The following is a 144179-nucleotide window of genomic DNA, read 5'->3' as shown; positions in this document are numbered from 1 at the left end:
GAACTAAGCCAAAAATATTACTTCAGGCATCAGGATGTTGATGTTTAGGGATGTAAAAAGAGATCGAATGACCCTTTCTTTGATAAATCTGCAGGTTTTTAACGATCTGGGCATAGTCCATGCAAAAGAAATCCAGGTGGTTCACTATAGGTTGAATGAATTTTAACCAATCTAGAATGTTAAAATAACAGTATGTCAGCAGTGATGAGAAAAGAGAATTATCCTATCTACAATTCTTGGAATATTGCCTAACAATCAGTTGAGAAAAGCCAAACCTCATCTGTGTAGTCAGTGCTTGTTGCCTTCTGATATGGAAGAGAATGAAGTGAGTTCTATTAGAACCTCAGTGTTTGTACCAATTCCTCTTCAAGATGAGAATGTTAAACTATTACTTATTTATTGCTCTACTTCAGGGTCTCGGTAATCTGAAAATATTTCCACTTCCACTGGGATAGGTTTATAGGCTTTTCCTAAATGCCATTTCTCTGTTTGAAGCAGCATTAGGAGAAAATGCTATGTTCTGATGAAAATGACATATCCCTACAGGAGACAGAGAAAGATCTCTTACAAGGGAACTGACGTGAATCTCCTAAAGTTGGAACATTAGGGAACTGGGTGCTGGCTAAGTCCTCATAGGTGAGTCACATCTATGGTGGCAGCCCAGGCCAAAATCCTAAATGATGATAACTACACCATCCGCTCTCCCCCTTTTCCTGGTAAAGATGAGTTTAGGGGCTTACAGGGGTGTGTGAAGATTAATTTTACATGTCAACAGGCTGGCCATGGGGTGTCCAGACATTTGGTGAAACATTATTCTAGGTATTTCTGTGAGGGTGTTTTGGGTAATATTAACATTTAAATTGGTGAACTTTGAGTAAAGCAGTTTGTCCTTCACAACGTGGGTGGGCCTCATCCAATCAGTTGAAGGTAGGAATTGAACAAAAAGACCAGCCTCCCTCAAGCAAGAGAGAATTTCCCAGAAGATGGCCTTTAGATGTTACGTGCAGCATCAGCTCTCCTGGGTCTCCAGCATGCTGGTCCACCAAGCAGATTTTGGACTCTGGTTTCTTTAATGGTGCAAAGCAATTCCTTATAATAAATCTCTTTCTCTCTGTACATGTAAATATCCTATTGGTTTTGTTTCTCTGGAGAATCCTGACTAATATAAAGGGTAAAACTTATATGTGATTTCTGAGGACTTAGAAACTAACACTGTTTGGCTCAAAACCAGAAGATTATGGTCACCAAACTCCCTGGTAATGATTTGATGACTCTTTGATTAGATGTGACAAAAGTGGAGATGATGCGTTGTCAGGAGACATTGAAATGCTAGTCTGCAAGACAGCCAGTGTGCAAGAGTTAGCGATCCTTTACCCCTCTCATTCACTCATCCCTCCATTCATTTGTTGAACATTCAGTGAATATTTACTGAGAGCTTCCAAGGTGTCAGGCACTGCACTGGGCAAAGAATATTCTTGGATTGTAGTGATCAGGAGATAGAAACCACACTCTGTAGGTTTTACAGAGGAAGTTTAATATAAGAGTTAAGCTATTAAACTAAAACTCTGTAGGTTTTACAGAGGAAGTTTAATATAAGAATTATTAACTATAAAAGATAAGGAAACTTCACTTCACATAGTACCCTAGGGCTGAGGGAGAGTAGCCAAGAAAAAATAAACTTGGTGATCACATTGGAGAAGTTATACTCAGCCACAAAATAGGAGAGATATTCACCAGTTTAGCCAGTACAGTGTTAGTCTGGAATTCTGGGCAAACAAGAGTCAGCCCTTAGCACTGTAGGTGGGGAGCAGACCATCAGCAACTGTGACACGGCCATTCAGGCGGCCCTGTGCGTGGTGGGATGTGGGGCAAGGGGTCTTTGAGTTCTGCATTGAGAGTGTTGTGAACGGGTTATTACCAGACCCAGGCTACGCCGTTGGGTAGTTCCTGACTGTCCGTGACTCTGGCAGGCGGCAATGGATAACTCTGGATGTCCTTCTGCCTTCCTCCCACCAGAAATTACAGAATGCCCCTTCCTCCTGCGATGCCCTGCCAGTGCCCTCTACTAAGAAGGCTTCACATCATGTTCCCTTTTAAGGAGAAATGCTTATAGGAACTCTGTGGTTTGTCATAGCATATATTGAAGGATGTATTTGGAGCTGAGAGGCAATAAACTGGTAACTGACACACAGGTGAATAACATGTAGTCCCTTGCCTCAAGTTGCTCACTGCATAACATGGGGCACAAACCACGTATTAGGCTGCTTCAGAGGGACGGAACCAGTATGATCCATATGAAAGTGGATGTATTAGGGGGAAATGGCTTAGACAATTACAGTGGCAAAGACTTGATAGGTCGTCTGCAAGTTGGAGAACCAGAGTCTGGTAGTGTGGCTCCCAGAGAAGCCAGTAGCCTGGCTCAGTGGAAGGAAGTGCAGAGAAACCAACAGTGCAGCCTCCAGTCTGAGGCTGAAAGCCCAAGAGCCCATAGGGGTCCAGTGGTGCAAATCTCAGTGTCTAAACCTGAAGAACCTAGATTCTGATGTCCAAGGATAGTAGGAGAAAAAGGCCTCCCACTCCAGAAGAAAGAGAAAGAGTGCTTTGTGTTCCCTTCTTGTGCCTGCTTTGTACTAGCCAGGCCCCCAGCAGATTGGATGGTACCCTTAAGAGTGGCTCTTCCTCTCCCAGTCCACTCACTCAAATGTCAGTCTCCCCTGGCAACACCCTGAAAAACACAACCTGACACAATGCTTCACCAGCCATTTGGCATCCTTCAACACCATCAGGTTGATACCTAATATTAACCATCAAAGACAACTAAACAGACAGTTATTTAATAGCGTGACAAATGTTGTGTCTGAGGTGTCGTGTGCTAAAGGGAGATGCAACAGGGCACCTAATCCAATCTTGCCATGGTGGAAGATGGTGCTCAAGCTCCACCACAAATGTTCCCTTGAGTGTTATCCCCATTTGGTGGCAGACTCATGAATCTATACACTCCATGCATGTCTCCTCAACTTAGGCAAAATGGAGTTACAGTTACCCTCCAATAATGGTCTACAAATTGTCCCGAAATCTCTCAAGATAATTTCACATCTTTTTTCACGGAATGCAGTCTACATCTTACAATCATTATTCCCATCACCCAATCTGAATCAGATTTCTTATGGGGCATTTAGATCTCTTGATTTCCTTAGAGAAAAAAAAAAAAAACCCAAAGAATAGAAAGACATTTTAAATCGTGAGTTCTCTCCTCCTCTCAATGAGGAGAGGACTGAGAGCCTCTCACCCCTCCCACCTTGTACAAACACAGTAAAAGAAGAAGATGAACAGTTCCATGCGGCAGTGCCCCACATTGGACACATGCACTCTGCCAATGGAAAAGTGATTTCTTTCTTTTGTCTGTGTCAAAAGAACCAGGTGTCTGCAAAAGCTTATGCCATCAGCGAACACTCAGCATCCTCTTAATGTAGAACTTATCCTAGACATTATTGTATCAAATGACATAACATCCTGGAAGTCATAAAGAACCATATAAATGTTATTGTTATTACTTAGGATCATTGACCTGTAGGTTGGAAGAGCTGAAACAAGTTTTTTTTATGTGTTTAAGTATGACAAAAAGACCAATAAAGACTACAGTCATGTTAGACTTTGGCTTTCATTTCCAGCCATGCCTCCTTCCCAGACTTGTTGCTGGCTTTTCCTCTTTTACTTCATGGCTCTCAAAGTTTGCCATCTTAACTAGCCCCAGAATAGCTAGTGTCTGTTCAGCTGGGAGCATTGCTCTGGGGAAGCATTTTTTTTTTTTTTGTTTCATCCCTGATTAACTGGGGGAAATTCTAGGACTTGTAGGTTGGTTGAATCATTTCTTGTTAAGATTCACAGGACTGGGCATGGTGGCTCACATCTGTAATCACAGTGCTTTGGAAAGCCAAGGCGGGTGAATCACTTGAGGCCAGGAGTTTGAGGCCAGCTTAGGCAACATGGTGAGACCCTGTCTCTACTAAAAATTAAAGAAAAAAAAAAAAAAAACCTAGGTATGGTGGTGTGCCCCTGCAGTCCCAGCTACTTGGGAGGCTGAGGCAGGAGGATTGCTTGAGCCCAGGAGTCTGAGATTACAGTGAGCTGTGATCACACCACTGTACTCTAGCCTGGGTGACAGAGAGAGACTCAGTTTCTAAAAACCATCATATACCAATATAAAATAGATTCATAGAGCTAAAGAGAAAGAAATCACGGGGTTGGGGGATGGGGGCAGGGAACTGATCTAGAATAGAAACTCAAAATCATAATGGCAAAAAAATAAAATAATAGGATAAAATTTGAGTTGCTTAGAACTACTTTTTTGTCCTTAAAATCAGCATATTTCTCCATTCTTTTCTCATATTGAAGTGATAAAAAAGACCACGCTTTCCCTAGAGTGATTGCTTTAGGTCATAAAGAACTGAGTGGTCACAAGTTGTCTGAGGTGCTCCTTATAAAGGACTTGACAGCTGATTGTGAAAATGCCTCCTTATCGCAGGGCTGAAATCAGAGCCCACCCTTGCTTAGCCTCAGTGAGGATAAGCTGAGGAAGTTTTGAAAGATTATATCTGCCCATACCATAGGGGAAATGTTTCAGATCCGAAGGAATACTTCTATCTGTAAACCCCATGGATGCGTGCGTACATTTCTAGCCAGACTGCTAAGATAGAGGTTGCTCTTACTCACTCTCCTCAACCACATTAACTGTTAACTTTTATGTTAGTATTAAAAGTTTTAAAAAGAAAGAAAAAACTTCAATTTGTTATCACGCATATTCCTCGTAGAATAATGAACTAGAAAGTATGTATACAATGTTTAACTATAAATTCCTCTCTGAAATCTCCTTTAGAAAAAGCTACATTCACTGATCTTATAAAATAACTTTATATCATATTCTTTTCTTTTCTTTTTTTTTTATTATACTTTAAGTTCTAGGGTACATGTGCTTAACGTGCAGGTTTGTTACATATGTATACTTGGTGCCATGTTGGCGTGCTGCACCCATCAACTCGTCAGCACCCATCAACCCGTCATTTACATCAGGTATACCACCCTGAACGCTCCCGATCTCGTCTTTTCTTTTCTTTCTTTCTTTTTTTTTTTTTTTTTTTTTTTTTTTGCCTTTGAAGGGAGAAAAAAGCTACTTTCTTCTGAATGGGACAAAGAAGTTTGTCTTGCACCTCCTGCTTGATGCTTTCCTGGGTTTTAACGAAACCCTCATAAGTGAACAGCTAATCTACCAATTATTTGAGTCCAGCCTTTACATTTAAATATGGATAAAATATAAAGTATTAGTTATACAAAAGGGAATGTGCCAGATTTCTCAATAAAAAGCCCCCTATGTCATAAAAATGTCCTTTCACTAATCAAAATATCACCTGAATGAAGTCATCATGTTAGCCTGATTGCATTTCCCTCATATATGTGCAGCTGCATTTGCGGCTCCATAAATGTCATTTGATTATGAGAAAATAAACAGGAAGAGACTCAAAGGGAGTCAGTACAGGGCCTGCTTGTTTACCTGCGGCAGCTTTCTTAGCTGAAGAACAAATGTCATGCAAATGGTGCACCAGCAATGAGCTGCCAATCACCCTGGCTTGGCATTCATGATGATTTGCTAAATCATTTAAAGAGACATGCTTTACTAAATGAAAAAATATCAGCGGCAAGGGCCTGTGTTTAAACACGAGGCTGAGTTATTATCCCAGTAGGCTGGAATGAAATGAAGACATCTTCCAATTAAAGCTTGCAGATGAACCCAGACAAACCCCCCTTTTTTCATAAAGGCAGGCAGATTATGATTGGGAAGGAACAGCGACAGAGGCTTTCATTACACGCTGATTATGGTGATAAAATTCCCAGCGCTGTGTGTCTGCGGGCCCAACTTCACATTTGAAGGTTTTTAATATAATTTCCTTAGGGTGAAATGCTGAAGATTTATTAAACTTTATGAAGGGCTTACAGATCCAATTTAAGAGGACATATCATAGGGGCAAAACTGACAGACGATAAAATACATTCCAACTATAAGAAAAAAAAGCAAGGAGAAAGTTGAGCCGTGAAACTGTTTTTAAACATGTTTTGTTGGTGGTGGTGTTTAAGTGAAATCAATCATTTCCCCCAGTGTTACAGCCTTATTGGTCCATTGACGTTTTCTTCATGCTTTTTACAGAAGGTGGGTATTGAGCCCAGTGAAGGGATGGAGAGCTTATCTAATTTTATCTGGAAGAAAAAATTTACCAAAATAATTTTGAGATCATCAGTTTATAAGAACTTCTCAGCATTTATAGTTTTTCTGCAGTGAAGTATGCATCACTTTATTCCAGCATCCCACCATTCAGACATCATGCTGATGTGGGTGCTAATCTGTTTCTTCAACCATTTTCATACAAACAGACACCTGTCAGGAAGACAAGTTTAGCAACTTTCATTGGCTCTTTTCTTCTTTGGAGGTTTCAAAATAGTTGTAGGGACAACTTTTCTTTCATTTTTATCATGATTTCATGAGCCTGTGCTCCTGGTATGAATTTAGGGTAGGAGTTTTATATAGGAAAACAAATAGTACAACATCACTCTTCTATTTGGCAGTGAAGAAAGGTTTCCTAGGTACCAATATAGTTTAGATAACTCCTAAGCTTTGCCCTTTCCCTCATATATGAGCAGCTCAGAATAGATCACAGGTAAGAAAGCAGTCACAGGAAACTCATGTCTTGTGTGGCCTTTACTTGAATTTGCCTAAATTGCTTTATGGATAAGACTTCTCTGGCCAGATATATTTTCTGGGCTTTCCTTCCTCTCTTCCTTCCTGCCTCCCTCCCTCCCTCTTTCTTCCTTCTTTCCATGGCCTTTTTTTTTTTTTTAAAGTATAATTTATATAGCAAAAAATTACCGGTTTTAAACATACGATCCAATGATTTTTAGTAAATTCACAGGATTACATAACTTACTACAGTCCAGTTTTTAAACATTTTTATGACTTCAAAAAGATCCCCCGTGCCTGATTGCAATCAATATATTTCCACTCCCCAGCACCAAACTCGAATCTGCTTTTTGTCTCCATAGATTTTCAGTTTCTAGACACTTTATACAAATGAAATCATACAATATGTTGTTCTACCTAGATTTTTCTTTTTTAAACCGTTTCAGGGCCAAATCCAGATCTCACACTGGCACTTAGCAGAGACTCAATTTATATTCAAACCATCCTGGAAAACAGGTCAAGTCAATATAGGATTAACCTTATGGCTTTTTCATGATAAAAGGCTTTTTTTGTTGTTTTTTTAAGAGAGGGTCTCACTCTGTCACCCAGGTTGGAGTACAGTGACATGATTTTGGCTCACTGCAGCCTCTACTTCCCAGGCTGAAGCGATCCTCCCATCTCAGCCCCCCACGTACACACCACTATGTCTGGCTAATTTTTGTAGAGACGGGGTCTTGCCATGTTGCTCAGACTGGTTTTGAACTCCTGGACTCAAGCGATCCACCCACCTCAGCCTCTCAAAGTGCTGGGATTACAGGTGTGAACCACTGCGCCTAGCTGAGAGACTTTCTTAAGTAACCTTTGTGAAAGTCATTAGAAAGGTGGGAATAAAGGCCCTCTGTTTTTTTAATTTATTTATTTTTGGCATACTAAAATAAAATTAATATTACTTGTAAAGAATCTATTATATCTCAAAAATATTTTGCTTTTTACTGGGAAAAAAGTTTTCATTAGAGAATTTTGCACTATGCAATCACAAAGCTCTCAGAAGAAGGATATAAACCCCAGACGGGGGCAAATGGGGGAGAAAACTAAATGCAACACACAGCCTAGCTTGGATCCTGGATCAGGGAAAATAAACACTATAAAGACATATTTATAAATAATTGGTGAACTTTAAGGACAGTATAGAGAAAATAGTATTATATTGATCCAGGATTTGATGATTGTGCTGAGAATGTATTTGTTCTTAAGAAAAACATCATGGCAAAGCATTTTGGGTAAAGGAGTGTGGCGTAAAAAATTATCTATGTAAAGAAAGAGAAGAGGAGAGGGAGAGAGCAAGACATAGGAAGAGAAGCAGAGAGAGAATGTGAGGGATAGACAGAGGTGAAATGTTGCCAACTGGTCAAGGCTGTACTGGAATATTTTTTGTACTCTTCTTGCAACTCTTCTGAAAATTTAAATTTTTCAAGAAAAAAAGGCTAAAAACATGACAATGGTGTAATAGTTGTGTAAATAATAGTTACAAAAAATTTTAAAAAATAAAGCCTGCCCATTTCTCCATCTGCCTTTTTCTCAGGGTGAGCCTTACAGTTTAAAACTCAGGCCATTAAGAGTGATGATGCTGATGTTTCATGAGAGCTCATTACATGCCAGGCATTGCTAAGTATTTTGTTTTTCTTTCACTTCTAAACAAAACGCAAAGAAAATGGCCTGACAGCCAAATGCTTTGTTTAAATATAATAATAAGAACAAGGACGTTCATAGCTTTCTTGACAACATCTTGACTATAGTACAAGCACATGCAGAGTTCATGAAAGGCAGAAGATAGATCATGGTCCAGTATCCATGGCAGGCCAGCAGGTGTTGGATCCCAGTACCTGACTGCAGGCATCTAGGAGGAGGTACTGAACATGGCAGTTGCACCATTGTAAACACTAAAAAAAAGTAAGTGCATTTGTTATAACAAAACTACCAGCCACATTTAATGAATACTTACAATGTGCCAGCTATTCCACAAAGTGTGCATGTGCAATGGATGCTTATGGGTGTGTGTGTGTTTATATGTGTTTGTGTATGTGTGTTAGATCTATATCCTCATTGATTCCTCACAATAACCTCTGAGAGGTACTAAATGTCCAGAATGAAGAAATTTGAGCTTGCCCAATGTTACATGGCTAATCAGTGACAATGGAAGCCTCAAAGCCAGGTCTGTTTGACCTTGGGTATGGCTCTCCACCTGTAGTAGGTTAGTCTATATATTCAAATACAAGAAATAAACATATGTGTTTCCTATTTGCTTTGTAACAATGGTAAGAGGATTTATGAAACAAAGATATATTATGATATGCTTTGTGGAAGAAATAAAGTTTCCTTAGCAGAACAACTGAAGCACTGGGAACATGATTACATATCAAAGAAAATCCAGTTTCCTGTCCCCTGGCTGTGTCATTGTCATGTATACTAATTGTATATCCCCATGGTTTAATAATAGGACAGAGGTATGAAGAAAGGAGATATGTCTTGTTACCTACATTATTATTAAGAGATTTACTTACCAATACAACTATGCATGACTCAGAATGGATTCCTGAGAGCAGATTAATTCAACTAATAATAGTTATATAAAATAAATATGTATTTTATTATGTAATGTAATATTTATGACTCTATGATACATAATAATGATTGACATCAATGAAGATATGTTCTATTTTTACCTTACTTATTTTCATCACATGGTAGCTATTTTACATGAATGGGATTTGGGTTTTTGTTTTGTTCTTATTTTTATTTTTTACCCTAGCTGCTGCCACATATCTTTTGTGGAGAAATATGGCTCCAATCACCATTGCTTCTCTGATTTCCATATTCATTTCTAATTATATCTGGAAAGTACCTCAAAAAATTTACTTGGGGATTGGAAATGTCCAAATCTGTTCAGGTTGCTGTAACAAAATAGTATAACTGAGTAGCTTATAAATAATGGAAATTTATTTCTCTCCGTTCTAGAGGTCGGGAAGTCAGCAGATTCAGTGTCTGCTGAGGGCCAACTTTCTGGTTCATAGATGGCACCTTCTCACTGTGTCCTCACGTGATAGAAGGGATAAGCTAGCTCTCTGAGGTATTTTTAAATAAGGACATTTAATCCAATTCATGAGGGCTCAGCCCTCATGATCTAATCACCCCCTAAAATGCCCACTTCCTAATACCGTCACCTTGGTTGGAATTTCAACATATGAATTTTGAGTGGACAAAAACATTCAGACCCTAGCAAGCATTAACTTTTCATTCCATCTGTCCCCTGCATAAACTTTCCTTATTCCTCTGTCATCTTTTAGAACTGAAGAGTAAGCCAAAGTTAAATTTTGCAATACACAGTTCTTTCAAAATTAGGTCTCACTTAATTCATATTCCTGGGACATTGCACTGATATATAATCCCTTATGGTAACTTGGGAACTGGCAACATTGTTATTATACAATATGATAAAAATATAACATATTCCCCAAAGGCATGGTGGAAACAAGAAGGAGACATGGCAGCATTCCTCCCTTGGAGCATCCAGACAATGGATTTTCCCAGTCTGCAATTTTGCTATGTTGCTATAAATGCATCTTAATCTCTTGACCACACTAAACTGCTCACGCCAGGATGGAAGCTTCATTGGCTAATGAACTACTGCACTCTTTTTTCCTAGTGCCCCAAAGACCTCTGTACAGCTTTAAAATAACACCAGAGTTAAAAATAAGAAAGCTTAACCAGAAGACAAGTGTTAAGTTTCTCATAACAGATTCTCAAGTTGTGAAACTTGTTAAACTGTTGACTTGTTAAACTGTTGACTTTTAATGGAACTAAAAGAAATGTTTGTGATCATCCGAGCTGATATCAAATGTTGTAGATGGATGTATTAGTTTACTCGGAGTTGTGGGCAAGGCTGAAGGAAAGGAATAGTGGAAGAGAAGTGAAAGAAAGAATTAAAATGACAGAGAAAGGAGGTGGAGATATAGAACAAAGGTACAAAAAGTGAAAGAAGCTAGTTTCCTTTGGGAATTGTAAAGTGACATTTACATTCTGAGAGTGAGAAATAAAATGGAATTGCAAGATGATATTGAGAATTAGAGAAATACCAAAGAGTCTTTTCTCTTCTATGGATAAATATGAATAAATTTTAGGAGACTTAATTCAATCAAATATTTATTGAAACCTATCATGTGCAAGGCATTCTGATAGGTGCTACAGGTTATACCGAGATGAATCTGACATGATTCCTGATTTAGAAAGAATTCAGATGACGGAGAGACAGAGGAATTCTCAACAAAGGAGAGATCATGCCATTTAGGGAATGGGACAAAAATAAAGACTTAGTGAAAGATTGTGTCCTTGGACTAGGCTAGAAAGACAAGTGAGATTACAATAGTTGCAGATGGCAGTCTACAGGTGTGGCCATTCGAGAATTGCATGAGAAAAGAGACATAGCAGAAGGATTTAGGTATCTTCCAGAACCAACAAAAAGTCCAGTTAGACAAGCATGTGTGTTTTTATGTCAGCCAGGACAGGGAAATAAGCTTTCCTGTGTTGGAAGAGTTTATAATTTAGTAGGCAACGAAGAACACTGGACATTGGCTTTGGGTGTATTTGCTTGTTTTTTATTTACTTTAAACAGAAAACTGCAGGTGAAGAAGAGTTGAAGCAGTGAGTCAAAAGGAAGGAGTAAAGGCAGACTGAAGTCTGAAGAGACTCAAGGTAGAAAGCTACCCCTGGAGAACCAAACTGAGAACTTAAGCTGGGGCAATGGCAGAGAAGAAGAAATGATAGATTCAAGAAACATTAGGAAGGAAGACTGAACATTTAGAATTGATTGGGTAAGGGAAGGGAAGATTCAGAAAAGATTTTATTTGCAGATTTTCCTTCAGGGAAACAAATTTGGAATTCAAACTTTCCTTTGATTCATTTAACAGATAGATATTTAGCTTCGACTCTGGACCAGATCCTACATTAAGTGCTATATGGATGAAACAGATCAATTAGATGTGATCTTCCCCCAAGGAACTTACAAGCTGTAGTCAGGGTTAAACAAGACACAAATAAGCATTGTACAAAATGGAACACAGATCTTGTTACAGAGGTAAAAGTCAAGTTCCGTGGGTTTATGGAGAGAAGCACCAAGAAAAGGTTTAGGAAGGAAGAGGTCTTTGGACACGGCCAGGAAAGAAAAAGACAATTTCGACAGACTAAATTATTTTAGTGAGCAGCTGGAGGAGGTGGTAGAGAAAGCGATACAAACTTAGATAGCTTAATTCCAGAAAGAATTTATATATGAAAAATGTCAATCTTTTTTTTTTCTCTCTCTCTCAAACCTTCCTTTAGATTTAGACTACAGTTACAATCAGAGAAGCCTCTTCCTCAACATCTTAATCTTTATCCATATATCTCATATGGATAGTGTCAGGATTACCTAAAATATGTAAAGATCTTCCATAAAGTCAGAGCAAAACACCAGAGAAATATGTGTAAAATATGAATATAAATGAATAAGTCTGGCTTTCATTATCAGCTTACAAATACTTCGAATATAGCTACACAGCTGATCCCTCAAGATAGTCACTCTTGGAAGACTTCTCTTATGCTCCCAACAGAAGAGATATTTATTCAAATTTCTTTTTAAACAAAAACTCCTCCAAACTTATTCAGTTACAGATATTGTTTTATTATTTAGGATCTCTAATTTGAAAATCTGATGGGTAATGCCTGATGCTAGCCTCTGAAACAAAACAAAACAAAATCTTACAGTGGGCTTTTCTTAGTAATATCTGTTTCTAAGGTCATGAATTGAAAAGCCAGAGTTCTAAGTTCAAATCCACACCAGCTCAAGTTTTAGGCCAGTGCTGTAATGAACCTGAGGCATGGGGAAGATGAAATTATCAAAAAGCTACTTTCTGCCCTAAGCAAAGATTTTAGAACTAAATCAACATCACATACATCATATCATAAAGAGAATTATGAGTTTGGTGTACTGTTTTTAACCTGGTTCCTCAGTGAGCCAATTTAAAGGCAGGAAAAATGACCACTAAGGAAAAAGGGCTGGAATTAAGCAATGTTTGCTTATTCATCTCCAAAGGAATTTGAATGGCTCTTGACGAAGCATGAGGAAGCTCCAGCAGTGTTGAGCCTTGAAGTTATCTGCATTGATAATTGTTATCTGCATTGATCTTAGGGGATGATCTGCAGAACACCAAGTACTCAGGGTTAAATTCTGCATTTTCCAGTCGTGGTTTCTGCGATCTGGGAAATGTTCTCTCTCTGGTTTTCCTTTCAGTCATAAAAAAATACCAGCTACTTTTTCTCCCCTCTTTCAAGAATTACTAAATTCCTTAATGAGTAGTGTTCTTCATTTGCAATGTCAGTGAAGAAACAGAATATGCAGCAATCTTCTGTCTGGTGCAGAGGTTTATTAAACGAACAGTGGCTAGAAGAAGGTAGTCATAGCTATTTTCCAACTCAGCTGTTAACCTACAGCCCCCAGGCCCTCACTGCCTCCTACACAACAGTGAGGAACTCAGCCACCTACCTGGATTCCAGAATATCCACCGTAGTTGTGCCACTTGATACGGAGAAAATCCTTTTAGCTGTATGCTCAAGGACAGACTGCCATCAGATGGGATCAACAATTGATGTACGTTCTTGTTTTTATCATATTTTAAACTCTTGGACAGGCTCTTTATCATTGCATTAAACATTTTTCAAAGTACCTGGTCACAAAAGGAGACAGAATAAATTATTTGACCAAGCAGAGTAATAATTCCTTCCTAATATACTACGCAATACCATCTTGACATACACATTTTTGATCATCACACATAGGTGGTTTCCTAATACTAAATTCACTAGGCATTCCCTAGTACAGAATTTCTATGAATAATCCCCATAGCTGCTGCAGGGAGACACAGGGGAAACTAGATCCAAACAAACCACACAACTAAGTTTACACTATGTGCTTTGGAATTCTTGGCCATGGTGGGCCATGTGATGGTCCAACCCTGTTTTACTTCCATATTGTCTATTGCAACTACATTTCCAAGGACTAGGGAACAATATGCTAACTTCTAGTTAATAGCTAACAGTAACAGACAAACCCGTAACATTTCAAGCAAGAAAAACTAAGACCTATAAAACCATGATTTACAAGTTATTTCTTCCTACCATGAGCAGCTATTCTTAAAAGGAGCCTTATCCTGATATCACCGCCATCCCTCCCACCCACATTCCTCATTTTTCTTTCCATCTCTGGCCTTGGCCACATTGTCTGCCTTGCATTAGCCCTTGATTGACTGCCCTCTGCAATTTCCCTCTCCTGTTCTATGCTAGTGGGTATTGATTCTCAGTATTGGACCTCTCCTTCTATGTCCCTTACCAGGCACTATTAAGTCTGTAATATATTCTTTCTGCAATGCAACACTGTCAGCTGACTGAGTATAAGTAGAAACACAGAGTCACAGAATGTCAGAGCTAAAAGGAAAGCCAGAATTTATGCCATTCAACTCCATCATTTTACAAATGATGACACTGAAGCCAGAGAGGTAAGAGCCTTGCATAAGATCATCCAGGTAATAAAAGTGAAGGTTCTAGGACCCAGACCTGTGGGTTCTGTTTGCAGGTCCAGCTCTGGACTTTACTTTGCACAGTGTTTCATCTCCTAGAATTGTGAGGCTTACTCAGGAAATAAACTCATCATCCTATGGGTTTGGTTATTAAAAAGTAACATATTAAAGAAAGAATTTAGAATAGACAGAAGCCCTTTACAGTAGAGGATAATCAATTATTTAACATTTCTCAATGCCAGCCAAATTATAGACAATTTAAAATATTATTACTCTGTTACCCAAGATACTTCCTTGGGCCCCCTAGGTGAAGGTAGAAAATGAAAAAGAGATATTTTGAAAATTTCAAGCAAGCAGGATTTTTAGGGTTGGATAATCACTTTCCTGCACTAATGCATTAGTGCAGGAGAATGGCTCGGCAAATCCAACTGCTTACGACTTTGTTCTTTTTTACTTGGAGTGTATAAAAGCATGCAGAAGAGGGCTAGGGTATAGAGTTGGTTGGGTATAAGGGACAGCAGAATCTAAGCAACTGTTTCCTATTTTGGCTGCTGTGGTGGTTATTTTCCATCAGGTTGTCCTCCATCCATTCTCTGTCTTCTCTGCATTATACTTGCCTGGGACAGGGAGAGGGAGAAGACTTCTGTGCTCTCTATGACCTCTACTGGCTATATCAGCCAGGTTCCCTTGACCTCTGGCTTCTGGTTAGAATTAGTTAATGGGAAGCTCTGCCTGGCGGGAGAAGAGAGAGGACTGGTTGTTTGTTTACTTGTTTTGTTGGTTTTTTCCACCACTGTCATCCTGCTTTATGCTGTGGTTCTAGTGTAATACCTCGATCCCCCAACTACAGCTTCTGTGAAGTGGTTCTTCTCCATGGCTCTAGATCTCATCAGAATCCTCTAAGACTATTCCCTCCCCTTCCTTCTTCATGTCTAGAGGTGTTAATAACTTCTCCTTGTTGCTAGTCTCTGACTGCCTCAATGTCCCCTGGAGCTTCCCTTAATGTTGCTACGTAAATAGTTCCTTCCCACTCTGTAAATTGTCTCCTCACACTTTCCTCTGAACGGGTTTTCTTTGCTTGCCTGGGCACCGACTAAAACAGTTCATTTTGGGTTAATCATAGTCTGAAGTCACCATTTATCTTCTTTGCTGCAGCAGCAAAGCCATCATCATAAAGGATAGGATCAATTCTTGTTCATTTTGCATCTCATAGATCTGCTAATCCATGAGAAATGCGGCTAATCTGAGCGGAGGACTGACTCTCATCTCCAATTGCATTTTTGCCTTTTGGATTTGTTTAATACTAAATATGAAGAAAGACCATTAGCAGATAGGAGGATACAGAGCAAAGGTTATACGTGGTTTATGTTTTTACATTCTAACACTTTCTCCTGAATTATGGAGACCAATGTAAGAACTTTGTTGTTTATATAGAACCTGATAACATCCAATAATCAGAAACATGGCTCGTTTGGTTGATTATTGCTGGATAAGCCACTATATCTGCAAAATAAATAAATAAATAAATAAATAAATAAATATTAGTGGGTAGGTTTGAAATTGGCCCCAGTTTCCCTCCAGAGCAGAATTATTGTTGACTTGTTTTAATTTTTTTTCTCAATCATTGTGGAGTTTCCAGTGCTGATTAATGAGGGTTCATTTACTAATGATTATAAATATTAATTTTAGGTTGGATATTATCATTTCTACCAGTGGAAAAATTATTTACCTGTATTTTTTTTTTTTTAAGAAATGGATGTTGTATGTTTACTCTTTTCAATGAATCTCTTATGAGTTCAGGGAGCTCTGCAGAAGGAAAAAGGTGCTTTTTCAATAATAGATAGGAAATGGGACAAGAAGTAGAAAATATGGAGGGTTCATGTTTTATCCCAGATGTTGACTGGACTTAGGTGGTAGGTCATTCATTCTTTTAGGCCATTTACATTTATTAAGTTAATATTTATAAAGTCCTATCAAGTATCAGAAGCTGGGGGTTGAAAGATTCATAAGACATGCTTATGTCACAATGGACTCAATCCAACGGAGAAGGAGATACCTGGGGGAGTAACTGTCCTTCACTAAGTAGAAAGATGGTGCCAGCCGCTACCCATTCTTACTCACCTATTTAGTTTGGGCTAAGAGTAAGGGAGACTCAAATCCCGACCCGTTGGCTTCATCATTGTAAAGGTGGACTCTAGAAAAAGCTTCTAGCTTCACTTCGGGGAGCAGTGTGTGACAGGAGGGTCTTAAAGGGGAGCACCAGGTCTGTATTAAAGATTATTTTGATTGAAAGGTCAACCGCTAAAAGAAAGAAGAGAGGGAGGAAAGAGAGAGAAAGGAAGAAAGGAAAGAAAGGGAAAAAGAAGGGAGGTAGGTAGGAACGGAGGGGAGAGAAAAAAAGAGGGGAAGAAGAAGAAAAGCAGGATGAGGAGGTGGAGGAGGAAGGAATTAGAAAGAAGGAAGGAAGGCTGGAAACCCATTGACCTAGAGCAAAGTTCTGTGAATATTTTTTATAAAGCACCAAATAAGTCCCTTAGGCTTTATGGGCCATACAATCTCTGTCACAACTAATCTGATCTGCTTGGTAATACTAAAGCAGCTGGAGACAATCAGTTAATTTATGGAACACTGAAATTTGCATTTCATATAGTTTTCGCATGTCACAAAATATTACTCTTCCTTGGATTATTTTGACTACTTAAAAGCATAAAAATCAGTTCTAAATTGCAGGACATATAAAAACAAACTATATCCATGGGCCACAGTTTGTCAAATCCCAGGCTAGAGTGACAAGCCTAAAGGAAGAGAAGCATCGTATACCATTGCTCTGCCAGAATACCCAATAATATAGTCTCTAACACCTTCCATGGTTATTTGGTATATTCACTGATGAGGATCATTAACTAGGTGCAGTATATTCCCTGAGAACCCTGGGTCGGGTGCATCAGTTGACCTTCACACCACGCTCTTCTTTGCCTGTAAAATAGGTAAGTTTAGGCCAGGAGCGGTAGCTCACGCCTGTAATCCCAGCACTCTGGGAAGCCGAGGTGAGCGGATCACAAGGTCAGGAGATAGAGACCATCCTTGGTAACACGGTGAAACCCCGTCTCTACTAAAAATATACAAAATTAGCCGGGCATGGTGGCGGGATCCTGTAGTCCCAGCTACTCGGGAGGCTGAGGCAGGAAAATGGCGTGAACCTGGGAGGCGGAGCTTGCAGTGAGCCGAGATTGTGCCACTGCACTCCAACCTGGGTGACAGAGCTAGACTTCATCAAAAAAAAAAAAAAAAAAAAAAAAAAAAGATAAGTTTACCTGGACTACTGAAAACTCACAGGTATTGATGAGGATAAACGAAATAAAGCCCATCAAAAGTACTTTGTGCTTTTGGGAAGAAAAGCATTCCACAAACCCAATATATTATTAAAGAAAAAGCAAAATTATCAGAAGGAATTGGAAAGCCCCAAAGCACAGTACCACATGACTGAAAAATGTAGCCACGATGGAGCTCTTCCTACTAAGATAAATGATATGGCCGTCTCTTCTTAACATGCTCTCCCCATATTTCATCATCTGCAAATGGGATGACTTTACTGCCAGTTCTTTTTCCTTCTTTTTTTTCCCTACCTCATTAATCCATGAGAGAATCAAATTGTTCCTCAAATGGATTGCTTGGTGGCACTTGGCTGGCTCCTTGTGTCTGATGCAGCCCACAGGGCTGTACTTAATGGGCCAAGGTCTGTGTTCGCTTTCCAAGTTTAATAATCACTTGTTAGGTTACCCCTTGTATAGTACATACCGAAAAACCTTCTTACACAATTCAGAGAAAATATGCCTATGGTCTTTCTAGAGTCAACTTGTTTAGATAACCAAATAGTCCTTTCAAGGGTGGCAGAATGGGATAATTTTTGTGAATTAGATCTTTCTTATTCTTGGTATGATGTGACATATCTTAGTATTTTATATGGTTTTTCAGGTTGAATTATTCTGGCATCTTCCCCTATAAAAGCAATTCTAAAATTGCCTGGTTTTTTTTCTGATAATTCTCATCCCCTCTGGGCCCAGGCACAGTTGACCAGTTACATTTAAAGGCTACACTTTGTCCACCTTAGATTGGGTCAAATTGTATCTGAAAGTTTTGAGCTTTCTGTCTTCCAATGTTATGGTTTCCAGATTTTTCTCTATCAAATGCAGCTGTGATTTCTAAGAATGACTAAAACAAGATTGCATAATATCTTCCTTGTCACGAGGGAATTTCTTCTCTCCACTGGAGGCTGCCTTGGCCTCAAGTTCTTGGTATATTTGTCTTAGAAATTATTTATTTTCATTTCCTGCACATCATCTTGTTTTTTTTTTTTTTTTTAACTTTACCTGTCAAAGCTGGCTCTTCAGAGTAGAATTAGGCATAGAAACACTTAAGTAGGAGACACTGAAGAGAATTTTGCACAGTAAAAAGGGATTACGCTTGTTTTTGGTTAAGGTTAAAATTTAGTTACTTAGCTTTTAGAGATAGTATGATTAAACACATCTTTTCTGTAATATCATCATTCATGCAACATACCTTTTTCCCTTAAACTTTAAACTTCCCTTCTTTATCCTGGCTTTATTTCTCAATGTTCTGGTTATTATTACATGAATATTATTTCTACATGTGTAAGAGACATGAATTAGCCCTTTCCTATTTTATAGTTCTCTTCCATTTATTTCTTCCAAACCTTCTCTTGTGCGATATAACTCCAATATTATATAATAACCATCCTCATCGTAGTTCAACACAAACTTGTAATGTCAGTGCTGACAGAGTAAAAGATATTTTTCTAAAGCCTTGTCTCATGAAACTTGAACCATAATTTTTATCAGATGGAAAAAAATTCCTCCCAGTAGAGTGGAAGAGGAGAAAAGCACTTCTTCCCTTTAAAAGGAATTTTGAGTAGTTTTAATAACAAACCATTCTGGGCCATTGCTATTGTGTCTAAGAGGTACCAATGTCCCTCACTTGTGCAGTTTGTGCTTAAAACAGTGTCACTTGAATTCAATCAAGTACAGTCCTCTGATTACTTTTATTTCTGGGACAGATTTCAAGAGCAACTTCTAATTTTAGGTATTGTAGCTGAAATTCTTCCCATCCTCTGTACTCCACTGATGTTCTATGTGCATTAGCTTCCCTTTAAAGGCGACAATCATAGGCACTTCATAGAGGAAGCAGAAAGCTCATGTGGGTGGAGGTGAGGGAGACCAGAGAGGGAGACAGATAAATTTTTTTGTGTTTTTGTCTGTGTGTTTAATTTCACATGACCGTTTTTACGGATAAGCAACTTTTAGAATCTATTTTGATAATTACAATCATAGAGACTAGAATACAATGTGGGCTATTCTAATTATTTAGAATAAGGCATAACGTCTCTTCTGTGAATACAACTCAGTTTGCATTCTTACTGTGCATGAGATACATATAACACATAGGGCATCCTCCTGGATATTTTAAATCTGCACGTAATGATCAGCAGTCTTTTCTGTCTGGTATTATTGCAAAGACCAGGGCAGATGAGCCAAAGAAGAGTGAATATGGGTGCACAAATTAGGAAGTTCTGAAGTTTCATTCTGAAATATGTGTACCTGGGTGAGACTGGGATGCTCACCCAGATGAATGCAACTGTGCTGAAATGAAATTCTCTGAAATAAATTTGTTCGTGATCCTGAATGCCTAGAGCTCCGAATTCTTACCTGTCTGCATGCAAATACCTAAAGGTGAGCAGGCGCTAGTTCCTAGTCAGGAATCCCAGAGATTATGAGTGTCATAAGGACTGAAGATTAGTGCCAGCATGGGAAAATGAAGGAATCCATCATCTTTCTGTTTGGAATATGGAGAATCATCTATGTTTCTCACTTCAGAAACGGACTATCCACTGTGTACCTCAGCATGGTTTCCATTATGTGCTTAATCACTCTCCTTGAAATTGCATATGGGTACTTGCAACCTCCCTGAGTCAGGATCCCAGCCAGAATCGAATGGCATTTCCCTGAGCATTGAGTAAAGTGATTGCTTGCAAAGAAGTGAGCTGAATTAAGGGGAACAAATAAGGGCTGATGCCACACCCTTGGGCTAACCATAGGGGAAGCCATTACCAGCTACAGGGTCAGGGTCAAGAGCAGGAGGCACATCCCAGTGGGAGCCGCTGATGGCTATAACCACAGTGACAGTTAAGAGTGCAACCACTACCACAGCACAACCCAGCACTAGGGAAGAAACTAACCTCTCTTTAGGCTTGTTCCCTGGTGGCTGAAACCAAGTGACTGTAGAGGGCACAGGAGCTCCTGATGATTCCGCCTTCTGGCCAGAGACCAGGGCAGAGGAGGCTGGGCTGAGCTGGAGTGGGGATAGAGGATGCCCGCACATTCTCCTCATATAACCCTGCTTCTTCATGTTCCTGAAGTTCTTGGCTTTCCTTCTTGGTTTTCTCCTCCCGGCCTTATGCTCTCAGTTTCCCTGCGTAGCAGTATTTCCTCACTCTGTGCTCGCTGTCTGTGCCATCCCATCGTGCGATTGGCACCGCAGGCCTCCTCCATATGCCCGCTCCGGCGCCTCCCGCCGGCTCCGCGTGGCGACATCCAGGGTGTCCGCCGCTCTTCCCGCCGCCGCCCTCACCTGCGGGGGCTGTGCACGGGATGTCGCAACCGCCTTCCGGAACTGGAAACCTTTCCGGCACCAATATTTTGAAGTCACGCTTTGAGGTTGCAAATCTGTCACTGATACATCCTTTCACATAGCACCGTTTGTATTTTGAGTGTTGCGTAGTAAATCGTAATTGCCACCAACTAAAATAGATTTAGGAAATAGGAAGTGTGGGCATTTCTTATAATTTACCATTCACGTTGAATCTTTTCCTCAGTGTGACTGTAATCACAGCTCTTGCATAAAACACCAAGTAACATGTTGGCCCGAACTGAACAAAACTGCTTATTCTCTTCAAATTGCATTAAGCTTATCGTTTCGAGCCTAGCAGATTTTCTCTCCACAGGAATTTTGAAGATGCCAGTTGATAATATGTCTACTTGCCAAAGCCCAGATGAGTAATTTAAATTGTTGGTAGTGTGGTCACTGGAAGTGCATGAATGTATCGGGATGAAATTTACATTGTCATGATTCTCTTTATGAGAATCCAGAGAAAAACTTAGCAGGCCTCTGCTAAGAATTCCTGTGCTCCATCTGACACAGCTGTGGGTATTTCTGTAGCCTGTGGACACTGGAAAACTTGTGTGTGTGAATCATGCATTTATCTTGGCTCTGGCAGTTAAGTATTTCAGTGAAATTTGAGATTCACCTCTAGCATGCTGCTATGGTCTGAAGGTTTATATCTCCCTGGAATTCCTATGTTGCAATCCTCATCCCAAGGTAATGGCATTAGGAAGTGGGGCCTTTTGGGCAGAGCCCTCATGAATGGCATTGGTGCCTTTATGAAAGAGACCTGAGATAGATGCTTCACCCCTTCTGCCATGTGAAGACACCACGAGAAGGCACCATGTATGAACCAGAAATTGGGCCCTAACCAGCCACTTAATATGCCTTGATCTTGGACTCTCCAGCCTCCAGAATTGTAAGAAAGAAATGTATTTTGCTCATAAGCTACCCAGTCTATGGTATTTTGTTATGGCAGCCCGGACGGAATAAGACTGATGCATTTTGTGCAGTACAACACCCAGTCATTATTATTTTTTTCACTTTCATTTGTTCATATTCAATCTATGGAAAAGCTGTTACTTCTGCTTCCAAAGTACATTTGAGTCTACCTTCAACTTTGTTTTTTTCTTTTTTTTTTTTTCTCTGTCTCTCAGGTTCAAGTGATTCTCCTGCCTCAGCCTCCTACATAGCTGAGATTACAGGCATGTGCCACCATGCCAGGCTAATTTTTAAAAAATATTTTTAGTAGAGACTGGATTTCACCATGTTGGCCAGGCTGGTCTCAAACTGCTGACCTCAGGTGATCCACCCACCTCGACCTCCCAAAGTGCTGGCATTACAGGCATGAGCCGCCACGCCTGGCCTGAGTCTACCTTCAACTTTACTCTTAATGTCCACTTTAGTGATGGAGGGAAAGCCACCAGCATTTCTTCTGGACCCCTGTCACAGTCATATGACTACTCTGTTGCTTTCCTAGTCATCTCTCTCCAATTTCTTCCCCATGCAGCATCTTAACTTTTAAAAACATGAATCTAATTATTTTCCCCTAATTAGCAAGAATAACACAATGAACATTCATATACTTGTTACCTGTGTTTACTCACGTTTTACCCATGAACACTGTAGCATCTATGTGCTAAAAAGAAGTTCAGCCTTCTACATAGCCACAGTAATGTTATCACACTCAGGAAATTTTACTATTATCTATTATACACTAATATTCAAACTTCCACAACTGTCCCAATAATGTTCCTCACAGCTGTTTTTTTGCTGCTGTTGTCACCTGTGTGTATGTTTTGTTCATTGTTAATTTAGTACCATATATTGAATTTAGCCATGAGGACTTTTTAATTTCATTTTGAAGAGTCCATGTCCATGGTATTACAGAATATCTCTCAGTCTGGATTTGTCTGATGGTTTTTGCAGATTTGCTTCAGGTTAAAAGTGTTTAATTTTAATTTTTCCAAGAACACTCTAGAGCTGATGTGGCCTCAGTGTATCACGGCAAGGGGAACAGACTGTTAATTTATTCCATTAAAGGTAATGTGAAGTCTGATCATTTGGTCAAGGTATTACTCACCAGATTTTTTCATTGTAAATGTTTCCTTTTCCTTTTGTAATTTATCTGTAATCTGCAAAGCAATGAATCTAATTACCTGAAAGATAAAAATTTCCACTTAAAAAACTATATACAGAACACTTCCGACTGTTTTCCATCTAACTGCCTTTGTATATGTTTTTCTCACCATTCTGTTTATTGCATAATTAGTTTCTTCTTATATTTCATGCCTAGGATTAAATTTCTGTCTTCAGAGGAGCTTTCTATGATTATCCAATCAAAGGAAGCCTCTCACCAGCCATCAGCTACTCAGCACCTTAGCACCCTGTTTGTTTCCTTTCTAGTACTTTCCAAAGTTGTGATTATGTGTCTGGCTATGCACTTAGTATCTATAGCTATAACTATACTATAAGGGCAGAAATATCAGGACTTTCTTTTTCACTTTTGTAGCCCCAGTGTTAAAATAGAGAGAGAGAGCTATACACGTGGTAGACTATCAAATAAACGTTTATTGAATGAGAAAATCAATGCATGTAAGAATAAATGTTATAAATTGATAGATTTTTTTTTTACATTCTTAGATGTTTTAAAATAATTTTTGCAGCAAGAAAGGCCAAGGAAGTGGGGCAGAGTTGTGAGGAGTTTTTGTTTGTTTTTGATACAGCCTCACTCTCTCATGTCACCCAGGCTGGAGCGCAGTGGCATGATCTCAGCTCACTGCAACCTCCACCTCCAGGGTTCAAGCAATTCTCATGTCTCAACCTCCCCAGTAGCTGGGACTACAGGCATGTGTCACCACTCCCGGCTATTTTTTTTTTTTTTTTTTGGCATTTTTAGAGAGACGGGGTTTCGCCATTTTGGCCAGCCTGCTCTTGAACTCCTGACCTCAGGTGATCAGCCCACCTCGGCCCCTCCTAAGAACTGGGATTACAGGCGTGAGCCACTGTGCCTGGCCAAGAGTTGTGGGATTCTATACCAAACTTTATACTCCTCTTTTCACTGTGTGACTTTGTCAGTGGGAAGCAGCTGCCCTGACAGGGACTATGTTTCCAGTGTCCCTAGCATCCAGGTGTGTCCAAGAGATCAGTTCTTGCCAATATAATGTGGGTAGTGTTGTGTGTTTCACTTCCTGGTCCTGCTTTTAAGAAGTGAGTGGGACTTCTCCATTGTCTCTTTCTCTCTGTCAGCTAGAAGCTGTTAGGACTTGGCACAGCCACAGTCTAGAAGGATCCTAGGTCCTTGAGCTGTGACAGAGAAAAAGCTACCTATCAGACTGTGATGGGAATAAGAAATAAATTTTTAGTGCATTTATCCATGCAAAATTTGCCATTTACTTGTAATATCATCTCGAGTTACTCTGAATAATATAGAAACAAAAATTTGGAAGACTGGTAACCGCAAAGTAAGAGAATAAAAGTGAAAAGAAAGTTGTGATTACTTAAGATTCCCTGTTAGAATACTATTTTGAGAAGTATATATTTTCCAGATTCTTCAAGCCATACAGAGTAGGATTAGACCTGAAAACACTCAGGAGGGAGACTCTGAAGATGATTTTACTATAGAGTAAAAGCAGGGGCTATCTTTGCCTTTGGAAAAGGTGAAAATGCAGTTGCTTAGCTTTTAGAGATGGTATGGTTAAACCTCCTCGTTTCTCAGATGCTATACCCTACTGCCAAACTAATCTGGGGAAATTCCAGTATGATTTAAGAGACAATCCATCAAATCTTTCCTTCGTTGCCGCCAGTAAATTTTATCTGTTGTGGGTAGCATTACTAATGGAACAACAATCTAACTTGTAATTATTTATTATCAAGCCAGTGAATAAAAGGATTTGCTGAACTTTAGAGATGGAGGGGATCTTTAGTTTATTTTACAGTGGGGCAGATAATGTAAGTGCTTGCCTCCCAGAGTTCAATACAGAGATAGCTACTGGCCAACATGAGCCCAGAAGCTAGGGCTCCTGGCCAAAGCAGTCAGTCACCTCTTGGATCCAAAGCTATATGACACTCTGACTATGACTTAGTAAAAGCGATTTTGAAGGATTCAGTTGATATTACCCACGCCTCCAGTTTGTTTCAGTTGTAACAGAGAAAAGTTGGTAGGGCATTTACAAATGCATTTCCTATATTTCTACCTTGAATTAACGTGACTGTTTCTAAACAAATATAACCAAGACACATTCAAATACTTGTGAGATTTTCAGGAGTATGCATTTATTCTAGTGATAGTGTCATTACCCATGAAATGTTAAAATATGTATTTAATATTATTTAAGAGCTCATGACACATTATTCTTTCAATTGCTTTTTTCTTTTGATTACAAAAGTGGTAGTATATACCCTGAGAACTGAAGAAAAAAGAAGAAACTTTAAAAGAACCCAAATTTGTTCACTCAAAAGTAACCATTCTAAACATGGTAAAGTAATTCCTTAAATGTAAATATGTCTAGGGGTATGTTTATGTGTGTGTGGTTACGTAATACTGTAGAAATGGTTTTGCTTTGAAAGTTTTATCATGTATATTTGCTTATAAAATAAATCTCTTAATTTTAGCTATCATATTGAGTTGGACAGCATTCATAGATCTTTGTTTAACATTCCAGCTATGGCAAGTTACTGAGTAAAATTTAAAGGCTTTTGATCCTTAAGTGGGACCATTCTCTTGAATCAATTGATTAAATCAGCAGAACTGCTTTGTGTTAGTAAACATTCATCCTCAGATTTGTCATTTGAAAACAAGCAAAAGATACTGGACCAAAATCTGGTGATTAAGATAAGTGATTAATTTAAGGAATGCTATTTTGAAGCAAATAGAAGGTGGCTAAATATATGGTGAGACACTCTGAAGGTGTCACAGAAGGCAGGTTCAAAAGAAGGGTTCCAAAAATATTTCAGTAATGGAGGCACTTACCAAATAAACATGTATTACCATATGATGGCTACTTTAAAGAAAACATCACTTCAACGCTTATGTTCTCATGTGAATATCATAAAATCAGCTTCTTGAAGCTATTGTTATTTCTAGGCGTTTGCACACATTAGCACATAAAGGTGGAGGGCAAGCAATCAGAATTTGCCATCTTATGTGTGTGCAGGAGAAAGCTGGGTTTTGTCATTTCTTCTATCCTGTCCTATTACAAATAAAGAAAGAGAAAAAAAAAAGAAGGAAGGAAGTTAGGAGGAAGGAAAAGAAAAAAGGGACATACAAAGCACAAAAAGGAAAGGAAAGAGAGAAGGAGAAAGAGAGAAAAAAGGGAAGGAAAATAAGAGGAAAGGGAAGAAAGGAAGGAAGGAACACGGCCGACCCAATGTTCCTGTAAAGTATTAATAAAGCCAGTACTTACAGATGAATTTAGGAAGCTACTCTTAAACTTAGTGCAGACCAATAGTTTTCAAAATTTTAGAGATAAATGTACTCTTCTGTAATATTTCTAATACTCTGTAACTCCAATTACAGTGAAATTTGAGGATGAATTGAAGATGATGAAGCAGATCCACACAGATACACATTAGATACTGTCTTCATAATCACAGAGTTTCCAGAGAACAACTTTTGAAAACCAGTTTTAGGCTGATGAAGCCCATTAGTGTGGTTAGCCTATCTCCCCAGGGTTTCCAAAGAAGGGGCACTCATGATAACCAGATAAAGACAGCTGAACAAGGTTTTCGGAATCTGAGATCCTTAAAGATGAAGCACTTTGACCAGAAATGGAATCTTGGTGCCTTTATCAACTCATTATCCTGCATGTGCTCTAAAAGGATAGCATTGTGCTGAATATGCCCATTAAAATCCACCACCTTCAACAATAAAATGTCACCCAGAATGACAGCCTATCTTTAATCATATTTTAATATAAAGGCTGAAAGAAAAATTGACTTTAGAGATACATATTTTTTTTTCCAGATCTGGGAAATCCAGTCACTACTTTCAATAAATTTCTACTATTAGTTAGGTATAGTCTTTTTAAAAAATTATGCACACAAATACACACACAGCTCAGAAACAAAAATTACTTTTCTATTTCCATCTGACTGTGTTACATGATTCTGGAATGAAACCATAATTTGTAAAATTCTTACAGCAGTGATTGGATCATTACATACTAACTCCTATGCATATAACAAGTAGAATAGTAGATGCTAGAATCTTTTACTCTTCCACTTTGTGTAGTGAAATATTTTTCTGTAATATATAGAAATAAATAATGAAAAAAATGATCTCAAATTTGTTGTTTACCTAATTATGCCTGCCAATAAAAATTCAGGGAAAGAAGGTAAATAATATACTTATTAAAAAGGGTTTATATTGTGTATCTGTATGGGGCTAAGCAAACTGTTTTATAAAAGGATATAATACATCAAGGTCTGCTTTCTGGGAGTCTACATTTTTAGAGCAATTAAGACAGAAACAGATCAACAGAAAAGAAGTACAGGAGTAACATAAGTAAATAAGTAGTATCTATAAGCAGAAAAGGAAATAGGGATTACAAGAAGGAGGATGTAGTAAACAAAGTTATTGGCTGAGCGAGGTGACTCACACCTGTAATCCCAGCACTTTGGGAGGCCGAGGTGGGTGGATCACATGAGGTCAGGAGTTTGAGACCAGCCTGACCAACTTGGTGAAACCCTATCTCTACTAAAAATACAAAAATTAGCCCGATGTGGTGGCACGTGCCTGTAGTCCCAACTACTCTGGAGGCTCAGGCAGGAGAATTGCTTGAACCCGAGAGGCAGAGGTTGCAGTGAGCTGAGATCACCCCACTGCACTCCAGCCTGGGTGACAGAGCAAGACTCCATCTCAAAAAAGAAAAAAAAAAAAAGTTATTGTTTATTACATTTTATCTTTAAAAATAAGAAATTTGTCTACCTTTTTAGATTTCAGTAATTGAAAATATCTATCATAAGTAAAGGATATACAAATAATAACTCAAAAATGTATTTCCACTCACAGGAGTGGTGGTGAATAGACTTTCAAAATCAAACTATTTCATAAGGTTTTTATTAGATGTGGTAGGCTAAGGAATGACCTCCTAAAGCTGTCCACATCCTAACTTCGAGGACCTGTGTATAGATTACTTTACCTAGCAAAGGGGACATTTCTGTAATTGAATTAAGAATCTTGAGATAGGAAAATTATACTAGATTATTTGGGTGGGCTGAGTGTATTGACAGGGGTCCTTATAAGAAAAACAGGGGGAAAGGAGAGTCAGAGGAAATGTGAAGATTGAAACAGCGGTAGGAGTGATGTGGGGCCATGAGCCAAGGAATGTGGGCAGTCTCTCAAAACTGGAAAGAATCAGGAAACAGATTGTCCTTTAGAGCCTCCAGAAGGAATGTGGCCCCACCAGTCCATTTTGGGCTTCTGATCTCCAGAACTGTAAGACAATACATCTGGGTTGCATTAAGTCATGAAGTATGTGGTAATTTGTTATAGCAGCAATAGGAAACTAATGCATTAGCTTTGGGGGTAAAGTGTTTTGTTAAGGAAAAGTCTTACACAATCAGATGCAATTTCTCTTCAAACAGATGATTTCTCAATTCAGATTGATGTCAGATCAACCGGCAACTGTTTGTTTTTCTAATAGCTTTTGGACAGGAAATGAACCGTCGTTTCTTCTGCCTCTTCTAGGTACCAGTCAGAGTGATGTTTTTTTTAAAAAAAATATTATTTCATTTAATCAATATAACAACTCTAAAATGGAAGCATCAGCTCCTATTACAGATGAAGTAGCTGATTCTCAGAGAAAATAAACAACTCAATGCATTTCAAGTTGGTGATAGAATGAGACAAATTCAATAATGGGATAGAAATTAGAATGTAGATAAATTTATATTTCCTTTAGAGAGTAAATATACAAGACAGATAGATGAGACAGATAGATTTAGATATAGATATAGATAGGTAGGCAGGCAGGCTGACAGGAGAGGAGAAAAACACAAAGAATTTTACAAATAGAATTTAGTGTGGCCGAGTTTACAGAGCAAAGTTTTGGCCTAGATAGTTATTAGAAAAAAAAAATCTTTTGGACACTCCATCTAACCTCTTGGTTTCCTCTTCTATAAAAGAAAGATAACAATAGACGTCTCTCTCATAAAGAATCCCAAGGAACAGGGCTGAATGGTGTGACATTGAAGAGCTCTTTAAATGTTGATTCAACAGTCTGTGGTCTACTTAGGATCCCCAAACCAATTTGTGACTCATTCAACACTAAGAGGTTATCTGTTCTGAAGGAGGAAAAGAGACATTGTAAATCAGGTGGCAATCAATGATTCCAAAGGGAATTGAACATATTCTTTGTCCAAATGAACAGAAGATGTTGGTTTGAGTCGTGTGCTCTCAGTGAGCCGAAGCTGGTTACCAGAGGGTGAGCACAATGCAAGGGAATCTTCAAGAACAGCAACTCCCAAGACATCTTGGGTAAGTGTCTCAAGTTAAGTCATCAAGATGAATGAGGTCACCTAGATACAGTTTAGACAACTGCAAAGCAGAACAATATGACTGAAGACTGGCTTAAGACCTCAGCACAACTACAGAGCCAACAGCAGCTGGAAACTCTTAAGAACTAAATGCAAAGGAGAGAGTAATTTTGACATCAAAGGGATCAGTTTGACAAATGAAAATCAAATTGGATGGACTTTAATGCAAACAGCTGGGTGTGATGCAACCTAAAGAGGCAGATTTCCTGGAGTCAGTCAAAGAGATTTATTAGAATCCCACATACTACCCAAGGATAATATAAATACAGATTTCTTAATTTTTAAGTTTTTTCCATTTCAAACAATGGAGAGGAGAGTATGGTAAGATAAACAGACTGTACCAAAATCTTTGGAATGACTTGATGGCTAAGCTTGTTCTGTGTCAAGATGTTTTCTTTTGTTCCTTCTACGTTTTCCTTCCTTCCTGTCTTCTATCTCTTCTTTTAATGTGTAGAAAATTTTTTATTGAGATAATGTATCTGAATGAAATATGATTGATTCAAAGAGTAAATATATTCCTGCTGAATGATGTTTGTTACCGGAAGCTCACCTGAATGGGCCAGGACTTCACAATGCCTTATGTGAAAGGGAATAAAATAGGTACATTTGCTTCTCAATATGTGCTTGGCAACTGGCTTTTCCACAAAATGCACCAAGTGTGATATGGTTATACATCGGCTATGGTTGAGACCAGAGGGGAGGTAGCTCATTTGCTGATGGAAAGAGTTTAGACTCAAGGTAAGTGAAAGGAGGAACCAAAGTTTATCATCAGTTATGAAGTGGCTTGAGGGAATACTGTCTGTTCTATCTGGCAACAGTGATCTACCCTTACTCTGTTACCATTGGTAAGCCACTTGATTCAGAATGCAAATATCAAGTGTAAAGAATTAAAGTTGTTGGAAAAGGCAACACTATTGCATGTATGATTGCCCTGATTCCTCCGCTGTAATATAGTGAAAACTCCTTGAAGACAGAAACACTTATCCAAGAAGCATAGAATCTGCTTAACACTGCACATTATTGTATCCCCAGAAATTTAACAAACTATGGCATCCAGGGGGCACACAATACATAGTTGATGTGGTAATGAGTAACATGAGCCAGAAATCTGTAAATGCATCTAGATATGGTTAAGTGTAAAGGGAGAGATAAGATACCCTCTGTTTCATTGTTGTCATTATCTATTTCAATTACCTCATGTTGCAGGATCTGTAAAGAAAACTTAAGCCATAAACTCTAAATTTAGGATTTATTTGGGGGTTCCAATAAGACAAAGCAGAAAAAAAAATCCTCTAGTTTTTGATACCACTTAATAGGGTCTGTTTGCCTAATTTGCGAACCTATGCAAGGATGTCTAAGCAGCATGTAGGAGACTTTAAGCTAATACACCACTTATCATGTTTTGCTGGTGGATCAGGGAACGATTTCATTGACCTGCAGCTTTGCTCTTGTTCTTGTACCCTTCTAGCTTATTCCATTAATATACTGAAGAAAGATGTGCAGGTGAGAGCTAATGGGCTCATCAGATATTAAGCCCCTTTTCTTTCTGTTTACTACTCACAACCCCTGCTGGTTTCAAGTGTTTGGTTTTTCATTTAAAGGTATATTTTGTTGACATAATAAGCTATTTAAGGCCAGAACTGATTTAACGTGAAGGTTTTCCTGAAAACTCATGCTTGCAAATCAGCAAAATAGAACATAGAGTAAAGGTACATGTATTTGTGTCTGGAAAGTCCTGTGTGCAATTAGCTGATGAATCTGCAGCAAAGCCTTGGGCACTGAAATGGTATATTTTGCTAGTCATATTTGGAATAAAGTATTTCAGATTTTTCAAGATTTACTAATCTTCTAAGGAGTTTAAGAATAAATAACAATAAATATGAAGCAGTGGATTCCAACCATGATTTTGCAGCCCAGATTATATATATATTTTTAGATTAGTTCAGAAGAGACAATACCAGTGTTGTGTGTGTGTGTGTGCTGTGTGTGTGTGTGCATAACTGTGTGTGTATACACATTATGTATAAAGTCTAAACACTGCATTGTGATTACATTAGCTAGTTTTCAAAAGCCAACTTGGCTAGCAAGGAACATCTAAGCTGGAAACAAAAATTATAAAATATGTTTTGGATATCAGATCACTTAAGCATTAGTAAAAAGGGTGAGATCAACTTTATCTGGCTAAACAGTCACAGAGTTTTCAAACGCATTGGATATCAGTTCATAGTAGCAGTTGATTTTGTCATTCTCTGGATAAAATTAACTTTCTTCAAATAATACATGAGCTCATTCTGTAATGTCAAGCAAGACTTGGAGTGTCCAGATTTAAATTTCAAATGGTTCCCAGAATACTTAAATCCATTAAAATTATTTTCAGATCACAAAAATTGCATTTTCTCCCATTTATCAAAACCATCTCCTTTCCTTCTTACCTTTTACACTAAGAGAATAGAATAGACAGAAATTCAACAGAATTCAATATTGTAAACTTACCACATGCCCAAGATTGGTTCAATTTAGGCAAATCTCATGTGTTTGGGATGCTCTAGACCTGTGCCATTTGAAGTTCTCATGAATATTTCTATTTTTGTCTCTTAATCATTAGGAAGTTGACTCATTTATCTATGTGGGGAGGCTCTCAAGTAGCTGGTTCATTTTAGAATAAAATAGTTTTGAGTCAAAATAGTTTTAAGAATAACACTAGACTTTAGACTGTGTGGACACACAGAAAAAGATAAAATGAAAAAAATAGACTGCACAACAGCAGAAAAAATATAGAGGAGAAGGAGCTCAAAATCAGCTTCAGTCATTTGTGAGACGTCCTGACTTTGCAGAAAGGGTGATCTCAGCAGTTAGGAGTTTTCTACGTAGTTAGCAATGGGAGCCAAAGAGGTTAAAACAGCTCATCACTTTATCAGGATTACTGAGGGTATGAGGGAGGCCTTAATGGTCTGGCAGTCCTTTTTGTCACAATTTAATGGCATATCGATCTTGCAGAGTGAACAATCATGACCTTCAACTGTTTACAGATGCTTTGGAGGGAAAAGGCTTAAGAAGCTTATTCCAGGGAAGCTGAGAAGGTTCAGCCCTGACCAGTCAAGTTGAGGAAGTCAAACAGCAATCAAAAAAATCCCAGTTTGGGGGCAACTTTCCACTAGGGGTGGCACTTACAACTGGGAAGATCACAAGTGCTTCAAGGAAAGCCAGTGGTGTTATAGACAATCAATAAATCAACCAGGAGTGTCATTAACCCAGAGGGGGAGGGGAGTGAGTAGTGTGTGTGTCTGTGTATGTGTGTGCACACACACAAACACACATGCCAGTGAAAGAGGAACCCTGTGCATCGGGCTATGCATTTCTGCTGGAACAAGTTTCAAGAAAAGGTTTCACTTAGCGGCCTGTAAGGTTTGCAAGCTTGACATCAGCAGGCTGGAGATCCCAGGATGAGATCCCATATTTCATGAGACAAATCTGGGCAAAGAGCAATATGACAGGGTGTCTTTCTATATAACACAATGAATTGGAGGCTTACGGAAGACATTTTCATGAGTTCACATGAAACTGCCTGCTCAGATGTGGAGAGCTGCTTTTTGAAGGAAGATGAATGCACTGCCATTAAATTTTCAGAAGGGAGAGGAGCTGTGATGTTTAGCTGCAGCATCTATTTCAATGAATCTAACTTAAACTACTGTTGAATTCCAAAACCAAGGTTCCAGCCCTGGCTTTGTCAAATCTCCACTATGTGATCTGCAAGCTCCTGGCTGCTATCCAAGGCAAAAAACACAGCTCCTGCCCTCAAACAGCTTATAAGTACTCTAACCAGTCACAGTTTCACATATTATTTCTGGCTATGAGGCTCTACCCCTTTGAGGGTTGCATGGTGCCCCCCCCCAAAAGATATCTACATCCTTCTCTGAACCTATAAATGTTAGTTATTTTTTTCAGAAAAAGAAAGGATTTTGCAGATGTAGTTAAGAACTTGAGATCATCCTGCTTTTCTGGGGGAACCCTGAATCCAATGGCAAGGGTCCTCATTAAAAGACACACAGAGAGGAGAAGGGGATGTAAAGACAGAGGCGGAGCTTGGGGTGATGCAGTCACAAACCAAGCAACACAAGCATTTCTGGCAGACACTAGGAGCAAGGAGATGGGCATGGAAAGGACTCCCCTGTAAAGCCTCCAGAGGGACTGTGACTTTGCCAACACCTTGATTTTGGACTCTGCCTTCCAAAAATGTGAAGAAATAAATTTTTCTTGATTTAAGCCACCAAACTGGTGGTGATTTGTTAATGCAGCCCTAGACAACTACTGCAGACTTTTTACCGAGATTAGCTTTAACCTTGCTTCCATGTACTGGACTTAATGATAATACACAATGAGAGCCAAGATGTGTATCTGCAAAGTTACTAAATTGTAATAACAAAGTGCATCATTTTTGTCTTTCATCCTCACTACCGATTTGTTTGTTTTCTTTCAAATTTGTTTATAAGGGATTTTCCCCAGATGCTCTGGGAAATGCCCAAAGAAATGGGCCCTGCACTCTACTTGTCCATCTCTTGCTTGAGATGGGTCTGAACCTGTGAACCGCCTTGCCCAGCCTCCAGCCTCCCTACAACCATTCCTTACTCTGACAAAGATATCTTCCCATAATGCCAATTTGATCACGGTTCCTGTCTATTCTGGCCATATGATGCCTTGGTGACCTGTCTCCCACCTAATTCCATCTCTCACCTCATATTTTCCCAGACCCTCCTTGCATGGAGCAACACTTTAACCATTTTTAAACTCTTTGCTTTGCATCTGCAAAGGTGCTGTGCCTTTTCTGCACATCCACTTGGCTAACTCACTTATGCTTCAGAACAGAGCTCAAGGGTCTTCTCTTGTGAGAATCACTCTGATTCTTACAACAGAGTTACTTATTATCTTGTTTGGACTACCACTAGCCTACACCGAACTCAAATTGGAAATTATTCATCACATGGCTCTGTTGTGTTTGTATAACTATCTGTCGTAATAGACTGTAAGTGCAGGGAGTAGAAACTTTGCCTTCGCTGTAAATGCCTATCTTCTGGGTCAATGTGTATCTTTTGTATCTGGCCTAGAGCTGGACAAATAATTGGTATTCAATCAATGTTTGATGAATAAATGAAAGAATAACTCATTCTTACTGTGATTAGTAAGCTCTTAAAAGCTCTTAAGACGTAGGTTTATTCACAAGTCATTAACGTATGATAAGCTTGTCTCAGCACTTAAAAGATCTTTGAGGAGGAGACCGCTTTTTCTTGTGTTTAAAAATTTAATAAGTTAGTACTTTTTCATTATAAATGTAAAACAAGTTTCTTGCAGAAAATATGAAAAATAAAAATAAATATAAAAACAGAATTCTTAGTCCTGTCACCCAAAGATAAACACAATTAATTTTTATTTGCATGTAATTAAAAATACATCCATATGGTCATGGGAGCAGATAATTGTGATAAAGTATAATATGTATGAAAACACAGACAACCATATGCTAATATATTCTCTCTCTCTCTCACACACACACAGACACACACACACAGACACCCACACACATTGTAGTCATAGTCCATACTAGTTAATGTCACACAAGTTGATATAAAGCCCAGCCCCCAAAAGTACAATGGCTTAAACACCACAGAGATTTAGATCTCACTTGCATAATTTCTAAAACAGGTATGCATGATCAGCAAGATGAGCGACCCAGACTACTTCTACCTTGTGGCTCTGCAATTCTCATCAGAGAGCTTCCAGGGTTCCCACTAAAGAACAAGAAGCATGTGAAATTTCATGTGGGAGGTTTGAAGTATAGGCCTAGAGGTGGCATGAATTAATTCAATTCTCATTCCATTGGCTATGACTCCACCAACGTTGCCCATCCAAACGCAAAGCAGGATGGAAAACATTGTTAATCTGTGTGCCCAGGAAGAAAAGAAAATGGGTTTGCCAGTTTCTGCCATACATTGACTATATTCTTTTATAACCTGATATTTTTCTTTAAGAAATATTTTGTTATCATGATGGGATAACATTAACTACTATTGTAGAATTAGTGAGGCAAGTAGTAATGTTTGTTTTGCCAAACTGTCAACTTTTAAAAATGCTTAAAAACAATTGTTTAATATATTGTGATTATATGTAATTAGCCACATACAAATTCCTGACAGTTACATCTTCATTGCGAATTTTGCTGTTAACCAACATACTATGACTCTACTTACCAATACCTGAGGGAAATTCAGGTTCCATTTTGCTTTAAATAAATGCCATCTTTCATGCTTCCCCTGTGTTTGCATTTGTCTGGACATGTTCTCAACATTCCTGAATCACTGTTTTGTTTGTATCCCTTGTAGATTGTAGACCAAATCTCAGAATCTTTGTCCCTTAAAATAAAGACCTTTAACTCTTTTTACATTTGCTTGTCAATGAAACTATTAGCTAATAATACGTTATTATATTTTATCATTCTGAAAGTCATTGTTCTTACATACAGACTTTGTTGCCCATTTTATATTTATGTTGTCAATCAACATGCTAGTTTATACTTTTATTTTATATTTTATTATTCACTAAAAGAAAATTTTTTGCTATTAAATAGGAAAATATTTATTTTGTTTTATATCCTACAACTGCTAACCTTTGTAAAAATGATGCTGAATAGATAACTCAGTTTTCCAAAATTGTTGTTCCATCAGTGTATGAACACATGAAATAAAGGAGGAAACAAGTCCAATTATTTCTTTTTAAATATGAGTAGAAACTTTTCTTGTTTTTATTTACTTCTACCTACTCCCACCCACTGCATAGTTTTAATAACTAGTATAACCTGAGCTACTAGACTCAATTTAACGTTAGTAATTTCCCATTATATGTCCTTTTCATATATGAACAGGAACTTCAGTATCTATAGAATTGTTGGGTTTTATCTTAGTGCCACAAAACTTGTATTTCTGTGGCAATCTTAGTCATATTTTGCTTAACTCAAAACATTCCACCAAATCTTCAGCATAGCTTAATTCTGTGAGAACAGATAATTTATTCTGATAATTTCACAACAGAAATAGTCATATTGCCATAGTAACAAATGTTTGACAAATGTAATCCACATGGAGTCACATGCCAATTATTCAACCTTATTTTTATCTTATGAGGTATACTTTAAGTTCCACCTCCACCAAGGGGCCATCCTTCTCCCTCTACTCCACTTCCCTCTGTCTTCTATAATATTTGTGGTTTATGTTTTGCAGTTAAGTCATTGATTATAAGCCAGTTTCTAATATTACTTCATTGTTTGCATGCTTGTCTTATCTGACCAACTAAATGGTAATTTCCTTGATGGCAAAGGCCATGTTCAATTTTCTCTGTATAACCACAGCCATCTAGCACAGCAACAAGCACTATGGGCACTGCCTACATATTTATTGCTTGGTTTGATAATATTAAAGGTTAATTTTAGTTGCTAATTTCAAATTTCTTTTCTCATTGAAGTTTGCAAAAGTTGGAAAGAGTATAGCAGCTATATGAATTCATTTGTGTCACTATAACAAAATACCCAAGACTGGGTAATTTGTAATGAACAGACATGTATTTTCTCAAAATTCTTAAGGCTGAGAAGTTTAAGATCAAGTTGCTGGCATCTTGTAAGGGCCTTCTCACTGTATCATCACATAACAGAAGGCAGACAAGCAAAGAGGGGCAAAGAGAGGTAAAAGGAGGCTGAGCCCACCCTTTTATGATGATGTGACTACTTCCCAAGGGCTCCAACCCTTCACAGTGTTACAACGCAAATTAAATTTGAACATGAGTTTCGGAGGGGTCAAACATTCAAATCATAGCTCTGGCCTAGCTTAGATCAATTATTTATTTTTAATCCTCACACTCAGTACAAAATGACATAAAACATTGACATGGTTGAAAGGTAGGCACCTAACTAAAACAAGAAAGGAAACAAACTCTGTGAGACACAAGAGCATCAGCTTTCTTTACTACTACTACAATAACAACCACAGCAATAACAATCGGCAGCAAACATAATAATAACTACAACCTTTAATGAATGCCAGACACAATGCTAAGTGCTCGCATTGTCTGAAATAATTCTTACCTCATTCTGTAGATAACTGCTATTCTCCCCATTCATAAACATGAGAAAACAGACTTACAGAGAGAAAGATGACAGAGAGAGAGAAAGAGAGAGAGAGAGTGAAAGGGAGAAACAGAAACAGTGAGAAAGATTCTATGAATTTCAGGATTATATAATTTGGAATGTTGGAGCCAGGATTTGAATTATACCTCAGTTTCCTTCTTATTCTCAAAATTATAGTCCACATTTATTGGTTATGTATCATGAAAATACCTAATATCAAACTTTGCTTTTAGATGCAGCATCATATACTGAAAACAAAACACGATTTCACAATAAACAGAAATGGGTTAGAAATTTGACTCTCTTGTAGTTACTGCTGTGTGAACATGGGTCTGTTATTTAATTTCCTTGTACTCAATTTCCTCATCTATAAAACAGGAATTACATTTACATCATAATCCTTTTAGGATAATGAATGTTAATGTATAGAATGTGTTGGCACATGGTAGTTGTTCAATCAATAGCAATTATTGTTAAAACAATTATCACTCATTATCATCCTGCCCTCTCCATATCTCAGGCTATCGAGATCTGAATTTTCTGTTCAAGGCTCATCTTAAATGACATATTTTTATGCTAATATTCATAATTAGGAGGTGACTAATGTCCCTTCCATCTTAATCTTAATATCTCTTTATTTGTGTTATAGGGTGCTTCTTACATTTTCTCTTTAGTTATATCTATATCTGTGTTCCTCTGTCTCGGAGCTTGTTACTTTTTCAATTTAAAAACTACCTCTTACTTTTCTTCACACTGTCTGCAGCCTTATGTGGTGACTCACTTAGAGTAGGTCTCCAACAGTATCTGACAACTTTGATTGACACAGCACTGTGTATTCGTTAACTGTCATGTTTGCTGAATGATTTAGAAAAACACAACTTCATGTCCTTTCTGCCATTGGCCTCAACATTCTGGTGGTTCATTCTACTGGTGGATTGTATCTGTAGGTACATAGTTGAATCAAGTGGGCAGATGAGCAACACGTTTTAAAATGTCTTTAAAAGAATGAATTCTTAAAATATTCTTATGGTAGGGCTGCGGTTCTCAGTCTTGGTTGATTGAGCTGACACTTGACATGGTTTTTAATAATCAACATTGCTTAGAGTGAAAATGAGTTCCAGTGAGCTAAGGAGAACTTTAATGACCTTTAAAATATTGTATTAAATAAAATACAGGGGAATTCACATGGCAAGCTGACAGTGTTTGAAAGTATTTTATAAGGAGAGAAAAAAGAAGAAAGACTGTCCTGGAATCCTGTAAATAGCCAATAAAAATTCACCTTGTCTGTGTATTGTCCTAGGAGACACAATCTCATTTACATTTATTAGAAGTAATGATACAGTGTCCTGCAGATAATTAACACAATAAAATGCTGCTAATTTCACAGTGTCATTATAAAATTTGCCAGTTCAAATTAGAAAGTGATTAACCCTCTGAGTGAGGCAATGACATTTCCATTCCCAGTTTGTGAATTAAATTTGAAAGGATGTTTCCTCTAGTTTGAAAGTTCAGCTCTTTCCCCATTCTGGTATCTTCTCTTTACCATGCCTTTCCAAGAATGAAGGCTCAGATTTAGCAAGATAATTTATGACTATTTTGTATCTTAGAAGATTCAAGCTAAGAAAGAAGAAAGAAAGGAAAAGAAAGAAAGAAAAAAGAAAGAGAGAGAGAGAGAGAGAGAGAAAGAAAGAAAGAAAGAAAGAAAGAAAGAAAGAAAGAAAGAAAGAAAGAAAGAAAGAAAGAAAGAAAAGGCTTGTCTTGGAATAGAAATGAAGCCGATTTACTTTACTTAAGAGGAAGAGTGAAATTAAGGAAGGAAGGGATGAGAGGAGGGAGGAAAAGAGGGAAAGTGAGAAAGAGGGAAGGAAGGAGGAAGAGGGAAATAGTAGTTTCAGATGAGTGTAATTTCATTAAGTAATGAACTTCTTGTTGGTGCATATAAGTGTGAAAATTCTCCATTAACAAGTTGCCTTTAGAATGTGCTTCATTTCAGTTAATGGCAGTTACTCCTTAACCTTTGCCCAGACACTACTTTATTCATTTACTACATACCTCTTTTCCACAACTGATTTTAATTAATTCCTTAAAAAGGAATAAATTCATTAAAGGGAAAAGGTGTATGGTGCCCATTTTAAATAGTCTTACTCAACTGAAATCCTCTTAAAGAATATTTAATGAGGAAATAATATTGTAAATGAAATCTTGAGTTAATGATAAAATTGCCCAACTTGTTAAGACAACTATTAATTGAATAAATCTAATGCATACATTTATAAAGCTGCTAAAAATATGGTGGCAAGCCCATATTCCCTCCTTCACTCCTGTACTTCCTCTAATGATTCAGGGCTAAAGAGTATATAAGTAATGTGTAGGATGCTCTCTTAAAAAGCAGACATTTTTTTTCCAAAGCACTAGAACTTGCTAGGTATCTTCAAGGAATTGAAATAATGAGAAATGTTCAGAGAGCTATTAAAGACATCATTCTAAGATGGTTGAATTTTACAATTTCCTATGTATTTATGAATGCATTTGTTACTGTTGATTCCTTCTTCATGAAGCTGTACAATTTTAACACTGAAATACTCAAAGGATTTTGTCTTAGGACTTATTAGGTTGCAAGTGATCAAACTTTAACTGGAGCCAGTTTTAATACAAAGAAGAAATCTACTTGGCTATTGATCCTGGATCCAGGGCCTCAGAAGAAGGCATTCAGACTCCACCTCTCCATCTTTTAGCTCTCCTTTCCTCTATATGACTTCATTCTCAGGCAGATTCTCTTTACATATGACCCTCCCAGCACCAAGTTCGTATCTTAGCAGCTAAACAACCCTTATGGAGAGACAGCAAGACCCTAATCTGGTTCTCATTGGTGGAGACTAGATCAGGTATAATGCCCTAACCAACCACTGTCATTCTGACTAGCAAGTCTGAGGCACATGTCCACCCTGAGTAGAAGGATTAGTCCTACCCAAACTAAGTGACTAAGATTGAGGGACAGGAGATTCTCCAAAAGTTAATGGGACATCATTACCAAAGAGGGGAAAAGGCAAAAACAAGGACTGTTGAGCCATTAAAATTAACTGATACCCAAAGCAATTATCTAGTGTAAGCCCATTTTCTAACTGAGAAGACTGACATCTAAAGAGGCTATACGTGCATACCTGGTAGTGCCAGAATTCTGGAATCATGCTGAGCTTTAGGCATTCTTCTATCATTCACCTGTGCTTTGGAAAACTGATGGACTAAATGGACTCCACTGTCCTCAATCTGACATCTGGTGACTCTGATTCGGGGTGGAGTATGGGGGCAGTGACTCTGAATGAGCCAGACACCAGCAGCCTTAGTCCCAGCCCCATCATTTAAAAGCCATGTCACTTTGAGAAATTCACTTCTGTTCCTTGGCCTTTCGTTTCTTTACCATAAAAATAAGAAATTAGTATTAATCAATGGTTTTTGGCCCTTTTATTGGGGTCGAACCTTTTTTACAAATTAAATATCAATAACCCTCAATTAAGTAGTTCCCAGTCCATGTGTATTTAACTGATGTATGCTTCTGGCTTGGATGCTTTATGAGTGCATCGCTATTCAAAAGAACTTGTTCATCAATGACTAGGAAAATTCTTATAAATGTCACAGCAGCACTCAGTGGGATTGTTACCAGACAACGTTGTAAGTTATATGGAGAGTCATCAATAGAATACCCCATAGAGCATCCCATCCTCCCATCCTTAACCAGATACCCGGCACTCCCATTTGGGACCTGGAGTTTACACACCGGCACTGGAAGGTTTTCTGTTAGAGTTGTCATTTGTGCTTTTAGGTAAGCAATTTGTGATTATCAGAAAAGTGTCCTTTAGTGGTTCAGAGGGAATTTATCAGACTATCTCTGGAACCCCAAAACTCAGAAGGATCTGTGGTGAGAGCATGGGGAGCTAAACTGAGGAGAGAATTGGAGCCAAGTGTCAAGGGTGGGCAGCATGCTGGTTCCTATTTTCACTGACAGGAAATAAGCTGTCTCTTACATGAGCTCTTTGAGAGTTGACTACCTACAACCGGCACAATGGAATCCTTCATTGCAATTGCCTAGAAACAAATACCTTTTGATGCCTGGATTTTTAAGTCACACATGCTTTCCAAGATACATCCCTCTTGTTTGTGAGAGAGTGCCTGCCTACACTTTGGGAGGCCAAGACGGGCGGATCACGAGGTCAGGAGATCAAGACCATCCTGGCTAACACAGTGAAACCCCGTCTCTACTAAAAAGATACAAAAAACTAGCCGGGCGCAGTGGCGGGCGCCTGTAGTCCCAGCTACTCAGGAGGCTGAGGCAGGAGAATGGCGTAAACCCGGGAGGCGGAGCTTGCAGTGAGCTGAGATCCGGCCACTGCACTCCAGTCTGGGCCACAGAGCGAGACTCCGTCTCCAAAAAAAAAAAAAAAAAAAAGAAAAGACAAATCAAATGTGAGGAAGGGGGTTCATCTCGCTAATTCCCTCTGTGGAACATTTGGGCTCCCCGGAACTTGTTGGGAAGCCAGTGAACCAGATATTCTTTCACATCCCACCAGCTCTAAAGTGTGAAACACAATAAAAAGTGAGCTGTTCTCAAATTCTTAATGTCCATTGGTGGGCAAGCTGAGAAAAGAATTTTCTCACATCTGAGTTTTCACTTACTTAAAGTGCTCTCTTGCTCTTGCTCTCTCTCTCTCTCATACACACACGCACACACACACATACACACAGAATCCTTTAGAGTCTTACAAGTAACATCCTAACCCACCACCTAGGGTCATCATTCGATTTTTGCTATTACTAGATTTTTCCCTTGGTAACTTCACAAGAAATTAAAGTTTCTTTGCTGTATCTTCTGCTGGAAAGGCAGATTGAGGGAAAGTACATATTTAGATCTGATTTGATTACAGCTCCTGCAAAAACCCCATGTGGAGATTATGTCCTGGTGGTATGTTCAATTGCACAACAGAAGGTAGCAAAACAGGCATTTAAAGCTAGTCCCTGATTTATGGGTGAAATCTTCAGAGTGGGAGTGCCTGGGAGCACAGAGTGTAATTGTTGAGTGTGCTGATTGGAAAGATAGGGGAAGAGAGAAAACAAATGTCTGGTTACACAATATTTTTTTAGTGTACTTAAACTGAGACTATTTTGTCCACCGTCAAGGAAACAAATTGCTTAACCGTAATCTATGTAACAATTTCTCCCACACATAGATGTCATTTCACTATTAAATGAGGCTGTTTTCCTGCAAATTTCAGCCCACAGACTATCTTGCCTTAACGAGGAGGCTTTGCCTTTTCATCTCCCTGTACCTACATCATGCCTTCTCCCCATGAAGGTTTTTCTCTCTGTATTACTGTGCACTTAATTTTATGCAATTTTGTAATGATATTACTTATAGTATAATTGTAGCTTAAAATGTATGTATTCTATTAACTAAAAAAACTTGAAACTTATCTGTAAAAGCTGTGCTTACATGAATAAACATTATATCTTTTATCTGATCCTTGGTTGGAGTTAGAAGGCTAGCTCCCCTAATTTCCCTTTCAAACCAGTGAAAATCTAAAGGAAGGGAAGGTTAAATGATGTATTTACATCTTCACTTTTTTAGACAGCCCTTGAACACCAACAGCTGTGTGTATAATTTCTTTTTTCTTGGAGTTCAGACAAAACTGGTGAATCGGTTAATACATCTTCTTCATGGTTAGTTTTTTCTTTGAGAAAGAAAACCTATGCTATGCACAATATTAAGCATTTTACAAGCATAATTTTATTTGTACCCCCTTTACATATGGGGAAACCACCTCTAATTTAACTTGACTGACCTAGAATTAGACAGCCAGCATTTGGATTGGGTGGGTCTGACTCTAATGTCCACACTTGCCCACTGCATCATGGAGCCTTCAGTACAAACCAATTTATTTTTAGTATGACAAATTCACATGAACATTCAGAAAGGGTATTGACTTAAATAGGGTGAGGCTGACTCAAGTATTACGTAAGTGCTGATTAATATCTACCAGCCATGTGACCACAAGACGCATCGTTTCCCTACTTGGAACCTCATTTTTCTCAATAGTGAGTTGAACAAAGCTATAAGATGCCTTCTAGCGCTAACAATCCAACAATGTGTTATTTGATGGAAAGTTTTAGCTTAGACTCCTATACCTAACTGTATAGGAATCTAAAACTGAAAAAGAAAATATGTGAATTCAAATCCTCATGAGTTTATAAACCTAATCTACATTAAGATAATGAGAAGACTCCACTTAGAGAAACAACAGCCAGAAAAAAAGGGTAGAACTCCGTGTGTACCTTAATTTGCTACAGAAACTCCTCCCCACCCCCAGGGGTAAGTTTGAGAGTGAAGTGCAAGATAGTATCATAAGCATTTGCAATGATACAAAGAGCCAAAGATTTTTCATTTATTATTTCACCTGGAGATATTTTTATGCTACCATTGATTTAGCTGCATTTATTTCTGCTTATTGTCCTCTTCTTGGATTGCATTAAAGCTTAGCTAATATACAACTCAAACAAATCAAGAACAAAGGCTTTTGTAAAAATGTTGTAACCATTTCAACTGAGGAACATGCCTGAGTCAGTGCAGCAGGTTGCTAAGCCCCACAGTGGCTTAGTAGCTACTGCTCTGGAGCACTTGGCTCCGGTGGCTACTGTTCCAGGTCCTCCTACCTTGATGAGGTTTTAGGGATGTGGTTGATATAAAATCCAGTAAGTTTTGCACATTGACAGGGAACATGACAGGATATAGAATTGATAGTTTGCAAAAGGGGAAAACAATTTGAACATGGTGTTTCTTGGTTTTGTTTGTTTGTTTGTTTGAGATGGAGTCTCACTCTGTCACCCAGCACCCAGGCTGGAGTGCAGTGGTGTGATCTTGGCTCACTGCAACCTCCGTCTCCTGGGTTCAAGCAATTCTCCTACTTCAGCCTCCCGAGTACCTGGGATTACTGGTGCCTGCCACTGCGCCTGGCTAATTTTTGCATTTTTAATAGAGACGAGGTTTCAGCAGGTTGGCCAGGTTGGTCTCGAACTCCTGACCTCAGGTGATCTGCTCACCTCGGCCTCCCAAAGTGCTGGGATTACAGGTGTGAGCCACCACACCCAGCCTGAACATGATATTTCTAATTTTCCTGGATGTGATTAGAAGGAGGTTTCCCGGGTGGGAGGAGTAAGCCAAAAGCCCTTAGTAATAGGATGATTAGAGAGATGCAGAGAAATACTTAGTTGGCTACAGGAATTGTTGTAGAGAGAAATGGGCAAAATTTAAAATGTGGAAATGACAATGAGAATTGAAAGAAAAATGGGCAGATAAATTTGTTCTGAAGCCGAATCACTGGATATGGAGATCAATTATATAAAGAAGGTGAGTAAGAAGGCATGATCAAAGATGTTTCTGAGGCTCCTGGCTTAGACAACTAAGTAGAGGGTGGTGCCGTGGTATAAGAGAGCGGAAGCAGGAGGAGCAGCATGTATAAGCAACATCTAATGAGCTCAATTTGGGAACATGTTGAGTCTGAGCTAGCCGCAGGTTATCAAAGCAGAGATGTGGAGTGGGGAAGGAGGCTGAACTAGCAATATAAAATTTGGATGTCATTAACATATAGGTAGCAGAAGCTACAGGTATGGAAGAGATCCTCCATCAATGCTAAGTAGACTGAAGCAGGAGAAGGTTTCAGGATAGGACTCTGAGGAACACAGGTATGTTAGATGTGGGCAGAGGGAAAGGTATCTGCAAAGAGAAGTAAAGAATCACTAGGAGGTAGGAGGGTAATGGAAGGCAAAGATCAAGAGAGCTTCAAAAAGGTGAAGTGTCTAATGATGAAGAAAAGTCCAGAACAGGAAGTTGAGTGAAATTAGACAGTCTTCACCAATTTTGCAACTTTGACTGTGGACAAGCTTATTCAAGTGCATAAAAATAATGTGATACATGGTGTAGTAGAAAGATGATTGACCTTTCCTTTCCCACCTCTATGGCCTTGGGCAGGTCCTTTAAGTAATTAGAATCTCATATTCCCATCTGTAAAACAGGAGCCAAATTAACATTTTTGTGTTTAGAGGACTGATATAAGAATATACAAATGAAAGAGAAATATTTGCACTTGGCAATATGAAGCAAATGCAGGGTAGACGTCTTGGTGGTTGTTGATATGGTGTACACGTGTGTACGCCTAACTTAGCACATTTTTAAATGACTTACATCTTGCTGACATGAAGTATGAGCTCTCTGAAAATAGGTACTATTTTTTGGTAACATATATATCATCTGGTAGATGCCAAATACTTAATTAAACCTTTCCATGATGATAACCATTATTAGAACGAATAAACCAAACTCTAAAGTAAAAGCTTAATTGCCAGGCTGTCTGAAAAAATAAGTTAAATTTGGCTTTTCCCACCCTAAGCAGGTATTTGGCAGCAAACATTTCCGTTCGAAAAGAGAATAATGTACACTGTGAAGACTTCCAGAAAAGCAATGCTCTCCTGTTCAGAAATAATACAATTTTTGCAGCTGTTTCTAGATTCCAATCCAATTAAAGCTCTACTTAAATTGTTCTCTCCTCATTCTTGATTGGTATGGAATGCAATAATGCCTGGCAATTGTCCATAGCAGGCATTCAAGGTAATGAATTTCTTAGAATCCCATTCCTTACCTATAATGAAAATATCACCCACCTATCTCATACAAGCAAGATGCTAAATTAGCCATGAAGATCTTGGCAACATTTGCACAAATGGGTAAAACCAGTACCGGAAGCTGTGGCTTGCTAACTGCTTTGCATTCTTCATTATGGGTGAGCATTGAACACACACGTATTCCATAAATACTGATTCTTGTATCTAAAGAAGGTATAGCATCTTCCTCAGATTCCATGTCTTTACTCACAGTCATTAAGTCTAAACTTGGAGAAGGTTAGAGTTATCATTTTTCTACCATGATTGGAGAGTTATTTATTCAAACAACCTGGTAAAAATTAATAACCCTGTAACTTTTTAAATACCAAAACCCAGCAGTAGCTTAAATGTGCAAAGTATCAAACCACACTTGATTTAAGGTCTTAACGCTGGTTTCTTATTTAATGACCCTTCCTTCCTGACTTGAGCAATATCAGATACAATCACAAGAGATAATAAAAACTCGCAAGAAAGAGTAAAGGGTGAGATATTTGGCATCTGGGATGGGACTCCGAACCTATACTATATTCCTAATCTATCAAAAATAAAATAAAAAAGGAGGAGGAGAAAGAAAAGAAGAAATAAAATAAAAATGCAGAGATTAATTTGAAAATTTGCAAAATTAACATACCACTAAAGAGAGACAATAACTAAAAGCCACTGTTGGGGCTTTTGGAGCATTAATGAATACTTTTTGAGACCTTTTAATGTTCTCGGAATGAGACTGTCACATTCCATGATTATTTCTTAAAGACATTCAACTGCTGCTTCTAACTGTTGTAAAATAGTTCCTGATGAGTTCCTCAGTGCTAGGCACTCTGCCATGTGCTCTGCATATAGAAATCAACCAGACGTTTGTTTGATTTATCACCATTATGTAAAGCTGTAGGGTGTGCAGCATAAGGAAGGGAAGGGTAAATTAGGGACCTGGAAGTTCCGCCATGGGTAATCTACAGCACTCTGGAGAGTTAGGTTCCATGCTAGGTTGTCAACCATTCTAAATGAAAGAACAATAGACTCCAATGAAAGAACCTGAAGAATGTACGTGATACTTTTCAAAGTAGTAATAAAGTGAGTTTTAAGTAAGGGAAGTAGATAGTATACATATATTTTCATGCTCCAAAAAAATCCTTAAAAAAGCATGTCTTCTTCACTTATTTGTAAGTAAGCAAACTGATTCAGGGTTTTAAGTAACTTGTTCAAGTTCCCATAGTTGTGTGTGGCTGTATCAACCATGACTATTTTGATTTCAAGCGAATGAAAGAAACTTGACTTAAAACATATCAGGCAGAAGGAAGACTCGTGGTTTACTTAACCAAACTCGGAGAAGAGTGGAAGTGCAGCTGGTCCTCAAGGATGACTAGAATCAAGTTTAAATGCTGCCAGAGTCCCTCCCTCAGTCCCAATTCCTATTATTTCTGGCTTCATGCTTTCATATAGCTCTCCCTCCTTGGAGTTAGAAACATGGCTATTTGACAACTCAAGTTTGCAACTCCAAAAACCACCTGGGTGTCAAGTTAAAATTTTCTTAAGGAAATGCAGTGATTGGTTCAACCTAGATCTGATGCCCATCCTTGGACCAATCAATGATCCAGGGTGCTGGGATATAAGTGAACCACTTAAGAATCAGGTAACTGTGGCCAATGGTGTAGGGGGCCTCTAAGATGGTAGAAACTTCTTTTCAAGCCACCACTGTGAACTGACAAAGACCAGATGTCAATTACAATTTTTTGTCGCCTATATAATTGCTTCCAAAGAAAAAAAACCAGATCTGTGTCAATCAAGTCACTTAAATTTTCAGTAGGGCAATAGGAAAGAAAGCTGCCTACGTTCAAATTCTGGCTGCATAACTTATTAGCTGTGTGGTCTTGGACAAATTACTGAATGCCTCCTACTTAAGTTTCTCATCTGCAAAATTGTAGTATTAATGTTTCTTACTTCGCAGAGATCTTGAAATTCAATAGCCCCAAACTGAATTTCGCCTCCTTTCCCCTGAAACCTGCACTTTCTCACAGCTTCCCTTTGTCAATTAACAGTGTCAACAATTCCTCAGATTTCACGTTCAAAATCTTAGAGTTATCTTTGAGGCTTCCCTTTCTCCCACATCTTATTTTCAGATGGTCTTCTACTTGCTATTTCATCTTTCAAGATGCCTTTTATAGTTATCACCACCACGTCACATGAGGCCCAATCAGTATTTATCTGGAGTATGGTTGTAGCCTCCTAACAGGTCTCTCTTCTTAGAAAACCTAAACTCTTTGATCCAGTTTTGACAGCTTTTCCAGGTGACTCGTTCTCTTTGAAAATACTCTTCAACTCACTAATCTAAATAAGAAAAAGACAAAATTTTAAGTTTTCTGTCCTCCTATATCATTTGGTTTTTGGTTTCTTGAAATTCTTAACTTTAGAAAAAGACCGGATGTTGGATTAATAAGTATATAGGATGCTTTTAAATAAACTAATGCTTTTAATATAGTATATATGCCTAAATATTTTATACTTAATAAAAATTTGTTTTTATAAAATAATGTATGTGCCATGTTATTATTTTATACATTTGTTTAGTATATATAATTAACAGACTATATCAAGAGCATTATTTTATAAATAAATTATAAACATATTAATGGAAATGTACATGATGTTAATATAGTTTATTATAAATTATTTATTCAAGGGATTCATTCTAAATTATTTTTCTTTTATTTGCAAATAATTTTCTATCAGTCAAATTTTGCTTTGTTTTAGTTAAGTGGGATTTGAAATACTGGACTGGGGAGAAGGAGCTACACAATTTCTAAAACAGAGCATCATATCATATCATGAATATGCTTGTTAAGAAGATGCTGATTATATTGAGATCAGTATATTGGATGGAATGAAAGCCTGGATAAAGACTTAGCAGATAAATGTCAGGTGAATTACCAAATGGAGAAAGAGCATCACACTACTTTTGTTCTTTTTTTTTTTTAATCTTGTTTTTTTCAAATAAGATACATGCTAAAACTCTAGTTCTTTCTTAATTGATGACAAACTAGAAAAAAATCAGAGAACTTTGAGTTATAAATGTTGAAGGGCAATAGAGTACATTACTTGAATAATTAAAAAAGAAGGAAAATAATTGTCTTTTGAGGCTGTGAGATTTCAAACTGTGGTGAGAAATAGACTGCATAGATGTATAACATCCCTGGCACTAATTTAGAAAATATACTATGAGTATTTATGTATTCTCAGAATTATTTAAAGTGGTTTCAGTGTGGATTTGTACATTTTAAACACAAGTAATTTATACCACTTGAAAGTTGAAAAAAAAAAAAACTACAAAAAAACCTTACCTATTGTTTCAAAATGCTGTATTTTTTAAAAATTTTGCCGTAAGTTGTATAACATCCTCTTAAATATGTAAGTGTTCAGCAAACATTTATACTTTCCTGTGCTCATTAAAATTTCACTTTTCATAGTAAATGTCATTTAATTTAAGCCTTGTTAATATTAAACAATGTAGAGTAAACATGAAGCAGATAAGAATAAGTTTAGAAAAGTATGCTATTTTTGCTATCTTCTCTTAGTTGCAGATAATGTAGCATGTTGAATGCCTTCTACTTATGTAAAAGTACATAGTTTTGTATCATTCAAACCTCCCTTTCATAAAGTGGTGGCAAATGATTGACCTGCTTTTCATCCAATAACTGCCTTTTTGGTTAACTTATTAACCAGATACTGAAAATCAAACCAGCCTCTTTTGTATTCTAAAGAGACACACCACACACAAATGCACACACTCAGACACATAGTCAAACACACGTCACTGTACCCCAATAATGTAAACAACAAACAAACCGAAGTTAAGAATCACTTGGTGATTTTGAAGTCAATGACTTCCATGACCACTTTTTCTCATCTTCAGTTTCAAAATAAGTCTACATATGCTCGTGACCCTTTCCAATATCAGGTCAGGGTCTAATGGTTTCTAGCTATAGCAGACACACATCTTTTGATTCTGAAGGGCATCATTATATGAAAAGACAGTTGCTATATGAAAAACTTCAAGCTGACCATGGTTTCTTATTTTACATGGGTTATGTGACAGTTTATCTACTGCAGGGTGATATGTGAATAGGCTGCATGAAGAGTTAAAAATGACTGAGTAGAGTACCTAAATTATGTTCTCTTTCTGATATTAAGTTACCACTTGTCTGTAAACTATAGGTATACTTTTCTTTGAAGGCAAAGGGGGTTGAGATAAAAGAAGAGTATATGGAGAGCTTCTGCTATATTTGTAATGTTTCATTTCTTTTAAAAAATTATGAAGCTAAATATTAAGATTTGACAGGACTGGATGATGAACACCTAAGTTTTGCTATATTATACTCTATATTCTCTACCATTATAGTTTTCTATTTGCTTAAAATATTTTATTCTGAGGAATTAATAGAATTTTCAACCTTGGCAAAAGGTTTCTAGGTGCTGAAAAATAAAATCCCAGCTTCTTAGCATGGCAAGCAAGCTTGTCATTATGTGGCTCTGCTTGCTCCTCTGACCTCACCGCTCTCCCTTTGGCCTCTCTGGAATTAGTGACTCATTAACAGTTTCTAAAAGAGACAAGGGACTGCATTTCACCTCTTTATATTCTCAAAATATCCCCATCCAAGTCCGTTTGGTAAACTCCTATTCCCACTGTAAAACCTCGGTTAGGCATCATCTCTGTAAAGGCCCATGTGACTCTTCCCCACAGAACTGGATTGTCTTTGCACCTGCAAGAAGCACATTACTGCACTGTGTTTTCGTATATTCGTCTCCTCTAGACAATGAATTCCTTATACGCCAGAGTTATGCACTCCTAGCACTGTCTGGCACAAATTTTTAAAAATTTTCATTAGTTATTATTTCTGATTTTTAAAGTAATGGATTCCTATTTTAAAGATTTCAACAGTTTGGAAATGTATAAGGTAAAAGTATGTCCTCTTTCTCATTCCCAACTTCCTATACCAACTCCATGGTTAGTAGTGTCTTATTTATATTTCTAGAAGCATTATTTGCATATACTAGGATATAAGGATATAAACTAACAGATGAATACACAAAGGCTCATAATCACTTTATATAAAAATAGGAAAGTGAACATTGTATATAATGTTCCTATATATATATACATATATGTGTATATATACATACATACATATGTGTATATATATACACACACAATGTTCTGCATCTTGATTTTTTTAAAAAAATACAACAAATTGCATCTTACTTTGTCTTCTATTTATATTAGTCCCTATAGATCTTCATTATGCTTCTTAAAACCTCTAGATATCTCATATTATGCATACAATTTAGGGGGACTTAAGAAGCAAGTAACACACAACCTGGTTGAAACTGTAAAGAGGATATAGAGGTTCATTAATTGGGAAGAACAACCTTGGGACTGGCTTAATTCAGCAATAAACACCATCATCAAGAACTTATTTTTATCACTCTGCTTGGGATTCCCTGGTATTAGCTCTATCCTTGGATGGCTTCTCTCATGGTGGAAACAAATTGATATACAAAGACTAGGTTTCGCATCTAAAGTCACACTCCTGAGAACAATAAAGTATGAAAATGCATGGTTTTCTTCATCCTCACCAATGCCAGATTTATCATTGAAACACAAGCATGTTGTTATTGCATATTGTTGATCAGAGAACTCTTGAATTCAGAACTTTCTGGTACCTTGTAGTACCAGAGATGAGTGTGAAAAAATTAGATTGATATATGGTCAAGATAATGGTGTTGATAATGGAGGTGAGAAAGTTTGGACCCAATTAATAGTTATACAAGAAACTTGAGATATTTCATCAATTTGAATTAAAGGTCAGAGGAAAATCAGATTGCTGTTAATATGGGAAGTATCTTAAAGAGGAGAGACAAGAAGTCCCACATAAAAAGTTTTCCTGGCCAGGTGCAGTGGCTCATGCTTGTAATCCCACCACTTTGGGAGGCCGAGGTGGGCGGGTCACTTGAGGTCAGGAGTTTGAGACCAGCCTGGCCAACATGGTGAAACTTCACATCTACTAAAAATACAAAAAATAGGTAGATGTTGTGGCAGGGGCCTGTAGTCCCAGCTACTCCGGAGGCTAAGGCAGGAGAACTGCTTGAACCTGGGAGGCAGAGATTGCAGTGAGCCGAGATTGTGACACTGCACTGGGTGACACGGCAGCCTGGGTGACAGAGCAAGACTCCATCTCGAAAGAAAAGAGAAACAAAAAACAGTTTTCCTTTTCCTTTATCTTTCGGCTGATGCTTAAAACATGACCACAAAATATCTGATCCTTCATTTACAAAGAATTTTGTTAAAATTTTGATGTATTTGAAAAGGTAGCAGAGTGTATCATTGTGTGTCAAGGATGGTCCACTATGGGGAATGAAGCATCAGACAACAGGGAGAGAAAAACGATCCCCTGTACAGGACGGCTGTACAGGTGGGGCCGGGGAGGAAAATGCAGGGATCAGCTGAGATGGCCTACCGGGAAGGGAAGTTTTCCAGTCTTAAGGGACTTTTTCAGAGTTTGTTCTAAAGCTGGAGCTGAAACGTCTAGTCTGAAGTCTTCAGTATAGTAACTATCAATTCAGTTATACCCGAAGAGAAAAGGTATCGTCACTCTTGGCAGCAGGGTGTGGGTGCTGGGGTGGTTTAGAGAAGATGGAAGCTCAGTGCTCTATGAATACACTCAGAAACATTTTTTTTAAATTAAAAACCAAAATATTTCAGCTCAAAGAAAATTTCAGATTGGTTACATATATATGTATATGCAGACAAGTTTAGACCATCATATTCAGATTAATTATACACCCCCCCACACACACACACACGCAGAGCGAGAGAGAAAGAGAGAGAGAGAGAAACAGAGAGAGAGGTGAATTTAGGACTCTAAATCATGGCAATTGGCTAATAATGTTAGTAATAATAAACAGACTTAAATTCTAAGTTAGGGACTCCACTCCAGGGATGATAAAAGGCATTACAGGCCTACAATTACACCAGCAAAGATCTCACTTTGCTAGTATGAACTAGGTGTGGCCCTGCCCCCAGGCAGTGAAACAGACTCAAGTACCTACCTGTAAGCATAGCTTCAATGCTTGTCTCCACAATGCAGGCATGTCTGGAGTATTAATAAGATGGTATCTGTAGGGAATTTTAACTCTGAAGAAAGGCCAAAAACAACCTCAGTGCTGTGTTATTACCATCCTGTGAATCACTCAACAGAATTATAACTAATGCTGCCATGGTGAGATTCTGGAACCTCTACCACAACATTGAAACTCTGGACTTGACTTTGGTAGGCTGAAGTTACTCTTTCATTACAACTCTCATCCATTTTTCTATTGTGCATCAAAGGTGACTGTTTCACCAATGGCAAACTTTCACAATCTCTTCTTGCTTCCCTCCCCAACTGGCCTCAGGAGTAGAGAAGAATCGGGCATAGACAGAGAAAACCTTCTATTCTCAAAGAAGAGGGAAACTTCTGAATGTAACTAATCACACCATAGCAGCCAAGTGGCTGGAAGCACCAAGAGAATTATAGGAAAGCATATGGGACACGGAAGGTCAACTGGCAAACATGCCTGGCAGACATGGTTTTGCAATCAAGCTAAAAAAAGCTGCAGCTCTCCACTTTAACTAAGATTTTGCTAAGAGTCCAAGTACTGCTTCTCACTTAGTGGGACTGGAGATAGCTAGCTCCAAACTTCTTAGAAATCTTTCCCTCCATTCCTTATCAAAAATATAGGGGTTCTTATCAAAATTAAATATATTAAATTGAATATGTGTTGTATATAGTCAAAATGTAAGAATTCAACAATCATTTATTCACATAAGTTTTTATTAAGTCAACGACACATTATTGTGGACATATTTCATGCTAGACTCTGAATTAGGTATTGGAGATGCAGGAATGTATATGACCCTACTGTTGATGATGTTCAGTATAGCAACAGGGACGTAAGTAAACAGGTAAGTACAATGCAGAATGGTCATGGCAATGATAAGGCATGTCCAGGACACATTGGGATAAGAAAGGAAAGGCACTCAGGCCAGCCTGTGGCTGTATAGTGTATAGGCACATTTGTATTTATGTATGTATGTATGGGCAGGCTGTAGACTGTGGAGGAGGGCAATTCAAAGAAGGCTTCTCAGACCTGGCAATTCTTTATATGTCCTGCAGAAAATGAACAGAATTTATCCAATCAAAGGGGGCCTGAAGAATGGACAAGGTTGGTAAGCTGTAGGTATATAGGTCCAGTGGTGTAAGCCAACAGTTTCAGGACCTTACAGCTGGTTCTGAATGAACAGAACATTCAATGCATGTGGTGCAAATTGGGAGATAAAAGTAAAGAAGAAAGTAAAGAACATATAAAGTGTTTTGCATGCAAAACTAAGGGTTTGGGGTTTTATCCTGATAGTTATAAGGGTTTTTAAATCATTTAAATATTATTCTGTTGACACAAAGACAAGTTGGAAATTGTCCCTGGAGGCAGCAACCAATTAGGAGGCTGCAGTCTTAATAATCTTCATCCAGAGGAGAAGAGAAAGATGCCCAAATGGGAGCAGTCAGAGTGGAACTGGTAGGGAGAAGAAAGAGTTGAGAAATATGTAGAAAATTATTTATATAGACAATGTCAGAGAGCTGCTAAAAAAAAAAGGAGGGATCTACAATGACTATTACATGGCTGCTTTGGATAACAGAGTTAACATGTTGCCTTTACCTGAAATGCTAAAAATAATAAAGAATAAAATTTGGAGTCTGAAAATAATAAAGTGGAAATGAAGAGCTAGTGGCATGGGATACAAGGGAGTTGAGATTTCCATGCCGTAGAAGTCTACTGGGGGATCAGCAGTATCAAGTACACTTGAAATCAAGTGTGTGCATAAGGCTACTGAAGAGGAGTATATAGAATGACTAGAGAAAAGGGCTAAAAGGCAAACTATCGAGAACATCACATTTAGTAAGTAAGTAAAGACAGAGGAGTATATGATGAACATTAAGAGGCAAAGTCCAACAGGTAGAAGGAAAACCAGATTCGAGTACCACTCTTTGAAGCCAAGAGAGTAGTTTCATGGAGGAAGTGGTTAACAATGCCCAATGTTGCCAAGGAGTCAAATAAGACCTTCAAGGAAAAATGTTCTTTGGACATTGTAGAGGCCCTTGGGGTCCCTTCCCAGAACAGCTTCATGAAAGTGGCAGTACAGATATGGTGGAGGAATAAAGAAAGTAAGCTGTAGGTGCCTGCAGAAAGTTCCTAATTGTGACTCTACATACTTACCATACACACATACTTGACTGTACACAAACATTTAATTTTAATGCAAATGAGAACAGTTATTATTGTTCAATTGACCCAGGAATTTTGATAAAAAAGATGTAGGAGACCACTTCTCAGATGGCTCCTAGTTATCCCTACCTCGTGGTCTTCATGCCTTTGGGTAATTTCCTTTGCTTGAGTGTGGCTGGAATTAATGATGTGCTCCTCGTCCATAGAATGCTACAGAGGCGACGGGATGTTACTTCTGAGATTCAGTAAATCTCGGAAGAACATGGCTTTCATCTTGGGGGTATTCTCTGTCTCTGCTCCAGCTCTGGGGGAAACAAGCTTTCATGTTATAAAGAGCCCTGTGAACAGGCTTACATGGCAAGGAAGTGGGATCTCCAGCCAAAAACCAGGGAGAGCCTGAGGCCTGCCAGCAGCCTCATGACTGAGTCTGGATATGGATCAGAGGGCTGCCAACAGTCATGTGAATGAGCTTGGAAATTGATCCTCCCCTAGTTGAACCTTGAGATGACAGCAGCCTTGGCCAGCTCCTTGACTGCAGCTTTGTGCGAGACTCTGAACCAGAGGCACTCAGCTAAGCTACATCCGGATTCCTGACGCCCAGAAATGCTGAGACTGAAAATGTTTGTTGCTTTAAGTCACTAAGCTTTGGTGTAATTTGTTACACAGCACTAAGTAACTAACGCATAGGATAAACATCAGGTGTTTATGTTCATCAAAATCAATTTTCCTATCTTAGCGTGTGCCTCCAGCTATAATCTCAGCCATGAGCGATTATATTTCAGTAACAGGACTTTTTAGGGACACAGTTTACTTCATCTTTTTTTTAAATACAAAGTAACAAAAGTCTCCTGCTTAGCCAAAAACCAACAGCAATTACAGAGTTTTTAGTATTTCTTAACACTGCCATCATGCATGTGCTCCATTCATAATTGAAGGCTAGAAATGCAAAAGAGGTCATCATGGTTCATTCATTCCCTGCCAGCCTACGGAACAGAACCCAGCCATTATTTCATTGCCTTCCTAGTGATTAATTCATCACATCTGTCTCTCCTACCCTCTGCTTTCCTCAGCTGGCATCTTGTGCTCTCTGTTTACTAGACTCAGAAATGCCATGTCTCCTAATCCTCCAATCCTCATGTATAATCCTGTGCTCAACTCAAATGTTTCTTGATTGTATTGGATGTTATCACATCCTATTGACTGCCTGGAGTTTGCTGTTATCTCCAGAGGGTGTTCATCCTTTTGTAATTAACAGCTTATTTGATTCAATGGTAACAGAGGTCAGGCTGTGTGTATTTTACCATTCTGAGTTTGCAGGGGTATTTGCCCTCCCCTTTGATATCTTTATTTTAATTACTTCTGAGATTTGTGTCTGTATCCGTAGGATGTGGAGTGTCAGTTATTTTAAATATTTCTTTTCTTTTTAATATAGTTTGTGAATACTTCATTCACTCTGGAAAGATGCTGTGCCAGGTTTATCAAGCATTTGGTTTCTTTCTTATTTTTATTTATTTATTTTGGTTCAGCTCCATTTTCCTCTGTCCTTAACAACCAAATTTCAGTTTGCATATTTTGATGCAGACATCACAAAAGGCTAGTTGAAGCTCTCCCAGGTAGAAGTTAAAATAAATATCGGGAGGTCAAATATATATATTTTTGTGTACTCGACATCTTGTTTCTTGCCATATTCTGAAACATAAAATGCAATATGAATAAATGTGATTGGCTTTTATAACACTTACCAAAACTTTCTGCAACTACATAAGGAATCTTGTAGGTCAGTGAACAGGAAAGACTTCCTTTAGGTACAAATGATGAAGGTTATTTGAAAATTTAAAAAGAAACAATAGTTCCATGATACCTGTTGTTGGTATCAGTCATTTGGCTAAAGATAATAAATATTCTTCATTAAAAGTTTGCAAGAAAGCAATATCAAGATCCATGCAAAATACATACTACAGAAACAATTGCAGCCATCCAAGAAACAAAATGATCTCCCCCTTTATCCCAAAGATAGCAAAATTAAATACGCTTCTAGTTTATTACAGTAACCAGTGCCATATTTTGTCTTCAAATTCGGGTTTTGTGTTTGGTAAAGACCAACCTGATCATTCAAAGATGGGTACACAGATTTGCAAATGGGCATCTTTAATTTTGTGATCAATTCATGTGATTATCCTAGAACATTAGGCAGGACTTATCAGTTGACTGGGGCATAGAAACTTAAAAGTGGTGGCCTGGCATGGTGGCTCATGCCTATAATCCTACCACTTTGGGAGGCCTAGGCGGGCAGATCTTGATGTCAGAAGTTCGAGACCAGCCTGGCCAACATGGTGAAACTCCGTCTCCACAAATAATACAAAAATTAGCCAGGTGTGGTGGTGGGCACCTGTAATTCCAGCTACTGGTAGGCTGAGGCAGGAGAATCATTTGAACCTGGGAGGTGGAGGTTGCATTGAACCAAGATCATGCCATTGCTCTCCAGCCTGGGCAACAGGGTAAGACTGTGTCTCAAAAAAAAAAAAGAAAAGAAAAGAAAAGAAAGAAAGAAACTTAAAAGTGGTGATGGGGAAATCCAACCAGTTAAACAACAGCTTGAAAGAAGAAAAGCCTAAACGTCCAATGTCAGAGAAGGCCACGGCCATGATTCCAGGTTGTCCGGCAAGTAATGAAAAATTGGCTACGTAGCCCATAAGGGTGATGAATATACAGATATGCTGACTCAGCTTCCCCAATGTACCCGAGATGAAGACAGCATAATGACATCTGATTCATATATTCTCACGTAATAACTTTCTAGGCAGCTGTAGCATTCTCTAGCGGGCCACCCAACTGACTCCTTCTTCCAAAACATTAACTAGATAATAGCAAGAGCATTTTTATATTCAAATTGCACCATCAGTAATATAAATGAACTATATTTCCTAACTCCATTAGTTCCCTGGATGTTGCTAACATTTTAAGGTAGTCAAATTACATGCAAAACCAATTAAAATGTGTGATTAAATAGTGTGATACTGGTGCATCAAAATAATGGAACACATTAGAAAGTTCAGATATAGATTGTAGTTTAAAAGGAATTTAGTATATGATAAAGGAGACAAATTAAGGAGGAAATGAAACTGTTTAGAGACAGAGTCTCACTCTGTCACCCAGGCTGGAAGAATTCAGTGACATGAACACAGCTTCCTGCAGCCTGGACCTCCCCTCCTGAGCTCAAGTGATCCACACACCTCAACCTCCCATGTAGCTAGGACTACAGATGCACCAAGCATGCCCAGCTAATAACTGAATATATTTTGTAGGGACAGGGTCTTACCATGTTGCCCAGGATGGTCCTCAACTCCTGGGCTCAAGTGGTCCTCCATTTTCAAAAACAGTTTTGGAAAATTTGAGAAAAATCATGAGTCTCTATGGAGTATTTTCAGATATTATATTAATGGAGAATATCATATCTCACTTCAAGCTACTTGGAATTTCAGATCATTTAAAAGGAAGAACATTTGAGGGCAACTAGGTCAAAGGTTTCTTTTATAGACTAGAAAGCAAAGAGATAAAGTGATTTGTCCAACATAATATAGCAGTGTTGATAGGTCTAGAGTCTAACTCTAGACTCATGTTGTGGGACACAGAGATCCCAAGCCTGGGGGACTTTCTTTTGAGCCACACTATTTTCAATGACAGTTATATATCAGGAACTGCTAGGTTTTCTGATTTGGCTAAATAAAAAGCAAAGAGGAGAAAATATCTATTTCACATTTCCCAAAATGAGTTCCTTGAAGCACCAGAAACACTTTGCTAAAAACAAACAAGCAAGAAAACAAAACAAGACTTTCATGGTTAAATTCATTGGAGCACATGCTACATAACTTTCTCAAAGTCACGTAAAAACTCTCAGAAGTCCTGCAATAATGAAGTTGGCTTAACTTTATTTAATGTAGCATTTCCCCATTTTCCAAAGATCTCTTTTATATAACATCTATTAATGCTGCAGAGAAGAACACACTATAGGCAACTGTTCTGGATTTAGGCTAAAGAAAAATAATTGCTGGAAATAGACAAGGAAAGAAAGTAGGAGTGGGCAGGAGATTAATGTCCTGTTCTTCCCAAACTCTTTGAATAATTGCTTCAATCCTCCATTTTACTTGGTAGTTCCAGGCCTATAATTAGGTGTGCTCTTGTGCCTCTTCCAGCAGCATGGGGCTGAGCAACAGGCCTGCTACCTGCAGTTTGGGACCTGTTCAGGTTCTGAACTGAGCATCCATGGACAGGGAGTGTGTTAGCATCCCCAGCCCTCCAAACATAGGATTTGGAGCTAGTCACAATGACACAGATTTCCCTGAGTCATAGCTTGTTATGCCTCCTCACTATGTTGACTGAAGTCCTTCAAGGGTCTTTACTTCCATTTGATGTATGGTGTGAGTTTTATCCAGAACCCTACATGTTCAGGAATCTCTGTTTCTAGGACTGCAACCTCCTACCAGATTCTTTTCACGTGCCTAACTTCCCTTTAGACATTGGCTAGGGTCTAACTATGAACAAATAACTATCAATAGAGCTTATATTTATTGAGCATTTGCTATATGTCAGACATGGTTCTAAGTAATTTACATCACATAGAGCATACCAATTTCATGCTTTCAATACACACTTTGTGCCAGGTACTGAGCTAAGTAATACAACCAAACTAGAAATGGCTCCCGCTCTCATGAAGCACAAAACATAAGGGGATAAAAAGATGTTATTCAAATAATTATATGCATACAAGATCATAACACAAATGAAGAAATCATCAGAGATAAGTAATATGAAGAAAAAATATAGGGTTCTGTGAAAATATATGTTAGGCATCTGAACAAGTTAGGAGGACTGAGATGGGTACTTTGATGGAAAAGTCAAATTTGAACTGAAATTTAAAGGATGGTGAACAGCAAAGACAGTACGAGCAAAGGTCTAAGGTGGCTGTGGACATGGCACATCCTGGAGAGTGAAAAAGCAGCCATTTGGGCTAGAGCTCAAAGAAGGGAAAGATGACTTACAAGATCAGAGAGATAGGGTCACATGTTATAAGGATTTCAAGACCATGCTTAGGATTTTATGCTGTAATTGGAAGCCACTCCAAGATAACCTGACACAGATTTTTTAAAAATATCACTCCTCTATAACATGAAAAACTAATTGGAAGGGGATGAGAGGAGATGAAGGAAGATGATGAGAAAACTACTGCATGGCCATGCAACACTGATGCTAGCTTAGGCTAAGTGGAAACTAAGAAATACAGATATTCAAGAGATGTTTAGGAGGCAAGATCAGCAGAACTCGGTGATGGATGGGATGTGGAGAGTGAAGAGGATATCCCAAGGATGACTTTTAGGTTTGTGGTCTGTGTGCTTGGGTGGATGAAATGTCTCTCATTGAGTACAGTAGTCAGGCTATTAAGTACTAGTTGCTGGAAAGAAAATATCAGGGACTTAACTAAGTAAATATTTATTTCTCATTCACAATACATTAGGGCATTCATTAGATGGCCATTCATGAATGCCAGATCCTTGTATCTTCTGAGGTCTTGAGAGACGCCTACATGGATCTTCTGCTTTTAGCGAGCCAACAAGTGAAGATCGCACAGGAAGTTTTAAGGCCAAGACTGGAGTTGGCGTACTGCTCTTCACAGTCCATTCACCATTAATATGTCTCAAGAGAGATGGGAAATAAAGTCTTCCTGTGTGTCCTGGCATTGGTGAGCTTCTAGCCAATCTGCTCCACTGAGATTGAAAACAGTGGAGGTGGATCCGATTTGGGAAGGATGGTAGACATTAAGCCTGGTACCAATATTCTGGTTTTTCTCCCTGCGAGTACATGGTAGAATTATATTTTTCTGATCATTTGAATTCAGCATGGCAGAGTTTGACCAATGGCATGTGCATAGCAGTAACATTTGTTATTCGTGGGATGGAAGTTCTGAAGAACCCTGCCACAGCAACCAGTGATGTTCCTGATGATGGAGGCTCTGTCCGTTGGGGTCTTCAAGGGAGGATGGCCTGGAGCAGAGCCCTCTGCCTATCTAATATGGGCAGGTAGCACAAGAGAGAAATAAACTTTCATGGTTTTAAGCATTGAGATTTTATGGTTGTTTGTAGTTGCAACATTACCTAATGTATCCTTACTGAGAAGAGGTAAGATTATGAGGTTTTTTAAAATATGAAAATTGTGAGGTATCTTTTAAAAATCAAAGACAGGATTTTGAGAAGATCATTAGGCATATGAGTCTAAAACTCGTAGGTCAGGGTTAAAGGTGCACATTTGTATGTCATCAACATATCACTTAATACTCCTTACAATTTTAGAAGGTGAGTATTATTATTATTATTTTATGTATTAAAGAACCAAGGCTTGGATTATTGCCTAAATTCATTCTTGCCATACTACTAAGGGGCTGAGCCAGGACTGGCTTTCAGATCATACTGATAAACATGGTCGTTTTATTTCTTTTCTCTTCAGCTTGCAATCTTGGTGCACTCTCATGAAATAGTTTTTTATACAGACCTGCCTAGCTGCCTTCATTCCTAGAGTACCCTTTCTGGACATAATCCAGAGGGTAGTTGAGAATCTGGGGAAGCAGATGGAAAGCTGATGATTCAGCATGTAATCCATATAGTATTTGTGTTACGGCATACAGATTAACAGGATAGGCGAGGCGAAGGTGGGTAGAGGGTCAGTGAGCAACAGGCACCCAGTAGGAACTCTATGTAGGAGTTTATAAATGGGCTAGATCATAACTTGAAGAATACAAAAGTGAATGGCCATTCCATAAAGAACCACAAACTCTACTCTAGGGGTTTTATTTTTAACTACTATTGTAAATTTTACTTTTTCTTTCCTTTTCTTTTTTCTGTGCAGTGTATTAGGTCAGGTACATGAATGACTGGGACTTTTTTCTAAGTCGAGGTGCTGATTAAATTGTCTGTGAAAGGTTCATAGTCAATAGTCAAACTGAGGTAGGTTTAACTTTGTCTTTGTCTGTCAGAGCAAATTCTAAAGTCATTGTACAGGGATGAGACCCTCATCTCCTGGGTAATAAGTCAGCCCTCTTTTTCTGTCCAAACTTCCTATAGCTACCCCTTGCTACATTGATTACATTTAAATGATAACATCCTCTTAACTGATTCCTGAAGCAACGGATGAATCAAGTAACCTGGACAGATCTCAAAAATGGGAGACCACATGCAAAGGAAACTACGCTTTTACAACATATGGTTGGAGGGGTCAAAGAAAATGTGATGTATTACTTTCTATTTTATCATCAGCAGAACCATATGGCTACTTGCAAGTATTTTAACCCTTCATTCAGTATTCAGTGAGAGATATTACGGGCAGGCTCTGTTCTAGGTGCTTGGTTGGGGTCTATTGGTGAACAAAATAGACAAAAGCCCCTGTTCTTGTAGAGTGCCTATTCTAGTGAGAAGAGACAGGCAATAAACAGTAGACTCGTGGCCTGTTGAAAATGATTACTGTAGTTTTAAAAAAAGGAGAGTAAGGAGCTAAGGCTGGGGCGAGTGGTGGGGCTCAAAGAAGGAAAAGAAAACAAGGAAAAGAATCAGGCAAGTGGACATCTGTAGGAAGAGTGATACAGGGAGAGAGAACAAGCAGGGCAGAGGAAGGGGTGTACCTGACAAAGTTGAAGAACAAACACGACTTAAGACTTACTATAAAGCTATGGTAATCAAGACAATGTGATTGGTAAAATAATAGAAAAATAGATCAGTAAAACAAAACTGAGAGCCCAGAAATAAATACACAAAAATGTAGTCATCTGATCTTTGGCAAAGAAGAAAAAGTAATACAATAGAGAAAAATAGCTTTTACAAGAAATAATCCTAGAACATTTGGACATCCACATGTCAAAAGTGCATCTATACACAGATTTTACCCCCATCTGTCACAAAAGTTAGCTCAAAAAGGGACCATAGACCTAAATGTAAAATGAAAGCTATAAAACTCCTAGAAGATAACATCAGAAAAAACCTAGACGATGTTGGGATTAGTGATGACGTTTTAGATACATACAACACTAAAGGCACAATACAAGAGACATAATTGATAAGTTAGAATTTATTAAAATTTAAAACTTCTGCTCTATGAAAAAAAAATGTCAAGAGAATGAGAAGACAAGCCTTAGACTTGGAGGAAACACTTGCAAAAGCTTCATGCAAGTTTCTATTGCCAAGGGTAGACACAGAGAGAACGGTTAGGAAGATATTGTGTAATTCAAGAAAGAAATGCTGATGGCTTGCAGTAGTATGATAACAACAATGAAGAAGAGAGGTGGCCGGGCACGGTGGCTCACGCCTGTAATCCCAGCAGTTTGGGAGGCCAAGGCGGGCGGATCACGAGGTCAGGAGATCAAGACCATCCTGGCTAACAAGGTGAAACTCCGTCTCTACTAAAAATACAAAAAAATTAGCGGGGCATGGTGGAGGGTGCCTATAGTTCCAGCTACTTGGGAGGCTGAGGTAGGAGAATGGCGTGAACCCAGGAGGCGGAACTTGTAGTGAGCCAAGATCGTGCCACTGCACTCCAGCCTGGGTAACAGAGCGAGACTCCTTCTCAAAAAAAAAAAAAAAAAAAAAAAAAGAGGTGATTGGATTTTATATATAAGTGTGTAGACACAGCCAAAAGGTTTGAATGTGAGGTGTGAAAGAAACGGAAACATCAAGGAGGACTTCCCAATCTATTTTGTCTTTATCATATGCTAAACTTTTTTTAAAACATAGTGCTTTGAAAAGCATATCAGCTGTGGAATCAGGAATGTCTGAATGCATTCATGTTATCTCACTCACCAGTTACGTTACCTGAGTCCCAATAACTTCAATAACCTCATGTGACATGATATAAGAACACCAATATCTCAAGGGTCATACGTGCCAAACAAGAAAACTATATAATGCATCTGGCTTCATGAACGCATTACCGTAAAAAGTGAACAGGAGTTCAATTCCTTTGACTTTTCACTATTTTCTAAACCTGATAACAATGGGCCCATTTAAGAGGTGTTCTGTATTTAAATCAGTCTTCCATCCAGTTTCCAGATTTCCAGTTTCATAAGCTTTTCTAATTGACATTTTCAATTTCCTGTGTTCAGTAGAATAGAAGGAGGGAGAGACCAAGAATTTACTGCTCGCAGGATGTGAGGTAGAAGTCACAATCTGACTCCTAGAGTGACATATTGGTAGAAATTTGAATTATCACATTTCATTATTTCCCTAATATTAGAGAGCCCCACAGGGGATTATGTCGTGGAGAATTTCCTCACTTTCTTAACAAAGGGGCTTTTGGGAAACCTTTCCATTTTTCTAACTCTTTTCCAACCAGTAGTGTGAAAAAGACAATTTTGTAAATTGAGGTTCTTGGGCATGGTCATAATTTATATAGTTGATAGAAAGAGATTAAAAAAAAAAAGAGGAAAAAGATATATGTTCCATTAATGTAAGTCAAGGCTATGAGAACATACCTGAACAAATATTCCACACTGAGCAGAAGACACCATAGCATTTCTAAGAAAAGAGAATGCTTCCTCAACCACGAAGTTCCCATAGAGATGCCTACTTACCCTGGATTGCTATAAAGATTCTGACGTGTTCTTCAAGCAGCTCCTGTTTACCATTCACCTAGGTGGTCTTAATCTCTTCTACACTTTCCTAATTGTCTTGAATACTTCAGGCATGAGTTTTCTTACTAACCAGTTGCAAGTAAGAGGTAAAAACTATAAGAAATTCCTGTTTTCTGAGAGATTGGCTAGGCCAAAGTTCACTTTTTCAAGCATTCTGCCACACTAGCCCACCTCAGTTCTAACCTAAGATCTTCTCCTGCAGATCCCCAAAGTAGAGAGACTGAATTACGACAATGACCTTGACTTGCATTTACTACGTATGAAATACAGAAGGTTCACAGTTTCTTCTTTCCTGATTTTCTTCACAGTTTTCTTGTGACACTTCTTCCACCAACATGTATACATAAGGACAAGAAATCCAGCCGTAGGGCCGTGTTTAAGGGTTGATTGGTTCTGTAAGACTGCTCTCTGCAGCTTTCACAGCTTTGGGTTGACTGTGTCTGGTGTGTGCAGGAGATGTACTCCATGGGTGAGGAGGGCTCCATGCAGCCACCTACCTGCTCTGCTGGTTGGAGATAGGTAGCCCTGGAGCTTGAAAATAACTGTAAGAATTTTACCTACAGTGAAGTCACAGGGCTGTTCAGAAATGGATGAAATTAAAGAAAGGCCTGAAAAGGCAAAGGAAGGAACATTTTTGGTCCCAGGGGAAAATAAGACCTCTTTAACATGTGCAGTGGCATTCCTGGAATGGATTTTTAATCAACAAAAGTTCTCATTTAGTGCAAGAGCCAGCCAATGAATAGACTAACACTACTGACTGACGTTATGACCCATTCGTCAGCTTAAGTTGTCTAAAATTTTCAGCTGCCAGCAAAGGATTAATATTGATTTTCAGGCTGTCTTTGTTAAATACCTGCTAGAGAGTACCACTCTCTTATTCTCCTTGCCAACTCTTCCCCCAATTGTCACTAGTATTAAAATGAAACCTGCCTATTATTAAATCAATCATGCCTGGCAAAACTATTCAAAAAGAAGGGGAGCATCCATCACCTTAACTGTCAACATAAAGCCTGATTTTTTTTTCTTTTAGTTGGTCAACCAGGAATTACTGGCACAATTAATTAAAATGTCATTACATAACTAACGTAAAAACTGAAAGTAAAATTTCTGTGGGAGGACAATGGGTACAATTCCTCCCACCCTGTATTAATGGATTCCACATCCTCAGATTCAACTAACCTCAGATGGAAAATATTTGAAAAAAATAATAAACAATAACAATACAACAACAAAATATAAAATTTTAAAACCCAATAATAACTATTTAAATAGCATTCACACTGTATTAAGTATTCTAAGTAATCTAGAGCTGATGTAGAGTATACAGGAGGATGTGCATATTTATTTGCACATATAGGTTATATGCAAATACTATGCCATTGTATAGAAGGAACTTGAGTATCCACAGATTCTGTTATGTGTGGGGTTCCTGGAACCAATCCCCTGCACATACTGAGGGATGCTTGCATAAGCAGAGGCAAACTCTATCCCTTTTTTTTTTTTTTTTGAGATGGAGTCTCACTTTGTCACCCAGTCTGGAGTGCAGTGGCACAATCTTGGCTCACTGCAACCTCCACCTCCTGGCTTCAAGTGATTCTCATGCTTCAGCCTCCCCAAGTGGCTGGGATTACAGGCGTGCATCACCATGCCCAGCTAATTTTTGTATTTTTTAGTAGAGATGGTGTTTCACCATGTTGGCCAGGCTGGTCTCAAACTCCTGACCTCAAGTGATCTGCCTGCCTCGGCCTCCCAAAGTGTTGGGGTTACAGGCGTGAGCCACCATACCCAGCAACTCTATCATTCTGATAGATTAATGAGCATGTTTTTACCTTGGGTTGCTCCCAGCTCAAGCCAGGAGGTTTGGCTGACATGATATTTGACTAGAAGACTGCAGCTTTTTCACCTGAGCTCCACAAACAGAATGTGTGAGCCTGAACATAATGTTTTTGGAAAACTTATGAGCCTTTTCGGCTCACCTTCTATGTTTTTGCTATATCCTTTTCAATCCCAGAAACATGTCAGCTTTGATATTCTCATCTCCTCATCTTTCCACTGGTTGTCCTTCTAGAACACTCCCAGTCTTGTGCCCCTGGTAAAATTCCTGCTCATCCTCCAAGATGAGCCCTTAATTCCTCTGCCAAGCAGCCCCAGGCCAACCTGGGTAAGCTAGTGACCACTTGAAGGTGGCCTCAGTGTCCCTTGTTCAAATCTCACCATACTGAATCACTTCCATAAAAGGCTGTGAACACACTAAGGATGGAAGCTGTTTTCCTCATCACCTTTGAAAGCCCAGCAAGGGACTGTTGAAAAACTGATCAAAGAAGGTGCATGATAAATTTTTATTGAATGAATGAATTGAGTGGGTTTGGAAGTACATGATTCCTGTCTGGTTGTCTTGTGTAGAATATGCATTTTCTGAGTCCATTAAAAATTCAGTAGGGCATAATGGTTAAGACCTCAGGCCATAAAACCAGACTTTCCTGTTTTGAGATCAAAATCTATCACTTATTAGCTGTGTGATGTTGGACAAGTAGTAAACAATACTTAAAATATTACTCAATTTTACCTGAACTTCCCCATTTGTAAACTGAGGTTAACAATAGCACCAGTAGGGTGGGTGAGTATGTGGAGTAAACAAAATAATCCATGGAAGCACTTAGTGTAGTGTCTGGTATGTAGTGAACACCCAGTAGTCATTTACATGTGAAAGCCTTAGATTCATTTTGCTACATGTTTTAGGAACTGCATTCTTCATATTGCCATATTGCCATATGAAGAAATTACACCAGATACTCACACAGCCAGTATTCCTAAAGGAGGCCATGCATTCCATTCATTACACATAATTTTTTTCCTTAAAGCAACAAAATATATTCATTCAAGAACTTCCTTTCAACAAATATTTCTTGATTACTTATCATGTGCCTACCATACATCACTCTATGAATGCAAAGGTGAGTGATACATGACCCCCACCCTGAGGGAACACACAGTTGCCAAAGAGACTGTTACAATATATTAAGTGTTTTAGGAAGCTAGAAAGTTGGGATATAGGTTATCTAACACCTGCTCTCTCTTGTATGTGTGTACAAGGAATTTTTTTAACTAAAGATTTGCATCATGTGAGCTTTATATTGAAATAACGGTAGATAAATATAGGGACCCCAATTTAAGACATCCTAATGACTACTGAAATGAACTATAACAAGGAAAATATACCCTCCTAATAGTTTAACCATCACATTCTATACATCATAAGAATGTTTATGAAAGAATGGTCTGAAAACAAATATTCCCTATTACTACCTGAGCACCACAGATATGGCATGCCTTACATAGGAAAAATTTAGAGAATCCATGGATGTCCTAAGCAAGTTTTATTTCATGTGATAAATTAATGATGCAACTCAATATGAATGGAGTTCAATATGCATTTTAAAGGAGTTATTATTTCAAATAACAATTAAAACACAACATGTTTTTCTTCTGACTTTCCCCAGTTTGGGCACTATTCTCTGGCAGTGTCCTAATAGCTAGTTGAGGGATTATGGGAACTAGGTAGGCCTGTTTACCCCTGCCTTCCATGAGAGTAAGCGTAAATGAGGTAGAGAAAACAAAGACTCTAGGAACACAGTAGCACCTCTCTACCCTACAGATAGTCACTCTACAGAAATAGAGTGTATCTACAAAGAAGCTAAGCAAAATTCTGTCTCAAAACACATTTACCATAAATTTTCATGGTCAAATTAGAGGTATGTTCTTCTGGGACGAAAATCAGGTGTACCTATTAAAAACAATCATACGAAATCTTGCAGACATTTTACTACCAGTCATCAATAATTATTATTTTCATGTGAGATTCACATTTTAAATATATCAGTATGTCTTAGCTAACAATGAGGACAACATCCAAAATTAGTTTTTAGATGTAAATTCAAAGAAGCGAGGCAGATATTAGTTGAGTGTAATAAACTGAAGTCTGAAAAGCGACCAGCAGTGTTAGTATGAATCAACTCAGCCTCTGACTGGAGATGCCGTCTGGGTTTTACATACTTTCCCAAATATTAGGGTTCCCTGTGAATCTTCTTGGTTGGCAACCTCCTTAGCTGTCCTTTCTCTACCAGAGTATGCACTGGAATTTGTTGGTTTTAAGACCTACCTAAAATGTTTTACTATAATAGAAAAGTGTAATAAGCAGACACTTAAAAATAGGAAAAATGGAAGCACTCCAAAAGTCTACTCCAGTAAGTTATGACCAGGTATGTTGCACCTTTTGCCCCTGAAGGTTAATTTCTCATTTATCCTCATAACATGGTTTCTGTTCTTGTTACTTTTGCCCCCAGATAGCATTAGCTGTTGCGAGAGTAAATATGAAAGATGGAATTCATAATTCATTCACCCTGTGTTTCATCCACTTACCCCAAACCAAAACATAACAATCATTGAGCATCCACCATTCACATGTAACTGTGGTGGAAAGAGAGATGAAAAAACACAATGCCTAACCTCAAGGAGTTTACACACTATTCAGAGAGATAAATACCATAAACAAATAATTATACTATACTAGAAGGCTACATGGGCTAAACCTATACCAAAATCGTAAGTATAATAATTGATAACTTATTTAATTTTCAAAATGAACATTTATTGAAACTGTTATCTTCTCCATTTAACAGATAAGGACATTGAGACTCAGGTGAGATGAGTTGCTCCAGACCACACAGGGTTGAAGCTGAAATTTTAATCTAGAATTCAGTTCCAGAATCTGTGCTTGTAAACGGTGCTGTGCTGTATTTGTTTTAAGAATATAGGGGTCATTTCCTGCTCGACTAATCAAGGAAGGCATGATGGAAAAGTTAGGTATGAATTGCTGGTTAAGATACGGGCTACCGCAACGATTTCTCAACAGGTGGAATAGTATGAACAAAGGCTTAGTGGCCAATATGCCACCTAGTGCTCCAGGAAGAGTGATTTGTCTGGTTTGGCTGGTAGGTAAAATATATGTGGGAAGGTAGCAGGAATATAATATCCAAAAGGTAGATTGGATTCAGATTTCAATAGGATTCAAAAAACTAAAAATTCTGGGGTTGTTTTTCTTAGCATTGGGAAGCTATTACATTATTTTTTCCTTACTGCTATCCCAAAGACATTCTTTCTGAGTTAAAAATTCATGTGCAAAAAACAGGATAAAATGGGTGAATTAAATAGCATAAGAAAGAGTATGCAATCACACCGCTGATACAGCCCACCTCTAGCTAGCATAATTAATTTGCAACTCTAGTTCTTAAAATGACTTGTTTAGCAGATATGCCACTTCCATATTTACCCTTCATTATCTTTCCAATTGCTATAGTTACCAATTATTCAAAGTGAGTGGTGAAGTTTCATTTCAAATTTAGTAAGTAAGAGAGTAAGTAAATAAATTAAGGTAGCCTGAGGAAAGTGTGAACAATCTATCAAGGTGTGTGCAGGGGGAGGGGTTATCAGTGTGTGTGTATGTTTGATGGAGTGGACAGAATGTAAACTGATAAGTGCTTTCTGTGAAGCTTAGTAGTGTGTTAGTTTGGCTCTGCCAAGAAGCAGATATGAAGACAGGGTTAAGTGGGCAAGAGATTTGTTGAGGGAGAGAATAACAGAAGATGGTGAGAGGGAGGGAAAGGAGGTAGAGAGAGCCATTAGTGAGACCATGGTGCAGGTCTGACACCTATGAAAGGAGAGAGGGAAGGAAGGAATATAGAGTAGGAAGAGTCACGGGCTGCAATGGAGTTAGTTCCAAGAGTAATTCAGCCAGGTCAATGAGAAGTCCCTGAGTCCAAGTTGCTATGAGCTCTGCATCTTCCTGGAATGGACCTGCCCTGGTATTCACTCTGTGTCCAGGCATTAGCTAGGAGTAGCCTGTGAGAAGCATGGTGCAAATATGATAGTGGATCCAGAGGGGGCTCTCAGTCAGTCATGCTCTGTGATTTGAGTGGTATATTTTCATGGCTACCAAAAGTAGCAATTTTCAGAAATCAGCATTTTGTATACATATTTGCCTCTCAAAATTATGTTGAATCTAACTAGAAACAGGTTTGTGGTATTTATTAATCATACCAGTCACATAAGAAATTTGTTGTGTTTCTATATTCTCATACAGAATTAAATATTTTTATAACATAAAAATAAGTTAAATATGCAACATCGTTTTTTCCTATTTGCTTTTAGGAGCATCATAAAACCCAAATACAATTGTTCTGATCATATTTTTACTTCAACACATCTATAGGAAAGAAAGCCTTCCCATCACTAATAGTGACTTCTCTGGCAGCAAGCTTCAGTCACTGCAGCAAGAATACTACTTGAATATTATACTGGTATTTCCAAATTGGGATACGTGGGGTAATTTGAAGTCTACCATCCATCACCATCACCACCAAACCTAATGTATGAGTTGCCTATTCCCTCCCTGGATAGCACACTGCACTACTGAGGATCACTGTTCTATGGAAGTGGTTTTCAAACTTTATTATGCATAAAAAGAAGAGTGAAGAGGCTTGTTAAATACAGCTCTCTTTCAGCAGGTCTGCGGTACTTACTACTAGTAAGCATTTTTTAAGGAAGCATTCTAAATGATTCCATGTATCCAGGTAGGCCACAGAAACATTTGCAAAAACATTACATCAGAGCCATTGTTGACTATCCCTAATCTGTCATCTAGACCCAATGGAGCAATGCAGCAGAATGGGGGAAGCCCAGGGGCCAGAGTGAGGGCATCACTAGGTGGGGAAGAAGAAAGATGGTAAGGCAGAAGGGAATGGAGAAACCGAAACAATGAAGAAATAGATATCATCTATATATCTATATCTTTCAATTTATCTATATATCCTATTACCAACTTCATCAGAAACATATATTTCAGTTTGGTGAATGGAAAGGGAACCATACAAAAAATAGTTATTATTTTCATACATCTTAGCATTTTATTTTCCTAAGGACTATCCTCATGAAATATATACATATATTATCCATTTACACATATGCATATATACATTTGAGTATACACAAACATTGGCTTCTTAGGCCGTCTTAGCTTTATTTTAAATATAAAGAAAGTGGTGCTGATTATGCATATCATATATATTTGACTATACTTCTAGAAAGCAGAAGTCAAGAGCCATGATTATTGTGCACCGTATCTGCACAATTAGAATATTAGCAATAGTGCAGTTTTACTTTTGTTTTACAGTTTTCAAACTATAAGTCAAGTATGAGTGCCTGATGGAAACCTGAGGCTAGCAAATAGATGATAAACCATTTTACCAGGGGAGGCAGAGATTCATTTTTAATTTTAGTTTCTATGTTATCCCCAAGTAGCTTTTTTGTATACTGATATAGAAAATGATGCCATCTATATGCTGCACAACAAAAGTGTTGATGTGTTTCTGTACCCCTTGGCTTGCATCCCTGTTGTCATCACCCAGCTGATATGATTGTGACATTTTGACACTACATTGTGACACAGTGACCTGGTGCCTCCAGGAGCCTAGAAGGACAAGTTGACTAAGGCATATGGTGCATTAGGAAGCAGTGAAGCAGTTCATTACTGCTACAGAAAGTCTGCTCTGGAGACAAGAATTCTTATCTAAGGCACAAGATACTCTCGATTGTATTTGCTGTTCTGCTACTGATTTACTATGAGATCTGTAACAAATAATTTCAATTCATTTGTAACTTAGATTTCTCTCTGTAAAATGGAAATGACCCAACACACATGATTTTTTTTTTTTTTAATCCTAGGGCAGTGATTGCATTTGCAACCCATTCTTGCCAAAGAGAAATTTGGAAGTACACTTCAAGGAACTAACTTCAGTGATAATCACACTTGATTGACTTTCAGTACTGTCATAGTTTGAGAACTATTTATTGCCCTGATTTGCTTTTTTCTCTGCCCTGTATTAAAGATCTTGCATGACAGTTGATCCATGAAATCTTCTTTGGTCTTTGCTTAACATTAAAATTTTCCCTTTACTTCTTAATGATAGCAAGTTGTATTTCACTCTATATGGTATTACACATCCCACTCAGCTCAAAATCCCACTTAATAGGCATGCTCACAATATTCAACCTCAATTGTTGCAAAATAATTACTGGTTGGTTCTGACAAGCAGGATTTATCTTGGAGATCATGTCACAAACTCCAGTGGAAGGGTGGCCTTCCAAAGTCATGGCTATTCTCAGGTGACTACTGGTCCAGCCCATGACCTATTTTGCACACTTGGTCTTTCCACATGCAAAGTACAACCTCAGACATTCTCAGGTCATCTTGATCAGAAGTGTTTTGGAGACATCAGTCCCTAAAGAAGCAAATGCTATCAAGTATGATAAAGTCCGGTCACTAATAGAGTGACCATCTATTCTTCAGTAAGTGGCAGAGCAGAATCTTAAACCTCTCATTCTCCCCGTGTTATGTCAGAGGCAAGATAATAAGCTGTAGGGGGTGAGCACAGCAGGAATTCTGTAATCAAGCCACAAGAGGGCAGGGAAATACGCCCACTTGCCACCTCAGCCCGGAGAACTTGGTGTGAGCTGTATTTTGATAGCCTTGTTTGTTTCCTCAGCTATCTGAAGAGCATACTAATAAGTGTTGTCACAGAAGAAAGCGAAGATGGGATTAAATACCAGGGAAAGTCATTAAAATGAAAGAGTAGGATAAGCCTCACAACTATTTCCAAAGCTTAGCTATTTCCTGTCCAAAGGCAAGTTCCCTTTATTTTGTAAAAGATGAGTGAAATGAAGGAAAAAGCATGCTTGTTCCCTAGGTGCCCTGTATTAGCCAAATCCTGCTAACAGTGAAGAGTTTGATCAGATGAATTACTAGGTGTCTCATAACCCCCTTCTCTTAAATATACAAAAATTATCTAGTTATTTTTAGAGGAGTCCTGTGCATGTTTCTTAGCACACAAAACTCACTACTTCTAACTACAGCAAAACCAACAGGAAAAAACGAAACTGGATTCTTACAGGAAAAACTGGCAGAGCCTAGCTACCATGATTGATGGAGTGGCACTTACTGGGAAAAGCTTGACTCTTGACTTCTTATGACCAAACTAGCTAGGTATATGTCATAAGTACCTCACCTTTATTGTGGGAATCTTTTGTTATTTATGAAAAAGTCAATAACACAAGTTTAGCGTCATTAGTAAAGATTATGAATTCCAGAATAGAACCATATCCATTGATTTTTTATGTGTTAATTTTTAAATAATTATAAAATAATTTAAAATAAAATAGAGAAATAATAAACACTCATGAATTCTTCACCCAAAATTAACAGACAGATACTAACAATTTGCTAGATGGATTGCTCCATAGCTGCATTCCCTTAAAAAAAAAAAAAAGAAACAATATTTATAGCTACAACTAAAGTCCTCTACCTGTCTCTTTTTCTCGTCTCTCCTTTGCTTTCCAAAAGAAACCAGTCCCTACCTTGGTGAATATTATTCCTATTTAAGGAAAATCTTATGCGTGTCTACAGCAAAAACATGGGCATTCTGGATAGCAGAATGGATACACAGACTGATTTATCCATGAAAAGGAATACAATTTAGTAGTCAAATATAGATAAACCTAAAAAAGATCACTAAATGGAAAAATAAAAGGATGCAAAAAGTATATCACTTATGTAAAATTTTAAAACACATGACATTAATGTAAACCATTCATGAATACCTACATATGTAGCAACAAATGTGGATGTGTTTATTTTTCAGAGCCATGTTAAATATTCCCTTATTTGATGTATGTGCTCTACATAGCTGTTATGTACCCTGATAGGTATTGGGAGGGATCAAACTTGTGTGACTGGGGATCCCTAGTCCACCCTCTAATGTGGATATGGATAGGAAGATTACTGCCATAACTCTGGGCTTACTACTGTCCACATTAGAAAGTGGAAAGTAACATGAAAGATAAAAATTAGTCATTGTATCAGTAAGGTAGCATCTTGCAGAGATTTAAACAAGTCTAGCAAATAATGTAGTATTCAATACCTGTTGCTGATTATTGTTATGCCATTTAATAGATGAGAAAACTGAGGCTTCACTAAATGAAGTAATATATCTCAAATCAGTGTGAGCAAGGGGCAGAGCCAGGATTGAAACCTGCATTTATCTGACTCCAGAGTGGACCTCTTGACTACATCTTATTACACTAATTGGACCTCCTTACTGTGAAAAAGGAGGGCTTTATTGTTGTCAAAAAAATTAAACCTTTCAGGACTAAAGATAACACTGTAGGGACAGAAATAAGATCAATGGTTGCCCAGGATTGGGGTTGGGGATGGTGAAGTTTGACTACAAACGATTGTGAGAGATTTTTGGTGTTCATGAAAATGTTCTATGTCTTGATTGTGCTGGCATTCATTTGTCAAAACTCATAGAACTGTACATTTAAAACGATGGATTTTACCATACATAAATTATCCCTCAATAAACCTGACTTTAAAAACAAAAATGGAAAAAAGAAAACCCAACAAACAAAAATCTTAAAAGACTTGTGGATAAATACCTTGTTCCGTGTGCAAAGGCACTTTTCTCTTTTCCACCGTTGACAATTTATTCCCACTAAAAAGTCAGAGGAAAATTTCAGGGAAAAGTCCTAGGTCAGTGCCCACAAAGTCAAATAAAAACTTTATCATCTGTCTCCACCGCAGCTTCTGTTTGATAAACCAAGTAAGCTGTGCCTGCATTAAGCAAGACCTTTTCTTTTGCTGAAGGTGGCAGGGAGAGGTCATCTGAGAAGCCCTGCAGTGTTATCCAGGGAACCCTTCATGTTGAGTGAGCCTCAGGTGTTCACAGTTACTGCCCTAGAGGAGGGAGGCTCCCCAAGCTCCCAGGATCTCTGACGCACCTGAGCTGCTCTCTACGAAGACCACCTCTTGGCGCTGTCCCTGCAGATTGCACGTGGGAAAGCATGTGTTTTGAGCCTCTCTAATCTGCAGCCTGACTATCTGAGAGCAGCCCTCGAATCCTGGCAGCTTAGATTCTCTGATGATTAGTGGGACATAGGCAGAAAGACAATGTGGGAAGCAGTTTAATCAAGGCAGTCGAGGAGCTATCACCACAGAATAAAGCCATCCGCTGTGTAGCGCTGGACTTTTGGTCTTCCTCCCTGAAAGCTACATTTCCTTGTGATTCTGGTTTGAGGAGTCACAGCTATTCTCTGAGTCAGTTGTAGAACCCAGCAGGATAAGACATTAACAAGCTTAAAAGGTATTACCTGCCTTGCCTTACCAGGAGGTTTGCAAAGACTGTCGGGGCTTCAGTAGCTCTTGTACTTTCCTGAGGGAATTAGTTAAAATTGCCAAGGTGGAAAGTATTTGATTTAGATTAAGCTCATTTTGCCAAGCAGGAGAGCCTCATTACTCTGATTGGCTGACCTAACCATGCTGCCCCTTCTTGCTCCAGGAAGGGGTGAATGGAGGCAGGAAGCTTCCGGTTCATAGCTCTTGATGGATAAGTAACATAGGTCATTATCAGCCTTTTGTGAAACCCATAAATGGCACAGAATGAGCTTGGAGGGCTAAACCCATGGGAGGGGTGGCGAACTATGACATCGCACCATTCTCAGCATGACAAGAAACCCTGAAAAGAAATATGCAAATATCATGTCCTCTGAGTACATTCATTCTTCCCGGGTTCTCTTCAAGTAATGACCAGCTGATGTTTTAGGTCCAGTTAAAACCAGCTGGAAAAAAGCATTCTTCAGAGATGATAAAAGTCTTTATTTGTTGCAAAGAGGAAAGCAACTACAACCACAAATTGGACTTCTTATAATTGACTGTAAATAAGAGTTTGCTGTCCTAGGCTTTATGAACCATTTCTATACTAAAAGTAGAAGGGATGCCCTTTCAGGGAAAGCAAATTATTGGAAATAGAACCCTAAAATGGTGTTTCTCAGACATGAGGGTGCAATCAAATCATTGTAGACCTATTAAAATACAGACTCTGACTTAGTCGATGACGATTCTGCATCTCTAACAAACTTCCAAGTGATGAAACTGGTCTAGGGAACATACTGTGAGTAGTAAGGCCCTAAAAGAGATACATAATACATGAAAAACTATTTGCAAACTAAAGGCCCTGAACCATGCAAATTACTCAAATTATTCAACATAGCATATATATTCACTGTCAGTTTCCAGTCATATTTTGTTAAGACCTTGTATCAAATTTCTTGCCCTTTTGCTTATCTGATCATCTACGGACAGCCACCAGGCTGTCTGATACAGCACAAGGAACCTAAAATGGTCTTGGCTGGTCATGGACTCCACATTTACTCTGAGATGTCTGCTTTTGTTGTTGTTTCTGTTGTTGTTCCTGGTCATGAGGATAAATTTACGATGACCTCAGTTTCCTAAATGCATACATGCATTTATGCCACCATTGTCGCTTTTTGCCCCCAAATTAGAATCAGTTTCTCTCCAAATCTTTGAAATGTTTGGCTCTATAGAAATCTATTTTTGATAAAGTGCTATAAAAATAATGTGGTTCTTTTGTCTCAATCCATTGGAACTCTGCTCTATGTGACCCGAACATGGAGTACCCTGATAAAGACATGGACATGAACAATTAAAAACCCCATGAAACTATAACCACCAATCTTTTGTTTATTTACTAAGCAATAGACAAGCTACGTAAACAGATAACTCTAAAAGATTTTTAAAATTTGTATAAAATTGTTAATAGGTACTATATCCAGGCATAATTATATATTTTAAATAGAAAGAGAAGAGGTGGGTGTTTCTGAAATCTTGAGCAACAACTGGACCCATTTTTAGTGGTTTAGACACACATAATTAGCAGTTTAATTTCCTCTGTGGCTAAGTTAGTCTTAAGATTTCATCTAATAACAGGCACAATTTTATAGCCAGAAGCAAGTTTCCAGAGCCAGCTTCAGCTCAGCACTGCCCTCTGCCGTTCTCCAACCAATTCACGCTGCTCTGCTTAGGGTAAAAGCATCAGTATTGCAAATTGCAATTGGGCTGCACAAAAATTAATTGTGAGAGAAATGGAGAAGTATAATTCATTTAAAACTCTCTTTAACGAAGCTTTTATTTTTAGCTGAACAACAACAAAAAGCATGAAAGATTATATTCCTAACCGCCTTTCTTCTAGTCTCTCAGATAATACTCATTATCATATTAGCCTTGAAGCAGGTTTCCCCTTCACACCACTTAGCACAATTAAAGATTATGTTGAATATTTCTACGCAAAGAATGGCCCCAAACAACTGTTGCTCAAAACAGCAGTTGTTACCCTGAAATAGTCAAACTAAGCATGATATGTTTTATGTCTGGCAAGCCCAATTTTGGCTTTAATTCCCAATCTCTTTATGCAATTATATTTTAATGGGAGAATAAAGTTTCTTCTATGCCTAGAGGGCCAGTCCCTTTGTGTTAACACTGAGTGTGACTGACCACCAAGAGTGGAAATGTGTCCTGAAGGTTCCTGCTAATGAGCTGACAAATGTCAAAGCTGTTCTGTTCCAAGCCTGTCCTCCTAGCCTTCTCTTTTCATCAGGATGGGGAGATTTGACAATTATATCAGTCTCTTTATTCAAAATTCCGAAAGGACTATGTGCGGTGTGCAGAAATGCTATCATTATGTTATAGAAAGTTGTTGCTTAAAATAAGAATCTGAAGAATTTACTAGGATATGGAGAAAATGAATGAATATTCTCATTGGAAATGCAGGTAGACTGAAGGCCCAAAAAGCAATGGCAGCCCAGTGCATTGAAGCTACATGACCCGTGTCCTTCTGTGTGTCCTGCGAGCTAGCTCCAACAAGATTGGCCAGGCTGAGATGCTGTAGATAAAAAATCTATGCCACCAGAGCCTTGTACTGGAATTTATAAAATTTTGACTTAGGTGAAGGCTGGGGTTCATATGTCGGCTCTGGTGCTGTATTAGCTCTGTGATTTCATCTGGAGAAACTTACTTCCACTGCCTAAGTCTCAGTTTGCTCGTCTGTAACGTCGAAGTGATAACATGACTCATCTAACATGGTTGTTAAGAGGTTTCAATTATAATAGATATCTTGTGAACACATGTGGAGATGGGCACCCTAAATTTTCATGGATTCTGAATGGTAGATTCAACAAGATGACTAGGAGAGGGATGCTGGAACAGAGGGAAACAAAGAGCAGACTCATCTCTCTGACAGTAGCTGAGATCCTGGGCTTTCTGGTGCCCAGGCCTGGATTTAAATCCCAGCTCCACCATTTTTGATGACCTTGGGAATGTTCTAGGAACAGACTTGGAACAGAACAGTTTTGGCATTTCTCAGCACCTTAGCAGGTATCTTCAGGCCAGTTTCAAAGGAAACTCAGGGCTCTCATCTGTAAAAGACGGTTAATGGTGATTCCGGCTCATAGCATTATTGCGAACAACACAAGAAAAGCCATCACCCTAGGGCCTTATTCACACGCAGTGTGTCAACAAGTAGGAGATGGTAGTATGGAAGGAAGCTGGTTTGGGGACCCTTGTTGAAATTTCAGCGACAACATTTTGGTTGCCTTTATGTCCTTGCATAGCATAGCTAAATGTTCTAATCATTATTTCTCTTTTTAGTTCATAATAAGATTAACTATATTTCATCTAACAGGTTAATAGTGGCAAAGAGAAATGAGCTGCTTAGGGAAAAAGTCTGATCTGAAGATCCAGAAAATCTGCCAGCGTCTGTAGAGCTGTGTTAGACTCTGTGCCCAGTGCTAAGGAAGAATCTTTACAGCTGGTTTACAGAATTCATTGGATGCACAACAATGACCTTGACTATTATCACCTCATATTTTCCTCCTCTTTTAAAAGGCAATGACCCAACTAATTTATAGCTCTGATTCTGGGACAACCAAGAAGGAAGTACATTGCTTCAAGCTTTTGTCTGGCATCTGGTACCAATGCGACTTAAGGAACAATTAAGAAACCTCCTGGGAGGAAGTGGAGCTGCCCATTTTCCTGCATTGCCTCCTTCACTGTAGTGTATTCCCAGAAGAAAAAATAAGAGATGGAGAGAGCCTTTCAGCCTGGCCAAGTTTTAGAGGGCCAACAAATGGTACTTTTCTGTGTGGCCGGAGTTTTAAACCAATTAAGAAACAGATGTGGAACAGACAGATGGAGATCAAAATAATAGCTTTGTGAGAGGTCAGAGCTGAATTGGCAATATGGCATTAGATCTATGCCCATGTGGGCTCTCTGGTACTTCAGCTCAGAAAAAGATAGACATACCAACCAGGGACAGAGCTAAACCATCCACCTCCAACCCCTGACTCCATGTCTGAGGGCAAACCAGCACTAAAGCTCTGCACCCAGGCAGGTGCAGGAAGAGGGAAAGGGAAGGGCTGGAGTCAGGCTTTTCCTGCTGGTTTTAGAACTCTCATCACTCAGATCATCACTCTTCCTCCTGCTGGTATCAGTGAGTGAGGGGTGCAGCAAGAGACACCTGTGTTCAGGGGTTTACATTTTTATGTGCTATGCCCTCCTTCCAAGTCCAGTGAAGCCTCTGGTCTTCTTCCAAGGATTCATGTTTAAATACAGAAAATAAAATATATAGACTTGCAAAGGAAATCAATTATAACAAAATGCAGTTATCAAAATATTTTTTAAAAATTTGAGATACAGTAATACCTGTCTTTAACACCTTAATAATAATGTCTGGCAGCAGGCCTAATAATGATTATAATTTCAAAGTAGCAATGAGCGTTAGTGATATTTTGAGATATATGCAACCCCTAAAATGTGATAGAAAAATATCTCTGATTTCTGTTGGCAACATAAACTGCTACATGCCACTCTGGTTTGCAGCCTACCTTCATAATGGAAGAAAATGTTAAATTTTGGTTAGAGGTTAGTGAAAATAAAAATGGATTTTTTTTCTCATTCAAGCTTATGAACATTTAGTGTCTTAGTCAGCTTGGGCTGCTATAACAAAATACGATAGACTGGGTGACTTATAAACAACAGAAATTTATTTCTCCGAGTTCCAGAGCTTGTGACATCTAAGATCAAATTGCAGACAAATTTAGTGTCTGGTGTGGGTCTGCTTCCTCGCTCTTCCATGGCCATCTTCTTGCTCTGCCTTCATGTGGTGGAAGGAGCAAGGGATCTCTCTGGGGTCTCCTTTTTTTTTTTTTCTTTTGAGACAGAGTCTCACTCTGTCACCCAGGCTGGAGTGCAGTGGCATGATCTCGGCTCACTGCAACCTCCGCCTCCTGGGTTCAAGCCATTCTCCTGCCTCAGCCTCCCAAGTAGCTGGGACTACAGGCATCCGCCACCATGCCTAGCTAATTTTTGTATTTTTAGTAGAGACGGGGTTTCACCATATTGGCCAGGCTGGTCTCAAAGTCCTGATGTTGTGATCTACCTACCTCGGCCTCCCAAAGTACTGGGATTACAGGGGGCCTCTTTTATAATGATACTGAGCCCATTCATAAGGTCTTCACCCTCATGACATAATCATCTCCCAAAGGCCCCACCTCCTTAGACTACCACATTGGGAATTAGGATTTCAATAAACGAATTTTGGGGAGACACAAATATTCAGTCTATAGCATCCAGGTAAAGTATGCTTAAGAACCACTTGAAATCAGTGGTTCTCAAATTTGAGCTTGCGTCAGAATCACGTAGAGGGCTTAAGACCACATATTGCTGGGCCCCGTTTCCAGAGCACCTGAATCTGTAGGTCTGGGTTGGAGCCGGAACATGAATATTTCTTACAAGTCTCAGATGATGGTGGTGCCGCTGGTCTAGGAACTCCACTTGGAGAACACTGTTCTACATGAAAGCCCTCCACGTAGAAGCACTTAGCATGGTGCATGTGTTCTTTCCGGAACAAATCCCTGGCATCTCAGGGATTTCTCACCTGGATTTAGCCTAGTAGACAGAATCCAGCTGGATATCATTACCATTATTGTCACATTACACACACAATTTCAAAGGCCAGCTCAAGTCTCACCTCTTCCTCACAGCTTTCCTTACGATTTCATGCACAGGGACCTTTCCCATCTCTTAAATCCTCTAAAACTCTTCATTTTTCTATCGAGCCCTTGGGAATCTAGAGTATTGCCTTGCTCATCTTCATTTCCTGTAGGGTATTCCTCTTCCCCTGACCAGAGTGTGTTCCTGATGGATAATTCGTTCCTGTACTAACTACAATTCTCCAGGATGCCTCGTGCATGGAAGGCTTTAGGATGTCCTTGTTGATTATGTGGTCTTGTGAACTCACAGTTAAGTTCACCCAGTCAATTGTAGTATGAGTCAGTTTTCACTGATACAACGCATAGTTAAATCTTATGGAGATGTTTACGTTGCAAGTGTCAGAAAACTTACTTTGAGCAAATTAAAATTTTTAATGAGACTTTATGGTTCAAGTTTGTGTGTTTTCTAGTAAATTTCAATGCCAAGATTCCTGGCGCCATCAAGCTTCTCTTTCCCTGTGCTTCACTGTTATGTATTTTGCCCTTCTTTGTGTATTCAATTTTTCCTCAGGCTAGACTCTCATTGTAGTAAAAGAAATGGCCATGCCAGCTCTAGAACTCACTCCTCGACTCCAGACTATCCAGAATAAGAGTGGCAGTCTCTTCTTGTAGCTCCCTCTAAGGTATGCAGAAACTTCTCTCTCAGAACTCCTAGCAAATGCTTCTTTACATCTCATTTGTCCAAATTGGGTCACATCCTAAAAGTGAAAATATTGACTAGGGCCAAGGGAAATTTTGAAGTCAAACTCCTCTATTCTTCCATGAACTGGGAGGAAGCAATGCTCGCATTTAATCAGCATGTTGTTACCACGGGGAAAAAAAGGCGGGGGTCAGGGGAAAATTAATGGATTTTGGAGAATCAAGACTAGCATATATTCACTACAATAGCTTCTAGTTTCTAATTTTATATTTTAAGCTAGCCAACAACTCATGCAGTAACAGAGCTAGAAGCTTCCAAAAAAAAAGTACTTTGACCAAACCCATTGCTTCAGAGAGTTATGAACCTAAACTACAAAATAAAGTATCATCCCCAGGAGTGGAGACTTGTTTATTGAAGTCAGAAGATCTAGGATTGAGTGAACCATTCGTCATAAATAGTGGAAGGACTCTGTGTATAAAAGTTCATCACTCTGACCAGAGTCGCTTTATCTTTAGAGTGAGCAAGTGACAATACAGGATTTCTAAGGGTTTATTCAGTTCTAAGATTGATCTTAATTTAATCCATACATGTAAATGTGTGTGTCTCTGTGTGATGTATGTGTTATGTGTGAGTATGTGTGTGTGTGTATTGAGGAGGGAGGCCTCTTGAATTTTTTCCTATTACTGAAATTTAAACCAATTTCTATTATTCTATTCTCTATGATGGGTTGTAGATTCTCAGCTAACAATTTTTAAGGAGTTTGTCTTTGCTGTTCAGTTTCTTGAATTGCATCTTAGCCTAGCGTTTGGAGATGCATTTTTCCATTCTTTTCAATTCTTCAGCTCTCACCTTCTTTATAACCTCTTTCCCTACCAGGCTCTCTGAAGACAGACAGTTTGAAAATTATTGACACTAAAGTGTAAATGATTAGCTTGTATTAGAAGTGCAACTTTCCCAAGGGCATAAGAAAACGTTAACCCAAAGAGCTGGCCTTTTAATGTGGTATAATGGAAAGAGCAAAGGTTCTGAAGCTGACCAACCTAGCTTCAAATACTGGCTCTGCTCCTGATTAACTGTGTGACTCTGAGTACGTTCCTTCACTGTAGGAGGAAGATGATAGAGCCTCTGCTCATAGTTCTTTTAAGGAGGTATTTGTGCAGGCCATGCATAGTGTTTGGCTCATAGAAACGACTCAGTCCATTTTAGTTTTCTTTTCTAACAGTGGAAATTCGGGTATCATTCAGCAGTCAGGGTTGGTTTCTGGGATAACAGGCTTGCTTAGCCCCCTTAAAATCATTTCAAGAAAGTTACTTAACACCATGATTCTTAGAATCATCCTAAGCAAGTTATTAACATATTTACACATTGAGCTAAGCCTAAATCTACTATCCAACTTGTATTCCCTGTCCAGGGTCCTGCCTTTATTCTTCTTGTATGCAAAGTGAACAAGAAAAAACTGCTCCTTAAACAACCAATTTCTCCCCCATTCTCAAGTACTATTAAGTAACGCACACTGAGTTATCTCAACTATCTTAAGCCTCTTTTAAATGTAAACATGAAACCCGATGGGAATAGTGGTAGGACAGCTTTATAATTTTACTGTGGATTCCATACTCATGTGGATAGTAACCTCTACTATTTGCTCATTTGCATGACCTCAGCTACCTCTCTCCATCTTGGATCTGTATCCTACATTGAAGACCCCTGCCCTTTTCTATTTCAAATATGTTTAAGGAGGAAGGACATTTCCCTTACTCATAACATTAACTTGAATTTGTATTAGCAACTCCTTCCAAATAAGGAAACGAAGGTTGGTTGCCCTCTTTGGTGGCCACTAGGAAAGATCTTGACTAGAGTGACCACAGTGGGGTCCCTTTTGTATTTTTCTTTCCATTTTGTTTTTTGTAACACCCTTTCGAGTACAATGTTAGAATTAGTTTATGTTCCTTGACTTGTTAATAAGAATGTCAGCCAGGTGTGCTGGCTCACAACTGTAATCCTAGCAGTTTGGAAGGCCGAGGCGGATGGATTGCCTAAGCTCAGGAGTTTGAGACCAGCCTGGGCAACATGGTGAAACTCCATATCTACTAAAATACAAAAAAATTAGACAGGTGTGGTGGTGGGTGCCTGTAGTCCCAGCTACTCGGGAGGCTGAGGCAGTAGAATTGCTTGAACCTGGGAGGCAGAGGTTGCAGTGAGCCAAGATCAAGTCACTGCACTCCAGCCTGGGTGACAGAGCAAGACTCGGTCTCCAATAAATAAATAAATAAATAAATAAATAAGAATGTCATGTAAAATGGGATCAGAATCAATACTCCAGCTGAAGTCCAGATAGTTTACAAATACTGCTTTCCCTTATCACCCTGGCCCATCACTCCAGTATAAAAGGAAGTGAGACTGGTCTGGAGAATCTGATCTTCACAAAGCTCTTGTGGTTGTGACACAGAATCTTGTTTTCTCACAGAAGGTTGCAATTTGATAGTTTGATTATTTCTTCAAGTATCTTTCTAGTTCTTGCAGTAAGATATAAAGTTTGGAATTACCGAAAATAATTCTTTCTCTCTTTATTAAATTTTGGCAACTTGTCTGTATTTGCCAGCCTTCAGAGTTTTTCTCTGCACTCTACAAATTTTTATAACGAAGTGGAAAATTCAGTTATCCACAGCTACTGCCTTTCTCCAATGCACAAATTCCGAAGAGATACAAGTTATGTCAGTTCTACCTTTTGAAAGGTTTTCAAAGTTTTCACCTTTTCATCTTTCTAATTTTAATGTCTTGGTTAGCCCTTTGCCATGTCTCACTTTTATTTGCAAAAGCTGATAATTGATCTTTCTCCAACAAAATCTTCCTCAATCAAGTCCATGCTCCACATTTCAGTCAAAATCAAACAAACATCCCAAAACAAGATGAGGCCAAAACAGAAAAAAACAAAAGCAACAAAAAACAAATTCACAAACCAAAAATCACAAATTTTTTAAAAAGCAAGGAATCTAGCAAAACTGGTTATATCATGACCATGCTGTTAACCAACCTTCCTTCCTTCCTTCCCTTCCTTCCTTCCTTCCTTCCTTCCTTCCCTTCCTCCCTCCTTCCTTCCTTTTCTTCCTTCCCCTCCTCCTTCTTTTTTGCTTTCTCTTTCTTTCTTTCTTTTTCTTTCTTTGTTTTCTTTCTTCTTTTTCTTTCTCTTTCTTTCCTTTCTTCTTTCTCCTTTTTCCCTTCCTTCCTTCCCTCCTTTCTCCTCCTCCTCCTCCTTCTTCTTCTTCTCTCCTCTCTTTCTCTTTTCCCTTCCTTCCTTCCTTCCTTCCTTCTTTTTCTTTTCTTTTTTTGTGTGTGTGAGACAGGGTCATCATTGTCACCCAGGCTGGATTGTAGTGGTGCCACCATAGCTCACTGTAGCCTCAAACTCCTGGGCTCAAGGGTTCTTCCTGTGTCAGCCTCCTGGAGAGCCAGGACTTCAGGTGTGCACCATCATACCTGGCTTATTTTTTGTAGAGATGAGCATCTTACTATGTTGCCCAGACTAGACTCAAACTCCTGGCCTCAGATGATTATCTTGCCTCAGCCTTCCAAAGCACTGGGATTACAGGAATAAGCCACCATGCCTGATCCCTATAAGTTTTCTGTTGTTCCCCTAATGGCTATAGCACAAGGTGCAAACTTCCCAGCATGGCAGGCAACATCCTCAATAGTTAATTCTGTGACCTCATCTTCCACTATCGCTTCTCAGCACCATGGACTTAAGTAAGGCCATTTTCTTCCCACTCACACGATATAATAATACCACACATATTTTTTTTCAAATTTCTAAAACAACCAGAGACTACCTCTCTGCTGATCTTTGTGTTCCTGTATCTCTAACACCTGAGGCATGACAGGCCCTAAAACAACAGATCAGGGGATGAAGAACCCAAACTAGATCAATTATATTATTAAGTCCAACTAGATAAATCCATTTATTTATCTTTTATACTTAAGCAGAGTGGTCTTTCTCACAGACTGGCTTTCTAACTCCCATAACTCGGTGTGATTATTTGATTTGTGTTCACCTGGCAGGACTGAGAGATGGTGGCAAAGGAGGAAAGACATAGTCTGGAATGAAAGGGAAGGTACAAATTTATAAATAAATTTTACTGGCTCCACAGTTTCACTCTCGGTTTATCTAAGGACTCAGGAATCACCATCTTGATCTACAGAATGTGTCATTTAGTGAATATAGGAAAAATCTAGATAAGTGAGCGAGCACAGGGGTTGAAAGTGGCCTTTTTCTTTTTGTTCTCCGGTTTAGGAGAAGCCAGGGTGAGACCTGCTCTAACTGCACTGCCTGAGCTAGTCCAGTTGTGTTACCATCTGCTACCAGGATAACTCATTCTTCCTGCAGATGGTATTCCCTGCTATCGAGGCCGTTGAGGTCAGCTCAGGATCCAGAGAACCACATAAGTCAACCCTGACAGTTCTAACTCTTGGGCAACTCTGGCTTCTCCAAACACAGATGGAAACTAGTAAAACAGGTGCATGTCAAAGTGGTATTAAAGCAGCTTAGCCCCTTTATGTAATAGAGAGTGACCTCATTTTATATTACCTCATTAATCTGCAGATTTTAACATGGTTCGACTTTTGATGTGAAAAAGGCAAAGACTGCTGTGAAGATGATAAAAATGAAATTCCTTTTAGTGTTGGAAGAAGAGAGCTTTGGAGATTTCCAAGGGCCTAGAGCCAGGCCAGCCCTTCATCGAACCTTATCTTATCATCTCTCAGAGGCCCAGTAAGAAGAGCTCTTTGGCTTCTTTTTTTCACTTCTGTGTAAGCAGACAACTTAGCAGAAAGAGTGTAAGGAGGAGACTTCGCAGTGGGGCAGTGAACCCAAAGGGGTGACCTAGGGGTTTTAGCCTGGAGTTTAGGCGCTCTTGCTCTGTTTACCTTAGAGACAGCACAGAATTGCTTTTTGTTCTCTGCGTGATCCCACTAGGTGCACTGGAAGATCTTTACTTAACTATCTTCAGTCCCACTGAGTGTCTAATTAAGCCTCTTTTCTAGTCTTTTCTTACAGGTTGTAGCCCTACCCTTTGGTCCCTGTAGTTGGTATTTCCCTGGATCCTCTCCCAAGAGCTCGAGCACAAGTTGGCTCACAAAGGCCTGGCTTCCCCCAGGGTTCACAGGCAGCCTAACATCTCAGTGAGAGAAAGAAAAGAACAGGTGAAAGCAAACAAAGGCATACAGGCTGCCATTCAGGGCAACAGCTTCCTGGTGAGGACCTGATCCCTCATGACTCTCCCTTGGCATGGCTTAGCTATTAGGCTGACCGGGATTTTGTCCAGACCTCTCTCCAGGTGAAGCAGCAAGCCCTGCTTCAGGCTGAGGAGGTGCCATTAAGTCATTTTCTTAATGCCTTTCAAACCAGCTCTGAACTATAAATAAACCAAATGCCCAGGAGTAGCCACAATGCTAGCTGTAAAGTTATTTGCATCCTTCTCTAGATCTGAATTCCCCTTATGCCAACTCTCCCTTTTAGAAACCCCACAAGGTTGGCAGGGCCACCACTCCTGCTGCCAATGTCAGTGCATTAGCACTTAGCTTAAGTGAAACGCATATGTTGGGGGGGCTCATGGCTTCTTCCTCCTCTGTTTCCTAATGGAAACACTTCAGATAAAGAATTAACCCTCTAGTATATTGCATATACTTATTATATTATCTAGATTCCATTCTAGACTGCTAGTCCTTGAAAATAGTACTATATTTGCTAAGATTTTGTAGAATGAAACTATGGGCATGTAACTATAATAGAAACAATGAAGAAAATGATGATGAAATATTAATAACTAGTAGTGATAACAACTTAGGGTTCAATGAACGCCTGCTACAGGCTTCAGGATAGGTGCACTTTGTATTATGCATGATATGTGTTATTTCGGATCCTCAAAAACCCAGAGAGTCTTCCTAATCTTTAGATGAAGGAAAGGAGGCTTGGGGCCTTTAAATTACCTGTCTGAAGGTCCACGCGGGCAAGTAGGACAGTCTGTCTTACTCCAAAGACAAGTGGCTTTTCTACCCTTCCCAGATTGCCTCTATATTTAATTTCATGTGACAAGAAAAGCCAGAAGGGTTTAATTTTTAAATTCATTCAAAAATTTTAAAGCAGTCTCACTTCTTTTAAATTTCATGGGAAAGCCAGAGAGCCAATAAATTTCAAAATGTGAAATTCAGTGTTGGAAACTAAGACCAGCTTCCAGTAGATTAAGGTGGGTTTCTTCACAACCATCATAGGCTAAAAATAGAACATTTAATATTCTCTTAGCTACACTGTCCAAGATATTTACTTTCCATGCAATTCTTTTTTCTTGTAGGCTCTAGAGGTGTCATTGGTAACACAAAGAAGACAACATTCCAAAGGTTTACATGACTTTAAAACTCCATTTTCTCCTCCTGTACAACTTTTTATTGCATTGTGGAAAGAACTGAGTTTCTCTGACTTCACAGATTTTTTTCATAGATTTGGAGATCTGGTGTGTGTGTGTGTGTGTGTGTGTGTGTGTTAAAAACAAAAGGGAAGGAAGAGCTTTTAAACAAATTATTTGTGTGAACTTGAAAGAAATTTTCATCCACATTTTAATCATAGGCAGAATGAACCTGAATATAGCAAGAGAAAATTATTAACTCAGTTACCTATTCAAAAAATTTGAATCAATTAACTGCCCACTGGATCCTTTTGCATTTCATCACCTTTGTTTACCAGTATAATAATTTTTTCTTTCTAATTGCTAAGGTTTGATATGGTGCCCAGTTTCTAGAGAACTCAGAGATCCTAAGCAATATGACATCTAGAGAGAAAGAACTGGTAGGGAAAGGACATTTTCATAAACCCTTGCCTTTATGAAAACAAGAATGTTGACCATGGGTTCACTCATTTGATTTTGTGATTGAAAATATAAATGTTTAATATCTGAAACTGTGGTATGGAAAGAAAATAACTAAAGTCTATTAAATTCTTTTATTCATTGCTCCCTATGAGCCAGACATTCTTCTAAGAGCTTGATACATATATTTGTTTCTGTTGAATCTTAACAAAAACTTTATGAATACTTATGTCATCAATCCCTATTTTATATGTATATGTATGAAAACTGAGGTATACAGAAGAGTTCAATCACTCATCCAAAGTTACACAAGTTCAGGTCCAGAAAAGGTTGAGATGGGATTTGAACCCAGGTATTTAGGCTCTAGAATCTCTGCTTGTAACACTCTTCCATGCGGCAAGTATCCATGGAGCAATGAGAGTGAGTTCAGGTTATCTATCTATCTACCACTCCAAGCCATTAGCAGCAATAGTTTTTCAAAAAAGAACTCAGTTTAATTCTTTGTCCTCACACATCAGAAAGGAACATTCTGATTGCCTTCTGCATATTTTAGCCTTTGATAACCATCTTCTTAGCATCCTTTGTAAAGCTTTCATGTGCCATTTCTTTTAAATATCTACCGGAGTGGGTCTCATTTCACCATGGGCTGAGGAAGACTTACCCGTAACACATGCACCAGAGCATACTGCATTGACACCCTGCAAAAAATTACCAGACAGCTTAATCAAGGCTGTGGTTCCTTGACAGCCATGGGTGAAAGGGGCTGGAGAAGCACTAACTCTTTTATAATTTAGCAGCATTATTTTATGATGATCACCTCTGCTCTGCTAGGTTTGTCTCACATCCACCTTGCCATTTTCAACAAAAGATGCTTTCCTCCAGTTCTCCTTCTGTTTTCCACTAGGGCATGTTATGTCTTGTCATATCAAGTCATGTTTGATATGACTTGACATGGGTGCTGTGTAACTCAACCCAATCAATAGATGAATCAAGAACGGCCCTGGTGAGTCTTTCGTGCAAAGCTGGGATCCAGGGTTGCAGACTGCTTTTTGACAGTTGCTATAGTTCTTTTGGTAACCAGCTAATGATGGGGTTAGTGACATCCTCATAACATGTGAGAATGCTCTATTTGTTGTTTTTATTTTCCCCACTATAAGCTGCCTAGTCAGGAAAGCTGCAAATGAAATATCTTTCAATAGTACACACTCTCACTAGTTATATTTTGTACATCTAGGACTGGCAGCAAAACTTGTAGAGCCCAGTGCAAGATAAAAAATAAATGTATACCACCTGGTTCAAAATTATTAAGAATTTCAGGCCTGGTGCGGTGGCTCACGCCTGTAATCCTAGCAATTTGGGAGGCTGAGGCAGGCGGATCACCTGAGGTCAGTGGTTCAAGACCAGCCCCAACATGGCAAAAACCCCATCTCTACTAAAAATACACCAATTAGCCAGGCATAGTGGTGCATGCCTGTAATCTCAGCTACTCGGGATGCTGAGGCAGGAGAATCACTTGAATGGAGGAGGAGGAGGTTGCAGTGAGCCAAGATGGTACCAATGCACTCCAGCCTGGGTGACAGAGTGAGACTCCATCTAAAGAAAAAAAAAAAAAAAGAATTTCAATTTTGAGATGGTAATGTCAGTGCATGGAGCTCTTCTAAGTGTGGGCCCCTGTGTGACTGTCCAGGTCACGTTCCCATGAAGCCTGCCCTGTATACATGGCTCACACATGCTGATGGCTCTTGGTGTTGGCATCAGATGCAGGGGTCTTCCTATCTTTAGAAAGTGTACCCTGCACGATAGTGCACATTTTGAGGATGGCCTATCATGCCAGACACAAGAGAGAGAAGAGGAACGTCATTATAACTGCATTCAGGGATATTTCAATCGGTGCTGATTGCTACTTCTCCTTAAAGCACAGCAATTTGCTGCGCAGATTCTGTAGTGGTGGAAACGGCACCCACTGCTATTTCCAACCGCCGCCTACCTCCTTCTCCTCCTTACAACAGTTCCTTTCTTCTGTTTTGGTTTGGTTCATAATGCTTTGAGAAAAGATTACTTCCCTTACATTTTCATATTCCCACTTTTATTCTGAGACAAATCTCGCTGCTTCCTTTTGTTTTATTGGTCCTCTGTAAAATGGGAGCATCAGCGTATTACACAATTAATTGGTGCAATTTATGGACTCAAAGAACTGACCCCTTTCCTTTGAGCTTTAAGATATATGTATTTGTGTGTGTATGTGTGTGTGTGTGTCTGTGTGTGTTTTCACATCTACATCCAAACACATTTTTTAAGCAGCAAATATACTAGAACAAATTCATTTGGTATAGAAACACATGGCTTTGAAATTTGTTGAAATTTCTAAAAGTGCAATGGGCTTGAAACAGGAAAAAAATAAGAGGAAAAAATGAAAACAAAAAAGAATTTTAAAATCAAATATGTTCCTCTTCAAACAGGTTGGTATAATGGACCCAAATCTCTTGTTTCAAAACAAGCTAAAGAAAATTGTTTTAAAAATCCTAAAACATTCAGTCTGTGAATAAGATCCTGGATCCTCTCAGAACTGCCAACATTTTAACACCAGCTGGCACCAGAGGCCCTGCTCTGAGGAACTTTGACACAGCAACCCTGTCTTTGGAGATCTGAAAAAAGAAATTACCCAATTAAGATGTAATGGCCCTCCAGCCTTCCCTGACTGTGAATGAGAGGAGGCGTATTTACAATCACAGTGCGCCATAAAATTTTATCCAGTTATATTGAATCAGCAGGGCTAAATTAGCCTAAGCTGTCTTGATGAGGACAGCCACATGTGCTCATGCAAGCAAGGGTGGCAGGAATTAGGACCAGATGGGGTCAACAGTCAGGGAAATTTAGAGCGACGTTCCCTGGGCATGAGGTTAGGGTAAAGGGGTATGGAGATACAATGGGGATGTAGAGTTCACCCAAGATGGTTATCATCTGTCTACAAAGAGATTCCACTAATCAAAAACAAAGTATTTCTCAAAAAAGAGCATCATTTAGGTGGCATAGGTGTTTTTAAATGTTTTCTAGTAAAAAATTAACACATACTAATTTTTAAAGGTTCATAATGCTTTGAGTGGTTCCAAGATATTTGGTTTTAATCACCTTTTAATTCTACCAGGCTTGCATGGGGAATTTCATTTTTTTTAACCATGAATGTTATTTATATGTATGAAGGCTGAAGGACTAAGTTTCCTTTCCAAGCAAAATCTTCTCTTCCTCCAAAGGTCAGGGATGATGTGAGCAGGTGGTCTAATAATTCCTCAGAACTCTTTTTCTCATTCTTCTTCTCTCTCTTCCTCTTCTGCCTTACCAAGAACGGAGAAATGGTAAGTAGAAACAACCCCAAGGCTGCAAAAAGGAGGCTTTCATCCATTTGCTTTTGAAGAGAACAGGAACACAATTTGCTATGAATACAGTATATTCATGACGCCAAGCCGTACACCATCTCCTTCCATTTACTGCTCAGAAGACACAGAGGAGGCCTCACTCTGCCAAGACCAACAGAAGTCACAGCATCTGAAAGGTGAAGAGAGAAGTTCTCCCAGGGGATTGTGACGCGCAGCTGTGTGAGTGTGTGTTTGTGTGTCTGCGTGCGTGTTGGGGCAGGTGAAGAAGAGAGTGTGGAAGTAAAAAGAAGGGCGCAAGAGAAGCACGAGGAGCAGCTCAAACTTGCTCTGCTGGGGTTTCAACTCCTCTGCAAGGCTGTCTGTGTTTTACCAATCAGCATTTTAAAATTAAGATTCACTCAACCTCTGTTGTCCAAGACAGTAGCCACACTAAACACATGTGGCTACTGGGAGCTCGAATGTGGTTGGTCCAAATAGATGTGCACTGTTAGTATAAATTACACACCAGATTTTAAAATCTTAGTATGAAAAACAGAATGTACAATATTTCACTAATAGTTTACATTGATTACATGTTGAAATGATATTATTGGATATATTGGATTAAATAGAATGTATTTTTAAAGTTAATCCCACCTATTTTAAAATACATTTTAATGATGCCATGAGAAAAATTGAAATGATATGCATAGCTTGCATTGTTTTCTACCAGATAGTGCTTCTCTCAATATTTCAGTCTCTGATGGGCGTAGAGGGGGGAGGGTGCGTGTTGGATGCAGAGTTGTGCATCCTCGTCCACATATGTACAATTCTTTGATCTTAGCATCCTGTGCTAATCACCCCAAAACTTCTCACTTGATTACCCCCAGCCCAGGAAGATGTGACACATCCCAGAAAGGACTATCTATGGTTGTCAGTTTCTCCATGTCCTGTAATCCTGCAAAGGAAATATATTTACAAGGCACTTATGCCTGGCAGCTCTCTTATCTTTCTTAAAATATGGGTGAGGGACTGGTTCTGTGATTGAGCACAAAATGAGAGCCGTTCTTTCATGCCATCTTCCAAGCAGGTGGTATTATGCACCAGGCTATTTATGCAGCAATTCTAGAGCCCAAACAGGAAAAGAGAAAAAAAATCTTTACTAAAAATCCTTGATTTCCTTCAGGAGTATAGAGAGCAAAAAAAAAAAAAGACATTTGGTATTAGCATTGGTAGTTCATTCTCTGAATCTTTTGTAATTAAAGCTATCTTTAAATATAAAGTGATTAGTAGTATCTTGTTGTATTTGTATAGCTCTTTATGATTTAAAAAGAATATCTTCAGTTATTCTCTGATCTCTCATGATGACTCTGTGATTTGAAGGATTTTATTCCTTTTTGTAAATGAGGAAACAGAAGCTGCCTGAGTTACTGAACATATAGTTAACAGTAAGCAAGGAGAAGCAGTCCAATAATGAAACTACGATTCTAATTGTATATTCCCCTCAGCTCTTTTTACACTTATGGCTTGGTTGCTCTCAATTAAAGGAACTTAAAGGTGGTGTTCTCCTCAAACTCTGTAAGAGTCATAAGAAACCAATAAACTCTTTGGAGGGGCACACAGATTACTAAAGTCCCTTGTCATAGCTGTGTCACTTGAAATCAGTTGATTTCATCCATAACTGTGGATATGGTATGGGTTTGATGACCAGAAAGGGCTGTGAACAAACTGAGGGTCGCAAGTGTTAACGAGCATTAGAATCACCTGGAGGACTTGTTGACATACAAAGCCCTGTGCCCCATCTCTATAGTTTCTGATTCTGTAGATCTCGAGTGGGTCTGATAATTTGCATCTCTAACTAGTTACCAGTTGATGCTGATGCTGCTGGTTCAGGGGCCACATGTGGAGAACCACTGTGTTAGGATGCTAATTACATGGCAGAGATTCATGGGGACAGAGGGCACATAAGTGCTGTGACAGCAAGAAATCAATGAAAATGGGCGTTTTGAAGCTGAGTTAGGTTTTCTAGAATGACTTTTTGGGATCAGGATACCTCATATTAGTGAATTTCTGGGATATAGGCTATTTAAGAAATCAGAGCAGAAGGCGATAGAAGGTAGGCAGTAGAGATAAAAGGCAGACAGAGACAGTGAGAAAAAGAGTGAGAGAGAAAGTTAGAAAAAGAAACAGAGAGACAGAGAGAGGGAGACAGAGGTGGACAATAATTTAAGACAAAGAACCTTTCATAGCCAACTTACCAGATAAGAATAGAAGAGCAAATCAATACCACAGTTTCTTGTTGTACACATATTAAGAATAATCAAACAATAAAAAGGTCATTAGTTAGCTATTTAAATGTTTACAATGTTTCCCCTATGAAGGGGAATGGTCATTTATCATCATGGTTGAAGTCATTTAAAAAGTCTAAATACACAGTTATCCAAGTTGTCAATGCAGGCAGAATCTCTTGCCTCTAAATTGGGGCCAAGCAATAGGATTTCAAAACTTTGTTAAAAAATATAAAACTGTGAAAGCAGATTACTTTTCAAGGAATGCAATCAACTACAGGTATTTTTACCTATGACATAAATATAAATGTTAATGAAATTGATCACTCAACTGTCCCCATCTCAACCTCCCAGGGAAGGGGAGGGGAACACTTCCCATTCTTTTGAAATGTCCTCTTCCTATGCTTGTTTCTTTTCCTCACATTCGTTCATTTGTTTGCTGTATGTAATTCTAAGTTTAAAAAATGTTATGGAATGACAAGTATTACGTAGCAATGGTCAAAAATTAAATTACCCAAAGTACATTAACAAAAACCCTTGCTTTAAGAAAATCACTCTCCTATTTCAAATGTGGGATAAATGAAATTTTCAACCAAATGGTTTCTGAGGCATTAAGTTGTTCGTAGTGACACAGTGAAACAGTTTGATAATTATAAAGCAGTGTGTCACTTCAGAGAGTAATTTTTCGTTTAAGAGAGAAAGCCCAAGAAGCCAGTTTTCACAGGAAGTGCTTTCTGATTCGGTGGTTGTGGGCATGGAAGTAAAGTGTTGTCTGGCTCCTGGTTGTCATAAATACATACCTGAATACACATTGCCCACATTTGCACGGTCTCAGCACAATTTTGGAATAGGCCTCCTTTTTGCCCTGCTCAGTTAAAAGTTGGAAAGAGTGCAGCCGTAGAAAGCTATGGCTTGCACATTTTTTTTTATGGGTAAAATTTATAGAGTAATGTATCTACTTTTAGCATGACTATTGTTAAACCTGGAGATCAAGCAAAGTGACACTGAGTATATTGCTTTATCAATTGGATTCGTTCGAGTGAAAAATGCTGATCAGGCCATGTCTATCCCTTGGGTGCAGAAACCCTACTTCAACTCTAGAATGGTCGATACATAAAAGTCAAATTCATTATAATTTGTAGCTTTTTTTATTCTTGAAGAAGCATGCAGTTCTCAGTACATCAATATCAACTCTTAAATCCACATCGGATGGAGAGGGTACAGCACAGTAATTCAATCTCTTTACACTTAATATGGTCAGGAAGGGAGAATGAAAACAGCCTCTTGTAAAATGATGGAAAAAACAGGATGCAATCACTCTGATGGAGCGGTGCAAAGGAGTCATTTTACACCATCCGTTACCAGGGCAACAAAATACAGTGAGCCCTATACATCTAACAGGTGACATTTTAGCTAAGAAATTGCTTCTTTGGTATTTTTTCTGTCTATGAAAAACAATGTTACCAGCGTTTTCACTTGTCATGTACGATAGGGCAACATATTCCTGCTGACAGACCATAATGGAAAAATAGAGGAGTTAAATAGTATTACAGTCTAAGTTTTTGGATACATGTTAATATGCTCTTTAAAGAGATTTCAGACACTTTCTAACACCCTGGACACTCAAGGGACTGAAATCTCTGCACACATCTCTGCATACCACTTGGAGTTTAGATAAGGAAAAAGTACTTTGTTTCCAGAATGTGGTGTAAAGTCCTAGACAGACTTTTAAGAAAAGTAATTAATATAATTGTCTCTTGTCATAAGGCCCCCTAGCTCTGCAAATTCATTACTATATCCCTGTAGGTCTTTCTTAAAGAAGAAGAAAAGTAAGAAAACGATATTTTCATAGCAGAATAGTGTTCTCTTTCCTGTTTATCCCCAAGGTAATCTGATATTGAAAAAATAGGAGACAGAGAAATGAGGTTTTCCAAGAGACGGTTAAACTGTGTTACAGAATGCAATGTCAATGTTTTCTTAAGTACCTGGAGAAGATGATCATCCCTCCCTCTCCAAATAGTCATGCAGAATGCTTCAGAAAATCCTGCATCAGTGTCTCTCTTTGGATTTCGTTTACTGCCCATCTAAGGAATTTTTATTGGGCCAAAGCTACTGTAGTTCTTCTAGGCTTCGATTCCAAAGGGGAATATTCAAATTTGTGGCTGGATCATTATTTTGCCTTCTCATGATGTTCTGTTGGAGCCAATGATGTACAATAATAGATTTGAGAATTAGGAGAGAGTTTAGAGAATGACTGTCCAAAATTTCATCTGCATAGATCAGTAAAGTGGTATCCAAGGAGGCCAGAGAGAGAGACAAATGAGACTAATCCCCTAATGCTGGAGCCAGTGCTCATTCAATCACTGTGATTAATCGTAATTACCACAATAACTAATTTCAATTACCTAAATATCATTCCAATATTCATTGAGCACCTGCTACATACCCAGACTTCCGGGATATAGAATTAAATAAAGCACAATCACAGCTTGCTGGGCACCCACAATCAGGTGGGAGTGGCAGAGAGTTATAAATAGAGTGGGCTGAGTGATCTGCTGCTGAGTGATCAACTGAAGATACACCCAAAGGCAACGTGGGAGACAGAGTTAGGAAAGCTCTTGTTTAAAACAAAGGTTATATATTGTGAGCATTCAAAACTAATCCCGCCCCTCACCATTAGGCTCAAATAGGAAGTCACATATAAACCAATACATCTGTGTCAAGAGCCAGAAATCTCTTTTTAAAATTTTTTATTGGGCTAAAAACTACATTAAAAGTTTGCCATCTTAACCATTTTTGAATGCACAGTTCAGTGGTGTTAAGTATGTCCACATTGTTGTGAAACAGATCTCCATAATTTTTCATCTTGTGAATCTGAGACTCTATACCCAATTCTCTTCCCCTTCCTGCTCCCCTCAGTCCCTGGTAATCACCATTCTACTTTCTGTTTTTATGAATTTGACTAGTTTAGATATCTCATAGAAACAGAATCATACAGTATTTGTCGTTCTGTGACTGGCTTATTTCACTTAGCACAATGTCTTAAAGGTTCGTTCCTGTTGTAGCATATGACAGAATTTCCTTCCTTTTTAAGGCTAAATAACCTTTCATTCTATGCATATACTGCATTTTGTTTATTCATCCATCCATCCATGAATAATTGGGTTGCTTCTCTGCAGCTCTTCATTATTGTGAATAGTTCTGCTATGAACGTGGATGTGCAAAGGGAACAGATAAACCGTAACACAGAGAAAGGCCAGGCATCACAAGGGGAAGTTCAGAAAAGGAGAAAAATGAAAAAAAAAAATTAAAGCGTGTGTGTGTGTGTGTGTGTGTGTGTGTGTGTGTGTGTATGTAGGTAAGGGAGATAAAATGCCAAGGTGATTGCTTTAAGAATACTTGTCTAATTTCAAATTTGAAATAAATAAAATTACCTGAATTTCACCACTTAGGGTCCCATTAAATAAGGTAATAAATACTAAAAAACTGAGGTAAAAACATTCAGTAAAAAAGGACAAGAAACGGTAAAATGACAGAGGCAATGTCAAAACAAGGAAGTCATAACCTAATGGGGGAAAAGAAAAAAACAAACAAAAAACTGGAGCGTTTTAGATAAAACTTCAAACTTCAATTTTGCCCTCTGTGGGTATTGTTGAAAAATCACCAGTGTTAGTTGCTGAACATGATGTGACTAAGATACTACTTATTATGGTATGTATGATTAGAAATAAGACAAATTGTGTGTGTGTATGTGTGTGTGTGTGTGTGTGTAAAGCAGGGTGAGAAAAAGTCAATTCAATGCCACAGTATGAATTTCGAATTATACAGAGGTGATAGAGAGACAGAAATGGAGGATTTACAGTTTTGGCTGAAACTAGAGAAACAGCTACATGTGATTACAAATCACGTTAGATATAATAAGGCCAAATTAAGCAACTACACAAATTTATTCTTAAAAATTTAGAAATAATTAAATACAAAGAAGGAATTATACTATTTTCATGCAATTTTTATATGATGTTTCTATTATTGTTTGGAATGTTCTTTCCCATTCATTTGTTTTAAGTAGCTGATATGATTTATGAAGTCTTCCTTGTGTGGTGAAAAGCATCATGCCATCAGACTATATAAAGGTTTTTGTAACCACAGTATCCACAGGGCTAATGATCTCTGCTACCTGGGTTCTAAGGTGTCCATGGAGGTGGTAGCTCTTGGGACAGTTTGTGTCCTGTTTAGAGTCACACCTTATTACAGAAAGACTGATAGAATTGATGAGTGTTTGAATAAGCTCCACAACAGTGTGCTGATGTAAATATACAGTATGGCAAACAAATGGGAGGTAATTTTCCCCCAGGTTTGTAAATAAGAGTCTGAGAGACCAGAACTCATGTCCCCTAAATTTTAAACTATGCCAGTCATTTATTTTTTATCTTTAATACAAGATTTAGAAGATTCAAGTTTAAAAACCTGAATGATTGCATTAAAACAAACAAAAACAGACAAAAGTACCCTAAAATGACAATAAAAAGACTTTAATGAGAGATTGTTCCCTAAACAGGCCTTGGAATAAGTAGATAAATGCTAAAATGATTGCTATCATGTAACAAGTATATTTAAAACTTTTCTAAAATTAAAAATATCAGGCCAGACGTGGTGGCTCAAGGTTATAATCCCAGCACTTTGGGAGGCCAAGGTGGGCAGATCACTTGAGGCCAGCTGTTCTAAACCAGCCTGGCCAACATGGTGAAACCACATGTATTTTTGGCTTCTGTTAAAAATAAAAATAAAAAAATTAACCTGGTGTATTAGTCCGTTTTCACACTGCTGATAAATACATACCAGAGACTGGGCAATTTACCAAAGGAAGAGCTTTAATAAACTTATAGTTCTACATGGCTAGGGAGGCCTCATAATCATGGCGGAAAGTGAAAGGCACTCCTTACATGGCAGTGGCAAGACACAGAATGAGAGTCAAGTGAAACGGGTTTCCCCTTATAAAACCATCAGATCTCATGAGACTTATTCACTACCCCAAGAACAGTATGGGAGAAAATGCCCCATGATTCAATTATCTCCCACAGTATCCCTCTCACAACACATGAGAATTATGGGAATACAATTCAAAATGAGATTTGGGCAGGACACAGAGCCAAACCATATTATTCTGCCCCTGGCCCTTCCCAAATCTCATGTCCTCACATTTCAAAACCAATCATGCCTTCCCAAAAGTACCCCAAAGTCTTCACTCATTTCAGCATTAACTCAAAAGTCTGTAGTCCAAAGTCTCACCTGAGAGAAGGCAAGTCACTTCCATCTATGAGCCTGTAAAATCAAAAGCAAGTTAGTTACTTCCTAGATACGATGGGGGTATGGCACTGGGTAAATACAGCTGTTCCAAATGGGAGGAACTGGCCAAAACAAAGGGGCTACAGGCCCTATGCAAGTCTGAAATCCAGTAGGGCAGTCAAATCTTAAAGCTCCAAAATGATCTCCTTTGACTCCATGTCTCATATCTAGTTACATCAATGCAAGAGGGGAGGTTAAATGGTCTTGGGCAGCTCCACCCCTGTGGCTTTGCAGGGTACAGCCTCCCTCCTGGCTGCTTTCACAGGCTGGCATTGAGTGTCTGCGACTTTTCCAGGCACACGGTATAAGCTGTCAGTGGATCTACCATTCTGGGCTCTGGAGGACGGTGGCTCTCTTCTCACAGCTACACTAGGCAGTGTCCCAATGGGGACTCTGTGTGGGGGCACCCACCAGATATTTGCCTTCTGCACTGCCCTAGCAGAGGTTCTCCATGAGGGCCTCACTCCTACAGCAAATGTCTGCCTGGACATCCAGGTGTTTCTATACATCCTCTGAAATCTAGGCAGAGATTCCCAAACCTCAATTTTTGATTTCTGTGCATCTGTAGGCTCAATACCACATGGAGGCTGCCAAGTCTTGGGGCTTGCACCCTTTTAAGCCATGGCCTAAGATGTACGTTGGCCCCTTTTAGCAATGGCTGGAGTGGTTGGGATGCAGGGCACCAAGTCCCTAGACTGCACACAGCAGAGGGACCCTGGGCCTGGCCCACAAAACCAGGTTTTCATCCTAAGCCTCCAGGCCTGTGATGGGATGGGCTGCCACAAAGGTCTCTGACATGCCCCGGAGACATTTTCCCCCATTGTCTCGGTGATTAACATTCCTCTTCTCAGTATTTATGCACATTTCTGCAGACATCTTGAGTTTCTCCCCAGAAAATGGGATTTTCTTTTCTATCACAGTCAGGGTACAAATTTTCCAAACTTTTATGCTCTGTTTCTGTTTTAAAACTGAATGGCTTTAACAGAACCCAAGTCACCTCTTGAATGCTTTGCTGCTTAGAAATTTCTTCTGCCAGATACCCTACATCATCTCTCTCAAGTTCAAAGTTTCACAACTCTCTAGGGCAGAAGCAAAATGCCTTCGGTCTCTTTGCCAAAACATAACATGAGTCACCTTTGCTTCATTTCCCAACAAGTTCCTCATCTCCATCTGAGACCACCTCAGCCTGGATTTCATTGTCCATATCATTATCAGCTTTTGGTCAAAGTTATTAAAGAAATCTCTAGGGAGTTCCACACTGTCCCATATTCTCCTGTCTTCTTCTGAGCCTTCCAAACTGTTCTTACCTCTGCCTGTTACCCAGTTCCAATGTTGCTTCCACATTTTGGGGTATCTTTTCAGCAACACCCCATCCCAGTACCAATTTACTGTATTAGTCCATTTTCATGCTGCTGATAAAGATACCCGAGACTGGGCAATTTAAAAAAGAAAGAGGTTTAATGGGCTTCTAGTTCCACGTGGCTAGGGAGGCCTCACAATCATGGTGGAAGGTGAAAGGCACTTCTTACATGGTGGCGCCAAAGAGAAAATGAGAACCAAGCAAAAGGGGTTTCCCCTTATAAAACCATCAGCTCTTGTGAGACCTATTCACTACCACAGGAACAGTATGGGAGAAACTGCCCAAGGATTCAGTGATCTCCCACCAGGTCCCTCTCACAACATGTGGGAATTATGTGAATACAATTCAAGATGAGATTTGGGTGGGGACACAGAGTCATACCATATCACCAGGCGTGGCAGCATGCACCTGTAGTCCCAGCTACTAGGGAGGCTGAGGCATAAGAACTGTTTGAACCCAGGAGGTGGAGGTTGCAGTGAGCTGAGATAGCACCACTGTGTTCCAGCCTGGGCAACAGAGCAAGACTTTGTCTCAAAAAAAAAAAAAAAAAAAAATATATATATATATATATATATATATCAGAATTAATTTTTCATATTTGCATTCATTTGATGTACAGAATTTTTTTTCCAGCTTTAGTTTTCATAGTAAAACATTTGACCTTTATTTGACATTATGAATTCTTTGTAAATATTACTTTTCATGTCTGTAATATTCCATTAACTGGGTGGATAATAATTTCTTTAATTTGTACTCTATTATTGGCTATTTAGGTTTATATTTTACCTTTCTCCTATTAAAAAGAATGCTGTGGCAACGTGTGAGGTTTATTTTTTTAGTTTGATTTTTTGATAGCAAACTGAAGCTCTTAATTATATTAATACAGTTAAAGCTGTTTATGCTTTCCTCTATGATGAAAATTTGCCACCATCTTAAAACTGTAATAAGAAGACATTGCTTTTTCATTATAGTTTTAAAACATCGAGGTTCTTCTTTTTCTTTTACTCTCTAACAAATCTGTAAATTTTCATGAATCTTGTGAAGTATGTATTTACATAATATTGTTTTCCTAAATACGCAATCAATTCTTCAATAATGGAACTATCAAACAATAATTTTTTCCTACAGATTTATGACATCACTTTATATAATGTATATACAGTAGATATTAGCACACCCTAGGGGCTTTTTCTGAGCAAAGTAGTTGCACTTTCAAGAGCCACCAATCTATTAAAATCTAGTAGGAAAAAATTCAGAATGAGATAACGTAGTTTCACATGTTAAGACGAGAACCTTATTTAATAAGAATCATAATGATCCCTCATCTACTTTTGTTAAAATTTTTTTCATATTTTCCTGAGTAAGCATTAAGCTGATGAAACATTAATTTTACAAAATGTATTTGTAAACTCTGGTGATAAGGAGCATCTCATCCTCAGGTTTAATTTTAATTTTAATTTTAATTTCTTCAGATGTAATTCATTCACAATCCTCTCAGGAATCTCAAGAGTAATTATAGATACAGTATTAATCACATATTCTGGGTATAAATGGTGTTATAGAAAATGTAATCTATAAAATAACCACAGTAAATTGTGCCATGAGATGTAGATAAATGTAACCACTGTTACTGTCATGGTACTGGTACCAAAACAGAGATATAGACCAATGGAACAGAACCGAGTCCTCAGAAATAATACCACACTTCTACAGCCATCTGATCTTTGACAAACCTGAGAGAAACAAGAAATGGGGAAAGGATTCTCTATTTAATAAATGGTGCTGGGAAAATTGGCTAGCCATGAGTAGAAAGCTGAAACTGGATCCTTTCCTTACTCCTTATACGAAAATTAATTCAAGATGGATTAGAGACTTAAATGTTAGACCTAATACCATAAAAACCCTAGAGGAAAACCTAGGTAGTACCATTCAGGACATAGGCATGGGCAAAGACTTCATGTCTAAAACAGCAAAAGCAATGGCAGCAAAAGCCAAAATTGACAAATGGGACCTAATTAAACTAAAGAGCTTCTGCACAGCAAAAGAAACTACCATCAGAGTGAACAGGCAACCTACAGAACAGGAGAAAATTTTTGCAATCTACTCATCTGACAAAGGGCTAATATCCAGAACCTACACAAGAACTCAAACAAATTTACAAGGAAAAAACAAACAACCCCATCAAAAAGTGGGCAAAGGATATGAACAGACATTTCTCAAAAGAAGACATTCATACAGCCAACAGATACATGAAAAAATGCTCATCATCACCGGCCATCAGAGAAATGCAAATCAAAACCACAATGAGATACCATCTCACACCAGTTAGAATGGCAATCATTAAAAAGTCAGGAAACAACAGGTGCTGGAGAGGATGTGGAGAAATAGGAACACTTTTACACTGTTGGTGGGACTGTAAACTAGTTCAACCATTATGGAAAACAGTATGGCGATTCGTCAAGGATCTAGAACTAGATGTACCCTATGACCCAGCCATCCCATTACTGGGTATATACCCAAAGGATTATAAATCATGCTGCTATAAAGACACATGCACACGTATGCTTATTGCGGCACTATTCACAATAGCAAAGACTTGGAATCAACCCAAATGTCCATCAGTGACAGATTGGATTAAGAAAATGTGGCACATATACACCATGGAATACTATGCAGCCATAAAAAAGGATGAGTTTGTGTCCTTTGTAGGGACATGGATGCAGCTGGAAACCATCATTCTTAGCAAACTATCGCAAGAACAGAAAACCAAACACCGCATGTTCTCACTCATAGGTGGGAACTGAACAATGAGATCACTTGGACTCAGGAAAGGGAACATCACACACTGGGGCCTATCATGGGGAGGGGGGAGGGGGGAGGGATTGCATTGGGAGTTATACCTGATGTAAATGACGAGTTGATGGGTGCTGACGAGTTGATGGGTGCAGCACACCAACATGGCACAAGTATACATATGTAACAAACCTGTACGTTATGCACATGTACCCTAGAACTTAAAGTATAATAATAATAATAATAAATAAAAAATGTAACCACTGTTAATTTGAACACAAGATGCCCAGTAGACTAGGGAGAGCAGGGTGCCATTTATTATTCTTCAGAGGGCTTTTGGTTTCTCAAATGAGAGTTGTGAGAAAAGTAAAAAGTGTTGCAGTCAGAAAGCAAGATGATGCAAGAAGGGAGAGAGTCCTAAAATAAAATTTAATTTCTGAAACTTTGTAAAAAGTTTAATAACCGATTTCTTGACTTTTCCATTTTCTGAGGAAGAAAAAGCAGCAATCATCATGGAGGAAAACCTGAGAGCACAAGTTTGTAGCCTACAATTTTTAAATTAGAAATATATAAAAGTAAAATGGTATATCAGCAAAAATATATTTTTGTGTTGACATTTTAATTTTCACAAAATATATGAAGAATATAAGCTCTACATTTAAACAGCAAGACAATCTTAGTCATATTAATGATTATAAACACTAAATGATGATTTAAACTTTGAGAAACATTTATTTACTCTCCTATACCACTTTCTTTTCTGTCCAATTTCAACTACTTAAAAAATTCCTATACATTAGATTATAAGTACAGATGGATGAATCTCTGGGGACTATTTTAATAACCTCCTTTATACTAGTGTCCCTAACACTATCATCATTTGCCTCCTTGTAATCCTCCTCTATTATGCTAACAGAATTATTTATGATTTGCAGATCAGTCATTATTTCTTTTATTCTACAGAATAAAGTCTGAATTCTTTGGCTTCAAGTGCAATTTGACTATCCCCTAATTTCTCACTTTGATCTCCAGTTCCTGGAAACCTCGTGTTCAGTGAACAGGAATTTCTAAACTCAGAACCTTTGCTTATCCTTCTACCTGGATTGCTATTCTGCAAACCTATGCTCCTGAAGAATTGCTGATAGGATGTAAATTTTTTTTTAAAAAGTCATCTAATAGTGCATTAGAAATAGACATAAGCAAAGAAATACCAACCTTGCCAAATAAGCTGACCCCAAAGTACAAGGACAGTGAAAAAAGAGTCAAGTCAGCTTAACCCCAACTGGCATTTACAAGATTCACAATACGGTTTGCAATGCACTTGGAAAGAAACCAACCGGCTTTAAGATAATTAAGTGCTACCATCAAGGAAGGATTATGCAGGTGCCAAATAAGGTTGTCTGGGACACCAAATCCCTTCCTATCTTTTAATGCTGTAAAAATAATGAAGAACTTGAAGAAGTATGGCCTTAATCGTATTTGTGATACTCTAATTCTGACTGAAGAAAGACTTAAGACAGTAACCTAGGTGGAGTAAAGACAGCAAACAACAAAAGAGTCATACGTTCGTTTAATATGTAAATCCAAAAATTTCTTGAGCACTCAAGACCTTTTCTTTCTTCCTCTAGCCTCTAGTTCTTGTCAAGTAAGTACAGACAATAAATCATGTAGTTGCACATCCACATTGTCTTGCCTCTTCTGCAAAAAAAGTACTATACACCAAGAAGGAAAATGCATGCCCTTCTTTCTGACATGAGAACTGAGAAAGATCTTGTTGGCATGTTCTTACCAATGCCCAGGAGGGCTGGATCGACCCAGCAGGGTAAGTGTAGTAAAGACAACCGCTACTACCTCATCCTTAAAGTCCAGCTTGAAAACCATTTCCACTCTGTTTTTTTTTTTTTTTTCAAATTTGTCCTTGATTTTCCAGACAGATTTTAATTAATTGTCATTTTTTTCTGTAGAACTGTATGCAAACCCACAACATAATATTTTGCGTTGTAGCCATACCCACATAAAAACCCACAACTGTTTGAATTCATTAAGGCTGGGGGTTTAGAGTTTCATCTTTTATAGTTCCAAAGCCTTGAGGATAGTCTGTATTAGAAAAATGTTTCTTTCAATGAATTGTTAAATTAAGCTATGAAGCCAGTTTCCTAAGTCACATTGAAGTCTCTTTATTCTTGAAGTTTACTTCAATAGTTTCATGAAACCTTTCCTTTCCCTACAGCTTGTGACCAATGATCTTTCTTCTCTAAACTCCCACTGAATTTATTGTTAGTATCTTATAGTTTACAGCATAATTATTTCTCACATATTAATTCTCGCTTTCTTGATAGATAATTGGATTCTTGAAGATGGAATCACATTTTATCCTAAGAAATGTCTAGTATAATACTGACACCTGAGAAGTATTTAGTCAATGCTTGTGTATTTAGGTCAATACCCTGGTTTTCACTCAGTGTATTAATATCTGGTACATTAATTTTAATAGTAACAATGAAAAACCTATACATCAAAGTCAGATGTAATGTAATTCCGAATCGCTTCCTCTCCTGGCATCATGGTTAAGACCAAACGTCTGGAATTTGGCTGATGTTGATGTGAAGCACATCTCTGTCCCTTATTATCAACGTGATCTTGAACTTAATCTCTTTAAACTTCACTTTCCTCAGGCATAAAATGAAGCTAATAAAAGCCCCTGCAACATAGGGTTGTTGCATGGATTAATTGAGATCATGTATATAAAGCACATAGTACAATGCCTAGCACAGATAAATGTTTCATAGTAGATATTATTATTGCAATCTTTAAGAAAAATAATTCATCACCCCATGGAATTTTAAGCTGATATTTAAGTTGTTTACAATATTTTTTATTTAAAATATCCCCCACCCTAAGAAAATACATGCAAATGAATGAAGGAATACTATTGGATATAGTTATTTTATATACTTTTTTTATTTTAAAAATTATGTAAAAGGAGTAATAGTGATGTAAGGAATTCCAAAAGTCCATGCCTCCATAAAAGCAACCACAACAGGAAAAAAAAAAAAAAACCTGGCAAAAATTTAAAAATCAACTTTATCAGAACCCTGGAAACTAACCAAAACCTTGCAGCAACCTAGGCAGAGCTGATTCCACAAAAATGACCAAATGTCATTGAGAAGAGTAAGATTTGTCCCATTTTCACCTACCCTAGTCCCATCACCAGTTCAGTGGTAATCTTGAAAATTATACCAGTTCAGTGGTAGTCTTGAAAATTACAGTCCACATTTCTGATACTTATTCTGAAGGAGCAGAAAGACATCATTTACAAATAAATGTTCATAGTAGATCCAGCTGTAGACCCCCTGGAAGACCTGTTCAAATGGCCTGTCTTTATCTTGGCTAACTTGGATTTCATCCAGCTAAAATCACTACCTTTTGGGCATTGGCCCAAAACCTTTATAATTAAATATTTTAGTGGCTACTACTTGAAGCAAAGGATAGCTGTTGGGGCAAACAATAGACTAACCAAAAATCTTGGGAAGAAAAACTAGACAATGATATACTTGAGGGGAATGAAGGCTTTGAAAAGCTCTGACATATCAGTTAGAATCTAGAGCCACATGCATGCCCAGGGCTGTTCACATTCCCAAGAAATTCCTGAAAAGGCCATAATCTCTCACCTCTTCTGGCTTTGAGTCTCTGCACAAGCAGAATGAAAGCTAATAAAGAGTTATAAAACACAATACTAATGGCCAAAGACATGCTCTAAAACACACAGAGCCCCTCTGTAAAGACTGGAAGATTCTTTTTGTTTGTTTTGGTTCTGGGCATTTAAGAAAATATCTATCCAATCATTAGTTAACCATTAAGCTAGTGAAACAGATACTTCAGTGGCCATGTACAACAAAGAATACTGAGTTTACAAAAGTAGTTTAGAAAAGTTACAAAACAAACAAAAATAATAAAAAAATAACTACCAAATGCAGCAACAACAAACCCTGGGGTTAGAGGGAAATCTGATTTCCAGAGGTTGCCACATTAAAATATTAAAATGTTCAGTTTTAAACAAAACTTATGAGGCATGATAAGGAATGAGAAAATATGACTCATATGCAGAAACAAAGCAATCAATAGAAGCATTCTCAGAGAAAGCTCATACATTGTATTTACCAGGCAAATATTTTAAACCATCTACTTAAAAATGTTCAAGAGTTAAAGAAAAATTTGAAAAAAGCATGAAAATGACGTATCAGAAGGGACACAAATTATAAAAAGTAACCTAATAGACATTCTAGAATTGAAAGCTACAACAACTAAAATGAAAAATACATCTAAGAGGACTTGAGCAGACAGAAGAGTCACTGAGATTGAAAATAGGTCAATGTAGACCATCTAGTGTGAGAAAAAGAAAGAATAAAGAATAAAGGAAGTGAACAGAGCCTAAGAGACCTGAGGGACTCCATGTAATGTATGCAGATATGCATAATGGAAGTCCAGAAGGAGGAGAGAGAGAGAGAGACAGACAGACAGACAGAAGGGCAAAAATAATATTTGAAAAAATAGTGGCTAAAAACTTTTAAAATTTGTTGAAAAAATATTAATCTACACATGTAAGAAGTTAAACAAAGAAGTATAAATTCAGAGACACACCTGAGAAACATCATAATCAAACTGTTGAAAGCCAAAGACAAAAAAAAAAAACAAATCCTGAAAGCAGTGAAAGAAGTGACTCATCATGAACAAAGGATCTTTGGGAAGAGTAACAGCTAATTTATCATCAGGAACAATGGAGCACAGGAGGCAGTGGAATAATGAATTCAAAGTGCAGAGAGAAAAATATTGTCAATGAAAAATTCCATAGTTAGCAAAGACATACTTCAAAAATGAAGGAGAAATTAATATATTACCAGACAAATTTTAAAATGAAAGCTTATCACATGCAGTCCTGCCCTACAAGAAATGCTTTAATCCTTCATGCAGAAATAAAAGGACACAAGAAAATATCTTTATATGAATAAATGAAGAACATCAGTAAATGTAAATATTTAGGTAATATAAAAGCTAGCATTATGTATTTTTATTTGTAACTCCTCTTTCTTCTATCTTATTTAAAAGAAAATTGCATAAAACTATTATAAACCTATCTATTAATGGGCACATACATACAAAGATGTAATTTGTGACAATAATAGAGCAAAGAGGAGGGGAGGGGACAGAGTTATATAACATATTGTATACTTTTTTTTTTAGATGGAGTCCTACTCTGTCGCCCAGTTGGAGTGCAATGGTGCAATCACAGCTCACTGCAACCTCCACCTCCTGGGTTCAAGCAATTCTCCTGCCTCACCCTCCTGAGTAGCTGGGACTACAGGCACGTGCCACCACACCTAGCTAATTTTTGTATTTTTAGTAGAGTTGGGGTTTTACCATGTTGGCCAGGATGGTCTTGATATCCTGACCTCATGATCTGCCCACTCGGCTTCCCAAAGTGCTGGATTACAGGTGTGAGCCACCTAGCCCAGCCTATTATATATAATTGAAATTTATTTAATATTAATCTGAGCTCTGAATCCAGATATTATAAATTAAGATGTCATTTTAATCCCCAGGCAATCATTAAGAAAAAAAAAAAGTAGTAAAAAAACAAGAGAATTAAAAAAGCACACTAGACAATATTCATTTAACACAGAAAAGAAGTATTGGAGGAAGTGAGGAATATAAAAGATGTAAGACAAAAAAGAAAACAAATGGTAAAATGGCAGAAGTACATCTTTATAGACTGGATAAAGAAAATGTGGTACATATACACCATGGAATGCTATGCATCCATTAAAAAAAGAACAAGATCATGTCCTTTGCAGGGACATGGATGGAGAGCTGGAGACCATTATCCTTAGAAAACCAACGCAGGAACAGAAAACCAAATATCACATTTTCTCACTTACAGGGAGAGCTAAATGATGGCAACACTGGACAGAGAGAGAGGAACAGCACACACTGGGACCTATCAGAGGGTGAAGGGTGTTAGGAGGGAGAGGATCAGGAAAAGTAGTGGGTACTAGGCTTAATACCTGGTGACATAATAATCTATACAACAAATCTCCATGACATAAGTTTACCTATGTAACAAATCTGCATGTGTACCCCTTAAAATAAAGGTTAAGAAAAATAATTACATGGAAATTGATTAAGAGTTTCCATCAAATGCAAAGGTTGGAACAATTAATTTTTTAATAAAACAAACATGAACCAAGTGTATGCTTTCTATGAGAGAATTAACAATAGATTCAAAGGCACAAATATGCTTCCTGTGAAAAGATGGAAAAATATATTCTATACAAACAATATCCAAAAGTGAGCTGGAGTGACTATACTAACACCAGACAGAATAGACTTTAAGTAAAAAACTGTTACAAGAAACAAAGGACTTTATATAATGTTAAAAGGGTTAATATATAACAATTATAAACATACACACATCTAACAACAGAGCCTCAAAATACATGGAGAAAGACTAACAGAATTGAAAGGATAAAGTTCAACAGTAATAGTGGGGACTGCAATATTCCACTTTCAATAATAGAAACAACAACTAGATAGAAGATCAATGATGCAACAGGAGACTTGCACAACACTATAAGCCAAGTAGACCTAACAGACAATTATAAAATACGTTATTCATCAACAGCAAATAAACAATCTTCTCAAGTGTACATGGAGCATTCTCAGGGTAGAATATGTATTAAGCCACGGCCAGGCACGGTGGCTTACGCCTGTAATCCCAGCCCTTCGGGAGGCCGAGGCAGGCAGATCACGAGATCAGCAGATCGAGACCATCCTGGCTAACAAGGTGAAACCCCATCTCTACTAAAAATACAAAAAAAAAAAAAAAAAAAAAAAAAATTAGCCAGGCATGGTGGTGGGCGCCTGTAGTCCCAGCTACTAGGGAGGCTGAGGCAGGAGAATGGTGTGAACCCAGGAGGCGGAGGTCACAGTGAGCCGAGATCGCGCCACTGCACTCCAGCCTGGGCGACAGAGCAAAACTCCATCTCAAAAAAAAAAAAAAAAGAATGTATATTAATCCACAAAATGTGTCAATACATTTTAAAAGATTAAAATAATAAAAATATGCCCTGGGTGCAGAGGCTTATGCCTGTAATCCCAGCACTTTGGGAGGTCGAGGTGGGTGGACCACAAGGTAAGAAGATCAAGACCATTATGGCTAACACAGTGAAATCTTGTCTCTTCTAAAAATGCAAAAAATTAGCCAGGCGTGGTGGCAGGCGCCTGTAGTCCCAGCTACTCGGGAGGCTGAGGCAGGAGAATCGCTTGAACCCGGGAGGCAGAGGTTGCAGTGAGCTGAGATCATGCTACTGCACTCCAGCCTGGGCGACAGAGTGAGACTCATCTCAAAAAAAGAAAAAAAAAATGCTCTGTGACTACATGTAATGAAACCATAAAGCAATAACAGAAAGAAATGTCAAAAATTCACAAATATATTCAAATTAAACATCACACTCCTAAATAATCAATGAATAAAAAAAATTACAAGAGCAAACAGAAAATACTTTGGAATGAGCAAAAACCAAAACAAAATATACTAAAACTTAGGAGATGCAGTAAAATCAGTGCTCAGACAGAAATTTATAGCTGTGAATACCTACATTAAAAAAGAAATAAGATACCAATTCAATAATCTAATTTCTCATCCTAAGAAACTAGAACAGCAAACAAAACCCAAAACAAAAAAAAGAAAGGAATAATAAAAATTCCAACTAAGACAAATAGAAGAGTACAAAAAAACAAAAAAAAACAAAAAAAAAAACAGAGAATCAATGAAATCAACTCTAGTAATGTTCCTAAGTATTTTCAAATTAAAGAGAAGAGTTCTTTAAAATCAGGAAGGAGACAGTGTCAGATGCAGTAGAAATTGGCCAAGGTGTGAAAACAGAAATACAAATTGAACATGGTGGACAAAAATACAGTTATTTAATGTTGACTCCTTGATCTATATTGAAAGGGGTAAATAATAAGGAACTAAGGTAGGTTCCTTCTGAAAGGACAAAGATCAAAGGAAACAAATAGACAAAGTTTTACACCGTGTGACATCAAGCAGTGATAACTGAAAGGAAATTGCCGACTTTTAACATGGGTCTGATTTCAGGGGACATTGTATAGTCTAGAAGAATACCAACTAGAATCACACCACCACAGAAAGCTTCAAAGGTGCCAAAGGAAGCCCAGGTCATTAAACCACTCCCCACATTACTATGATAGATATTGAATGGACCTACAGTGGAGGACTAATATAGTCCCACAATGTCAGATGTCTGGATGATTTAAGGAATGGGAATAAAATGAGTAGATTTTTAGTGTCTGTAGATAAGGGAATCCAAAAATCCTTGGTTCCTCAAATTTGTTGCCTCTCTTACAGACACTGAGCAGTGAAAATAATCATTACGTTGAGGTCTCTTCTCTCTAATACCTCCTGTGAAAAATTGTGGACAGGGAGACCATAAAAGCAACCTCTCCCCGTGTCCTGAGACTAAAGACCACATAGCTTGGACTTCTTTCTTGCCCAAGTGTGCAAAGAACTCTAGAGACAGGTGTATACTGAATGCGTTCTCTTGTTTTTAAAGCACCAGTAACTCTACTTTTATAATTTTCCCCCATCCCTTGACTTCTCTAAGAATCACCAAAACAATAAATAACAGTAATCATGTGCCACTGTCACTGATAAAACTGGCAGTATTTAAAAATATACACACATACTATACAGATTTGGTAAGTGTGCCTAAAAGCAGCCACTCTCAGTATAATGCTAGTTCAAATAAATATTTATATGAGTTTTTTGTTGAATAAAATAAATTAAGAGTGGTGTGGCCTCAAAACTACAATACTTCCTGAAGTAGGAAATTATTCTAAGGAAACAGTAATGTTGTCAAAAAAGATTTGTGTTAAAGATTTGTGTTTCTAATAATAGCAAAAACTACCAAAAAAACTAAAATCCAATGGGATATTCTTAAATATGCCCTACAGAAAAGGGAATAAATGCTCACTATAAAATTCTTTGCATTTTTAGGTATATAAAATAGTTTAAATTTGCAATACTCTAAATTGCCTCTTTTCTTTCTCCCCAGTGGCAATTAAGACCATAAATTCTGAGTTTTATAATGTAATACACATAATTTATAATAGTAACTCATACATAATATATGTAATTTAAATTATTTTAACTAATTTTCATGTAATAAACTAACTTGGTTTGTTATATTCAAAATTATATTTTTGAGATCTAATCATGGACAAAGACTCTCTCCTATGACCAAAACTTTAGTCGGGCACCTTTGAATCATCTGCTTGGCTAGGTCCTACCTGGGTTTCCCTTTCTGATCTTGTAGAATCCAGTTTGAGCAAGAATCCTGCCATGTCAGTTTAGTGAAAATCCTCCAACCTTTGTATCTCGCCACGCTCATTACCTGATACCACCCTGGCTTGCTTTCAACAAGAATTTTGTTGAGTCTTTCTAGCAAAAGTTCCCTTACCCCTGATGTTTTCCTTACTAATTTTTCATCCACTGATGCCCATCCTGTTCCTTGGCTATAAATCCCTACTTGTCCCATGTTTGAATATTCCCTTTCTCTGTCCATCCTTGGCAACCAGTGGTTTTTATCACATTTAAGAACTTTGGCCAGGCTCTCGGGGCTATACTAATGAGTCGGTTGTTATTTCATTTCATTTCATTATTTCATTTCATTTCATTTCATTCATTTTTTGAGACAGAGTTGTGCTCCTGTTGCCCAGGCTGGAGTGCAATGGCGGGATCTCGGCTCACTGCAATCTCTGTCTCCCAGGTTCAAGTGATTCCCCTGTCTCAGCCTCCTTAGTAGCTGGGATTACAGGTACCCGCCACCACACCCAGCTAATTTTTGTATTTTTAGTAGACACGGGGTTTCACCATGTTGGTGATGCTGGTCTGGAACTCCTGGCCTCAGGTTATCCGCCCACCTCAGCTGCCTAAAGTGCTGGGATTACAGGCGAGAGCCACCGTGCCTGGCAGACTCTGTTGTTTTATTTCACTTCTATAGTTGTCAGTCTTTGATTCTGTGCTAAAATATATAAAATTTGCTATATATAAAACTATATATGCAATTTTTATATAAAATTTATCTAATATATATTTCATATATATTTATATATGTATATATAGAGAGAGACAGAGAGAGAGAAAGAAAAGAGAGACAGCGAGAGTCCCTTTGGGTTTCCTCTGTGAATTTTGTACATATAAAACCTTTACTCATTTTCCTTTCTTGTCTTTTTATTTATCTTTAGTGTTTAGTATATGCTTTTGTTATCTCTGATCCTTCGTATGTTGTGTATTTTGCAAATATATTCTCCCAATATTCTTGAGCCTTTATATTTTGATTATATCAGCTTTTCTTTATTTTATAGAAGTTTTAACCTCTGGTTTGATTAAATTTATTTATCTTTCACATAAAATTTTTGTTTTTTGAAACTCATTTTCAAAATTCTTCATGAACATAATTCTTTTACATTTCCTTCTAATAATTTTAAGTTTTGTTTTACATATTTAGTTCTTTAAACCACCTAAATATACATAGTAAATCAGCCCTCTAATTATATCATCTAAACTGTCTACATAGTATATTTCTGGTTTGTTTGCTCACTCTGTTGGTTTTTGTTGAGAGAAATGTTAAAATCTTCTACTATTATTGGGAATTTCCTTCTTTAATTCAGTCAGCTATTTATATAGTTCAAGTCTTTCTGTTAGGTGCACATAAGTTAATGACTCTTACATCTTGTAGAAATGCTTCCTTCTAACATTGTGTGGTGTTCCTTTTCATTCTTGATAAAACTTTTGGAAAGTATTATTCCTCCACCCATTTATTTTAGTTAATATTTGCCTGATATATTTTTCCATTTGCTTTGCTTTCAATCTAATTATTCGTTTGTTCATTTATGTAGGTATGTATGTTTTCATGAAGTTTTTATTTACTATTCTTCAAGAACTGTCCTCAGTGCTTTACAAGTATCTCCTCAATCTTACATCATTGTTTAGAAGTAATTTTTGTAAATGGCATATAGGTGAATTATATTTCTTTAATTCAATCTGATACTCTGCTTTATAATTATAATCTCTTTATAGATATTGTGATATTGACAATAGGGGACTCATTTCTACCATTGCATTCTGGGGTTTTGATACTATTTCTCTGAATTTTTCTTTTTTATTGCTTTCTACTGGAATAATAATTTTGTCTTTATTCGCTTCTATCCCAGCTAATTCAAAATACATAGATGGTAGTTCCATTTCTTAATTTAACAATTCAACGTATATATAAATCTTTGAAAACATTCCCTATATTGGGAGGATTCAGCATATTATGAGTCCCTTCTCTTCCAAGTTGATGTGTGAAGCTTCAACTCCAGGCCTCCCATGCTCTTCTGGTGCCAGTATATTACTCAGGCTTCACTAATCAGATCTTCCATTGCAGGTCTTCAATTCAGAAGAAACCAGAGCGAGAGTGATACGGTTTGGCTGTGTCCCCACCCAAATCTCATCTTGAATTGTAGCTCCCATAATTCCCATGTGTTGTGGGAGGGACCCCGTGGGAGTTAATTGAGTGAATCATGGGGGTGGTTTCCCCCATACTGTTCTCATGGTAGTGAATAAGTCTCACAAGAGCTGATGGTTTTATGAGGGGAAACCCCTTTCACTTGGTTCTCATTTTCTGTCTTGCCACCATATAAGATGTGCCTTTCGCCTTCTGCCATGATTGTGAGGCCTCCCAGCCACATGGAACTATGAGTCCATTAAACCTCTTTTCTTTATAAATTACTCAGTCTCAGGTATGTCTTTATCAGCAGTGTGAAAATGGTGTGACTAATACAGTAAATTGGTATCAGTAGAGAAGAGTACTGCTGTAAAGATTTTAAAAAACGTGGAAGTGACTGCAACTGGGTAACAGGTAGAGGTTGGAACAGTTTGGAGGGCTCAGAAGTAGACAGGAAAATATGAGACAGTTTGAAACTTCATAGAGACTTGTTGAATGGCTTTGGCCAAAATGCTGATAATGATGTGAACAATGAAATCCAGGCTGAGGTGGTCTCAGATGTAGATGAGGAACTTGTTGGGAACTGAAGCAAAGGTGACTCTTGTTATGTTTTAGCAAAGAGACTCGCAGTATTTTGCCCCTGTCCTAGAGATTTGTGGAACTTTGAACTCGAGAGAGATGATTTAGGGTGTCTGGTGGAGGACATTTCTAAGCAGCAAAGCATTCAAAAGGTGACCTGGGTGCTGTTAAAAGCAGTTTTAAAAGAGAAACAGAGCATAAACGTTTGGAAAATTTCCACCCTGATGATGTGATAGAAAACAAAAAACCATTTTCGGAGGAGAAATTCAAGCCAGCTGCAGAAATTTCCATAAATAATAGGAGCCAAATGTGAATCACCAAGAAAATGAGGAAAATGTCTCTAGGGTATGTCTGGGACCTTTGCAGCAGCACCTCCTATCACAGACCCAGGGGCTTAGGAGGAAAAGATGGTTTCCTGGGCCAGGTGTCAGGCCCCACTGCTCTATGCAGCCTAGGGACTTCGTGCCCTGCATCCCACTCCCTCCATCCATTGATTAAAAAGGCCAAAGTACAGCCTGGGCCATGGCTTCAGAGGGTGCAAGCCCCAAGCTTTGGCAGCTTCCACAAGGTGTTGAGCCTGTGGGTACACAGAAGTCAAGAATTGAGGTTTGGGAACCTCTGCCTAGATTTCAGAGGATGTATAGAAATGCCTGGATGTCCAGGCAGACATTTGCTGCAGGAATGGGTTGCTCATGGAGAACCTCTACTAGGGCAGTGAAGAAGGAAAATACGGGGTACAAGCCCCCACACAGAGTCCCTACTGGGATACCACCTAGTGCAGCTGTGAGAAGAGGGCTACCATCCTCCAGACCAAGAATGATAGATCCACCAACAGCTTGCACTGTGCACCTGGAAAACCCACAGATACTCAACATCAGACTGTGAAAGCAGCCAGGAGGGAGTCTATAGCCTGCAAAGCCACAGAGGCAGAGCTGCCCAAGGCTGTGGGAACCCACTTCTTGCATCAGCAGGATCTGGCTGTGAGACATGGAGTCAAAGGAGATCATTTTGGAGCTTTAAGATTTGACTGCCCTGCTGGATTTCAGACTTGCATGGGGCCTGCAACCCCTTTGTTTGGCCAATTTCTCTCATTTGATATGGCTGTAGTTACCTAATGCCTGTACCCCGATTGAATCTATGAAGTAACTAACTTGCTTTTGATTTTACAGGCTCATAGGTGGAAGGGTCTTGCCTTGTCTCATCTAGATGAGAACTGCGGACTTTTGAGTTAATGCTGAAATGATTGAAGACTTTGGGGTACCGTTGGGAAGGCACGATTGGCTTTGAAATGTGATGACATGTGATTTGGGAGGGTCCAGGGGAGAATGATATGGTTTGGCTGTGTCCCCACTCAAATCTCATCTCGAATTATAGCTCCCATAATTCTCACGTGTTGTGCGAGGGACTCACTGGGAGTTAACTGAATCATGGGGGTAGTTTCCCATACTACTCTCGTGGTAGTAAGTTTCATGAGATCTGATGGTTTTCTAAGGTGAAACCCCTTTTGCTTGGTTCTCATTTTCTCACTTGCCACTGCCGGTAAGTGGCCACCACCACTTTCTGCCATGATCGTGAGGCCTCCCCAGCCACATGGAACTGTGAATCCATTACAGCTCTTTTTCTTTATAAATTACCCAGTCTCGGGTATGTCTTTATCAGCAGTGTGAAAAGAGACTAATACAGAGAGAATGGTCTCTTAAGGTATCTATCTTTTGTCAAAGCATGCTGCAAAGTTCACTGGCAAAAACTTCCGAAGACTCCTTTTAGGATAATTAGCTGGAACTGTGGGGGCAAGTGGCAGGAGCTGTGATGGCTTAGGAGGAGTAGCCTGGCGATGGCATTTCGTCCTCTGTTCATAATTGCAAAGCTTTAAAACTGGATTTCTTTGCTCTTGCAGAGTCTATAAGTGATTTGGTATTCTTCAATAAATTCATTCTCTAATCAAACTATCTGGTATCTGGGGTAAGTTTTTCTTTACAACTACAAACCTTATTTTATATATATATATTTATATAATTATTAACCTGCATAGTTGGCTATATATTCTATAATTATTAACCTGTGTAATTATATCATTATAATTATATAATTTTTCCAGTGAAATTTGAAGTAATTTGGTATATCTACCTGTTGTTTATTGAATCAACTTTCCTCTACCAGGGAATATTTTACAGTATCGATATACACAAGGTAGCAGTGAACTTCCTTGAACACTTCTCCTTTAACACATATGCATGAGACTTTATTTTTAATTTCTTTAAGGTTATACACCTAGGAAAGGAAGTCTGTGTGAAAGCTTATGCACATATTCAGATTTACTGAAGAATGCCAAACAGTTCTCCAATGTTCATTCACACCAGCAGTGACACACCAGCAGAACACAGTTCCTGTTTCTCTACACCCTTGCCAACATGGGATCCAATTTTCCAATAGCATACCTGTAACACAGTATCTTATGGTGGTCCCAGATTACATTTTCCTGATGACTAATGAGATTTAACATCTTTTTATACATTTAATTGCCATTTGGTTTTCTACTTAAGTATATTTCCTGTTCATATTATTTTCTATTTGGTTGTATGCTGACTTGTATAAACCCTTTATGTAACCTTATTACATATATATATTTATATAATTATTAACCTGCATAATATACATAACCTTTATGTATTACATAATCTTTTTAAGTAATACATAACCTTTATGTATTAAAGATACAAATCCTTTGTTGGTTATCTAGATTACCATGTCCTTCCTTCCTCTCTCTCTTTTTCTGTCTCTTTCCTTCCTGCCTGCCTGCCTTCCTTCCTCCCTCCCTCCCTCCCTCCCTCCCCTCCCTCCCTTCCTCCTTCCCTGCCTCTCTTCCTTCCTTCTCTCTTTCTTCTCTCTTTTTTTCTTTCACTTCCAAACAATTCATCTTTTGTTTAGATTTCTTTTTTTTGTTTGTTTTTGAGACAGAGCTTCACTGTTGTCGCCCAGGCTGGAGTGCAGTGGCACAATCTCGGCTCACCGCAACCTCCGCCTCCCAGGTTCAAGCAATTCTCCTGCCTCAGCCTCCCGAGTAGCTGGAACTACAGGTGCCCGCCACCGAGCCCGGCTAATTTCTGTAGTTTTTAGTAGAGACGGGGTTTCGCCATCTTGGCCAGGCTGGCGTCAAACTCCTGACCTCGCCGTCCACCCGCCTCGGCCTCCCAAAGTGCTGGGATTACAGGCGTGAGCCACCGCGCCCGGCCTGTTAAGATTTCTTTTGTAGAGAATTTTCCAACTTCGATATAAGTAAATACGAGTTATTTTCCTTCAAGCTATCAGCTATTTTTTATTAAAAAATTCTCCGTACTGCAATGTCATAAATATATTCTTTTTCCTTAAAATTGCCTTTTTTTTTTTTTTTTTTCCACAAACAGGTCATTGATCCATATGAAATTATTTTTTATGTGGTGAAACAAGGTTAAGTTTAGTTTTTGTTTCCATTTTTATAACGAATTTTATCAGTACTAGTTATGGAATAGTACATCTTCATTCTTAATTATATTAAATATACCAATTTTTATCATACATCAAGAACCTCTCTTCAGTTCTAATTCATTAGAATATTTATCAGTCCCTAAACCACTACCACATTATGTTAATCAAAAAGCTTTCTAATAATCCTTAGAGTTGAACAATTCTATTCATCACATTGTTCTTTGTTTGTTTGTTTACCTTAGGCCCTTTGCACTGGTGTTTAAATTTTGGAATCAATTTGACAAGTGAATAGGATTAAGGCCCTCTGCATTAAAAATAGCTTCATGCAGAGTTCAGCTTTCCTGCCCTTCCAGCCCCAACAAGATGCCAGACAAGGAACCTGCTGTGCCTTGATCTTGGACTCCCAGCCTCCAAAACTATAAAACATACTTTTCTGTTCTTTATAAATTTCCCAGTCTCAGGTATTTTGTTATAGCAGCACAAATGGGCTACAAACTTTATTCCTAATTTCCTTGAGTTCTATTTAAAACACAGCAAATAAGTGTTGATGTTTATCAACTGCTTTTTCTGAATTTATTAACATGATCAGAGAGTTTGCTTTATTCTGCTAATGCATGCATTATAGTAATATTTCTACTGTTCAGTCAATTTGGCAATGACATATTTTAAGATACATGGTCTATTTAGTTTTCTAGTACATTATAGTATTTTTTTTTCATCTACCTTCATAGGTAAGATGGCCTTATAATTTCCCTTTTTTATATATTCTTCTCTGCTATTCAGGTTTCAGTATTCCCATAAACTGAACAGAAATATTTCCTCTTTTTCTATTTGTTCATCATTTGTAACCATTTATATCATATTGGAATTATCACTTCTTGAAATGTTTGGCAGAATATCTGAGGCCAATTTTTGTTTGTTTGGTGGCAGGGTGCATACTTTAAAATACTGATATGATTTGTTTAATCGTTGTAAGCCTAATCATGTTTACTGCTTGCTCTGAGCCAGTTATGGCAAATCATGCTTATGTTAGATAATTGTGCATCTTTGTATCTTATATATTTATTAGTACAAAGTTATTTATAACATTCCTTTATGATTTTTCTTCTCTGCATTATTTAGACTTATACCTAATTTTTATCCTTAATATCACTTCTTCTCATTCTATTTTCTTATACTCTGTGTTAATTCTTCTCACTAACTTTTTGAATGGTAGGATGATCTCATAAATTTTTAGTTTTTCTTCTTTTCAAATAAAATCCTTTATGGCTATGACCTTATCTCTAAGTTCGATTTTCGTTGAATCCCTCAAGCTTTGATATGTAATTGTTAACTGGTTAACATTGTTAAATATTATATATTTTATATTAAATTAAATATTTGTGTTAAATATTTATAACTGTTAAATATTTAAATATTTTATATTTTATATTATAATTTATTTTTGACTAATCATTATTTCCAGTATAATTTTAAGTTTCCAAGTATCGCCTTTTCTCTTCATCTGCGGTAGACAATATTTAAGTGCTATGTAGCATCCCTCTTATTCTAATACCATTTTGTGCCTTTCCCTCTATTTTGTTTGATATTAATTTAACTCTACCAGGCTTTGTATTTTGTGAATTGTTTGCTTGGCATGTATTCTTTCCCCTTTAACCTGACCCTTTCTGTGTTCTTATCCTTTGTATGTGTCTCTTATGAACTGCATTTAGCAACATTTTTATGTATGTGTATATACTTATCCACTTCAAAATATCTGCATTTTAACTGCTGAGTTAAAAGACATTGATAAACTGATATTGTTAGATTCATTTCTATCATTTTTATTTAGTGTTTTCCTATGCACCATGTATTTCCTATGCTTTTCCTCATTTGTAACCTGCCTTTTAGTAATTTTTAAAATTTCTTGTACTTTTTTGTTTTTTCATCTAATGTCAGCTGTAGTTTAGAAATTATACTAATATATAACATATAGTATATAGTAATTATATATAATATACTATATAGTATATAATACAATATATACTATACTATATAGTATATATAATATAGATTAAATTTATATAAATATAAACATGTTTTATATAAATATATAATATATAAACACACATTTTATATAACATATAAACATATAAATATATATTAAATCATGTATGCTTAATTAACATACACTGAAATTAGTCAATATACTTAATGCCGGGTGAGGTGTCAGAGCCCCAGCACTGGAAAGTGGTTGACTTGCAGGTTGTTAAGAAAGATTTACCAATGGCAGTATAGGTTTGAAAAAGGAAAGTTTTATTAGAAAGAAAGAACGCTGACTAAGAGTGCAGCGGGGTGCCTTAGCAATAGGACTGAGTGCACCACACCAAGGTGCATTTTTCATAGGGGTATTTATGGATCTTAATGTGGGAGCTAAAGGGTAATTTAGACCGTATTAGCCATGTAGATCATGATAATGATTACATTTGTAGACATTTTGGTGCCTTAATGTCAGCAAGGATTGCATGATAAGTTTTGATATGCATGCATTCCAGAGATTCACAGAAATTCTAGTTACTTCTAAGGTTTTGAGAAAGAAACCTGGAACCAGATGCCTACTTTAGATAACAGGGAAGTCTAATTGCTTCTGAATTCCTCAGATAAAGAATTTTGTCTCTGGATGGCCTGCTTGTTGGTCATCAGGTGATCTTGGCTTTCCTCACTTAAATTCTAAACAATATAAGAATCTAAAGTTTTTATCTTCATCTACTCTGGTCATAAATGATTTGTTTGATATTTTAGTTCTATCTTAATAACCTTCAAGTTAGTCAATATTATCACTTTATATAAAGTTTATTAGACTTGACAGTTTCTTAAAAATTAATTCTTCTTTGTGGATCACTTTCTTCCTGAAATATATATTTTAGGTAATTTTTAAGTCTACTATTAATAATTTCTCCCAGTGTATGTTTGTCTGAAAATGATTTTATTTGGCCTTGTTTTGTCTTAAAAATCTAGCTGGATATGGAATCTGGATTATAAACCATTCCCCTGTAGATTTGGCATAATTACAAAACCCTTTTGCTAGTTTCATTGAAGTTTAGATGCCTGTTTTTTGGCTAACTGTTGCTCTTTGAGAAAATCTCTTTCTGGTATTACCTTTCAGATTGTCTCTCTGTGTTACAGTGAGATTGAGCCTAGGGGCACATTCACTTTTATTACACTCAGGACCAACTGTGCTGTTCAAATATGCTCATTCATGCTTTTTTCTTCAACCTTGGAAAATAATTATATTACTATTCCCCCTTCTTTCTGTTTCGTCTGCTAAGAAATTTCATTAACATGTATTGGACTTTCTCTATGTTTCCTTCTTATATGTTAATCTCTCTTTTATTTGTTTATTTTTCATCCTGTTTCTTCTCTGTGCTCTGCCTTCTGAATAATTTCCTAAGCACTGTGTGCCTGTTCACAAATTCTTTGTTCAGTTGTGCTTAAACTGCTGTTTAAACTATTCATTGAAATTTTATTCCATAAATTATGTTTTCTCACTTCTGAAAATAGTTTGTGCTTTGTCCGTGGAGTCATATGTCTTTCTATGTTTTTATCCACTTTCATAACATTCATCTTTTTACATACATTTACTTTATAGTCTTTATTATGTGACATTTTATGGGTTTAATTGTGCTATTTGCTCTGATTACTTTCTTTTGTTTAAAGTGAATTTAAAAAGATCTTTTATGATATAGATAGTGAGCTCATCTTTAACAGGGTTATACCAGGTAAGATCTTATTAAGCATGTTAGGGTGTAGCTATCCAGAGTGCTTCTAGATTTAATTGTTATGGATGGTCCAAGGGTATTATAAGCCCAAGACAGTTTAGATGGTTTAATTTCTCTTAGATTGTAGATTCCACATTAAGACTTTTTATTAGGCCTTTGGTTATAAAATACTATGGGAGACTTCCCTCGTCTCTTCCCAAGTAGAACCCTAGCATGACAAACTTCCTCAATGCCTTTCTGAGACAGCGATGGGTGGTCTTAAAGCTCTTCTTTTCTACCAAGGGTACATTCACTCAAAGACCTCAGTTCTGTTTTCCATTCAAAGTCTCCATCTTTTCTGACCAGGTCCTCATCTCCTGTCTCCTTGTAGCAGATTAATCTTCAGAAACCACGTCCTGCTTCACTGGATTGCTTCTAAAATACTGTGCTTATCCTCGGACTCAGTTCAATTTCTTTTGTTTTTGGCCTCTGGAGATAATCCTACTTATGAGTTCTATTATGTATTTTAAAAAAAGTTTGCTGAGTTTATCTGAAATACATTGTTGTTTTATTATTGTGTTTTTAAAATATTATCTAGCATTAACTCTTAAATACATAAAATTATTGTTATTTTTAGTCAACAATTAATTAGATTTGTAAACATTTTCCAAATGTCCATGCTTATTATTGTTTTAAAATCCCATGTCTTCCCTAGTCTTTTTTGCAAAGTATATTCATTATTTTAAAATCTTATAGTTTGTACAAAATCTATTCTTTTAGGTATGAAAAACGAGTAGTCATTATTTTGCCTTTACTCTTGAATGACAGTTTAACTGCTTATTTAATTCTAATTTGACAGTTTATTTTTCCTCAATACTTTGAAGATATTCCATCATTGTTTTCTGGCATCTATTGTTGCTAATAAAAATCTTCTGTCTTGTAATTGTTTTTCACTCTATAATTGCAAGAGAAATCAAGATATAAGGCTGCATTCATAATGTGATTCCAAGTTTTGAAAACATATGTATAAGAATTATTTACTATCTAACTCTTGAATTCCAATAGTGAGAGTTCAAAGAGTAAGGAATAACCATTATGTGAATTCATCTGTTCCCAAGTTTCAGTTGTAAGTATTGGATATTTATGTCATTTTCTGGAAGCCAATTTAGCAATATGTCAAAGGCCTTCAAAAAGCTTAACCCAATAATTTCACTTTTAAGAGATACAGAGAGACGTTTATTTATAAAATTTTCATTGCTAGATTTTATGTCAAAAAATGGAAATAATATAAAAGTATGAAATATTTTAATAGATTATGCAGTCATTAAAATTATACTCTTGAAGATTATTAATTATACGTAAAGTCACATATTACACTGTTTTTAAAAAGTATCAAACAACATATTATGATCAGATAGTATTAAGGAATAAGCACACATATATATCTATCCATATATCGCTGTGATTTGTTAAGAGTTCTTTTTTCTGAATTTTGGGATTGTATATAACATTTAGTTTATTTATAATTTTTAAACAATTTTCTAAGTTCTAATTTCTATATAGTAAAAAAGTAACGTTTCTATAATTTAAAACAAAATGAAAAGTTATTAAAATGCATGCACATCATAACCCTTGTTACTAGGTAACTTAGAATACAACATTGTTGGTTACGTCATTGAAGTATGGCAGTGGGAATGCGGTCTGTCTACAATTTTTTTTTTCGCACATCCAAATTAATGCAGGCTAGCCTCCCGCCTTGATGGTTTTTCTACCAATGCTAGAAGTACATGCCTCATTAAGTGCTCCCTTTACACATACAGGGTCCTGAATCACTGTGTCGCTCTTACTTGTTCCAGGCTACCTTGTTTGATCTGTTCTTCACTGTCCCAATTACATAACTGGTCTGTTACCTTCTCCTTTTGGAGTAGATAGTAGACCCTATTGTCTCTGCTCTGGTCACATTCCTGTCTTTCTTGGCTAAGACTGCCCATGTCTAGGTGGCCGGTCTTTACATTGCTGGTTCTTCTGCTCCATAGATTACCTAAGGCAGTCCCCCTCCTGGCTAACCAGTCTCTATATGTCATCCTTGTCAGTTTTAATTCCCCATTTGTATCCCTTCTCTCCCATATCCTTGTCTTTTCAACTGCTACTATTATAGAATGGTATATTATGCATAAAACCAAGTTATCAACCTTTTTTAATTAAATGTTTTATCAATTAAAAAATCATTCATGTTTCTATATTTAAAAAATCATAACATCTTAAATTTTGAAAGAGCTTTATCTTCAGTGAAATATGTAAATGGGTGAAAGATTTCATTTCTGTTAACATTATGAAACTTCCCATTTCTCTTTTTGCCAAGGTGAACTGATGTAATCCAGGATTTTGTTCTTTTCAAGAGAAGATAGGCAACTTCATAAGAAACCTTAAGGGAGAGAAAGAGAGGAAAAAAAAAAAAGACTTCTTGTATAACAAGTACAGCTTAGGTAACTGGTATTTTTACATGAGGATTTTTGGCTCAATAGAAGGAAGAGGATTTTACAGCCCCAAATAGCAATCAGAACTCCCCAGACTGATAGAGACGCATTTGAATATTGGGGATTCTGAATGATTTCTTTCAAAACTAGGCAAAATTGAATTTTGATATCTCTTTTTTAAAATTAATCTATCCTGAGAGAATATCAAACAATTGTACCCCAACTATATACAACTCTTAGCGTTCTATGTCTCCTGTTCCAAAACTGCATATTATTTTGATACTAATGATAAGATTTGAGATGTAAAACTTAATGTTTTGGCCTTGGAATTTCAAGGTGCTTCTTTAGAAGGGAATTTTAATACTTATCCTGGCTGCTGCTTAGTGTCACTGTGAGGTGAAAAACTCAGATAAAGTGTATAAAAGTGCATTGTAAGCTTTCAAGCAGTCTCTGGATCCATGATTACTAAACAGATAGGACATCCTTTCTTATGAAATTTTGTGTAACAAAAAATACCCCTACATGTTCAACCGCATCCTGGCCAATAACGTTTTCAAGCACCTGGCTCAAATATTCAATCATCGATTTTTTTACTAGAAATAGTCTCTTAACTTTCATGGGTCAAGCAGGTTCGCCTTTAGGTGTCATTTTTCTGCTTCCCAAGTAGTAAAGGAACTTGTAATAGCAATGCCCAAGGCACCAGTATCACCTTATAATTTGCCTAATGATGATACTTATAATTTTGAAAATAACAGTTGATCTTTGAATATGCCATCTGTGCTTCAGGCACTGTGCTAACACTTTTACAGGCATTAGTTTATTTAATACTCAAAAACAAACTATAAGCTTGATATAATTACCCACCTTTACTGAGATGATACTAAAATTCAGGGAAATTCATTCATTCATTTAATCAATTAATATTGAGTGCCAAATATGTACCAGCTTCTGAGCTAGATAGGGAAGGAAGAGCAGTAATGAAGATGAAAACAGGTCCTTGAACCCATGGGATTTATATTATAGTAAAAGAAAGAACACAACAGAGAAATGTGTACCACATAGAAAGTAATTAGTACTCTGCTGAGCATTGAAACTGAGTGGCTCCTTTAGAGAGAGGTTAATGAAGAACTTCCTGAGAATGTCCTGAAAGTAGAGCCTGAGTGACAGGAAAGGGCCAGGCATGTGAAGTCAGCAGAAAGAACATTGGGCTGAGGGGACAATATACAGGAAGGTCCCGAGATGGGAGTAAGGACTCTGATGATGGGGTGATGAGAATCCTGGATTCTCATGATGTGGATGGAACTGGATATGTTTTTGAGTTAGAATTGATAGGCTTTCTGTTGGACTGGGGGTAGGGTAAGGGAATTAGATGAATCAAGGTTATTTTGTTTGTTGGTTTATTTGGAATGAAATACTAGGTTACTGATGGGCTATTTGGGGATGACGAAGAGGAGTGGGTAGGTTTGGTGAGAGAGCATCAGTTCTTTTTGTTGTTGTTTAAACTCTTTTATGGTGGTAAGATTTATGTAAGATTTACCATTTTTAAATGTATAGTCCATGGGTATTAAGTACATTCACATTGTTGTGCAATCATCACCACCATCCATTTCCAAAACTTCTTCATCTTCCCATACGGAAACTTTATAACCTTTAAACAATAATTCTCCATTTCTCTCTCCCTTCATCCTCTGGCAACTACCATTCTGCTTTCTGTCTGTATGACTTGGACTACTTCAGGTACCTCATATAAGTGAAGTCATACCGTATTCGTGTGTGTGTGTAACTTGCTAATTTCACTTAGCATAATGTCCTCAAGTTTCATCCACATAGTAGCATGTGTCAGAATTTCCTTCCTTTCTTTTTCTTTTATTTCTTCAATAGTCTTTATTTTTTAGATCAGTTTTAGGTTCACAGCAAAGTTGAACAAAAACCACAGAGAGTTCCCACATCTCCCCTGTCCCTTCACATCCACAGCCTACCCTACTGTCAACATCTTGCACCAGAGTGGTACATTTGTTACAATTGATGAACCTGCATTAGGAGTTACCTTTTGACTTGAAGATATCAGGAGGCCGAATGAGAGGGCGCTCTGGAGGTCTAGCTCAGGAGTCAGAGATGGTATTCAAAGCTAAGGCCTGAATGAGATCACCCGTGAAGAGTGAATAAAGGAAAGGAGGGGACACGGAGGGGAAAAAACATCTTCGGCACTTCTGTGTTTAGAAGTCAAGCAGAGACAACAGACAGCAACAAAGACAGAGGAGGAAAGACTAGGTATATATAGTATAGAAGAAAAGCCAGGAGGAGACAAGAGTATCAGGGAATCCAAAAGAAGCAGCACCTCAAAAATGGTGCCATGAAATATAGCAGATGCTAATGCGAGGTCAGTCAACCAAAATTTGCATGAGAAGTGGCCATTGGATTTGGCAATATGAACATGCACAGTGACCTTGACAACAGCAAATTCAGTAGGATACTAGGGATGGATGACCAAGTTACCCAAAGGCATATAACCAGTAAATGGAAGAATTTAAATGCCAACCTGGGTAGTCTGTCTTCAGAGTCTGTGTACTCAGCCATTTATAATATGACCTCTCAAAGACAGTGCATCACCCTGTGGTAATGTTCCTTGAATATCTGTGTCTAGATACAATGCATAGATTATTATTCTAAACAGAATATTTTGAACCAGAACAATGAGAACACGAATAATTTCTCCTCATATGTTCAGTATCAATTATGTTCATCTTTGACAACTGCAATACTGTTTGTCATCCTGGAAAAGATGCCTCAATTATCCAATTAGTTTTGCCAAATCGGTGGCTTCTTGCTGTGTTGCAATGAACATTTCTTTCCATATTTCATGAAGATTTTCACAGTTTCCTCTTATTTTTCTTTTGTATTCCACCAGTTGTGCTGGAGAGTTTTGGTTGGATCTCAGCTCCACTTTTACCCTTTGCTTGCACCAGAGCTGGAAGCTTGCAAACTGTGTTTTCCAGACTCCTTTCCCAGCTGAATTCTGCTGTTTTTCCATTGGGGGATATTGTGAGAAGTTTGAATTGGGAAGGGCAAAGCCACTGTTTTCTTTCTTTTGTCAGCACCCGTGGGAGTGGCCGCAGCAAAGCTAGGCTGCTGTAGGAGACTATGGGCTCCAGCGAGTCAGTAGGTTTCAGCCCACTTATCTGGGGCACAGGGGCAGTGGGATGTACAAGCTCTTGTGTAGGTTCTCAGAGGAGGAAGCTGATTCCTGAGCTATTGATAATAGCATCCTCTTCTCCTTTTCTCTTCAGATATACTTTTTCCCCCTTTGTTATTCAGCCTTTCTAACAAAGTAGTAGTCACTTGTCTGTGTTAAATTTTTCTCATCTGGGTTATTTTTCTGTGTTTCTCGTACACACTGACCTACACACCACTGTAACAACATAATAGAATGTGAAATTTAAAAATAACAAAATCCACGCACTTGCTCCAACGACAATAAATAAAATTACTTCATTTTCTCATGAAAATAAAACATTTTCTTTCCACGTGTCTAAGACTGAATAGATTTTAGATGTTTCTCTAATAGTTTTTAAAATTTGGACTCACTTCAGAGATCAGCATATTAATTGGTCAATTTTCAAGTTATTCTAGTTATTCTAATGCCTTAGAATCTAGATGATGATTTGATTTGAACTTTTTACTTATTCTCTAAATAATATGTCCACATACACCATCCCTAACTATTCAGTATTACAGATTCCATGGTGTAAGAAAGACAAAGAAAGAAAATGATGAGTTCACATCCTATTTGTGTAAACTGATGACCTCAGTTTCTGCATGATGTGAAAGAAGTAGCAATCATCAGTGCTGTCACCCAGTGTCTAGACCTTCCCTTACTAGGGACATATCACTAAAATTAAGGAGTTAAAAATAGTAAACGTTAGTTTTGCTTCTCCCAGGTTTTAGCTAAGATTTACTTGAGTTTGGTTACTTGATTCATTGCTTTGTTTTTTTATTTTTTTTAATTTAATAAGTTTTGGGGGAACAGGTAGTGTTTGGTTACATTAATAAGTTCTTTAGTGGTGATTTCTGAGATTTTGGTGTACCCATTATCCAGGCAGTGTACCCTGTACCCAATGTGTAGTCATTTATCCCTCACCCCCCTCCCACCATTTACCCTGAGTCCCCAAAGTCCAGCCCAAATGCCCATCAATTAACAACTGGATAAAGAACACACATACACACAAACACACACACACACACACACACCATGGAATACCCCTTAGCCATGAAGAGAAATGAAATAATGGCTTTCTCAGCAACCTGGATGGAACTGGAGACCACCATTCTAAGTGAAGTAACTCAGTAATGGAAAACCAAACATTATATGTTCTCTCTCACGAGCGTGAGCTAAGCTATGAGGATGCAAAAGCAGAAGGATATAATTAAATGATACAATGAGTTATTTTTATTAGCTCAATAACTTAAGAAATGTATGAATGCTTTCATTCTCAATTTCCTAACTAAAAAATGGGAATAATAATGTCTACCAATAGGATTGTTTAGAAAATTATGTATCTGTGTGCCTGGTAACTAATATAATTAATAATATATTTTCTCAGTTCTCAATTTTGCTATTGATTCTAAGATGCACAGTTGTGTTAAAATGTTTTTAGGACCACGAGGTTGTGTGAATAACTTCACTGGAGTGAATGTATACATGAGGTACAAAGGAATCACTTAAATATTATTCAGATTTTTTTAAAAGGTCTTAGAGGAGAGCAAGGTATTTCTTCGTCACCTTTATGGAGGCAAACCTCTGGTTTAATTAATTAACTTTGCATACTTTGCCCCTTCTTTTATGGTGGAAAACTATTGTATAGATTTAGTTGTTGGGCCCTAATAAGAAGGCAGGAAGAGGAGAGAAATATAATTAATAACTTTTGGATTATTTTCTTTCTCTATACCAGCTCTACCCAATACAGAAGCCACTGGCCACATGTAGCTATTCAACATGTGAAAAATGGCTGGTCTGATGAAGTGTAAAACATGCATCAAATTTTGAAAGTTTAGTACAACAGCGAGAAGGTAAAACATTATATTAATATTTTGTATTGCGTAATTGTTTAAATGATCATTTATTTTCACTTTTTAATTTTTAAAAGAATTAGTAAAATTAACATAAAACTTACCATCTTACCATTTTTATGTGTATAGTTCAATGGCATTACATTCACACTGCCGTACTACCATCACCACCATCCACCCACAGAATTCTCTCCATCGTACGAAACTGACACTCTGTACCCATCAAATAAGAACCCCTTATTTTTCCCTTTTTTGAGCCCCCGGAGACTATCATTTTACTTTCTGCCTTTATAAATTTGACTACTCTAGGTTAAAATAAGATTTAATACATATTATTAAACATATAAATATATTATTTAAATTACTTTTATTTTTGTTTTTACTTTTTAAAATATGGCTCCTAGAAAATTTAAAATTACATCTGTGTTTCACAGTATATTTCTACTGGATATTGCTACTCTTCCATTGCTGTCAGATACAGTAGCCATTAACCACGTACAGTTTTTAAAATTTAAATCAATTAACGTTAAATAGAATTACATTTTCAGTATCTCATTTGCACCAGCCACATTTCAAGAGCTCGACAGCCACATGTGGCCAGTGGCTACCACATTGAACAGTTCAGACACAAAACATTTCTTATCATTGCAGTGAATTCTGTTGAACAATGCTGCTCTAGAAATTCCAACCAAATAAAGAAACAGCCAAAGGAAAACAAATAAATCTGAAACAAGGTCAGTGTGGTTGAGCAAATAGTTCTTGCAACCAACAAGAGAAAAATGACAATTAAATTTATTATACAAAGATTAAAAAATATTATGAAATTTGCAGGTTGCATTATTTATTGTAAAACAGTAGGGCAACATCAACAGACAGCTTCAGATGTTTTTCTCATGAAATTGTAGATGTTGGTACCAAATGTACAACACACGACTGTGTACTGTCATAAGTTGGCTAAAACACATGTAAACATATGTCATGTCAGTCATTAAGAAAAGGGTATAATTACACTTTTAAATGTGGCAAAGCATTTTGGAAGTAGCGTATAATTTTCCAGTGTAGGAGCCTTTGTGAACACATCTTTCTCTGTGTGTTTATACAGTCTAACATCTTCAGGTTTGTTCATATCAAGAGCCCCACTGTGAACAAGCCAGCTGCAGACAAAAGAAGCAATTTGTTTTGTAGGTGCCATTTCATTGAAGAGAACCAAAAAGAAGAAGTGAGATAGTCATAGAGTCACAGACCAACAGAAAATCAAGACAGGCAGGAGTGCTACCAGATTAGAGCAAGCAGCAAAAATTTCCTGAGTTCTACGAATATTAAAAGAATGAATGTTTAATAATTGCCTGTGACCAAGATGCTGTCATAGCAAATGTAGAGTTTATTCTTCAAAAATCGATACCTTTGCACTTCTGATTCAATAATGTACAATATATCTCATCAAGGGCCTCATAAGTTAGCATCTATACTTTTACAATTTCTGCTTTCATTTTCTATCTTCCATTACTCTCTGAGCTTGAATGCAAGATCTCTGAGGGCAGCTACCTTGTCTCTTTTGTTTCCTCCCTATCCTCAGTACCGTAGCAAATATCATGACACACAATTAGCAGGAATACTATTCGCATCCCCATCTTATACTGCAGATCTGTCCTGGCACATAATAGGTGCACAATAAATATCTGTGAACAGATACTTTAATGCAAGGAGGCCAAATTTATTTTTCTGTCCTCTGCTAGATTGTCAACTTGAGGATGAGTGCCTTTTTTTTGGTTGATAGATAGCAGAATCACGGCACCTAGCATAGTAAGTTGTGTACTTTAGTGCTTGATAAATGTTTATTGAATTAAACAGAGGGACAAGGTGAAGTTATATAGAAACTTCCCAAAAAGGAAGAAGACTGTATTTTTCTCAAGTGTTTTTTTCATAATTTAAGACATGAGATGTTGTTGGCAATGGAAAAAAAAAACAACCATTGCTCATTATTATGATTGTTCACATAAGCTACCGAGGAACTGATTATTCAGAGAAAAGAATTGTGTTGTATTTTTATTCAATTAACTGAAATGCCAGCCTATGCTGAACATTCAAATGCAGATAAATGATGATTATTTTGGTTTTCTTTTTCATTTATTTGTCATTAAAAACATGCCAAGTAATGCTGCTATTCTAGGGACTAAAAAAGAAGCAAAACAAAGCAACAAAATAAAACCCAGAAATAAAGGCCCCTTACTCTGTTTACAAGTATCACAGTGTAGAGTGGTATCTGCTGTGTTAGAGGTGTATGTGTACAACTGGGATTTTTGAATGCCTTTTGAAGGCAGTCAACAGACATTCTTTTCATTTTCATTTTCCCCTTTTTTCTCTTATTTTGTTTGAATTGTGTTCTTTGTAAACTTTATATTGCTGGATTCTTTCTCTCTTTGTTTAGTTATTCATGTACTCAATCCAATGCCTTCATCTTTTCACAAGAAAATTTAATCCATTCACATTGACTGGGAATACCATCAAGAAACGTTATCAATAACTCTGCTCACTTCCCCTCTTCTCAATGAATTTTACCTTGCCACCCATACTGCAGACTCTCCTCACAATTAAAATCTTCCTCTCCTATTTATAGTGCCCCAGAATTATTATTAGCTGATATTGGCTGTCTGTATCATTACTCCATGGCCTTTAGATTTTATCCTTTCAATTTCTTTTTTATTTTTTTTAATTTATTTATTATTATTATACTTTAAGTTGTAGGGTACATGTGCATAACGTGCAGGTTTGTTACATATGTATACTTGTGCCATGTTGGTGTGCTGCACCCATCAACTCGTCAGCACCCATCAACTCGTCATTTACATCAGGTATAACTCCCAATGCAATCCCTCCCCCCTCCCCCCTCCCCATGATAGGCCCCAGTGTGTGATGTTCCCCTTCCTGAGTCCAAGTGATCTCATTGTTCAGTTCCCACCTATGAGTGAGAACATGCGGTGTTTGGTTTTCTGTTCTTGCGATAGTTTGCTAAGAATGATGGTTTCCAGCTGCATCCATGTCCCTACAAAGGACACAAACTCATCCTTTTTGATGGCTGCATAGTATTCCATGGTGTATATGTGCCACATTTTCTTAATCCAATCTGTCACTGATGGACATTTGGGTTGATTCCAAGTCTTTGCTATTGTGAATAGTGCCGCAATAAACATACGTGTGCATGTGTCTTTATAGCAGCATGATTTATAATCCTTTGGGTATATACCCAGTAATGGGATGGCTGGGTCATATGGTACATCTAGTTCTAGATCCTTGAGGAATCGCCATACTGTTTTCCATAATGGTTGAACTAGTTTACAATCCCACCAACAGTGTAAAAGTGTTCCTATTTCTCCACATCCTCTCCAGTACCTGTTGTTTCCTGACTTTTTAATGATCGCCATTCTAACTGGTGTGAGATGGTATCTCATTGTGGTTTTGATTTGCATTTCTCTGATGGCCAGTGATGCTGAGCATTTTTTCATGTGTCTGTTGGCTGTATGAATGTCTTCTTTTGAGAAATGTCTGTTCATATCCTTTGCCCACTTTTTGATGGGGTTGTTTGTTTTTTTCTTGTAAATTTGTTTGAGTTCTTTGTAGGTTCTGGATATTAGCCCTTTGTCAGATGAGTAGATTGCAAAAATTTTCTCCCATTCTGTAGGTTGCCTGTTCACTCTGATGGTAGTTTCTTTTGCTGTGCAGAAGCTCTTTAGTTTAATTAGGTCCCATTTGTCAATTTTGGCTTTTGCTGCCGTTGCTTTTGCTGTTTTAGACATGAAGTCTTTGCCCATGCCTATGTCCTGAATGGTACTACCTAGGTTTTCCTCTAGGATTTTTATGGTATTAGGTCTAACATTTAAGTCTCTAATCCATCTTGAATTAATTTTCGTATAAGGAGTAAGGAAAGGATCCAGTTTCAGCTTTCTACTTATGGCTAGCCAATTTTCCCAGCACCATTTATTAAATAGGGAATCCTTTCCCCATTTCTTGTTTCTCTCAGGTTTGTCAAAGATCAGATGGCTGTAGATGTGTGGTATTATTTCTGAGGACTCTGTTCTGTTCCATATCCTTTCAATTTCTTTATTCACCTACATTGATACTAACAGAATCATTTTATCTGATGTCTCAGCTTATGACTTTATTTTACTATTTTATAAAGTTTTAATTTCATTTACTCCATTGATCTCTAGTAGACAGGTTTTTAAAACCAACTCTTATCTCATGAAGAGTCCTGTCACATTCCTCTAGGGACTAATTATACTTCTTCTGAATGCTCCTTTGGCTTACATAATTAATTCTAATTCTCTGAAGTTTTAGCTCTCTTGCTTGTATTTCCTGTGCTTTCTATTGGTTTTCCTAAAATGTGTGTGATTCTTGATCACATGCTCACCTGTGCATTTAATATTGTTGGGGTGTGTGTGTGTTAGTAAGGATGGCACAAGGCACTCCCTATTTCTTTTACCATTGGAATATGACCATTGAATTCAACAGTCCTGAGTTTGAACCATGACTCTGCTAATGTTTTTTAAAAGTATATAAATTACTATAACTTTTTTGGAAGGCAATTCAGAAAATGAAAATAAATTGTTGTTAGGCTTAAAGTGAGCCCATAAGGATAACAAGGTTAATTACTATAATTCATTAATTTGAACTTACATTAATTTTCCGTTATATGGAAATATGGAGTAGAAAATATCAATTACTGGAAAAATTCAGAAGAGAATTTATTATATAAGTCCTGGAAAAGTATTAATTTTCTGTCAGTAGAGATAAAGTGATTAAGTAAAATAATCACCAAACATATTCTGGAAAGCTGGATCTCATAAAATGGAGATAAAACAGGAAGTGGGAACTGCTAAAATTGTGGAATATTTTGTTTCATTGATGGCAGGAGTGAAGTGAAACAGGAATTCAGTGGTACTTATGCCAAGAGGGGTTAAGATTTTAGTAAAGGCAACACCACACATAAATCTCTCCTATTATTCCTGGCAACAAGGGGGTCTCTACAAGCAATTAGGATTTTAATACGAAAAACTGACATGTAAATTAAACAGTCATTTGTAGGAGAAACTTTTTTGGAGAAAGACCTGGGGAGGGATTTGGAAGGGGTTTATGTCTTTTACAGAAGGTCTGAGGGAAAGAATTGAAATCCTGTTTCTAAGGGTTAATGAGAGGGTGCACACCTGTCAGGTGTTTGGTGCAACTCATACCCGTTGCTTGAACAGCATAGTTGTGTTTCACTGTGGTATGATCTGTTTACTGGCTGGAAGGAATCAGGTCCTGAGAAATGAGAGTGCTCACTCTTCTGGTTGTCTACATACGTTGTCTTGAGTAAGGTACACTTGAAACAACCCACTGTATGCATTTCTCTTCCTCCCCATTCCTTGCCATTGGGTTTGAGAGAAGAAAAGGAATGGAATATAAAGAGAAAATTCCACTGTAGAAACCAAAAGTTACATAATACTCCTCAATCTATAGGCAAGAATTTAGAAGTGATCTTTCTTTTACAAACAATACTTTCTTGGCCATATCTACCAAATATTAACGTTTTCCCAAGCTATGTAATCATGCCCAAAAACTTCAAAACACTGCTTCATTGATATTGGTCCTATTTTTGTTACAGAACAAATGGCACACTCTTGAAATTGAATAATGAGTTCTATAAGCATTCTGGTTAGAAATCTGTGGATTTTGTATGTAACCATTTTCACAGCTTACATCACAGTTTACCCTTGGGAAGTCTGCTTTATAAAAGACCGCTAGAAGCATATTTCAGTATTCATAGTTACCAAGTTGCTTCCCAAATGATGCTTAGAGCATCTCTATGGATATTCAAGTTATTGCCAAAAAATATGTATGGTGGTAGGACCTTTTGTAGAGATGAGCAACTGGATAGTGATGACTTCAAGCCCATAAGGCTACCTTCTGGAATCCCTTCCTTATCTTCCCTTCTATTGGCCTTGTTTTGGGCCTGAGCCATTGTCATGGCTACCTGATGTTTTCTCATCTACTCTCAGTCTTCTAGATTAATCAGTTTCTATCATGTGAGTCTGTTCTCAGCAACCTTCAATAGTTCCCCAGTGCCTACAAAATAAAAATCAAACCTTTTGGCTTAGCATCAAAGTTGATGCAGAAACCCCTGTTTCCTAAAATACATCTCTATGCCATCACAGCTTCCATTCAGCTTTTTCCTCCAGGTGCTTTATAGTATTCGCCCTCCTTGTTTTTCCTGGTTCAATTTATTTCAGTGGAACACTCTAGTGAAACTACTGCATCCATAGAAATTCTACCCATACTTTCAACCTATACCTTTTCCTCTAATCACGTAGACAGTTGTTATCTCTCTTAATCTCTTCTAACATTTGTCCGTGTAATACCTAGAAGGAATTTAAAAGTGTCTAGCATATAATAGGTGCTTATTACTAAAATGATCATAAACAGCCCTGTTCTATACTTATTTTCTACTTTTCTCCCTTTATGGTTGTATGTTTTCAAGGACAGCTACCATCTCTAACTCATTTTTGAACAAGTACAGTACCTAATCCAATGGCCCCTCACCGTAATCCTTAATAAAGATTTGTTGAACAACTTAAGTGGTGACATTTACTAGTCAGTGGCAATTGTTTATAGATTTCTTCACTGACACAAATGGAAAAACAGGTACAGAAGAGCTAGCTGTTCATCAAACACATAGATAGATATGGCATTGCTATTGGCAACTAAGATTGCACAAGTTTGTTGGCTGGATCATCATAAGCTTTCTTTCTTCATGGCTGAGTCTTGGTTATTCATATCTCACTCAGCTTCTGACTTTTTCAGTATCAATGCTGTTCTCTTCCTGCTCTTGTCTCATTCTTTACATTTGATGCCACTGTTTCCCTGAAACCCCCAAAATGGTCTTGGTTCCTCCCAATAAGGATTTTGGAAACCAATTTTGCCACATTTTTCACGGCTTCAACATTCTATGGCCTTTCAACATTCTCTAATCCCTTTTTTCCAAATTCTACTCCCTCCAGAGGACTAGCTTCAGTCCACCAGAGGTGAGACCCAGGGAATTGATAAACTTGTTAGAAACTTTTCTTTGTGTATTTCTCAAAGAATGTTATACTTGGCTTTATGTTTTTTGTGGAAATATAAGGGAAACAAATCAATGTGTAAGATAAGTTACAAATTCTAAGTCCAGAGTTATACAAATCAATGGCATTATTTTAAAATTATGCCATTAAATATATTCCTTGGTGACATATCCCTTTAGCACCTAACAATAGGTATCCTTAACAAGAAACACATTTACAAAGAATACAATTTTTACCTTGCAATGAAATTCTCTGTTTAGTCTATCTTATATTGCTAGACTTGGGCTTTACACTGGCATTAGTCAAGGCAGTAACAATAATTACAGAAACTGCGCAAAAAAAAAAAAAAAAAGAAAGAAAAAAAAAGAATCCTTTTCTAAGCTAGATGAATGGGAGAAAGTCTAAACCTCTGACAGAAAGATTTTACCGTATGTGAAAATCCCTCTTACTGGGTCACCATTCCTCAAAGGAGGGCTTGCTGAAAATAAGAAATTCACAGCTATCCTGCTGACATGGAGAGAAAGAAAACTTTAAAGCAAACCTTGGAGAAATGATTTTTAAACTAGTAGAGTTGAGGCTTGACCCAGTAATAGATTTTGAAAGGGTGTTTGGTATCTCTGTGGTAAGTCAGGCTGTCCAACAGACAAGGCTCCGAACCCGAATACAACAAAGCTGGAGGCGCCTTAACAGCGATATTGATTGACTATAAACAAAGACAGGAGAAAGTAACCAGGATAGCGGAGAAAAATGTATTTGGGGAAAAAGGTTATTATCCTCCTTCGGGATGACTAATACCACAGCCAGAGAAATTCATTTTACAACAAATATTTTTTGAGATCCTACAATGTGCCAGGCACTGGATAAAAGACACATTTCTAACCCTCAAGGCATTTGTAGGCTAGTTTATGTGTTTTAGGGAGGTTGGTGGAAGCAGGGAAGAATCCATGGCCTATACACAAAAATCAAACCTGCCACTTTAACATTATCAGTAACCCACACTCTATTGAATTGCTCTGAAACAAGAACTATACCACACAGAAAGATTCTCATTTTGTTTCTGCCACAAAGTAGCTGGGCAACATAGAGCGGTTACTTCACTTTTCTGAGCCTTTATTTCCTGTTGGCCACATATGGGGCAGGCTGAGGAGGGTTGATGGGAGGGAGACAGCAAACAAAGATGAGTTCTAAATCTGCTTCCCATTCTAAAATGTAAATTTGGTTGGAAATTTGTATACAATACAATATTAGAATGTGATCCCTAATGATCTCTGTGAACAGAATACAAACTTTGCAAGAATGTGTTTTTTTGTTTTTTTTTTTTGAGTCAGAGTCTCACTCTGTTGTCCAGGCTGGAGTGCAGTGGCACAATCTCAGCTCGCTGCAACCCCTGCCTCCCAGGATCAAGCGATCCTCCTGCCTCAGCCTCCCGAGTAGCTGGGACTACACGTGGGCACCACCACACCCCGCTAACTTTTGTACTTTTAGTAGGGACAATGTTTCGCCATGTTGACCAGACTGGTCACAAACTCCTGACCTCAAGTAATCCACCTGCCTCAGCCTCCCAAAGTGCTGGGATTACAGGCATGAGCCATGGTGCCCTCCCAAAAATCAATTTTTACCAGACCTGTTGGTTGAGTTATTCAAGACAGGTAGGGGTTTTGAAACAGTGCCATTTTTCTTATCATCAGCATGCTTCCTTCCCCCTAGCTTCAAATTTCTGTTTCTGAGATATGCAGAAAGCTTCATAAACAATAAGATGAGTGACCCAGCATCAGTCAGGGGAAAAACGTGGAGCTGGGAGAGGCCCCTTTTCTTTTGCTCCTGGATGCATACTTTCCAAAGAATGGGATTTAATGGGTTACTTTGGAATCATCCAATGTGGAGTGACTCCACCCGATAGAATACTTCATAGTGGCTGAGAAATCAACATTTCTCTTGATCTATGTGTATAGTTGCCTTCCAGCCTTGAAATGGTCTTCTGTCCAATCTGCTGCAGCTACAGTATTCCCTAAGTAGCAGACTGTGTGAACTTCAACACTGAAAGTGGAAAAACCAAACGCAAAAAATCTAGTCTCACCCACCATCTTAAAGAGGCAACCATATACATGGCAGACACCTGGGACTTCACAGTCACTCCTCAATGAAAAAATGTTTAAGCATCTAGTGTAAGGCAGACAGATTTCCACAACTGAAGTGATGGCAGTTTAAAAAGAAAAAGACAACTTGATCTTGCAGTCTAATGGGTGAGAGAGGCAGTACACACATGAAAAATACAATACAAAAGGAACTTCAGAGAGCAGCAAGTGCTATTACAATCAAAGCTCTACCCTGAATCTGGCATGGCTGTGGCAATTGCTTCTATGTAAGCTTTAACCAGCTTCATACAAGTAGAGCTTGCTGGGGCCTCACTGTGGGCCTACGCTATGGACCCCCAATGCCCTACCTAGAGCTACTCAGCTTGGACCCCTGTGGCAACCCACTAGGCACTGATTCATGGAACTGCCACCCTTGAGCAATGAGTAATGGAAACCTGGGTGATGGAAGATAAATGTGATTCCCAGGACATCTCCATAAAGAAAAGTTCTAAGATGCATTTCCTTAGGCACCTCAGAAGGTTCCACCAAAATGAAAATGCCTTCTTGTATTTGCTTTCCTTCCCTACTTCACTCTCCTGCCCCTCACACTGGCTCCTCGGAACCATTTGCAAATAAAATACCTTCCTGCAGGCTTTGCTTTAGGGAGATACCAGGCTACTAGCACCATACAAAATCCTTGTGCATCTGCGGCGTTGCCCAGCGATGTATTCAATCTGGCAGTGCAGAATATACTCAGGGGTGAGGGAAGGTGCAGCGAGGGAGCTGGAGCAACAGACTCCGGGATTGTTTTGCAAGTACGAGATTTCTTTGAAGCTGGGTGCTTTATATTTAAAATCCATGTGAATTTTGCCTTTTTCTTCACAATATTTCCATGTATGTGTTAATATGAAAATATTAGCTTTGCAACACCTCCATAATGACTGGAGACCTACAACAGCTGACTGGCTGGCCTCGCTGCTCCCAGCATTGTCCCCATCGAAGTCACGCTTCCTCTTATTCTAATATGCAAATTTGCTCAAGTATCAAATAATTCCTGGCTGAAAACTTTTAAAGGGACTGACCTGACCCTTGGATGAAGTTCTGATGAAGTTCAAACTCCTTAACATGATTTACAAGGTCTTGTATAATTTGGCCCAGGCGTATTTTCCCGGTCATTTGCTATCCTCTCCTTGACATTTATCATCCAGCCATAATGAATTTCTTTTAATCTCTTTGACTCTCCATGTTCTCTTGCCTCCAGGCATTTGCTCATTCTGTTGAATCAGCCTGCAGTCCTCACCCCACTGCTGTGCAACCTGCCCTTGCACCCCTTCTTCAGTCCTCAGCTGCCTCCTGGAAAGATGGTACCCTGTTTTTGTCTGGGTGAGGAGCCTATCTGTGAGCTCTTGTCACATTCTCATCTTCTGTCACAGCACATGTTTTACCCTTTTGTTCTTGCCTCTTATTAGTCTGGGTCACCAATGGAACAGAAGCATGGGGCAACAGGTCCTGCCATTGATTCCTTTTGTCTAGCGCCTTGTGCAAGTACTAGGAGCAAAGGTAGATTGTAAAGTTAGGGTCCTTAGAGTCACTAAGTTCAAATAGTTTTTCTAATACCTACTTGCTTGCAACTCTTTTAAGATTTTTTAGTGTTTTCATCTGTATATAGTGGGAAATAATATCCTGATTTTAGAATGATTAGAAATAAATAATTCATGCAATTTAGCACAATGACCCATAGAAAGCACTTAATAAATGACAGCTACTATGACTGTAATTATATCCTAATAATTTTTATTTTTACTATATTAATAGGTATTCAACATATAAGTATAAAATGATTGAATAAAGGCAAAGCAACAGAAAATATGTGATACTTTCTCTCATTTGTTAAAGGGCAAATCATTACTTATTCAGAGAAAGGGTCTTGCTCTGACACACAGGCTGCAGTGCAGTGGCACCCTCATAACTTACTGTAGCCTCAAACTCCTGGGATCAAGCGATCCTTTCATTTCAGTCGCCTGAGTAGCTAGGACTACAGGTATGCACCACTATATCTGGCTAATTTTTAAAATTTTTTGCAGCGACAGGGTCTTGCAATGTTGCCCGGGCTGGTCTCAAACTCCTGGCCTCAAGTGTTCCTCCTCATTTATCTTCCCAAAGTGCTGTGATTACAGGCATGAGTCACCACACCCAGCCAAAGCAGTTTTTCAGTGTCTATTGATTTCTTTTAAAACAGAGTTAACTGACTAAGCTAATGATACATATAAGATTCAGCAGCATCCAGGAAAATTTTCTTCACTGCTCTGATGTCACAAATGCACATACATATATGGATATGACTGGCATTAGTTTTTTCAGGTTTTTAATAACCAGATAATTAGGATGATAGCAAAAGAGAATGTGGTAGGTACAACAAGGCCCCTCTCTCTCCCCTATAAAAATGTCTACATTCTAATCACTGGCACCTGTGAATCTGTTATCTTACATGGTAAGAGAAACTTTATGGCTGGGATTAAATTATAGATCTTGAAGTGATTATGCTGTATTATCTAGGTGGGCCCCATATAATCACAAAGGTCTTCATAAGAGGCAGGCGGGAGGATCAGAGTCAGAGAGAAATGGCATGTGCTGATGGAAGCAGGGACCAAAAAGGCTGTATGACCTGGGGTCAGTCAAAGAATGAGAACAGCCTCCAGAAACCAGAGGAGGGAAGGAACAGATTCTCCCCAGAGCCTCCAGAAGGAGACAGTCCTGTCAACATCTGATTTTAGCTCTTTAAGACTAAGTTAGGACTCTGACCTCCAGAACTCAAAGTAATAAATTTGCATTGTTTGAAGCTATTGTTTACTGTTTGTGGTAATTTGTTACAGCAGTAATAGGAAACAAATATAGATTTGAGCTATACAGAATACTGACTACAAAGCGATTTAGCTCAGTATATTGAAGATTTTTGAGGATGGAGAGATTGACAAGCATAAATTTATACTGAAGAGACAGTTGTTTTTTATGTAAAATGAGTTGAAGACATTCTGGAGATATAATTCCATCTTTTGCTGGCCATTTAAAGAAACA

This window comes from Macaca fascicularis, chromosome 15, assembly GCF_037993035.2.
Source record: "Macaca fascicularis isolate 582-1 chromosome 15, T2T-MFA8v1.1".
NCBI classification, from domain to species: Eukaryota; Metazoa; Chordata; class Mammalia; order Primates; family Cercopithecidae; genus Macaca; species Macaca fascicularis.
Note: the sequence above shows the minus strand (reverse complement) of the source record.